The sequence below is a fragment of the Pelodiscus sinensis genome, chromosome 7, assembly GCF_049634645.1.
Source record: "Pelodiscus sinensis isolate JC-2024 chromosome 7, ASM4963464v1, whole genome shotgun sequence".
In the NCBI taxonomy this organism is placed as follows: Eukaryota; Metazoa; Chordata; order Testudines; family Trionychidae; genus Pelodiscus; species Pelodiscus sinensis.
The window spans coordinates 2,981,898-3,106,425 of record NC_134717.1 but is presented as its reverse complement, the minus strand read 5'-3'; the positions used below and the strand labels follow the sequence as shown (position 1 = coordinate 3,106,425).

Below are 124,528 nucleotides of genomic sequence, written 5' to 3'. Positions count from 1 at the left end.
TACACCGGGGGCAGGTACCTTATCCAGTGTGCCACTGGAGGAGTTGCTCTACCTTCATGAGCTCCTGTACCCTTTCTACCGTCCAAGGATGCCAGCTCTTTCCCTCGGGGAGCTGGTGGTAGATTTCCCTAAGGTGGGCTGTCAAACCTTCTGTCGAAGCAAAAACACGCTCCTCTGTGTTTAGGCAGCTAACAAACAGCTTTATTAATTAATAAAGCACAGCATGAGCCAAACGTGGTCACAGCAGAGCCGGGCCCAGTAAGGCTGCTAATACAATCAATTCTAGTATCTTTATACCCTTAGCCCAACAGTTTGACGTCAGGGCATCCAATTACAGAAATCCTCAATTAAATTTGGAAAAACAAATCCTTATCAACAAGATGGCGGACAGGTACAAGGGAGTACATTTCCTGTCCCAACCAGCCCAATTAATACATACCAATAGCCCATCCTGTAGGCCTCTTCTCACGGGGTGACAGAAAGTTTACTCTGGTCTACGTGCTTGAGAGAAAAGCTGAAATGGTTTCTGATATACAAGATGGCTTCTAGCTAAACATGAAAATGGTTTCTACAGCTTCTACACTTCAATCTCATGCACCAGGGCTTGCACGTTTTGTTAGTCTATAAAGTGCTACCAGACCATTTGTTGTTTTTTAAGTTTATCCTTTAGTCAGTTGGTCCTTTGATGAAGTGTGTATCCTCGCTGCCCTCTGCCGAATGGTATGTCAGATCGGATCCAATGAGTGTGAGTAAAGTTACCTCATGGTGACCAAATGCAGGTGACAGTAATGCCTTCCCTCAAGTGCGGGTGATTATTTTGTCCTATACTGGTGGCAGTCCATAGCAGCTATGAGTCCTAATTAGGGCTGTATGAAATACACTGCAGCCAAGTGAGATGTGCAATGTCTCACTGTTCCATTGCGATCTCATAAAAAGCTTGCAAAATGTTACAACTTCTGCTCTAAGGCAAGGGGTAGGGGGGACACAGAAAAATTAGTTGGGGGCTGCACACAAGTGAGAAGTAAAAAAACCCAAAAAACCCTCACTGACATAACCCCTGACCGAGAAGGAGAAAGACACTTCCCACATTTCTCTTGCACACCAGAGCCTGGGGGCCCAGCCTCATAGAATTTGTGTGCTTCCAGCCCTGCAATGGGGCAGCAGGGAGACTGAAGCACCAGTGCAGGCTCCCCAATGCTGGGGGGGAGCCCCAGGCCTCAGGGGCTGGTCCATGAAAGCCGGGTGGGGGGGCTTCATCTGGCTCCCAGGCATTAAGTGCCCCACCCCTGCTATAAAGCCGGACCATTTCTGAGACTCCCATTTCCCTCAAGAAAGAAACCCTAGTTTCAAGGATAGTCTCAAAGATTTGAAATTTGTTTTGCAAACCCCGCAAACATTTGCCGTAAGTCTCACAAAAATCCTAATTTGTGCAGAGAAGAATGTGCCTGGCAGGAACTAGCACGTGTACATTCCCCCGCACTCCTCATTTTGCACAGTCACACGTGACTATTTTGTGACTGAGCATTGGGCTACATACAGAAAATCCAGACTCAGGGCGCACTTTGCTTCTGAATCTGAACCAGTTCTAGCAGTAATTCAAACAGCCACTGCCTATAACTCCTCTCCTTTACACTGCTGCTCTACATCTCATTGAACCCTAACTTCCTGACAATGTAAGGCTGTTTCCAGTGCCAGAAAAAGACTATTTATAAAAATTAAAGGCTAAAAAACCAAAAACAGCCTGGCTACATCTAGACTGGCATGATTTTCTGCAAATGCTTTTAACGGAAAAGTTTTCCGTTAAAAGCATTTGCGGAAAAGAGCATCTAGATTGGCACGGATGCTTTTCTGAAAAAGCACTTTTTGCAGAAAAGCATCCATGCCAATCTAGACGCGGTTTTGCACAAGAAAGCCCCGATCGCCCTTTTCGCGATCGGGGCTTTTTTGCGCAAAACAATACCGCGTTGTCTACACTGGCCCTCTTGCGCAAAAGCATTTGCACAAGAGGGCTTTTGCCTGAACGGGAGCAGCATAGCATTTCCGCAAGAAGCACTGATTTCAGGCAGTAGGAAGTCAGTGTTCTTGCGGAAATTCAAGGGGCCAGTGTAGACAGCCCCTGTGCTGGAGGCTGGCCATCACGACAAGCTGCATCAGCTCCTAAAGGATCCTACTTACCAGGTGCACAAACTAGATAGTTGTTCCTATAAAAAATGCTTCCCCAACCTTCATCCTTCTAGCATAATTCCAATCACTTTCTAGTAGCTGGGAGGTGACTGGGACTTCCAGAATGGGATCACCCATTCAGCTAGGAAAGAGAACAACACAACAGCCTTTGCAAAGCAGAGGTTTGCTCTCTGCTTGCTTCCAAGACAGATGAAGAATCTCTCCTCTCCCTGTCCCCAGCCATCTCTCACTCTGATCTGAAGAATGTGGGACACATTCCTGCTTTGTGAGGATTAATGGGTGGCCCCAGTGAGCGTGTGTATACGTGCACACTGTCGGTGGGGATGATGGGACCAAGAGGATTTAATTTATGCTGAAACAAATGCCGAGGCTTGATGGCATTAATTATTATAGTCAGAAAAGCATGCCCAATGAGAGCATTTCCTAGGGTGGCCACAACTGCATCTGGACTGCTAATTGCAAGGAACAATAACCTAGACAAAGGGATGCAGGACAGCAACAAGCCACCTGATTGTGAAACCGACAGGATATAGAGAAAAGAGATGGATTAGGGTGCTTCTAAGATAACCGAGTTCTGGCTTGCATGTAGCACAATGGCATGCAATGCCTCTGGGCAGAATGTAGCCCTGCTGATTTCTACAGTGCAGCTTGGTAGGGGTTTTCCAGCTGTGTAAACTGCAGTTTAATTTGGCTCCATATTTAAAATCTTTTCCTCACCTATTTACCTTCTCCGATCTCCTTTTTTCCTGATTCACTCAATGCAATTTGCTATTCTTTTGTCAGATTTCCACTCCTCCTACCATCCCAAACCTTTGATTGAAGAGCCCTCTAGACTTACTGCTTACGGTCCAGTCCTACATCCCTTTTATGAGCAGCCTTATTGAAGCCAGGGGGTTCTACTCATGAGTGAGTAAAATCAGACCCCAAATTGGTAGTAGCCATATAAATCATTGCCAGGCAACCATATGGTGGAGCGGATTTAAACATCTAACATCAGGATGATTTTAATACTACCAAGAACAGCTGGGAGGCTGCCAGTAGCTTTACAATGAGCAGTATTTTGCTGCTTGCAACACTAGAGTGAAATTGTCTTTCATCAGCTCCATTAGAAACCCTTTTGTTAATCTAAGGCTTTAGAATTTAGTCATGACGACAGTGCTCTGAGCAAAAAACCAGTGTATCAGGACTCAGTTGCACGCGAACTTTTAAAACCCAAACTTTCAGAACTGGGAATGGAGGAAGGGAGAGGGAGAGGTTGTTGATTGGTTTGCTTTGTTTTGAAACCTTGAGTACTTTTCTGCAGTTATTGAATTCATAGATCCCTTTTGCTGAACTTGGGATCCTATTACAAAAAATTTACTGGCTGGTGAGGATGTTACTAATCCCCTGCACAGGAGAGAATTCTTGATCTGATTAAATGTCATGTTGCCTGCCAGTGGCTGGCCTACAAAGAGGAAAAATATAAGCTACTGCCGGGGTTCTCAAACTGGAATCTGGGACACCCCCATCCCTCAGGATTTAATGAGATTATTATTTGGGGAGGTCACAAATTGTCACCCCCCAAACATCGCTTCACCTCCAGTATTTGCAATAGTGTTAAATATTTTTTTAAAGTGTCAATTTACAAGGGGAGAGGTCACACTCAGAGGCTTGCCGTGTAAAAGGAGTCACCAGTGCAAAAGCTGGAGAACTACTGAGCTACATGACACCCAAAAAACTATGTTAAAAGATTAAGGTTGTAAAGTAAATAATTTAAAAATTAGGAAATACCAGATTTTAAAGTTGCCAGTACAATCAAATGGCTCCCTTTTACATATGCACTAGGGTACAGTCTTTAATTAACTTCCAAAAGAGTTACTGCACGAGTTGGACAGTACTTAGTTAACGAGCAACTATTCAATATTTTGTTTTATCTTTGTTATTCAATATGTGGCCCAAGGCAAAGATACTATCCAATTCTCCGTGGTGGCACTGAAATTCTTTAACCAGGAGATCATCCTTTCTCTTCCTGCCACCCCATGCTTCATTCACTGTGTATCTTCCAACTCCAGCAACAAATGTGGCAAAGATCTTGTGCTATGGACAACTGCCTCTTTCTCTGATTCATCTCCAGAGCATGGCCTGCCCTGTGCATTGAAAAATCATATAATTAAACACATCATGATGCATATAATACAAGGGGCCTTAATTATTTCCCCAGGGTAAAAAACAGACAAGCAAACTTACCCTCCCCCTCTACTTCCAAAAATTCCATCCAATGGCATCCTACACACATCCTACTTATCAGCAAGCTTGGAGCCTTTAGATTTGCAAAACAGGATTCTGACATTTAAAGTGAGGTATCCTAAGAGCAGTAATAGGTTTTCACCCTCTATGTGGAGCAGATACTAGAGTGGGACGAGAGACACACTTTGCCAGAGGATTTCAGATATTTGCTGACCCAAGAGGGTGAGACTCATCTGGAATCTTGGGTTCCATAGGAAGGGAGTGTGGTATAGTGGTCACAGACTCTTCTGCCCCTGTCCCCACCAGCCTGTCCTAGGCTATGGGTACGTCTAGACTACATGCCTCTGTCGCCAGAGGCATGTAGATTAGGCTACCAGGCATAGGAAAATGAAGCAGCGATTTAAATAATCACCGCTTCATTTAAATTTACCTGGCTGCCGCGCTGAGCCGATCAGCTGTTTGTCGGCTCAGCGCGGTAGTCTGGACGTGCGGGTGTCGACATCAAAGGCATTTGTCGACCACCCGGGTATACCTCCTGGCGCCAGAGGCATGTAGTCTAGACGTACCCTATGTCTACACTACGCGGACGATTTGAAAGAGGATATGCAAATTTGGTGGGAATTTGCATATCTTCTTCCGATCTCACTTTTGAAAGCAGAGCTTTCGAAAGTGAAAGTAGTTGGGACGTGGCTTTTTTGGCAGCCCCCCTCTTTTTTTAAAAAGCTGATTTTCCTCAAAAAATGAGGAAAGTGAGATCGGAAGGAGATGCGCAAATTCCTATGGAATTTGCATATCCTCTTTTGAGTCTTCTGCGTAGTCTAGACGAGCCCCTAGTGTTGTATCTTTCTCCTGAAGCATCAACTCCAGGAAAAGATCTTCCGGGCCACATCCACTGGGTCCCTCAATGCCTTCAAGGAGGTGCGGGTGCTCACTTCTTGAATACCGCATACAGGTGTGATCACCTCCTCTCAAAAAAGATATCTTGGCATTTGAAAAAGTTCACAAAAGGGCAACAAAAATGATTAGTGGTATGGAACAGTTGCTATATGATGAGATATTAATAAGACTGTGCCTATTCAGTTTAGAAAAGAAGTGACTATGGGGGATTGTGATAGAGGTCTATAAAATCATGACTGGTGTGGAAAAAGTGAATAAAGAAGAGTTATTTACTCCTTTCCATAACACAAGAACTAGGGGTCACCACATGAAATTAATAGGTAGCAGGTTTAAAACAAACAAAAGGAAGTTTTTCTTCACACAATGCACAGTCAAACTGTGGAACTCCTTGCTAGTTGATGTTGTGAAGCCCAAGGCTATCATGGTTCAAAAAAGAGCTAGATTCATGGAGGACAGGTAGATTAATGACAATTAGGCAGAATGAGCAGGGATGGTGTCCCTAGACTCTGTTTGCCAGAGGCTGGGAATGGGAGACAGGGGAGGAATCACTTGATGATTACCTATTCTGCTCACTTCCTCTGGAACATCTGGCATTGGCCACTGTTGGAAGACAGGATACTGAGATAGATGGACCTTTGGTCTGACCCAGTGTGTTCATTCCTATGTTCTGCGGGCCTTTGTAGTTAGTACTCAGTCTTGTAAGAGGACCCCAGAAGGGTCTCAATATGATCGGATGCAACCCTTCTCTGGAAGGTTATTTATTTCAATAAAGTTACTCCCAGCCACCCTCCAGTGTAGTTTTGGCTGCAGGAACTCTTAGGATCTACACTGTCATTTTGCTCCAACAGAGAGAAAGGCAAAAAAGCTCTCCCTCATCTTGCACTGAACCCATTCACATTCAATAAGGGCTGCCATGCTCAGTGACAGCTGCAGCTCTCTGGATAATGCATTCCTTCTTATGACAAAACAGGGAGGCTCTTCTCCTCGCTCCCTTGGAAAAGGGTTGAATGAAGGGAAGTCTCCTCACTATGTCTGCCTGGGACTGTGTTCAAGTCAGGCCTTGTCTATTCTGGGGTAACAGAAAGGAAAAAGGGAGAAATGAATAAGAGCACCTTCTGCTGAGGAAGGTGACAAGAGATTAGTATTCCCAACACGCTTTTGTTGCAGGCTAGGTTATCTGGATGGCCCTGGCTGCTGCTTCTGTGCAGATTTCACATGTTTATTATTTATATCCGAGCGTGGCAGGCTGTAAAATGGAAAGAGCCAATGAATCAAGTCTCTTTGGCAGGCATTATAAGCAAAGCCATTCCAGTTTCAATCCAGGCCAGAAATGCTCCGGCATCCCCAGATGGAGCTCATTAATCAGTCTTTATGACTGTCTACAAGGATCCTCTGTGTAGACGAGGGGGAGATGAGATGGACCATTGAAACTTGATACAGAAGTGAAGAGAGGGTCCTTTCTAGGGTGTAAATAGACCTGAGGAGGTGGGGAGTGAAGTTGTTTGGGGCAATAGTCTGTGTTTTTCACTGAGATATTTATATAATCACATGTATGCAAGGATGGAGATGGTAAAAAAAATAATGAATGCAGAAGAAGGAAGATTGCAAATGTGGTGTGTGGGGAATGACATGGTTTTAATTTTTGCTAATTGTAGCTGGCTCTGTCTTTCAGTACAAATGTAAAATTAGGTCACTTTCACCAACCTTTCCATACAGCTATGCCAAAGCTCCCGGCCAGTACGTGGGACCAGGCTTCAGTGAGGGTGGAGATGAGGTTCTGAGCCAACATCTGGAAGAAAGTGTTTGGTGCAATGCCTGCAGCTAGGTTCCTAGCTCAACTGTAATGTTTCAGGGAAACATGGGATACGTCTAGACTGGCATGATTTTCCGCAAATGCTTTTAACGGAAAAGTTTTCCGTTAAAAGCATTTTCGGAAAAGCGCGTCTAGATTGGCACGGATGCTTTTCCGCTAAAGCACTTTTTGTGGAAAAGCGTCCATGGCCAATCTAGACGCGCTTTTGCGCAAAAAGCCCCGATCGCCATTTTTGCGATCGGGGCTTTTTTGCGGAAAACAAATCTCAGCTGTCTACACTGGCCCTTTTGTGCAAAAGTTTTGCGCAAAAGGGACTTTTGCCCGAACGGGAGCAGCATAGTATTTCTGCAAAAAGCACTGATTTCTTACAGCAGAAATTCAAGCAGCCAGTGTAGACAGCTGGCAAGTTTTTCCGGAAAAGCGGCTGATTTTCTGGAAAAACTGGCCAGTCTAGACACAGCCCTATGGTCCAGATTTAGAGACACCAGGGTATTGAGCAAATTTACCTCTGGAATAGTTTAACTGAAAATCAAGACATTGTTATCCACTTTCACATCCCTCCTTCAAACTCTCCTTTGCCAAGATATCTACAAAAAAACTAGAAAATGGTTTAGAGGCTGTGGCTTTCAGACAACTACGGTTCACACTGGCCAATATTGTCCCAATGTTTCCTTGTATTTTCCCACCTGTCCACCCCATCTGTTGACTCTTCTCTTGTATTTGGATTGCAAACCCTTTGGGGGAAGGAACTGTCTTTTTGTTCTGTTTGTACAGCACCTAGCACAATGGGATCCTAGTGTATTCGTGGGACTCCTAAGTGCTATAGTAATACAAATAAATGATAATTTAAAAAAAGGCCTGCCTTTCCTGGGTGATGAACCTTAGCAGTGAATGAACAAACAAGGCAGTGTGTTGTTTCCACCCTGCAGTTGTTCCCTGGGTTTTCTGTGTACCTGGTTTCATGTAACACCTGCACAGTGCTCTGTTGCCTAGCTACCCCGTACATCAGAGCAGGGCTGGGAATGGAGCCTTGGCTAGGGGCTGAGGCTGGGGCTGCAGCTGGGATCAGATCTGGAGAAGGGCTGGGTGGTGCTTCTTCTCTGCCCTCTCCCTATGGGGGGCTGGTCTGGGCCCCATCATGCCCCCCACAAGGTCCTCCATACTCCATACCTTAACCATACCTCCTATGGGAGCAGCACTGCAGTTTGGAGACCTTGGTGTTAGTTTCAAGAATCCTGTCTCCAATCCCAAATAAGCAGCAAGACTTGTTTGCTGAAGTTAGGCAGCTAGAGAGCAAATAACACAGAAGAGCTAAAAAGTTTGTCTCAGGGGACAAAGGGGATGACTGGTTGGAAGTCTAAGGTAACAACCTATGACAGAAACTCTGTGGAGGGCCGCTAAGCAGGGGAGGCTTCCCAGACCAAGGGACTCAACAGCAGGAAATCCATACAGAATTTTTGCTTCCTTTAAGATACATTTTTTCTGAACTGCTTTTGTTCTAAGTCGTGGGTTCCCAAACTGGGGGACAAAGAAATTCCAGGGGACCACAAGGCAACCCAGACCCTCCCTCCATCAATCCCCCCCCCCCTCAAAGTTGTGCTGCTATTTTAGTTTTTTAGTTCCTTTTTTTTTTTTTGCTCAACAAGTTTGGCTGCTATGGGGGGGGGGCGGCATGAAGGTTTCTCAAAAATCAAAAAGGGGGCGTGATGCCGAAAAGTTTGGGAACCACTGTTCTAAGTCACCGCTTTTCAAATGGTGTGGTCAGGACCCCGAAGTAGAATCATAGAATCATAGAATAATAGGACTGGAAGGGACCTCGAGAGGTCATCGAGTCCAGCCCCCCGCCCTCAAGGCAGGACCAAGCTCCGTCTACACCATCCCTGACAGATGTCTATCTAACCTGTTCTTAAATATCTCCAGAGAGGGAGATTCCACCACCTCCCTTGGCAATTTATTCCAATATTTGACCACCCTGAGTAGGTTGGGAGTAGGGATGTTAAAATGCATGTAATTAAGTAACCGTGTAAGCACTGACAATTTCCCAGCAGTTGGCTCCCTGGGAGCTGGTGTGCACAGGGAGCCTGCTTTTAAACCGGCTCCTGCTTGCCCACCCTCCCATGCTGCTGCCTCTGATACAGAGGCAGGAGGGGGGGGCAGGCAGGGAGCCGCTATGCGGGTTAAAAGCAGCAGCGAGGGGCAGGCGGTTTTCACCAGCTCCCTGTGCAGCGGGAGGCTGCTGCAACCAGGAAGGTTAACTGGTGAGTGCAGGTTCCAGGCGCCCCCAGGCGGGACCCTCTGTCAGGGCGCTTGCCGGGCCGGCCGGGCCAGCGCTGAGGCTGCAGCCGGGGGGGGTTCAGCCCCCTGGCCGCGCGACGTAGGCTGCGTCCTCCTCTCTCCGCCCCAGCCCGGCTGCAGCGCATGCGCGGCGCGCCCGCTAGGTGGCGCTGCCGCGCAACGGCCGTAGCTTCCCCTTGACGCGAGGGGGCGGGGGCGGGGCGGGGGCGGAACGCGCGCGCGGCGGGGCCGGTTGCCGGCCGGAGCGGGAGAGCGCGGGACCCGGCTGGAGGCGCGAGATGGCGCGTGGGGGCAGCAAGGTAAGGGCGGGGGCAGGGTCCTCCCCGTCCCAGGATCCCGTCAGCCCCGCGCTGAGGGGGGCCACGGCGGCCGGTAGCGCTTCTTCCTCGCGCTGCGCCTGGGCTTGGCCCCCTACCCCGTGCAAGGGGGCCCCCCCCGGGGTGCTGGCCCCTGCCCCGCCCCCTTCTCGCCCCTCAGGCGCTGGCCTCTGCCCCGCCCCCTCTCCTGGGCTGCGCCCCGCCCCCTTCTCCCCCCCTCAGGCGCTGGCCTCTGCCCCGCCCCCTCTCCCGGGCTGCGCCCCGCCCCCTTCTCCCCCCCTCAGGCGCTGGCCTCTGCCCCGCCCCCGGGCTGCGCCCCGCCCCCTTCTCCCCCCCTCAGGCGCTGGCCTCTGCCCCGCCCCCTCTCCCGGGCTGCGCCCCGCCCCCTTCTCCCCCCCTCAGGCGCTGGCCTCTGCCCCGCCCCCTCTCCCGGGCTGCGCCCCGCCCCCTTCTCCCCCCTCAGGCGCTGGCCTCTGCCCCGCCCCCGGGCTGCGCCCCGCCCCCTTCTCGCCCCTCAGGCGCTGGCCTCTGCCCCGCCCCCTCTCCCGGGCTGCGCCCCGCCCCCTTCTCGCCCCTCAGGCGCTGGCCTCTGCCCCGCCCCCGGGCTGCGCCCCGCCCCCTTCTCGCCCCTCAGGCGCTGGCCTCTGCCCCGCCCCCGGGCTGCGCCCCGCCCCCTTCTCCCCCCTCAGGCGCTGGCCTCTGCCCCGCCCCTTCCACTCTCCTGGGCTGTGCCACACCCCTTTCTCCTACCCCCCCCACCTCTCTTCCTGGTCTGCCTCCCACACCCTCCCCCGCCTTGTAAGGACATCGCTACCCTTCTTCGAAATAAAGAGCAAAGCCATTTCCTCGCTGGCTGTCCAAACCCGTCTGCCCCGTCTCGCCTGCGCAAGCGGCACTGGCGCCCGGCACCGGGGTATCCTCCCCGCCGCTTGTAGTGAGCTAGCCAACGTACCGTTCGGTCTGCCCAAGCTGGCGTTCACGTCCACAGCTGCAACGTAGACATACCCTCTGCCTTGCTGTCTGACTTTTCTACACTGGCACGTTTAGTCGCCAAAACTTGCTTTTTGGCGACAAAACAGTGAGAGCATTTACACTGCAATGGGACTCTTGTTGGGAAAAACATCCAGTTTTGGACACACAAAAATTCCAACCTGGCGAGAGACTTTTCCTCTCCCTTTAGTATCAACAGTGAGTCAGTGTGGACTCTGCTGTTTGTTTTGTCAACAGAACTGACTTCCGCCAGTATCCAGCACTGCCTGCCCTGATGGCTCTGCTCAGTGTTTTGTGATCTCTGCTGCCCCTCAGGCATACCCCTCTCCCCTTTCAAAGCTCTGGGGAAATATCTGACAGCTGAGTGAGCTGCTCAGTTGGGGAACAAAAACCAAATAATTGGAGTGCCTCTGTTCGGCTGCTGCAGGGGGAGAGCTGGATGGACTGCTGTGCTGCTTTGATGTTCCTTAGCACAGAGAGCTCACAGAGCTACAAGGGAATCCCAAGAAATGCAGGGATCAGCTCTGCCTTCCCACAACATTACACTGTGGGATGCCTACCCACATTGCTTTGTTGACTGGGGAGCTAGAAATGTGTCCATGAAATGTTGACAATGGGAGGGAGAAAAACAAGTTTGACCAGTTTTAACTTTTGGTGACTTTTGCATGTCTACAGCACTTTTGTCGCTAAACCTTTCCAGTGTAGACATAGCCTGAATCCAGATCCCTTCTTCTGTTAAATAGTAATGAAAATGTAGCCGTGTTAGTCTGGTGTAGCTGAAGCAAAATGCAGGACTATGTAGCACTTTAAAGACTAACAAGATGGTTTATTAGATGATGAGCTTTCGTGGGCCAGACCCACTTCCTCAGATCAAATAGTGGAAGAAAATAGTCACAACCATATATACCAAAGGATACAATTAAAAAAATGAACACATGAAAAGGACAAATCACATTCCTTCTGTTCTGAAATGGTTAGAACAAGAATTTGAGCATTAAAAGAATTTTCTTTATGCATCTCTGGCAGATTAAATCTCTTAAAGACACACTATCAGCTTGACTTTTAAAAACTGAATTGTTTGTAAAAAAAGTTTTCACAGAGAGTGCTCTTTAGTATAACCGAAGTTTTTAAAAATGTCTTTCGGGACTGTTGCTACAACTCCCGACTTCTCCCATGAGGACTGCAGTAAGGGAGCTGCCACCACCACTGTTTCTTCCAGCTCCTTCCCCAAAGGAGCTCTCATGGCTGCCTGTACTATCAGCCCCACACAGCATGCCCAGTGGAGCTAGAGGAGCCCTCTGCCCATGGCTGGGTTGTGAGTGGGGGCTGTTCCTGGAGTACTGTTTAACCGTTACCTTATAAGCATTACTCTTTAAGGGTGATGGTTATTGGGTGTCCGTCTAACCAATTACTTGTTAACATCCCTAGTGCATACATTTTCCTTTTTTTCCCAAATAAAAAGAAAATTAATTAAGGACCTGAGCAATACTGGGTAAATATACTAGTTTGGGAATACAGGCAGTCCCCGGGTTACATACAAGATAGGGACTATAGGTTTGTTCTTAAGTTGAATTTGTATGTAAGTCGGAACTGGCTCCAGATTCAGCTGCTGCCACTGAAACTGACCAGGGGCTGACTAGAGGAAGCCGGAGGCAGAATTGCTCTGCCCCCAGCTTCCTGGAATCAGCCTGATCAGTTTCAACAGCTGCTGAATCTGGAGCCTGGGACAGAACAGCTGGGGCGCTGCCCGGTAGGTTCCCACAGGACCAACCCGGCAGCACCCCAGCTGCTCTACCCGAGGCGTCCCGCAACAAAAGCCTGGTCTGCTGGGGGGGAGGCGCACTAGCTGCGCGCCCTCCCCCCCCAGCAGACCAGGGAGACCCGAGCAAAGCCGCACAGGTGGAGGGACCCCGCTGCCCGTGCGGCTTTGCTCCTGTCTCCCTGGGGTGCTGGGGGGAGCCCCCCCCAGCACACCAGGGAGACTTGAGCAAAGCTGCACAGGCGGAGGGACCCCGCCGCCTGTGTGGCTTTGCTCCTTTGCCCCGGAGCAAAGCCGCACAGGCAGCGGGATGCCGCCTGGGCGGCTTTGCTCCTGTCCCCCTGGTCTGCTGGGGGGGGTCCAGCGGCTTTGCTGGACCCCCCCCCCAGCAGACCAGGGGGACAGGAGCAAAGCCGCCCAGGCGGCGGGGGTCCCGCTGCCTGGGCGGCTTTGCTCCCAGGCAAACGAGCAAAGCCACCCAGGCGGCGGCTTTGCTTGGGTGTCCCTGGTCTGCTGGGGGGGGGGGGGGGGCAGCGACTTTGCTGGACCCCCCCCAGCAGACCAGGGAGACCGGGAGAAGCTTTTCTCGCCCCGGAGGACACGGGTGGCGACTCGCCGCCCGTGAGCTCCGGGGTGAGAAAAGCCCCATTCGTAAGTGCGGATCCGACGAAAGTCGGGGACTGCCTGTAAATGTAAAGAAGCTATTGTAATCAGATGACTGAAACAATAGCACTAACACCTCCAAATACAGGCATGTGGAAAAGCTGAGTAGGAACTGAATCCAAGAGGTTTCAAATGCAGGGGCTAGAGCTTTAATTGATGGAAATATTTTGGTCAGTGCTTGTTTGAGAGAGATAGCACAGAGAGAAGCAGAATGAAAGCCAAGCAGATACAGCCTAGAACATGGTATGTGGCCCTGGGAGAAGCTTAAAGAAAAGTTTGGGGACAGAGTGCTGTCTGAAAGAGTTTGATGCTATGAGCTGGTTTTTTGTTCCTTCTCTCTGGAGAAACAGGACTTACCTTTGATTCAATCTCATTTAATTACAAAAAACGTATCTGTGTCTGTCATCAATTTTTCCTCCCAAATGGAACAGCATGAAGGGCCCTGAACTTAGAACTAGCCTCTTGGGTCAAAAGTAACGTTACTGTCTAAATAGAATAGGTGGACAGAGAATGGGGAAAAGTGGTATGACGCACAAAGTGGGTGAACTGTGTCATGGCAGCAAAAGTCATGTTACACGTACACTCAGAGAAACGATGATTGTCTCCAAGCTAGAAAAAGTCCCATATACTAGCAGTCCAGCTTGCTCCCTTGCTGAATTAATCTTCTGGCTTTGTGCATCCAGATGACACAATTATTTAGTTAATCAAGATAAGTGGAGACTGAAAAACTTCAGAGGGACCTAAGAATGGGCAACACAGTGGCAGATTAAATATTAATAAATCCAAAGTAATATTTCTCCCCAAACTGGGAAGAATAATTTGATTTGTTCAGACACATTGATTCTAAATTAACTGTGTTAGCACTCAAGGAATTGACCTGGCATCACTGAATAGCTCATTTAAAATCACTGATCATTGTACAAAGATAATCAGAAGTGCTAACAAGATGAGAAAACCACAGTGCATTTGAAAATAGAACATAAGCCTCCCAAGTCACATAGGTGCTTTTGAAAATTGTACTAAGGATTTTTTTTAAATAAACCCAATATATTAAAACAGCTTTCATAAGGAATAATAAACTCATGCTTTGTAATGAGCCAATTTGCTTATAGACAGGGCTAGGAAAACACTTCTCCTATGGGTAGATTATTCTATTCTAGTTTGCTTCAAGATTTCTTATATCTTCCACTGAAGCATCTGTTCATGGCCAATCTTTGAGGGCTAATCTATAGGAACATTTAATTTGTGGCAAGTAGGGATGTTAATGGGTAAACCAGTTAACCATTAAGTATCACCTTTAACGGTTAACCCATACCCAAAGGAACAGCCTCATGCCGGAGGCCTGTCACGGATGGAGGGCTGCTCCAGTCCTCCTGTGCCCTGTGTGGAAGTGAGCATGGAAGTGGCAGCAGCTCTGCCAATCCCATGTGGGGCTGCTGGGAGCAAGCTGTGTAGGTAATGCTGCCTTGTGTGGGGCTGAAAGCAACTAGGCTGGAACAGCCTCTGCCTCCAGTGGGAATGCCATTCTCCCTATCTGCTCCCATTTAATCAGTTAACCGGTTAACTAATTAAATAGGATTTTACCTCCCCAGTAGCAAGCTGGGGTATGAATCTACTCCACCTCAACATTAGTCAACAATTCACGATGCAATGCTGTTGCAAAAAAATAAAATAAAATTTGTTGGGCTTGTATTAACCAGAGGTATACATGCAAGTCATGGGAAGTGATAGTACCATTCTATTCAGCACTGGTTAGGCCTCAGCTGGAGTACTGTGTCCGATTTTGGTAACAGCTGTACGGAAAGGATCCAGAGGCAAGTTCAAAAGCCATATGAGCAAAGCTTAAAGGAACTGAGTATGTTTAATGTGGAAAAGAGGAGATTAAGAAGGGTTGTGATAGTGATCTTCAAATATTTGAAAGACTTCTATAAAAAAGGTGAAGAAAAATTGTTCTCCCTTGCCACAGAGAACAGGATAAATGAAAGTGGGTTCAAACTACATCTTAGCAGATTTACATTAAATACAAGGAAAAGAAATTCCTAACTGTAAGAACAATAGGACAATAGAACAAACTTCCTAGGAAAATCATGCAATTTCCTTCACTGGAGGTTTCCAAAAAGAGGCTGGTTAGCCATCTGTCGTGGATGATTTAGACACATACATGCTGTGTCTTGGCATGTGGTTGAACTAAATGACCCTTGCAGTCCTGTCTAACCTGATAGTTCTACACCTCTATGCTATACATTTACAGGTTGAACCTCTCTTGCCCAGCACTCTTTGGTCTGGCAACATCTATGGTTTGGCTTGATTTTAGTTAACTGGATGTCCTCTTATGGGTGTGGCCAAGTTTTCCATGGTCCCATAAAGTTTGTTTACAGCCAGTGGTCCTGGCTCTCAGTGTTTTGTGCCGTTATTTAGCTCTAATTTACCCCTAGATGTCTTCTCAGAGCCCAGTAAGCAGGGAAAGTGTTGATAATGCTGCTAGACAGTATTGACCTCCCATGGTTTGGCAAATTCCCTGGCTCAGCACCGGTTAGGTCACGAAGGGGCCAGACTAGAGAGGTTCAACCTGTATTCTGCTCAAGACTACCTGCATGAACTCTGCTAATGTTCATTAATAGCTTGCTAATGCACTTTGATCTGGCCCCATTTCAATGAGGATAAAATAAAGCACATTATCCAACTGTTAACATTGGTCAACAGAGTCCATGCAGAATTAAACCGGGGCGAACTAGATTCACACCTCAGCTTTATATAAACTAAAGGTAGATAAATCCTGAGACATATACTGGACTAAGTAGACCACTAGTCTGATTAAGTATGGGAAATGCTGTATTCTTATCCTCTATGCATACAAATGAGGAGTTAAAACAAGAAAAGGGATTAGCAATGCAGTAAATTGAAATGTAAGTTTTATGTTGATCAAGGAATGAATTAACTCCATGATTTCACTGAAGTGTGCCCCATCACATTCTAATCAGTTTGGTACTTTCTTCCAGGCAGCCATAGTGCTGTGTATGGATGTAGGCTTTGCAATGAGCAATTCTGCTCCTGGAGAGGAGTCTCCATTTGAGCAAGCTAAGAAGGTGATGACGAAGTTCGTGCAGCGGCAGGTATGTGTGATTTCTGTTTGAGCATGACACTCTTAGAAGGTTAGAAATGAAAGGAAAACAGTGAGGCTCTTTAGACTCTTGTTCTTTGTTCTTTTTATTTGATTATATTGTGTTTAGCTGGGAAACTTGTTAGAATTATTCTAATTGTTTCATGTGAACACTGGCTTTACTCCCAGCATATTTTTGTGGATGAGAAGTCACTCCCCCTTTTAAGATACAAGAGGCTTTTATGGAAAAAGAGGGCTGTCATCTTATAAAATGTTTCAGCATTGTTAAAATTTAGTATCTTGTAGAATTACTCTGGGAACGGAATGATTTAATCTTACTCATTCTCCCCTCCCCCATATGTTGATTAGTGATGCCTGCTAGCTGAATTTAAGTCTAAGTTAATGAGCTCTGTGTATGCATACATTTAGGAAGGACTGTCTATATGATAGTGTGGAGTCTGCCATAATTAATGTGTAGTTGCATAATTTGTGCAGTTTGCTTTCTGTTTAACATGTGTGCACAACACTGTGTATATTTTTGTGTCCTTTTTGTACCTTCTCCATTTCCAGGTGTTTGCTGAGAGTAAAGATGAAGTCTCTGTAGTTCTGTTTGGTACAGATGATACACAGAATACCCTTGCCAGTGGTGATCAGTATCAGAACATTACTGTACAGAGACATCTGATGCTACCGGATTTTGACTTGCTGGAGGAAATACAAAATGCAATTCAACCTGGCTCTGAACAAGCAGACTGTATCCTCTCTGGTGGTAGAAAATCTCTGAACTAGATAATGTTGCATAGGGAACTGGGAGCCCATTTTGTGAAACTGGCCCAGAAATGTTGTTGAAGTCATAACTACTGTTAAACATGTATAGTTCTTTTGAGTTGGGAGTTGACCGTTTGTCCAAGGGCCAGATTCTCAGATTAACCAATTTTCAGAGTTGTTTATAAGATGTTAGGTGGAGTCTTGGCCCCAATTTGTTATTTCTAATATAGAGTCCTGAGTTAATTAAGCTTTGAGCACTTCTGGTATCTTCTTCTCTGTGAGACCGAGAGAGGAAAAAATATAGCAAAGAGATAATATCAGATTAGACTCCCAATAAGTTTTTTTAAGGGATTTATAAAGCCTAATGCAAAGTAGGTTTTTGTCAAATTAAACCAATTAAAACTTTTTTTAAAAAGCCTCCCACTGAAAGGGAAGCCCAACACAGCTGCATGTGCTTAGGCATATCAGATTGATCAGTTCTCATTTCACTGTGAAATGCATATATTATGAAAAGTCACTTCTGTTAGTGACATAAGGGAGAGTTTTGGAAAGCATTCCCCTGAACATTTCATTTGAAAGCTCTTCTTATTTCTCCTGTTCTTAAAAATCATGGTTTCAAGCTGTAATCTAGTGGGCAGAACCATGTCAGAAAAGCCTGCAGCCAGTCAGCTGTATGTTGCCACAAATTGAATCGTTCTCAGTTTGATGAGTAAGGAGGCATGTACTTGGGTAAGGGGCATCGTTGCATAAGTCCTGGTTTTAGGCATCGTTGAAATTCACAGAATTTCAGTTTATATGCCACCTAACCTATAGGTGCCTACATTCACTTATCTAATATTTTTCCTCTGGGTCTGCATGCTGCCCCCTCACTTTTAGATATCTGGTCACCCATCTTCTGCCTGAATAATACACACTACTGGCTTGCAATTGGTATCTAGACACCTGTCTCCCAAGTAAGCCCCAGAGCAATTCATAGACTGAGAAAGATAAATCCCTAGCTGCCAAAGTTGTATGTGGGAGTCTGATCCAGTAGGTGGCTTCTGAGCATGGCTGCTTGATCTAGGTTTCCCCGGTGAGTTCACACAACGACAGCTAGGGATAAAAGGTGAAGGACCTCTTACAACCCTTAGCCCGGCATATAAGGTACTCACCCAGAATGTGAGAGACCCCTGTTTAAGTTCCCTCCTCCTGAGAGAGAGAAGGCATTTGAACAAGGAACTGCCACCTGTCAGGTTGACCGCTAGACCATTGAATCTTCCTGTAGGGATCTCCTTCAGTTTACCCAGTTGAAGTTCTTTCACTTTTATTAAGCACTTGAATATTGAAATATTAACTGGACCAGTATAAAAAGTAGAGTAATTCTATAGCCTCATGATTAGGGCACTCACCTGAGCAATGGCTGATCCCTTAGGAGGAGCTGGGACTTGAGCCAGGGCATCTCCCACATCCTGAATGATTCCCCTGGGTATTAGGCTGAAAGTTATAAAGGAGGCCCTTCCCTGCTATCCCAACCCACCAAACTGCTTTGTTTCAGGCCTCATACAAACTTAGGTGACCTAAAGCTTGTCTTCCACTGGTTTGTGGGGATTGCTAGCAGCCTGGACTTAGGTACCTATTTCTGAGAGAGGGGTGAGGCTTAATACCCTCCTCTGGTTGGCTTCTCTCACTGGCTAGCTCAGATGTCTTCCTGCCTAGCATGCTGGCTTTGCTTTCAGTTTAAGGTGCCTATCTCTCCCTATGGGCAGCCGAGGTGCCTAACTCAGGCTTTGTGGATGGCAGTGTTGTTCCTGTGGATTTGCTAGGCCCCTTGAAAGTTGGGTGCTGTGATGCTCAGTGATGCGGAGCCTAAGTCCCCTTGTGGGTCTGGGCCACAGATCCCTACGCACAGAAATAAGTGTATATCTTCAGTGAAATTATTTTAGAAAAGAAATGTATCCAGAGAATATCAGAAACAAAAGTTTATTAAGAAAAGGGGAATTACTGTGAAAAATGACATCATGTTTTAGAACTACCTGTAGCTTTTGTTCATGGATTTCAAATAAAGAGACGATAATAATACAAAAGTCTAGGTGATCCATGTTTTCATTGGACTCAATCTTGCTCTTATCGTAGCTTTGCTCTTGACTTCAATAGCAAGCTTGGTTCTTGATAATCTTTCCTTTAAAGTGTAGGAAAAGATAGGGTTATGGGAAAGGCAAAAGCTAGTTTTAACAGCTGCTAGTTTGGTTGTCCTACCCTAAAAGGCTTTAACTGTCTTTGAAGAAACACAGAATTAAAGAGAAAACATGTATGTTTGTGGCACAATCTTTTTTTTCTAAATGTCTTTAACTCGTTTAGTCCTGGATGCACTTGTAGTGTGCATGGACCTGCTTCAAAAGGAAACCGTGTAAGTACTGCCGCCAAAGGACTCACACAAGAATTCTGAAATGGAGGGTTGGGAACTGTGCTGACTCCGTTCTAATGCTGCAGGGTTGTGTGACTAGGGAAGATGTTGTTTTAAAAAAATTACCTCAGTGAAAAGCTGTTCCTAAAAAGATCACTAGAGAGACCCAACTTCCCCCAAGCAATTTAAGTCACTTGAATAAGAGCCTGCCTACCTAGGGAAGTTGTACTGCTTTAAACTAAGGTGCGAATCTAAACTAATATAATGTTACCAGTCTAACTCTTTGAATGGGCACTTGCAGTCTGGTATAATGAAGCCTTTTGTTGCTTTGGAGGGGTTTAAGATAACTGAAGAAAGCCACTCTTATTCTGGAACAAGAGCAACTACATGGAAGTGGACATAGGAATTACTATGCTGGTTTAACTATTCCAGTATAACTGGAAGAGCTTTTCTTTGTAGATAAGCCCTAAATAGATTTTACAGTGTGCTTTTCTAGTCAGTAAATTTTGGATTTGTTTGGACTAATGAGGGGAAATAAATTCTTGAGAATATCTTGTATCCAGCTGCTCTGGGATGAAATCTCCATATACCTAATTGGGATATCTTAGTTTTTCTTCTACTTTCAGGAAGGAGCTAAATTATATGGAAATAACCTCTAGCTCTATTTCTGATCGAGCTAGTATGCTAAAAACAGGATGGGATGTCATGGTAAGCCAGTTTGAACCCACGACATTGGGTGGGATGCACTAGGGTGGCTAGCCTGTGCCACTTCTCTTGCCACCAGGGCCCTAGTACTATTTTGAATGTACTAGCTGGAGGTGAACTAGTGCATGTATATCTGTCCATGCTGGAAATTACACCTCCCAGCTACAGTGTAGACTTACCCTAGAATGAGGGATGTAACTATCCGTTTAAGAAATGAACCAGTTAAACAGTATTTGTAACTGTCTCAGAGGGGTAGCTGTGTTAGTCTGTAACTTTAAAAACACCATGAAAGGTAGGGATCCCATGGCAGGGGCTTCTCTTGACAGGGGCCTCTGTGGCTGGGGTCCTGTCAGCCAACCCACCGCGGGCAGGTGGCTCCTCCAGCCTGGCCTTTTATGGGCAGGGCTGCTCCGGCTGTGCTGGGCCTACTGGGCCATACTGCACATGGGAGGTTGTTCCGGCTGGGCCTCCCACACTGGGGGTGGGGGATGTTCCAGTTGGGCCAGGTGGCCAGTTAATTGGTTATTGGGTAAGCATGCCAGTAAGGCTAATGTTTACCAGGTAACGGGTTAGACTTTTCCCATCTCTATCTAGAATCCTGCCTTGATAAAGAAAAAAGGTGCTTTTTGCAGCAATTAGCTTAACAGGATTGGAAATAAACCTTTAACATCCATAACAAGGGGTCTGGTGGCACTGCAAATATTAATACATTTATTAGAGTATAAGGACATCAGCTTTCGTGAGCTGCAACTCACTTCCTCAGATGCTGAAGAGAAAAAGAAGTGATACAGAGATGGCAGTGTAGCACAAATAGAGGAGTGATACTTGGGAACAGGCGCTCAGGAAGAGTTCTAAGTCAGCCATAAAGATATTGCCATACTGTGGGGCTCAGCTGCTGTTCCCAAGTGCCCCTTCTCCTATTTGCACTACATTGATGACATCATCATCATGTGGATCCACAGGAAGGAGGCCTTTGAAGAATTCCACTGGGATTTCAACAATTTCCACCCCACCATCAATCTCAGCCTGGACCAGTTCACACAGGAGATCCTCTTCCTGGACACTATAGTACAAATAACTGATGGTCACACGCATACCACTCTATACTGGAAACCTACTGAATGCTATACTTACTTACACACTTCCAGCTTCATCCAAACCTCATCACACAATCCATTGTCCAGGCAAGCCCTAAGATCCAGCTGCATTTGCTCCAATCCCTAAGACAGAGATAAACACCTACAGGGTGTCTAGTAAGCATTCTTAAAACTACAGTACCCACCTGGAGAAATGAAGAACTAGATTGATAAAGTCAGGTGGATACCCAGAAGTCACCTACTACAAGACATACCCAACAAAGAAAGCAACAAAACACCATTACCTGCTGCCCCAGCTAAAACCTCTTCCACAGATCATTAGAGATCTACAACCTATCCTAGATGACTATCCCTCCCTCTCACATACTTTGGGAGGCAGGACAATCCTCATTTACAGATAGCCTCCCTCCCCAGACTTATACTACCAACTTTACACCCCACAACAGAAACACTAATTTAGGAATCTATCCCTGCAACAAATCCTGTTGCCAGCTCTGTCCACACACCTACCCTAGTGACACCATTACAGGACCTAACCACATCATCCATAACATCCAAGGCTCATTCACATGCGCATGTACTAATGTGATATAGGCCATCATGTGCCAGCAACGCACTCTTGCCATGTACTTTGGACAAACTGGACTGTCTGTACGCAACAGAATAAATAGACGCAAATCACACATTAAGAATGGCAACATGCAAAATACCTGTGAGGAAGCGCTTTTAACCTTCCTGGACACACAGTTTTGGACTTGCAAGTTGCTATTCTTAGGCAAATATCTTCAAAAACAGACTACAATGAGAAACTGCTGAGCTGGAATTCATATGCAAATTTGACACTAAACCAAGGTTTAAATGGACAGATTGCATGGTTCTCATGTTACAATAGATAATTCCCCAGTCAGGTACTCACATTTTTTCATCATTGTTGGAGATGAGCCACATCCACTCTGATTTAATTAGTGCTGATGTCACACTCCCATCTCTATCCCTGCCTTTTTTTCTTTTTCTCTTCAGCCTCTGAGAAAGTGAGTTGTAGCTCATGAAAGCTTATGCTCTTATATGCTAATAATTTTGTTAGTCTTTAAAGTGCTACCAGACTCCTTGTTTTTGTTGAAACATACTAACACAGCTATCTCTCTGAAACTTAACATCCATGTAATCACCAAAGACCAGATTCTCTTTGGTATAAAGTGTACCATTAACATCAGTGTAGTTAAACTAATGTATATCAGCTGAGAGCCAGGTTTTCTATTCACTTGGTGGGGAAAAAAAAAGAAAAAGGACACAGAGTTCCCTTGAATAATAATAAGGAAACACCTATGCTGATTGGATTCAGCATATCTTGATGTTTTCAGACTTCCATTACAAGAAATTCTAAACTTTATTAGAGATACAGTTTTACATTCTTAAAAACAAGTGTTCAGAAAATGAGGCAACCACATTTTTTTTAATTGCTACAAATCTTTGTTTTTATTGTTTAAGAGGAAAGAAATATGAGAAGCGACACATTGAGGTGTTTACAGACTTAAGCAGTCCCTTCAGTGAGGATCAGCTGGAAATTATCATCGCTAACTTGAAAAAAACGGGAATCTCACTGCAATTTTTGTAAGTGTGGCTGTAGCTCTAAAGTGTCTTCACAGCCGTGTGCCATTTTCATCACATAATTACAGCTATCTTAAATGATCTGCTGTTGTGGTAAGTGCTATGTTTGGTGTAAAGGTGCCACTAAGTGTAATAGTATTATTATTTGATTTCCCGGAGTGCCTACAGATCTTGGTCAGGGAACAGGGCCTCGCTATGCACTGCAATGCACAAACTCGGAAATAGAAAGATGGCCCTTTCACAAGGGCCTGACAAGCTCAGTATAAAACACGAGAAAGTAGAGAGTGAAAGAGACAGAAGGGAATACTCGGAAACAATAAGACGGTGGTCTCAGGAAGCCAGCTGCCTGTTTGTCTAAGGAAGGAGGATAATGAGGTAACTTACTCCCCAGCCCGCAGGGCAGCATGGAAGAACACATGAAAGGGCTTTTAAAAAAAATAACAAGTAGGCAATTGAATAGTGGAAAATATTGTAGACACCAATATTTAAAAAGGGCTCTAGAGGCGATCCTGGCAATTACAGACCGGTAAGTCTAACTTCAGTACCGGGCAAATTAGTCGAAACAATAGTAAAGAATAAAATTGTGAAGCATGTAGAAAAACATAATTTGTTGGACAAAAGTCAACATGGTTTCTGTAAAGGGAAATCCTGTCTTACTAATCTGTTAGAGTTCTTTGAAGAGGTTAACAAACATGCGGACAAGGGGGATCCAGTAGATATAGTATACTTGGATTTTCAGAAAGCCTTTGACAAGGTCCCTCACCAAAGGCTCTAGTGTAAATTACATGGCCATGGGATAAGAGGGAAGGTCCTTTCTTGGATTGAGAACTGGTTAAAAGACAGGAAACGAAGGGCAGGAATAAATGGTAAATTTTCAGATTGGAGAGGGGTAACTAGTGGTGTACCCCAAGGGTCAGTCCTGGGACCAATCCTATTCAACTTATTCATAAATGATCTGGAGAAAGGGGGTAAGCAGTGAGGTAGTAAAGTTTGCAGATGATACCAAACTGTTTAGGATAGTCAAGACAGAAGCAGACTGTGAGGGACTCCAAGAAGATCTCACCAAACTGAGTGATTGGGCAACAAAATTGCAAATGAAATTTAATGTGGATAAGTGTAAAGTAATGCACATCGGGAAAAATAACCCCAACTATACGTACAGTATGATGGGGGCTAATTTGGCTACGACAAATCAGGAAAGAGATCTTGGAGTTATCGTGGACAGTTCTCTGAAAACTTCCACACAGAGTGCAGCGGCGGTCAAAAAGGCAAATAGGATGCTAGGAATTATTAGGAAAGGGATAGAAAATAAGACCCAGAATATCTTACTGCCCCTGTATAAAACTATGGTTCTGTCAGCCGACGGTCAGGGCAGTAAGTCCCTTATGACCGGCTGAAGTTCTTTTAAATTGTGCTTGGTTCTGTTACAGCAACTGAAGGAGTCAGGTTAAAGCTTAAACAGTTACTATTTTATTGTTACAGGGTAAACTTAGTTGTTAAATGCTACTACTGTGTTACAGATAACACAGACACTACAGGACAGAAATTACACTAATAAGTCACTTACAGGTACCATGAAACCTTTTTGGTTCTCTGAGCTCTTATTAAATGCATGCAAAATAGACACATAGCAGGTATATATTCTCACCCCTGCGTTCCAGACTTGGCGTGGCCAGCGTCTTTCTCTCAATCCCTCGGGAAGAAGTAGGGCGAGGTTGGGCGTCCCACAGACCTCAGGAGACAATCAATACCTGCCAGCAGGTATAGATGATTGGAGCTCAAATGGGGTGGGCTGCTGAACCTCTTTTATACCCTTTGGGTCATGTAGGCTTCTTCCTGGTCTTAAGTGGCCAATTAGGAAAAATGGCTTTGAACACCAAGTTTCCCACGAAGGGTGCAAAGCATAATTTACACCTGGGAAAAATGCAGACAATGGGCACCTCTGGTATGTGATGGGCGAAGATTCCTCTCCTGGGACAGGGCAGGCGTGTCAATTACTGGTACTAGCCATCAGGGCGACGGGAGGCCCCGGGTCATCAGCTAGCCCATTTACTGTCTGGTTTCTGTTTATGGTAGAGTCAGGGACAGGCAGCACACCTGTGTTCCCAGGGCATCAAAGGCTGACTGCCTTTCTCTTGCTCTCTGGGGGGGGGGGAACAAGATGGGGTTTGTGGAAAAACAAGATGGGGTTTGTGTCTGGCTACAGGTACGCCCACATCTTGAATACTGTGTACAGATATGGTCTCCTCACCTCAAAAAAGTTATTTTGGCCTGGGAAAGGGTTCAGAAAAGGGCAACTAAAATGATTAGGGGTTTGGAACGGGTCCCATATGAGGAGAGGTTAAAGCGACTGGGACTTTTCAGTTTAGAAAAGAGGAGACTGAGGGGGGATATGATAGAGGTCTATAAAATCATGAGTTGTGTGGAGAGGGCTGATAAAGAAAAGTTATTTATTAGTTCCCATAATAGAAGAACTAGAGGACACCAAATGAAATTAATGGGTAGCAGGTTTAAAACTAATAAAAGAAAGTTCTTCACACAGCGTGTAGTCAACCTGTGGAACTCCTTGCCAGAGGAGGCTGTGAAGGCTAGGACTATAATAGAGTTTAAAGAGAAGCTGGATAAATTCATGGAGGTTAGGTCCATAAAAGGCTATTAGCCAGGGGATAAAATGGTGTCCTTGACCTCTGTTTGTCAGAGGCTGGAGAGGGATGGCAGGAGACAAATCGCTTGATCATTGTCTTTGGTCCACTCTCTCTGGGGCACCTGGTGCTGGCCACTGTCGTTAGACAGGATACTGGGCTAGATGGACCTTTGGTCTGACCCAGTACGGCCGTTCTTATGTTCATGTATTGTCAGGGAGGTGGAATAGATCACCTCACAGGTCTTTTTTAGTCTGGCTTCTGTCATTCTTAGGTAACTTAGGGCACTTCTTCACTCGCTGCGCTGAAGATCGATGTTGTGGCATTCTATTTAGTGAGTCTAGTATAGACCAATAAATTGAAAACTTAGGTCAGCTCCGGCAGGTACCTCTACTCGCAGTTGCGAGGAGTAAGGGAAGCCAGTTGGAGTGTTTGCTCTCGTTGGCCTCCCGCTGTGGGGACGCTGCCAAGGTCTGCTTAAAATAAGCCAACTCCAGCTATGTATTCTACAGAGCTGGAGTTGCATACCTTAAGCCGACTTTCCAGGTCTAGTATAGATCTGGCCTTAATGACACTGTTTGGTGTACAACAAAATATCATTTAACTTAGAGACTCTAGTTAAACTGTAACCCAGACTTGTAACATACACGTAAATGTCAGTTTTATTCATTAATTCAACAGCCATTTCAGTCTATTAAAACCTCATTCAGAATAACAGTTATTGTAGGAATGACAAATAGCACAGCTTTAATTAAGAGACTGGGAAAGTACTTTTTGCTGGGGTTTAGAACTGACTTTTGAAAGGGTATCAGGCTGAAGAAAGTGTCAGTCCAGATATAACTTTTGTCTTTTTTTTTTAATAATCCAAAATGCTTTAGTTGTTTCAGTTAAGGAGTAAAATAAATTAACTGTTTTCAATTGTACCCTTAGCTTGCCATTTCCAGTGGATGATGAAGATGGAAGTGGGGATTTAGGTGATGGTCGACATTCTGAAATGTATAGAAACTCTTTTCCAAGGAAGGGCTTAACTGAGCAGCAGAAAGAAGGCATCTGTATGGTGAGAAAATTGATGTTTGCTTTAGAGGAAGGAGGCCTGGATGAAATTTACACTTTCAGGTAAACTTGAATACTCCTTTTAGATACTAGTAGTTTAGTTTCTAATTTAATCCCCCAAAATTTTTAATGAATGAAGTGGCATTTTGAAGTTGTGTAAATTATCCCTCATTTTGGTCCTTTAAATCATCATCTTCATCACTTCAGTGGCTTTGATTTAAAGAACAGCCAAGAGAATTATTAGATACAATGGAAAGTGAATTTTCCTTTGTATGTTTCTGTCTTTGTTGAAAGTACCCTTCAAAGCAGCCTAAGGCTTTCCCCTGTCAGTAAAAAACAGGCTTTGTTTTGCACCCTAAGGCCAAACAGAATAATATATTTTTTATTGTGATTGTCCTTTAGGATAATCTACATGCATAAGACTATAACAGATTTAAGTCTCCCCCACCTGTCTTTTTTCTCAGTGGTTGTGAACAATACCACCATTCTGCCTGTTACTCAGACTTATAGCTTAGGCATCATCTTTGACTTGAACCTCTCTGTAGGTCCTCGCATTCAGGCTGTTTCAAAATCTTGGAGATTCTTTGTGGGTAACACCTCTTGGGATGTCACCTTTCCTGGTAATCCACACAGTGAAAACTTTGATGCCATCTCTTGTCATCTTGGTTCCTGAATGCTGCATCATCCTTTTTTCTGGCTTTGACAATGCAGTCTTGCCCTGTTCATCTCCATTTCATCTATAGCTGTCTGTTTTGTTGTTTCTTACACATAGATTGTAAGATCTTTGGGGACAGGCGCTGTCTGTTTCTAAAGAACTTTGTTAATACAGAATTAAGGTAGCACAATTAAGCATTCAGCAATCAAGAAATGTTAAAGTTGAATGTTTTACTTAACTTTGCCTCTTGAGTGTAAGAATTATAACAGTTTTAATTATGTGGACACAGGTTTTTAAATATACATACAACTTCGGTTGTGCCAACTGCTATTAAATTATCATGCATTATTTGATGTGGCTGTAGCTATGTGTATTTCCAAAAGGATTTATTTTTACAGTGAGATAATTAACATTTTAGGGTACATCTAGACTACATTCTTCTTTTGAAAGGAGATATGCAAATTTGGCGCTAATTTGCATATCTTCTTCCAATCGCTTTTTTGAAAGTGTTTTTTTAAATAAAGCAGTTTAGATGCAGTTCTTTTGAAAAAATAACCCCTTTTTCGAAAGAACCCTGCACACCTCATTTTTTGAGGAAGAAGGGTTCTTTCGAAAAAGGGATTTTTTTCAAAAGAACTGCATCTAAGCTGCTTTCTGTTTAGGAAAAAAACGCTTTCAAAAAAGCTATTGGAAGAAGTTATGCAAATTAGTGCCGAATTTGCATATCTCCTTTTGGAAGAAGAACGTAGTCTAGATGTACCCTTAAGTAGTAAATTCCTAATAGAGACAAAGTAATAAGAACAGTAATCTCCACTAAGATTTTACATCAACATAACTACTAGCTCGCTGTAAAAACACACGTTTTTTGTCCTGAAGACATGTCTTTGTATGATCACACAAAGGATGTAATGTAATAAATATTCCCTCAGTTAAAATTGTGTTTTCAATCTTAGTTTTCATATTTTCTGACTCTGAGCTGTGCAACTTTATGCAATGTTATGTTAACAATTTTGTGATTTTAATGTACAGTCATTTAAAGGAACCTTTTTTTGCCTTTTAAGGTTTTTTATCTGTATTTTACTTAGAGATATTCAAAGTAGCTAGTTTTATCCTGAGTTGCGAAAAGAATGTGTGTTCATTAACAACTTATTTTAAAAGTTTACAGTGTTAATTACAAAACAAACAAAAATGGTAATTGAAACAGGATTCTTTATTTTTCCATCTCCAGCCGAAGAAATGTCTCACCAGTGAGAGGTGTCTTTTATAATTTGGACTGTTCAGCTAGCTAAATGACTTATTTGGGTTAATGTTAACTAACTGCAAAATGTTTCATAAGCAACTGTGTAATCTCTTCTTCCCTAACATACTATCTTTAATCCTAATTTCATAGAAATTTTAGGTGGAGAATACCTATTGGGTCACATCTAATCCATTCTCTGGCCTCCCCCCCCTCCATTCTTAACATGATCAGTAACTGAAATGTTCTGTATAGTTTTTCAGGGCTGTTCGGGCAAAATATAGCCCACAGGCGCAGTGGGAGCCTCAGTCAGGCTCCCTGCCTGTCCCACCCTCACACACAGCTCAGATAAGATGACTGCGTGGCCTTGTTTGTCTGTGAATAGCTGTGAGCCTGAGGGAAAGGGAGATAGAGGATTTGTTCACTGTCTCCTCCCCCAGCATAATCTTGCAGCTCCCATTTGCTGGTTTGCTGCCAATGGGAGTTACCTGTTTGAAGAATAAGCAGCGTGCAAAGTACCCCTTCCACCCTCCTCTCAGGCTCGTTGCTATTCACAGACATACATGACTCCACAGCCAGCTGCTCTGAGCGGCCTGTTGGGGCATGGAAGGCAGGAAACTTGTGGGGTTGCTGGTTGGGAGTTGCCCAGGTAAGCGTCTCTCAACCAGAGCCTGCCTCTGGTACCCCAGCCTCACCCCAACACTCTGCCCCCTACTGCCTCCCTACCCCACATAACTCAAACCCTCTGCCCCCACTTCCTGCACCCATACCTCCTCCCACACTCCAATCCCCTATCCCAGGTCACAACCCCCACCTTCACTCAAACTTCTGCACCCCTGTCCCTTACCCCAAGCTCCCTTCCTCACCCAACTTCTGTTCCAGAACCGACACCTCCTTTATTAATATCATGGAAGAGTGCAGCCCTTGACCACTTATCATAGTCTTGGAGTGGCCCCGCGCCGGAAATTATTTCCCATCTCTGGTTTATTTTCTAGTGCTTTGTACAATTTAAGCCAAGCCAGTTGGACTTCCACCTTTCCCTTGTACAATATTTTCTGGATTGTTTTATTGCAGCTTATCAAAGAGGTCATCTCTGTTTTCTTGATTCTTTAATTTAGAGAGAGCCTGGAGCGTCTTTCAATGTTTAAAAAAATCGAAAGAAGACCTATGGCATGGCCCTGCCAGCTAACTATAGGTTCTAATCTGTCTATAAGGATCGTGGCATACAAATCAGTAAGTTACTAACATTTTTATGTGTATGTTGGCAGGAGCACCGTTAGCTGCACCTTCATTTTTTCCTTAAAAGCAAGAAAATTAAACTCATAAAGCTAAATGAAAAAAAAATTATGGTGAGATTTTACATGTGCAAAAGTCAGTAAATCTAAAGTTTTGATTCTCACAGGAACTGTAACTTTGCTATATTGGACATAGATGTTTAAAGTATTAAAGTTAACAACATTCAGAAAGAGAAAATAATTCCTATCTGCAATGTGACATTTGATTGTATAACATTTACAAACTGATTTTAGGTGCTGCATTTACCTGGTGCTTTCCAACTGGATCCCCCTGAAATGCCCAGAAATGAATGAGGCTTAATAATTCCCTTATTTATCAGAGAAAATTATACTATTTTTTAGGAACAGAAAGAAGGATACCTTCAACTTGAAATCACACTTGGGGGTATAAATGTTTTACTTTTGTTACAAATGTTGCCTGATATTTAGGTTTTGTATTAATTATATAGATTACTTACACATTTCCAGTTATTATTTTGTGACAGGTTCTTGTCCAAGGATCTGGCCCAATATGTAAATTACTGTATAGTTGGGAATCCCAGTGTGCACAGTTGCAACACTCACACTATAGAAACCCTTGTATATTTACAAATATAGTTGATGAATACATTTAGGACAGTCACAAACACTGCAACTTAGTAAGATAGATAGGGGATGTACGTCTGCACTTCCATGTATGTGCACCATTCCTTCTAGAACAACCTGCAGTGCTAGCCGTCATCTTCCTAATCACCATCACCCTCCCCATCCTCACCAGCGTCTAGCATTCTGGCACCTCCCAAGGACAACATCTCCTCCTCCTACCGCCCTTTGGCTGGGATGTCAGCATGCTGTTATGTTTGATGCATATTCAGAAGGGGATGTTTCCCTCTTCCCTCATTTGTATTTCCTCACCTTACTAATAGGGCGGTATATCATTAATCTCAACTTATTATATATGTCAGTTTGTTGTCATAGTCCCTTTTATGGTTAGTTATCACAAGTGTTATTTCTCCAGCCTGGTTATTTTGGTCAGTTCTTAACTGGTTATTTTGGGTTTTTTCAAGTTGTGCTGTATAGTTTGAGAATATACTAGGAAGCCCTTATGCCATTGAAGATTGCCTTATCTTATCACTAACTAACTAGGTGAAAGGTCCCAAATTATATGCATGCTGACTTTGCTAACTAGGTGAAAGATCCCAGATATTGTAACCCAACTCTATTGTCTGAATGAAAGGTCCTGGACACAGATATACTAGCACAGACTTAGCTCAACGTACAGGACGTGGCATAAAAGTCCGTTGTGTGACAGCCAAACTATTTTAATATAAACCTGTTGTAACCTATTATAATAAACATATAATCAAATTAATAAAGAAATAAGAAATCTGTTAGAAAATATATCTTCAGGCAACCAAGCAGGTTACTCCTGTAGGCTACATAAGTCACTTGTAAGATTATAACAACTTAGAAAAGTCAGTGAAAATATTTTCCCTTTTTTCAGTGTTCACTTTGTTCAGTTGGATATGCTCTTACATATAATTATTTTCACTGTTCAGTCAGCTTGCCCTGTTGTGTGCTAGAGTCTTTCACACAGCAAGAAGAGGACAAACATTTTAAAATTAGTCTTAGAGGGGTAGCCGTGTTGGTTTGTAACTTTAAAAACAAGTTATCCTGTGGCACCTTAGAGACTAACAAAAATATTTAAGATCATGAGATTTTTGTGGGTAAAACCCACTTCATCAGATGTGTTGGAGTGGAAATAGCAGAATCCAAGATATAAAACAGAAAAAGTAGTACTTAGAAGTGCTGTTAAATATATCTTGGATTCTGTTATTTCTACTCCCAACTCATCTGATGAAGTGGCTCTTACTCACAAAAGTTAAGTAAGGTGATTTTTGGTGAAATAGAGTTGAATTGATGCATCGTCTCAACTTAAAAGTTGGATTCTGACCAGTATTCTGTTTCAAGGAGAACAATTCTAATTTAGTAGTATGTCAGATGTTTAGAAGGTGAATTTATTAGGCTTGGGTAAGACTCTAATCACTTGCTAGTTTCTGGCGTCTCTTCATTTATTATAATACTAATTGTTATAATGATTTGATAATGGTATTGTGCTAGACACTATTCTGAAGCAGAGTGGGAGACAGCCCTACCCCCCATAGACTTTCAGTAGGTATGGCAAGCAAGGTTTGGAGGGATTTGAGAACCATTTGTCTAATCTGAAATTAGAATCGTCACTATAAGCAGAGCACTAGTGATGGTCAGAGCAGCAAATGTTGTTTTTAAAGTACCTTTATCGGTAGCTGACCCAGCGCTTGGTCAAAGGAAATGATTTTAGGAACTGATACTCATGTTATAGTGATGTCCCAGCTCCAAATGAGATTTGAATATTCCTTTTCTTTGAATTTTGACACACAGCTCACAGAAGAGAAAGTGAAAAAGTCGTGGACACTTGTGGATGCCCAGACCTTAAAAAAAGAAGATCTGCAGAAAGAGACGGTTTACTGCTTGAATGACGATGATGAAACAGAAGTTCAGAAAGATGATCTTGTTCAAGGTACGGATTATTCTCTGTGCCCTCTAAAGGCATTTAGGCCTAAATTTTAGGATATGTCCTTGTGAGTCACCTAAACATATTTGAAAATCCCACGCTGAGCTGCCTGGCGATGGATTTAGAAGTTTAATTGTGGCCTTACACTGTAAACTCTTGGGGGAAGGTTCTTGTCCTCCTCTGTGTCCATAAAATCCATATCGTTGCCCCCTGTAGTTAGAGCTGCATGTTTTCTGCAAAGGTTAAAATAACACGAAATAACCCAAAATACTTATCTAGCAGCTGTGGCTGCTGGCACACTGGGTCGCAGAGCCACTCCCTCTGCTGGGCGGAGGAGCAGCCGGGCCAAACTGGTGCGGAGCTGCGTCCTCATCTCCTAGGTTCAAACACCCGGAGCATGGAGCTGGGCTCAGCCCTGCAGGACCAGAGGCCCCACTGCATAGTGAGTGAGAGTTGGGCACACTCTCTAATCCCCCTCCCTCTCTCCAGAACTCCCAACATCCCCTCTATACAACACGAAACCTCCCCCTCCGAATTATAAAAAAATAAAAAGAATTTCACAGGACTGCAACTAACGCAATAATAATACCAGGTTGGAACTAGAAGGCATTGTAGCAGTTCCCAAGCTATGCTCTGTGGAGCACTTGTGCTCCATGTTGGATGAGCAAGTGGATGGTGCTGACTCGTCTTGTATCCAGCTGTTAAATTGCATCAAAATCTAGCTAAAAATATGTCAAATACTTCTCTGCTGTTACAACAGTTGGTTACATGGAAAATATGTGCTACAAGGATATTAAACAATTGTGAAGGGAAGGAGCAATAGTCTCTGTGGTACTGAAAGTAAGGGGGGGAGAGGGAGTAAGGGGATAATCTGTTAAACAGATGTGGGTCTCACCATAAAAAAATTTGAGAATTAGCTTTACCATTTAGACTAAAAAGAGGCTTCAGGAGCCAAGGTAATAGAAAGCAGGCAAGTGGTCACAGCATTTAATTTTGTGTTTTGCAAAGAATTCCGTTTCTTAGATGAATATCGTCAAATTGGAATGCAGTTCATTTTTAAAAGTTTGAGTTAAAAATTGTCTCAGGTGCTGTATCTTCTCCTCAGTCTCCCTGGGTAGGTCTACACAAGAAGAACTCGCAATTGGCCTGTGCCGGAGGCTTGGGCTTGCAGGACTGTGTCATTGTGGTGTAGACTTCTGGGCTTTGGCTGGAGTCTGGACTCTAGGACTCTGCAGAACTTGGGTTCCAGTTTGAGCCTGGAAGCTTACACAGCCGTGAAACAGAGCCGTAAGCCCAAGGCGGCCGGCATTGGCCAGCTGTGGGTGCTAGTTGCTGCATAGACAAATCCCTGTCAGTTTTTGTGGGTATGCAGTCACATTTTATTCCTCCCTCTCCTCAGCTCTCCCCTCCTCTCTGCCTGACCCCTCTTTAATTGGTTAACCTATTCCTCAGGCAGGGTCAGAACATTTTAGAAATATTTGAGCCTTCCTGACCTCCCTCTGTGGAAGTCCTGATCTGTGAATGTCCATCAGACACTTTCTTTGAAGAAAAGAAGTGGTAAATAGTTCCAGTTTACCTTTGATTCCAATATCAAAGTAAACCAGAGAGACCAATGGTCTGACCTTCAACTGCAGTTAAACAGCTGCTAATGCTTTATAGAAATGTTTGAAGAACATTCTGTTTGTAGACTATTCGGTACATATCGCGTGTTTTCTGAGTTTTGCTTCGTTTTGCTTTTTAATTTTCTTTTCAAATTCCTAAAGAAGTGGGCATGCAAACAATTTTTTCATTTTGGGATGTTCAGCTGCTTCTGGTGTTTATCCCCCACTCAAAGACATCATCCTGTGTCTGACAGCATAATCAACTAAACAGAAACTAATTGTGGTATTGTAACTTCAGGTTGGAGGAAAAAACAGCAAGAACAGGTGATACTCCTAAGAAACAAAGATCTTGATTTCATGCAAATATACCTAGTGATAATAAGCAAAGGAAGCAAAACACAGAAATAAATGCTGGATCAAATAGACTCTGTACAGAAAGGTTTTTGCTTTTCTCTGAGGCATCAGTGGATCTTTAATATCTGTGTTTATGACAGCTTGGTTTCTGAATTTCTTGTGGGCTCCTTTCTTTGAGTCTCCTGCTGATTTGTGTTATTTTTTTGCTACTATGTTTACAAAGAGTGCTCATGCTCTTTTCACTGAGTACTGTTTTGTATAAGGTGTTGGGAAGCCTGTTCAGTTAATTTTTTTTCTTTCCTGATGTCTGCAAAGGTAGGTACATTATGTAAAATGATGTGCAAGGACTGTTACTGTTTTTTTGTGATTTGCAAATTGTGTCTATGGAGTTTGTGATTTTTTTTTTGTTAACAGGAGAAAGTAATTTGATGTAAATTACAAAGTTAATCGTATGGGGGATCGCTGTGAGGCGTGCATGCATTGTTAAAATATGCAGAGTGCTAATTTCAATGTAAGAAATGTAGGCCCTTATGCTTACCAGATGCTCATCTCTTGTTCTGCAGGATTCCGCTATGGGAGCGATATAGTTCCTTTTTCTAAAGTGGATGAGGAGCAAATGAAATACAAAACCGAAGGAAAGTGTTTTTCTGTGTTGGGATTCAGCAGAGCATCTCAGGTAAAGTATTGAACTTCTTCACACTCAGTTACTAGATAACTGTTGAATATAGGTCAGTGTCCCCAAGGGACAATGATGCTATTCTATGCTCCAGTGAATAAGTGCCCATTGTGTGGGCAATTGCTATTACATGGACAGGGATACGTCAGATTTGCCATGTCCGTTGGAGCTGGACTGCACGTAGGTAGCTACAAAGAGGGCATTTGAGCGAGGTTCATTGATGCGGCCTCTGGCTCATGAATCATAAGCTCTCACATAGAGGTGGGGGATGTCTTGCGTTCCCTGTTTTAGCCCAGGAGCTGACGTTATGGATGAAGAAGTAGCTCCAGAATTACCCCTCCCTCTGCCAGTGGCAAGGAATTGGATTCCTCCTTCCCAAAGATCTCGTTCGTTCTCTGCCCCAAATCCTCTGGCTTTGTCCAAGTTTGTATGTTCGTTTCACTGCACTACCAGTAGAAGCTCAATGATATCTGAAAACTCTTGGAATCTAAATGTCATAATTCTAATGCTCGTAGGCAGCCTTCCCTCTGATTTTTCCCACCGCTGAGTGGAATGAATTTTGTTATGTGCGCCGGTTTGCAGGTGATGTGGAGGTTTGGGGTGCAGGAGGTGGATCTGTGTTGTGGGGATTCAGGGTGGGGCAAGCTGTTGGGGCTCAGACTCACCTGGGCAGCTTTTGGGCAGTGGTGCTACGTTAGGCTGCCTGGTGCCGGCCTGTATTGGGTACCGCACTGTGCTCCGGAGTCAGCCAGCAGGTCCGGCTCCAGGGAGGAGGGCATGAGGCTCCAGGCACATGTGCTACTCTTGCCCGCAAGGTGAAGGCAGCACACAGGGCCCCATGGTCCTCTGGCCATAGCACAGAGCTGCCTCAGTCCCTGGGTACAGCAGTTCCATACTGGGGCTGGTGGGGAGGTGTCCCTCTCTGCCAGCCACAGCAGCTCCATGCTGGGGCTGGTGGGGAGGGGTCCTTCTCCCTTGGGCTCAGGAGCTTCAGTGTTTGGGGAGAGGTTTGTCTCACCACTGCAGCCTTGAGTCCCTGCATGTGGCTTAATGAGAAGTTCCACAGACATACAGCTTAGAGGAAACTTAGCTCGTAGGCTTAGTTTATGAGCTGTGGTTTTCTTCTGTTTTTATTAAAGTAACAATAATTGAATGTAGGGATCATTTCACAATGTCAGGGCTCACAAGCAATAAGTGTGGGAAGACAGTTATGTATCTTTTTAAAGTAGAAACATACCCTATGAAGAGACAGTAAAGAGTGTTTGTGGATATATTCTAATTCTTTTTATAGGGAGCATTCATTTTGCCATTCATCACCATGGCATCTGGGAGCCCTACAAGGCTTAAGATGAGACATATCTCAGTAAAACAACCAAACACTTTGCCAGAGTTGTAGATAGAAAGAAATCAATCCGCTAGGAAAGCAGGATATAATCATTTGGGAAGGCCTGGACAATGCGATACCTGCCTCGCTTTCTAAAAGTGGAATATACACATATGCAGACTCACAAGAGCAGGACATTTTAAGCCGGTGCAACTTTTCCCTTTCCGGGACATCCCTGAGATTGATTATGAGCATCTACACGTCCTCCTAGAGTCCCATGGGGTTCAGTCATATTCAGGTGAAGTCATGGTGGGGTGGGGGTGGGAATCCTAAGTGCTAGCAGTATGCTGAATGCTCCCAAATCTACTTCTCTGTCTTGTCAAGTCTCCCAGATATTTCCAGTGCCTTGACAAAATTGGGGGCAGTCCTGGTCTTGGACTGGAAGGAGGCCAAGCTACCTCACTACACTGTGTCCTGACCTTTTAATAGGCCTGGCTCCAGGGCTGGCCCGCCACGGGGCAAGGCAGGGCACAGGTCTATAGCCCAGCTGAATAATTGTCCTAGTGTCTGGGCCCTAGCTCAGAGCGAGGCTGTCAAAGGTCCAGGGCTCAGTCCAAGGTACTGGCCGAGCTGCAGTTCACAGGCGCAGCCCTTTCCCCAGGTGGGGCAGCAAACAATGTAAAGATTAGGGCCTTCTTCAAGCTGAGCGGTAGGTCTAAGGCCTGGCCATTGCTCAGGGCAGGCCACAGACAGTTAAGGGCTCAGGCCTGGCAGCAGTTAGTAACGTCCAAGCCCTTGGTCAGGGCGGGGCAACAAACAAGCAGGGGTTTGGGCTGAGCAGTGTTCGTGTCTCCTTGCTGGCAGAGAGCCGACAAGCGCAGGGGTTCTTATCTCTACAAGGGGGAACCTGCCACCCAAGGTCATGGGTGGTGAGGGGGATGCAGGCCCACCTGCTCCACTGTGTCCCAGCCCAGGGACCTAACAGTAGTAGCGCAGGCTGCCCCTGGATTGGCAGGGATCCCAGCTGTAACATGCTGCCCAGTTGCTCTCCATTTCCTCAGCTGGCCCTAGATTGGCTAGCTCTAGGCTGCTTCCCAGTTCCCCCTGGGGGCTACCTGGCTCAGCCTCTGTTCCTTGGGGTCTGCTGGGGATGATGGCGCTGGCAGAGTGTCTATGGGGTCTGGGTCAAGCAGCGGTGCAGATGGCACAGGCCAGGAGAGGCCCTGGCCGTCCAGGCTACTCTTCTGGGCCTGGCACCAACATGGCAGCCCTTCCTAGTCTTCTGGGCCTGGCAGTGGCCCAGGCAGCCTATCCCAGTCTGTTGGATGTGGCAGCGGCCTTGGCGGCCCATGCCAGTTCTCCCTTTTAGGATGGGGTAGTCGGGCATTCCTCCTGGGGAACTTGGACCGAGTATCTGGACTGCTCTGTGGCTAGGCTCCAAACAAACTCTAAGCTTGTACTCTTATACGCCCAGCATCGCCTTCCTGCTTCCTGGGGGTGGGGCTTGGTAACTCTGGCCCCGCCCATCAAAGGATTTTAGGGAGTCCTTCCCCTTCTGGGTCAGAGGGAGGCCATGCTGCCTCACTACAGGGACCCTGATGAAAAGCAGAAGGATCATTAGCCATTACCAGGAAAGCAGGAATGATGCTGGTTGGACAGTGGGCGGGGGCTGTAACCATCCCTCTGATAGTCATAAGGGATGCTAAAGGTCGGTTAAAAATGTAAACATGTAACCATTGAAAAAAATCTCAAGGGTTACATGTTGCGGGTGTAGCAGTATAAAGTAGGGATGTTAGATTTCGGGTAATTGAATAGTTGAGTTACTGCATGAATTCTTAGCGGTTACTTGACTAATCTGTAGTCCCCGGGGCAGGGCCAGCAGCCAGTGTGCTCTGGCCCCGCTCCCCAGGAGCCTTCTGCCACTTTGCGCTGCTACCTCTGTATCAGAGGCAGCAGGGTAGGGTGCCATGCGGGAGCCAGTCCATGAGGGGATCCAGTTTAAAAACTAGCTCCCCGCACAGACCGGCTGCCTGCTGCCTTGTGTTGCTGCCTCTGATACAGGCAGGAACACGAGGTGGCAGCAGCCGCTGTCCACGGGAGGTCCAAGCACCCCACGGACGGAGGCTGCTGTGGCAGGAAGCTGCTGCGAAGCGAGCTGGCCAGCGACAGGCTGGTCCTGCAACAGCCCCTGTCCGTGGGGTTCCAGCTTCCCGCAGAGACTGGCTGCTGCCATGAAGCAGCCTTTGTCCATGGCGGGCCCAGGCTCGCTGTGGACAGAGGCTGCTCCACGAGATGCAGAGCTGCTCTGTCCGTGGTGAGCCTGTGCCTGCCATGGGCGGAGGCTGCTTCTCAGCAGCCTCCCCTGACCTCCCTTCCCCATGCTGCTGCCTCTGAGAGAAGCAGCGGAGCAGGGGGCAAGTGGTACCACAGAGCCAGTGCTGGGGGAAACCAGCTTTTAAGGAGCCGGCACTGGCTTCTTCTTCCCCCACCCTTTGTTGCTTCTGATACAGAGGCAGTGGGGGGTGAGGGGAATGTGAGAAGTCGAGAAGATTAACCGATAAGCCTAGACTTATTGGTTAACTGTGTACTCGACTACTCGTTCACATCCCTAGTTTAAAGCTTAAATAAGCATTATACTGCTGAGCCCGCAGTGAAGCATCCCCTGGAGCAGGGATTCCAGCCCCTGCTGAAGCCTCCTTCCCGGGAGTGGAGTGAGCGGCCCTTGCTTGCCTGGCTCCCACAGAGGAGGTTTAATGCGCCTTCCCGAGAGCCGCTGAGTGTAACTGACACCATTAACCAAGAAGCATCAGGTTATCAGTTAACTGGTTACGCCCTAACATCCCTATTGTTCCTGGGTGCATAGCTTCAATCTTACAAGATGAACTCTTGTATAACAGCAATGGCCCAAAACAAATTTGATTAGACAGACGTTTATGCCCTTTCCTTTCACATGAGTCTCTTGGACTTTTGTTATAAACAGCACACCCCTTAATCACCTCCAGACTGGAGTACTATAATAAAGCCTGATTATTAAGGCTCTCAGAAAGTAAAAGTAGCTGCTTATGGCAGCAGCTTTTCTGCTAAGCAAGGCAGACCGGTGAGAACACACTGCGCTAGCTCTTCACATGCTACATTAGTTGCTTATCCAGTTCTGAGATCAACTCAAGATTCTGAGTAGCCAAAGTTCCATCTCGTTTTCTGGATATTTCTGTTGCTTTTTCTAGAAATCTCTCATCTACCAGCTCTTCGTGCTTTGATGGTCTATAATAGACCCTGGCCATAACACTGCTCCTATTTGTCTGCTCCCTTTTATCTTCACTCAGAGACTTACAATTGGTCTGCTTCTGCCCTCCTACTAGATAACATAAGAACATAAGAACGGCCGTACTGGGTCAGACCAAAGGTCCATCTAGCCCAGTAGCCTGTCTACTGACAGTGGCCAGCACCAGGTGCCCCAGAGAGGGTGGACCGAAGACAATGATCAAGCGATTTGTCTCCTGCCATCCCTCTCCAGCCTCTGACAAACAGAGGCCAAGGACCACCATTTTATCCCCTGGCTAATAGCCTTTTATGGCCCTAACCTCCATGAAATTATCTAGCTTCTCTTTAAACTCTATTATAGTCCTAGCCTTCACAGCCTCCTCTGGCAAGGAGTTCCACAGGTTGACCTCTGTATGTTTCCTTCTGCATAAAGTGCATTAACCAGAGAAATTCAAGCAGTTCCAAATACAGAATAAAAAAGGGAATAAACCCACTTCATATCATTTTCTCAAAGTACTGAAGCAGCTTTTTCAGTCATTTGCATCTCTCAGGCAGGACGATCATAAGGCAGCGGGAATGGGCTTCATGATCTCTCGAGGTCACTTCCAGTTCTAGTGTTGTATGATTCTGTGATTTCTAATTTTTAAACTTTGATTTTTAATGTATAAGCAATACAGTGTTAATCAAGAGATCACACAGGACTTCAAAATACACAAAGGAGACGTAAGGGAAACTAGCTACAGGCATAAAGGGAAACAAGAAGACTTTTTATAAATACATTAAAAGCAAGAGGAAGACCAAGGACAGGGTAGGCCCACTGCTTAGTGAGGAGGGAGAAGCAGTAACAGGAAACTTGGAAATGGCGGAGATGCTCAATGACTTCTTTGTTTCGGTCTTCACCGAGAAGTCTGGAGGTGTGCCTAACGTAGTGAATACAAGCAGAGAGAGGGTAGGTTTAGAAGATAGGATTCACAAAGAACAAGTTAAAAGTCACTTAGGAAAGTTAGATGTCAGCAAGTCACCAGGTCCTGATGAAATGCATCCCAGGATACTCAAGGAGCTGATAGAGGAGGTATCTGAGCCTTTAGCTATGATCTTTGAAAAATCATGGCAGACAGGGGAGATTCCAGAAGACTGGAAAAGGGCAAATATTGTGCCCATCTATAAAAAGGGGAACAAGAACAACCCAGGAAACTACAGACCGGTCAGTTTAACGTCTGTCCCAGGGAAGATAATGGAGCAGGTAATTAAGGAAATCCTATGCAAACACTTGGAAGGTAATAAAGTGATAGGGAATAGCCAGCATGGGTTTGTGAAGAACAAGTCATGCCAAACTAATCTGATAGCTTTCTTTGATAAGATAACGAGCCTTGTGGATAAGGGAGAAGCGGTGGATGTCATATACCTAGACTTTAGTAAGGCATTTGATACGGTCTCGCATGATATTCTTATTGATAAACTAGGCAAATATAACTTAGATAGGGCCACGATAAGGTGGGTGCATAATTGGCTGGATAACCGTAGTCAGAGAGTTGTTGTTAACGGTTCTAAATCCTGCTGGAAAGGGATAACAAGTGGAGTTCCTCAAGGGTCTGTTTTGGGACCCGTACTGTTCAATATCTTCATCAATGATGTAGATATTGGGATAGAGAGTACGCTTATTAAGTTTGCGGATGATACCAAACTGGGTGGGGTTGCGACTTCTTTGGAGGATAGGGACATAATTCAAAATGACCTTAGCAAGTTAGAGAAATGGTCAGAGGTAAACAGGATGAGGTTTAATAAAGAGAAATGCAAAGTGCTCCACTTAGGAAGGAACAATCAGTTCCATACATACAAGATGGGAAGCGACTGTCTAGGAAGGAGCATGGCAGAAAGGGATCTAGGGGTCATAGTGGACCACAAGTTGAATATGAGTCAACAGTGTGATGCTGTTGCCAAAAAAGCAAATATGATTCTAGGTTGTATCAACAGGTGTGTTGTAAGCAAAACTCGTGAAGTCATTCTGCCGCTCTACTCTGCACTAGTTAGGCCTCAGCTGGAGTACTGTGTCCAGTTCTGGGCGCCACATTTCAAGAAAGATGTGGAGAAATTGGAAAGGGTACAGAGAAGAGCGACAAGAATGATTAAAGGTCTAGAGAACATGACCTATGAAGCCAGGCTTCATGAACTGGGCTTGTTTAGTTTGGAAAAAAGAAGATTAAGGGGGGACATGATAGCGGTTTTCAAATATCTAAAAGGGTGTCACAAGGAGGAAGGCGAAAATTTGTTCCTCTTGGTTTCTGAGGACAGGACAAGGAGTAATGGGCTTAAAGTGCAGCAGGGGAGGTTTAGATTGGACATTAGGAAAAAATTCCTAACTGTCAGGGTGGTCAAATATTGGAATAAATTGCCAAGGGAGGTGGTGGAATCTCCCTCTCTGGAGATATTTAAGAACAGGTTAGATAGACATCTGTCAGGGATGGTGTAGGTGGAGCTTGGTCCTGCCTTGAGGGCGGGGGGCTGGACTCGATGACCTCTTGAGGTCCCTTCCAGTTCTATGATTCTAAGTTGGCAGACACAAGTAAATGCAGCCACATTATATATATATATATATATATATATATATATGAATATGAATATGAATATGAATATGATGCTCAACACCATAATATTTGACCTCCTAAAGACAAATAGGAAGGAATAATAGGTATAAGAGGTTGAGTTCAAGAGCTTCAGGAATGGTGCTGATTTCAGAAGGTCAGATCCTCATCTGGCATAAATTGTTATTTGATTTAAATGGAGTTATGACAGGTTACAGTGCTGGATATCTGCCACCAAGCCTACATCCAGGAACTGCCTTAGGCACACATTTAAATTTTTTTTATAAAAAGGAGAGAACCAGTACCAGGTGTGCTTAAGCCTTGTGTGTAGCTTTCTAAATAATATTAAATGCCACGAAGAACTCCTCACCCCAAGATACTTGTTCCCTCGAATCCAATATTTCAATTCTATATTGCCCATTCATACCTAGCAATCTTGCCACATATCTTGGGATTTGTTAGTTCAGTCTGATTTCAGATCCAAAAGTTTTGCCATGTTGTAAAAGCAACGTATAAATGCTGAATCCTATCTGTCGCAGGGAAGTGTAATTTTCCCTTTGGCAACTACTGCCACTCTTCATACAGACTAATAAGACTAGCACAGCACTGTCCAAATGACCCTTGATAGGATGGTGGTTCTTTATGATGAATACTGCAAAATATGAGTAGAATTCCAGAGTTCATGGTAAATGGAAACAGAGCAATGTATAGGTTTCATATCTACCACACATAGTAATTAAATGCTTTGGTTTTATATGTGGGTATTATGTTTGTTTCATCTAGTGTAGAATTAATTAATTGGTACAGATAAAAATTATTTTTGTTTTAGATCAAAACTAATCGTTTTAGAAACTTTAATTTATAGATCCAGAGGCATCACTACATGGGCAGCCAGGTTCTGAAAGTCTTTGCAGCGAAAGATGATGAGGTGAGATAAATGAATTTTCAGTTGCGTGGGGGCTTACCATGAAGAGTTAATGGGGATAAATGTCGTGGTTATGATGGCATACGGGTCCTTTGGTGTTAATAAAACAAATACATTCTTCACTGTGCAATGTGCAAAGGTCTAGTGCCAGCTCTCATCGAGGTTCAATGGGAGCAAGATTGAGTCCAAAATGAATATCATGTGTCCAATCAGGAGTGAGAAATTTGTAAGTTTCGCTATAGTTTATTTATACCTAGGAAGACTGCAGGAGGTAGGTCATATTTGCAATGTTTGTAAAGAGTGGCTCGATTTTTATCTGGATGGTAGTATCTCAGATTGTCTCCTGGAATGCAAAGTGTGGCTTGTTTTAAAAAAAAAATTTGAAACATCAGTGTTGCAAGCTGATGTAAAACTCAACAGAAAAAAAAATACAGAGGCAGTCAGTAAAGTTTTTCTTTTCCCTCAAGGGCTAAAATAATCAGTAAAAAGGAAAATAAATGACTGTAACCAGAAAAGGAGCCACAATTCCAGCAAGCCTTGTGATTCTGGGTCTGGAACCCACTGCCTTCCTAGCAGCCATTTTATAGTCTTCCCTCTAACATCTGTGCAAGAGGACAGGGAACCTGAACTAAGTGTGAACCTTTTGTTTCCTGGTGACTATGTAATGTCCCTGCACCCAGTCTCTCTCATGTTGAAAATAAAATCTGAGTCTTCTCTCAACGTTCAGAACCAAAGCTCTGAAACTATCATGTCTTCCTTCTTTTTTATCTAGCAATTTCACTTTGAGCGCTTCCCATTTTTGTTTTGAAAAGGTGACGTGTACAGGACCTCTAAAGATAGTCCCAATTTTTTAATATATCCACAGTCATGACCTGATTTGAACTGCACCTGTTGCTTTTGGAGGTAAAAGGTGATGTTTAAGTAAAGCTATTGACTAAAATTGGAGATGCAAAGTGTGACGTCTTCGCTAGTGCTTCTGGATTCAGTGTGAAAATTGGTCTGAATAGCTTGTGATGAAGAGTTGAATGAACTTGCAGCTCTTTCTTGGCAGGCTGCAGCAGTTGCTCTTTCTGCCCTGATTCATGCTTTGGATGAGTTGGATGTGGTGGCCATAGTGCGTTACGCTTACGACAGAAGATCTAATCCTCAGGTTGGCGTAGCCTTTCCATATATCAAGGATGCCTATGAGGTAAGATTTTGACCTTTCGTGACATCTATCTTTAGAAAGTCTCTAAATCCATTTGTTTACAAACATTAATGAATGAAACTTCACAACAAAGCAAATGGCATGTGTTTGCAGTATGAAGAGCAAAGTGTGTGTTTTGGTTTGTATACAACGACATCAAGTTAGAGTAAGGAGATAATCACAAATCTGTGATGACACCATATCTGGATTATTTCAGTCATTTCTGAGCTTCTAAATATCAACCAAATACTACGAAATTGGGAATTCTGAGAAACCGGTTAAAAATCACTAAGATGCTGGAAGAATTAATTGTAACCAGAACCAGTAGAAATCTGCTAGAAATGTTGCTAAGTTTTGCAGATTTCTCCCCCCACCCCCGCCTCCTCAGAACCTGGGAAATTGGGGGGAGATGTGCAGTGTTCAGGAGGGTTTTTTTTTTTTTACAGAGAACTTTGCAAATCTATATGGTCTATGTAAATGTGTATCTTTATACCACTGATTCTCAACCTGTTTCATACCAGGAATTGTTATAATAGTTTCAGGACCTCAATGCCATCGTCACATTAAAGAAAGGGAGGTGGCCTGGAATCCTTTGTCACTTGTTCGCAGGGCCTGTTTAAAAACCCATGATCTCGATCTTCTGTCAAATGTTGGATTTTGGTCATAGCAAAGCAGCCAAGAAGGAAGGGGTAAAAAAATTTGTTACAGGCAGTCCCCGGGTTACGTACAAGATAGGGACTGTAGGTTTGTTCTTAAGTTGAATCTGTATGTAAGTCAGAACTGGCGTCCAGATTCAGCCGCTGCTGAAACTGACCAGCGGCTGACTACAGGAAGCCCGAGGCAGAGTTGCTCTGCCCCGGCTTCCTGCAATCAGCCGCTGATCAGTTTCAACAGGCTGAATCTGGACGCCAGTTCTTACATACAGATTCAACTTAAGAACCCCAGGTGTCCCCAAGTCAGCTGCTGCTGAAACTGATCAGCGGCTGATCCCAGGAAGCCCGGGGCAGAGCAACTCTGCCTCCGGCTTCCTGTAGTCAGCGCTGGTCAGTTTCAGCAGCGGCTGACTTGGGGATGCCTGGGGCAGAGCAGCTGGGGTGTTGCTGGGTTAGTCCAGTAGCGCCGCTCCTCAGCGCTACTGGACCAACCCAGCAGCACCCAAGCTGCTCTGCCCCAGCTGCTCTACCACAGGCGTCCGGAGAAAAGCCTGGTCTGCTGGGGGGGGAGGGGGAGCGCACTAGCTGCGCCCCTCCCCCCCCAGCAGACCAGGGAGACGCGGGCGGCGGATCGAGACGCACCGCGGTCCCGCCGCCCGGGTCCTCCGCAGCTTTGCTCTGCGTCTCCCTGGTCTGCTGGTCTCCAGCAGACCAGGGAGACCGGGAGCAAAGCCACAGAGCACGGGGGCAGCGGGACAGCCCAGATGCGCCGCGGCTGTCCCACTGCCCGCGTGCTCCGCGTCTTTGCTCTGCATCTTTGCTCCGCGTCTTTGCTCCGCGTCTCCCTGGTCTGCTGGGGGGGCTTCCCCCCCAGCAGACCAGGGAGACGCGGAGCAGCTTTTCTCTACCCGGAGGACACGGGCGGCGGGACCGCAGTGCATCTGGGTGTCCCGCCGCTCCCGTCCTCCGGGGCGAGAAAAACCCCGTTCGTAACTGCGGATCCGACATAAGTCGAATCCGCGTAACTCGGGGACTGCCTGTATTTGCAACTTTACAAGTTGCAGACTTGCAGTCAGATTGGTCCCTAACTTGTACTCTATACAACCCCACAAGATGTGTGTTAGTACAGAATTTTGGGTCCAATAGCTATCAAAAGGCTTTTCAAGCATATTTTGCTGCATTGAATATGAGTGGGACGTTTTGTCCACAGTTAAATAGCTGACATTTAATTTTGTTGTCATTAAGTTTTTGGTTTGACATCTAGTTAAGTTGAATGGGAACTAGACTTCGTGACTTCTCAAGATTCCTTGCATCCCTAGATGTCTATGATTCTGTGTTTTTTTTTTCCACACCTCTCAGAAATATTGTTTGAATTATTCTGTAGTCTCTGGAAGATAGAACCAGATTGTTTCACATTGGATTTGAGAAGGTTTCTTTGAAAAGGGCTAGAAGGATCTTTTTTTTTTTTTTTTTAAAATGAATACTTTCCATTCCCCACACACACATTGAAATACAAACAATTCCATGCTGAGAACCCTAAAAGCTATAAAGTATTGCAGAATTTCTACTGCATACATTTCTAGTGATCTTACTTGGGAGAGACTATTCAGAGAGTTAAGCAAGTAAAGGTTGGCTGTGCAATGACTAAGGTGGGGGTGGACACAAGTCTTCATATTTTTGAAGGGTATAAACATTAAGGATGGAAAAGAATTATTTAAGGTGCTACGAGTTGGAGGAGGTGTATGAGCTAAGAAAAAAAATAGTCTGGGAATGTCAAAACAACTTGCTGATGGTAAGATGCAGTAGGCTGTAGAACAGTCTCAGTAGTGATAAAAGCTCTATTGCAGGGGATATTTAAAGCTAGTTTGGACAGTCCTCTCTAGGCAACAATCCTAAACTAGCAGAATGATGGACCTGGTGATCCAATAGGTTTAATACATGGCTAGAGCATTACTGACACAATTTTTAAAATCATCCTGATATTTTTTTAAATAATAATTACGTTAAATATTGTACTTCACATTTGTATTGTACAACCGTTTTTAGTAAACCAGATTATTTCAGATTGTACAGATTCTTGATGACTGATTTTTTTTATATTCCTGCTGCCTTTCTTCTGGAACTAAGTTTAAATTTTTATTTCAAGTTCACTTGCTTCTCTTTTGCTTTCCCCCTTTCTAGTGTCTGATATATGTGCAGCTACCTTACATGGAAGACTTGCGACAATACATGTTTTCCTCTTTGAAAAACAACAAAAAGTACACTCCTACAGGTGAGTTACTCTCTTGTTGTCTCACTGATTGGCTGCAGTCTAATACCATACCTTTAAATCACTCTAAAATACATGGAATATTTGACTTTCCCATGGAAACATGTTCAGCTCATGTCAGAACTTTGATTAGTTGGAGACTGAAGATTGCACACAGACTTTCAACACTACTGCAGGCTAAAGTCTGTCTTGGGTTAAATGATTACAAGCAATCATCTGAGGCTTTATCATTTGGGGGGCGGGCTGGGAACTGGGTAACCCTTCATGATCCAGTCAGTCTTTGGCTTCTCCTGAGACTGTCCATGAAGGGTTTCTTTGTGATGGGATTCATGTTGTAAACCTCTGTAAATTAGGAACTGGACTCAGAACGAACAGCTCCTTCAGATAACGCTGTCTAACAGCCACCTTCACATGCATATTGTGAAGCAGTTTACAAGTGCAAAGCCAGTTTTTAAATCTGCGTGCAGGCCTCAGTGCTGAAGAAGCAGGCACACACAAGTGCTGGGGTTCAAACAGGAGGCCAGGGTGAAACCGCACAGTGTTTGGCTCACTGTCCCAAGAGTCTGGAGTAGAAAGGGTTAATGGCGTAATATGTAATCCAGGCTGTGTTCCATATGTTCTAATTTGTTGTAAGGCTCACTCTGAAAAGGAGCAAGAATCTGACAGTCAGGACATGAAGGAAGCTGTGCAGTTCCTGATTTGCTTCGATTTTCTGCCCATAGCAGGCAGTTTGAAAGCCGAAATTTAACAACCCATCTTACCGAGGCAATAATTGACTATTGTGAACTGAGTTAATTTACATGTGTAACTTTTAAAAGTTGCATTACTCCATTTAGTTCTCCAAGCCAACTGTTCGCCTCGTTTTCCAAGTGGCCTATAAACCTTCTGTTACAAATAAAAACATCTTGGAAAAGAAGAAAAATGGAAGCAGAAAGGCAGCAATAATTGAGATCTTCACAAAACTGAAAGGCTCGATAACTCTACATTGTTGTCCTTAAACAATGCAGGATTTTCATTACTGTGTTCATTATCCACCTTCATTATCAGCCTGTCTATAGCCTCAGGGAGTATAAAACACATTGCATTTGGGGGCATTTAATGCCTTTGTTAAAATCTCACATTCTGAAGTGAGTCTTTGTGGGTGAATTATTTGCAAGCAGTTCCGTCTGGCAAGTGTATTTAATCTTTTTTGTGTATATTTATATTTGCTGGTTTAGTGGATCAGTTATCTGCAGTTGACTCTTTGATTGACTCTATGAGTTTGGTTTATGAAGATGAAGATGGGGAGACAACTGAAGACTTATTTAAAACCAGCAAAATCCCAAACCCTCAGTTTCAGAGGTTGTACCAGGTGAGAGAGTAAACCTTCAGGTTAAAACTTTTCCTGCTTCTACATACCCCTCCTTCTCCCTCTCTTTCTCAGTGTGTGAAAGGACTTGTATTGTGGCAAGTGTAATTTAAACAAATTGACCCCAGGTCCGGAGTGGCTTTGCCACTGATATTAGTTTCAGATGGAATATTTCTATCTTCCTGCATCTTAAGGGTTTGAACAGACAGTCTAAGCAAAGCCTTATCTAAGGAAATACAGGGCCCCCAGGATAGGTTGGACCCTTCACAATAAAGCACGCGCTTGACAAACAACGGTATCTTCTTTTTAGGGACAGAACCGATGTCCCAAGTTCTGTTTGCCACCATAAACCATATTATGCAGCATTGCCCACCAAACCCAGTCCTTCACTGCCTTTCCACTTGCCTGGTCCAGGGCAACATAATCAGTGCAGTGTCCCTTGATGTTTGTTTATTTTATTTGTCCGCAAACTGAAAGTGGACAGCCAACAGTCTGATACTAAATATATTTCATACTGGCAACCCATAGCTGCAAGATAGAACTTATTGCTTGGAAATTGGAAGTTCTGACAAGCTTGGTAAGGAGTAGTTAGGATCTTTTCCCCTCGGGAAGGCAGGCTTGTGTAGTGTTTTGGAAAGGAGGAGGCAGTTGAAAAGGGGGTGGCCCTTGCCTTCCCTTTTTAGGAAGGGACAGAGTTTGACTTCATATCTAGGGAGGGCCTTAATTCCTCATTCTCTACTCCAGCAAATGTTGAGAACATCCATCTGCTGCTGCATCCAGCAATGATAGATAAGCATTTTAGCTTGGTGTTTCTGCTAAAACAATCAGGCGTGAAACAGTTAACAGTGTTGACACTTAAAATATCCTCATTGGGCTTCAGAGTGAACATGTTTCAGAGCTAAATGGAGCAGTTCACACTTGATTCAGAGCTATTGTTTCAAGCTGTCTCTGTTTTGATTTACATTTGTTTCACATCTGAGGGTTTTCTTTGCAACCATGAAGGCGAGAGACTTAATTATGCCCCAGAATTTAAGGGTTCGTTTTTTAAAAAGATGCGATAGATTCAAAAAGAAGGGCAATTATGATCCAATTTATGCAGCTGCATAATCATGTTATACACAGGGCTATTGATAGAATCTTGTTGAATGTGGGTTTCTCTTCTGAAAAGTGACTAAAATGGCATTGTGGAGTCCATCATAATTGTGTTTCAATGATTTCCAGATGAAATTTGTGCATTTTACAAGTAAAAAAAAAATGTTTTTTTCCTAAGTGCCTGGGTTCTGAGAGTGCTCTTAGGTTCTTTCCTTTTACTGCATTGTCACCAGTAATAGAAGATTCTGCGGGTCAAATTTTATCTTCAGTGACACAAGTCTTGAAATCTTAGCCTCAATTACCCCTGCCCAACCCAGTACTCTGTTCCAATTCTGCCTACTACATTGATTGCAGCTGATTGCAAGATTTGTCAGGCAGGAGCTTTGTTACTTGATGATATTTGAGATGGAAAGATCCCAGCATGAATCAAGTACCTGGGGATATTTTCAAGCCTGGAAGTTAAGAAAAAAAACCTATTGTTTTATTTATAAATGCAACAATTGTGTGATAGAAATCTCTCTGCTTTGTACAGATAACGTTTTAAACACTTGCTTCAGAGATCAGTCATGTGTTGGAGAGCTCTTTCCTTAGTGTGCCATGGACTTCCAAAACACTGATTTGAAAGGGCTGCTAAAGGGTCATTATGTTACTGTAAACATTTTGTTTTTAGAGGAAGATGGAGGGAAAAGAGGACTCTCTAGGAGAGCTGCTGTTGGTAGGACGTTAATTTTATTGTTTATGCTTGTGGCCACAGGTCCAAGCCAGATTGGGACCTCATTGGGTATTCCACAGAAGAGAAAAACCCAGCACTGGCTGGTGCCTTCTGACTCGGGCTCAGGCTGCAGGGCTTTTACGTTACCATGTGGATGTTCAGACACAGGGTAGAGTCTGGGCTTTGGGACCTGCCCACTCTGCAGAGTACTAGCGCCTGGAAGTTTAGACATCTAGGAAACAGTAAGCCAGTCTGCTCGTTCTTTTCTGGCATTGGGTTGGAATAGCACTATTTTACCATAGTGCAGGAGGGACAGCTCAGAGGTTTGAACATTGGCCTGCTAAACCCAGAGTTGTGAGTTCAATCCTTAAAGGGGCCATTTAGGGATCTGGGGCAAATCTATCAGGGATGGTGCTTGGTCCTGCCCCGAGGGCAGGGGACTGGACTTGACTTCTCAAGGTCCCTTCCAGTTCTATGAGATTAGGTATATCTCCAGTTTCTAGGTAGAATCCCAAGTTGACTATGCAGCTATGTAAATGGCAACTAAATGTATCTTATTTTTCAATTTGATGCGTAGCTGCATTCCAAAAATTATCTATATTGATATCTATATCTATATATAAAAAGAGTTGTACCTATTGTGCTTATGGGTTTGCCAAGAAAACTTCTAGAAGAAGCTGTGAATATAAACAGTGCAGTGATCTCTGTATGAATCCGCACACAACCTGAGAACATGCCTCTATGGGGAGCATGAACTGTCCCATTCATCTTACTGTGGAGTTTCCTCTTAAGGGTACTTACAATGACTAGCAGTGAATGTTGTTTTTTTTAAGCAGAAGCACCTAGATAAAGTATGACTTCATTTCTGGAAGCAATAGCAAATATGAGTGTGTGAAAAGGGATGGTAAATGTCTGTCAGAGTTTTTTGGAGAAGAGGATGAGGAATGCAGTCCTCCCTCCCTAATACCAAAAGCCTCAACTTCCTTCTGGGCACCAAAAAGCGAAAACCAACTCCTGTATCTTCCTGGGTGGCAAACCGACTTCTCTACCCAGCTATCAAATCCTCTGGCTTCTCTTCAACATCTTCTGTGATGCAGTTATTTATTTTCAGTTCAGAAATCTGTAGCACGTTGTACATTTCATAGAATCATAGAATCATAGAATAATAGGACTGGAAGGGACCTCAAGAGGTCATCGAGTCCAGCCCCCCGCCCCCAAGGCAGGACCAAGCTCCACTTACACCATCCCTGACAGATGTCTATCTAACCTGTTCTTAAATATCTCCAGAGAGGGAGATTCCACCACCTCCCTTGGCAATTTATTCCAATATTTGACCACCCTGACAGTTAGGAATTTTTTCCTAATGTCCAATCTAAACCTCCCCTGCTGCACTTTAAGCCCATTACTCCTTGTCCTGTCCTCAGAAACCAAGAGGAACAAATTTTCGCCTTCCTCCTTGTGACACCCTTTTAGATATTTGAAAACCGCTATCATGTCCCCCCTTAATCTTCTTTTTTCCAAACTAAAAAGGGGACTGTGCACAATAAGATACATTTAATATGAAAATAGAGAAGCAATAATTTATACTGGACAGATTGGAACAGGGTGAAAGGGAAATTAATGAGAGGAAAAGCTTGGATGAGAAGGTGCTGCATAGTTTAAGGGTTTCTGTTGCATGTTCCAAGTCTAATATCCCACAGGACATTGGCCCTGTTTCTATGTTACAGTAAAACTCTGATAGTCCGGCATCCAACTGTTCGGCACTTCTGATACTCTGGCATCAAAATGCCAAGCACTCCTGACCAGCTGATTAAAAAGCCTGCCACTCAGCACAGGGGCTGGCTGTAACCAAAGGGAGCATAAGGTTGAGGGAAGGGGGGAGGGAGTGGGATCCTGTTAGGGAGAAGAGCATTTTGCTTCAGCAAAGGGGAGAGGGATGGGAGGGGAAGGAGGATCAGGTTACAGCAAGGAGGAGCTGCGAAGAGGAAAGGGGAGGGGAGAGAGAGGGAGATTGTGTCCTGGCCAGCTGTTAAGCCATGCAGCTGTACCGGACCTCCTGATTCTCCGGAAATCTGATAATCCGGCACCACCTAGGTCCAAAAGGTGCCGGATTATCGGAAGTCTACTGTACATTTAATTCACCCGGATGTAAGCACTAAGCCTGTAGGTGCTTCTGCATGGAAGCTTTTAGGCTGTGCAGACATGGTGGGAGATTTTTCCAAAAAGCTCCATGTGAAGATGGCTTTTGATTTGATGTAGAGGACCAGGGGCAGAAGGGGAGCCAAGAGAGGGTTGAAACAGCGACTGTAGAGTGCTCCAATTGGAAATGAGGCTGGAATGAATCATTCAAATGCTTTTACTAAACAGGTGACAAAACCAGATCTCACCTGAACTCCTTGACACTTGGAGGTTACCCAGTGTCCTAACACCTCGGGGGCTAACTGGTTCCTAAGCATTTTGTTGAGGGCGTCTCACTGCTGCTAGGGATAGCAAGTCAAGCCTCTTCTCTGAAGTCATTCCAAACTGGCCCTGTCTTTCTTACCTATTTAGGAGACCTTGGTTCCATATGCATCACTATGGAATCTGAGTTCCATAGGCTGCCCTCTCACTGTGAATTGCCGACCAAATCCTGATCATTCCTTCAGGCTAGGAATGAAAGGCTCATCAGGGCTACGTCTACACTGGCCCCTTTTCCGGAAGGGGCATGTAAATTTCAGCAGTCGTCGTAGGGAAATCCGCGGGGATTTAAATATCCCCCGCGGCATTTAAATAAAAATGTCCGCCGCTTTTTTCCGGCTTTTAAAAAAGCCGGAAAAGAGCGTCTAGACTGGCCCCGATCCTCCGGAAAAAGTTCCCTTTTCCGGAGGCTCTTATTCCTACTCCCTCTGGTTACTTTGAAGTAGGAATAAGAGCCTCCGGAAAAGGGCACTTTTTCCGGAGGATCGGGGCCAGTCTAGACGCTCTTTTCCGGCTTTTTTAAAAGCCGGAAAAAAGCGGCGGACATTTTTATTTAAATGCCGCGGGGGATATTTAAATCCCCCGCGGATTTCCCTACGACGACTGCTGAAATTTACATGCCCCTTCCGGAAAAGGGGCCAGTGTAGACGTAGCCCAGGGGTTTAACAGAACAGCATAAGTTGCAGAAAGTTTACACAAGTGGGACAGTGAGCCTGGAAGCAAGGGTATCATCACAAGACTGCACGGTTGCCAAGAGAAGTGGAAGAGGAGACCAGGAAAGGGGGAAGCAGTGGGAGAGAGAGACTGAGATAGATCCTTCAGGATAATATAAATGATCTTAGCCAAAAGATTCAGAAGCCTTAGCGTAGGTTTTTCCAAGATGCCTGCCACCTAGCTGATCTGTTCCCTGACATGGCAGCCAGAAACCCTCGTTCTTGTGGAACAGTAGTTTCTTATCCTCTTAGGGTATGTCTACACTTGCACCCTAGTTTGAACTAGGGATGCAAACGCAGGCATTCGAAATAGTCAACGAAGCGGGGATTTAAATATCCCGTGCTTCATTAGCCTGATCTCGCCGGTGTGTTACTCCAAATGCCAGCTGTTTTGAAAGTGAAACTGCGCGCCGTGACGTGTTAGTTCGAACCAAACCCCTTGGTTCGAACTAATGTTATTCCTCATTAGTAACAATAGTTCGAACCAAGGGGTTTGGTTTGAACTAATGTGTCCCGGCACGCACTTTCACTTTTGAAACAGCTGGCATTCGGAGTAACGTGCCGGCGAGATCATGCTAGTGAAGCGCAGGATATTTAAATCCCCGCTTCGTGCTAATGAATATTCCATGCTTCATGCTAATGAAGCGCAGGATATTTAAATCCCCACTTCATTGACTATTTCGAATGCCTGTATTTGCATCCCTAGTTCGAACTAGGGTGCAAGTGTAGACATACCCTTATTCTAAGGTTAAAATAACATCAAAAGTCTTGTCACACTCACAAAAGTAGGTGGGTGTAAATAAGTGGACTTCTCAGTTCACATTGTTACTGCCGCTGACTCACAGAGGACCTTGGGATACAGTAGCCTGCAATACATATTCAAATCAGATTCACAGTTTCTGGCTTTTGTGAGTTCAGTTCAGTCCCCTAACGTTGTTTCAATATTGTTTTTGCATTTAGACAAGCCACTGCCACAGCTTCTAGCAACATCTTTATTCTTCTTCAAAATAATGACGCCTTAAATCATTACAAGTGTTTTTCAATCTGTTGCTTTGTGCGACTGCCTCCTTTTGAAAGTGTGTGCTAATGTGGATTGGAATCTTAATGGCAGCATGAAAGAGCATTTGTATTGTTGTGTAACTTATGATAGGGATTGGTGTTCTTGGCACTTATTCAGCATAAACGAGGAGGGTTTTTTTTGTTTGTTTCTTAAATTGAGGTCATGTCTGACATTCAACAAGGGAACATAACTCTGTTTGCTTAGCATTTTGAATATTTATTCAGACATTTATCCGTAGTGTATATATATTATACAATGCATTTCAGTAGCAAACATTCCTCCGATAGAAAACATACATCTGCACTGCCCCCCCATCCACTATATATTTGTAAGAGTTTGTGTGTCTTTGTCTGTCCATCTGTGAGTCTGTTTGTTCAAGAACTGCTCCTAAATGGTAAGAGCTAGGACCACCAAATTTGATATGCAGCTTCCTCTTATCAGAACTTAGCGACAGGTCAGGGTGTGCGTGTGCCAAGACAATGGGGTGTGTCTGGAATGTGACTGTTTCTCATAAAACGGAAAGGGAGGGATCCTCTAGCAGGGACTGTTATGCTGTATAATGACCGCAAGGGGCTAGAGATGGGGATTAGAACAGTTATCTGCTATATATTTCAGAGAGTTTATGTTTGTCTGTCTGTGTGTGTCTGTGTCCTGCAGCTGGGGAACATGCACCCTTCCTCCAGCTGTGCTCACTGCAGCAGCTATGGACAGGCACTTCTCATGTGGCCCCAAGCTACTGCCATGAGAAAGGGCCGGGGTTGTCCTCTCTCCCCAGGGCAGCCTGCATCCTGACTCCCTTATCCCCATCTCCACCCCAGAGCAATAATTTAAATGAAGAAAAACAAAATGTATTTCATGTAAGGACCCGAGCAACGCTGAGTAAATTTTCTAGTTTCATATAAGTTCAAAAGCACCTGCTTTGTTTTTAAAACTCTCCATGGAAATTCTTCAGCCTATTACATTGACCTGGGTCTCCCCATTTATCTAGCATTGGCCTCCTCTTTGCCTGCTGTCTTACCGCTATTGAGATAGAACCTTCTCCTCTGTAGCTCCTGCCATCTGTTCGAACCTTCATTTGCATCTGCCAGCCTCAGCCATTCTTTTGCTCTTTTCAAATCTAATCTGAAAAAAAAAAATCTATTCTCTTTTACACATGCCTTTTAATTCTTCTCGCTCTCTCCTCCATTTGGTCATAGGTAGATAATGATTTCTATTGTGAAAATCCAGATTTGAGAGGAAATGTTATCTTTGAGGGACAAGAATGCTTGATGTTTACTAAAGCAGGAAGTCAGTGTACATATATTATTACGTGTATGCATAACATCTCCATCAGAAATATCTGGAAATCTCGCTCACATGATCATGAATTTAAATAGCCATTTCCTTTTTAAAGGTAAATTGAAGTTAGGCAGCTGGAGGGATAAAGCAACTCTTTAGTTCCCGGGGGGTAAAGTCATAGTTTTCGCAGAATTTATTGCACACGTGTTTGTTTGCGTGAGCTGTTTGGTTGCTCTTATTGACCTCGAAAAGGTCCTCCAGAAGTTGTCTCATCACATGACTGTTTTCAGCTATTCTTGAGCCAGACTATTTTTCACCTCTGGATTGTATAAAACAAAGAGTGTTTTGCCAAATACAGGTGAATTGTAAAATACAGTCTGAAAACTCTCCTCCTGACAGTGCCTGCAGCATAAGGCTTTTCATCCTGACAAGCCACTGCCCCCCATCGAACAGCACCTTTTAGAGATGTTGGAGGCACCTCAAGAAGTGAGAGAAACCAGCCAGGCCCCAATTGAAAAAATAAAGGCACTTTTCCCCCTGAAAGATGCTGGAAAGAAGAAAGAGCAGAAGACTGCTCAAGATGTCTTCAAAAACAAGTAAGTTGAAGAGGTTTAGATGGATTTAAAAAAATAAAAACAACAACAAATTTCAGATGAGGCTTTTTTGGTGGTGGTGTTGAATATAGCAGGCTTGAAATTTTTTGTATAGGGGAGCAATCACTTGTGGATTGAATGTCTTGTGACATCAAACTGTTGGAAGACAGAGTCCCTTGTGCACAGCAATGTACGATATTTAAATTTAGGGGTTTGGTTTTGATTTTTTAAATGTCTATAGTACATGGAATTGTGAACTCTGTGGTCTGGGGCTGTGGAGACAACATGTACAGTTTCATGGGAACATCTGTGGGAAATTGTTAGCAGTGCAATGTACATTGTTTGCGTATGTGTGTATTTGTTGTCCTTTGAGAGTAATAAAATGGTTTGAATGAGGATAACAAAGATTTTCATCCCATTTAAGATAATATGCATTATGCCATAGAGATAGAGAAATGCTTCAGAGCTTTAAACTGGTTGTAAAAGTTTTCTATCTTAGTATGCTGTTTATACTGTCCAGCAACTTCTATCAGAATGCCAGGTCAAAAGAAAAGCAGCTTGATTTTCATGATATAGTCTATTATATAATACATTTTATTGAAAAGCCAAGTTGTTATGGGCTCCTTCAAATGCTTTTATTCTGTTAATTTTTAGAATAGAAATGTTCACTGCTATTATTATTAACTAGAATGTGTTTCGCTTACTTGTATGTGTACCGGTGTTCCTTTTCTAACCCCTTGGGGCAAGATCTCACAGCCCTTCTGGGGTCAGCACTCTGTCATTTCTCTGGTTAGCTCAGAGAGTCTTTCATCCTCTGGTGAAGGATTTTCTGTAGCCCTTTTCCTACATTGTTCAGTTGAGCCTCTTCTGCCTGGCTATTACAGGAAGACCATGCTAAGATTTCTCCTGTCCCTGGTTTCTAATCCAGGACCACCTTTGACCGGGTCCTCTGCTTTTTCCTGCCTCCTTCTAAGGCAGTGTTTCTTAAAATGGGCTGTGGGCGCACTTTAGGAAAGCCACTAGTGGGCTCACACTATTTTTGTTTACCTAAAGGCTACGTCTACACTGGCCCCTTTTTCGAAAGGGGCATGCTAATTTTAAACTTCGGAATAGGGAAATCCGCGGGGGATTTAAATATCCCCCGCGGGATTTAAGTAAAGATGTCCGCCGCTTTTTTCTGGCTTGGGGAAAAGCCGGGAAAAAAGCGTCTAGACTGGCTCGATCCTCCGGAATAAAGCCCTATTCCGGAAGATCTCTTATTCCTACTTAGAAGTATTCCTACACAAAAATAGTGTGAGCCCACTAGTGGCTTTCCTAAAGTGCGCCCACAGCCCATTTTAAGAAACACTGCCTTAGAAGGAGGCAGGAAAAAGCAGAGGACCCGGTCAAAGGTGGTCCTGGATTAGAAACCAGGGACAGGAGAAATCTTAGCATGGTCTTCCTGTAATAGCCAGGCAGAAGAGGCTCAACTGAACAATGTAGGAAAAGGGCTACAGAAAAAGATGTCCGCCGCTTTTTTCCGGCTTGGGGAAAAGCCGGGAAAAAAGCGTCTAGACTGGCTCGATCCTCCGGAATAAAGCCCTATTCCGGAAGATCTCTTATTCCTACTTAGAAGTAGGAATAAGAGATCTTCCGGAATAGGGCTTTATTCCGGAGGATCGGGCCAGTCTAGACGCTTTTTTCCGGCTTTTCCCCAAGCCGGAAAAAAGCGGCGGACATCTTTACTTAAATCCCGCGGGGGATATTTAAATCCCCCGCGGATTTCCCTATTCCGAAGTTTAAAATTAGCATGCCCCTTTCGAAAAAGGGGCCAGTGTAGATGTAGCCTAAGAGTCTGTAGCACCCACAGGGAGTGGAGCTGGAAGCCTAACGGCCCAGGCTGGCACCAGGCAGCGGCAGCTCTGGGGTTGACTGCAGAGCTGGGAGCCTGGCAGTGGGAAGGCAGGGGAGCCCTACAGCCAAAAGTGGAACCTTGCTGGGTCTGCTGATGGACCCCCAGGAGAGCCCAGAGTGCATCAATAGAGGAGTGGAATTGACCTCCCCTTGTCCGGCAAACTCTCGTTCAGGACTGGTTAGACCTTGAGGGTGCCGGACTTGGGAGGTCCAATCTGTCCAGTACTTTGGGTGGTGATGTGAGATTATATCTTATTGTTTATCACTGTCTTTTAAAATAAGGCATTTGATGCCATGCGAATCATCAGTACAATCAGGACATTGGTTCCGTGATGGAAAAGTCCTAATATTGGCAGCGTAGTCCGGTGGACTGAATGCTGGACTTGCAGTTAGGAGCTTGGGCTCTGTTCCCGTTTGTACCACTGACTCTGTGTGATCTTGGCCGAGTTATTTTACCTCTTTGCTTTTTAGTGTCTCCACCTGTACAACAGGGATAATGACAGTTAATGCAACTTTGTGTGACTCTTTGGCATCTACAGATGTGACGTTATTGTTATGAATCACCAGCACCACTCATGCAGCTTCTTCATTTTTTATTTGACGTTTCCCATCCAAGTGTTCACCTGATTCACCTCTGCTTAGGTTTTGAGATCGGATGTGATCACATAATAAGGTGGTACAGACTAGAGGCAAGCGACGTTAATATAGATTTTAATATTCAGTATTCATTAAACAGGTTACACTATTGTGGAGCTCTAAATGGTACGAAGTTCAGTAAAACAGAATTTTTCCTTTTTCTTCTGTGGTTTTGCAGTGAAGAGGTAGGAGCCCCCCCTCCCAATTGAGTTTGGGAAAAGCTGTTTTATAAATGTCGACGTGAACTGGAATGGCTCCATTGACTTCAGTTGAACTACACTAGGTCACACGAGCTGAGTATTAAAATCAAACTATATTTTTTCATGGTATTTATCATATATGTAATATCCCCAAATGCTTAACATCATTAAAAATAATTGCAGAGGTGCAAAGAAACAGTGAAGCACTCACAAGTATGAAAGCATGTTTTCTTAGAGGAGATTTTAAGAGAACATTGCATGCTATAGTGCCTTTCATTCAACGTCCCAAGACTCTTTAGTACATTAATTAACAGTCCACAACCTGTGCTGTGTTAGATAAGTATTACTGTCTCCATTTTACAGATGAGTATATAGAGGCACAGAATGATTAAGGAGTTTTCCCCAGTGTTGCTTGATATAGGTCTCTGACAGAGGATGGGATGAAGCAAGATATACTGCATTTCTGCCCTGTGGCTTAACCACAAGGAAATCCTTTCTCCTGATGGATGAAGATTCAGTGAGCTGGAATGAGAAGCAAGGCTATGTCAGATGACAGTGGAGAAGGTTTTCATCTCAACAGTGTGGGCGTGATCTATGATGTGGGTAGGATCACTGTGGATGGTGGTAAAGAGGAGGTTTAGAAAGTTTCTTTATAAAATTAGAGCATTACTTTTAATATTCATGTGATTTTTAAAACCAGTTTCCAGTTGCAAAGAATGCAAAGCAATATGTGGACCAGTGTCTTTGTTTTATTTTTACCTTTTCATACGTCTGATTTTCTTTGCTACAGTGTCAAGGCTTTTCAGAATAACACTTTTATTTCATTCCATTTCTTTGAACAACTGTTAACAGTAATTACTGTCTAATTTTCAATATTTGTAATCTTTCAGTAGCTCTGTCATTCTTACCTTAAATTGATTGTCCTATTTCAATAGCCTCGTACTGTTCAATATCTTCATCAATGATGTAGATATTGGGATAGAGAGTACGCTTATTAAGTTTGCAGATGATACCAAACTGGGTGGGGCTGCAACTTCTATGGAGGATAGGGACATAATTCAAAATGACCTTAGCAAGTTAGAGAAATGATCAGAGGTAAACAGGATGAGGTTTAATAAAGAGAAATGCAAAGTGCTCCACTTAGGAAGGAACAATCAGTTCCATACACACAAGATGGGAAGCGACTGTCTAGGAAGGAGCATGGCGGAAAGGGATCTAGGGGTCATAGTGGACCACAAGTTGAATATGAGTCAACAGTGTGATGCTGTTGCAAAAAAAGCAAATATGATTCTAGGTTGTATCAACAGGTGTGTTGTAAGCAAAACTCGTGAAGTCATTCTGCCGCTCTACTCTGCACTAGTTAGGCCTCAGCTGGAGTACTGTGTCCAGTTCTGGGCGCCACATTTCAAGAAAGATGTGGAGAAATTGGAAAGGGTACAGAGAAGAGCGACAAGAATGATTAAAGGTTTAGAGAACATGACCTATGAAGACAGGCTTCATGAACTGGGCTTGTTTAGTTTGGAAAAAGAAGATTAAGGGGGACATGATAGCGGTTTTCAAATATCTAAAAGGGTGTCACAAGGAGGAAGGAGAAAATTTGTTCCTCTTGGTTACTGAGGACAGGACAAGGAGTAATGGGCTTAAAGTGCAGCAGGGGAGGTTTAGATTGGACATTAGGAAAAAGTTCCTAACTGTCAGGGTGGCCAAATATTGGAATAAATTGCCAAGGCTATGTCTAGACTGCAGGCTTCTTTCGAAAGAGGCTCTTTCGAAAGCATCTTTCGAAAGAGCCTCTTTAGAAAGATCGCGTCTAGATTGCAGGCGGATCTTTCGAAAGAGAAATCCGCTTTTTCGAAAGAGAGCACCCAGCGAGTCTGGATGCTCTCTTTCGAAGACGGCCTCTTTACATTGAAGAACGTCTTCTTTCGAAAGAGGAACTTTCGAAAGAAGGCGTTCTTCCTCGTGAAACGAGGTTTACCGCCATCGAAAGAAAAGCCGCGTTCTTTCGAAATAATTTCGAAAGAACGCGGCTTGAGTCTGGACGCAGGGGAAGTTTTTTCGGGAAAAGGCTACTTTTCCCAAAAAAACATCAGAGTCTGGACACGGCCCAAGGGAGGTGGTGGAATCTCCCTCTCTGGAGATATTTAAGAACAGGTTAGATAGACATCTGTCAGGGATGGTGTAGACGGAGCTTGGTCCTGCCTTGAGGGCGGGGGGCTGGACTCGATGACCTCTCGAGGTCCCTTCCAGTCCTATTATTCTATGATTCTATGATATATGCTTAAGAGCAAAGAATTATAGACATCTTTGATTGTTCCTTTTATTATTAACTCGATTTTCTTTTCCCATCACTAAGATGTACAGTTAAAATTTGGCATATTATATTAGGTGACAAAATACATTCTATTATTTGAGTCTTCACCTTGGAACATGTTATCTGTGGGGACAAAGTTAGAACATGGCCTAAAACCTTAATTTTAAAAAATTAAAACTTGTCTTTCGAAAATATTTTCAGGTATAGTTTAAGGTCTTTCTGAAAGAGCTCACTCACATACCTAATTGGGGTTTGTCTAGTAAGTTTTGACAGCTGTAAGTGGAAGTTTATAAAGCTCTAGAGTACACTGATGGAGAAGATGGGTTATTAGACTCTCAGCTCTCTGTGTACACAGATCTCTAATAGCTATCAATTCCACGACAGGAACTAGCAAATAATATTTGAAGGGTAAATGGATTTCTTACTTAAATGTTAAGTTTCCATTACCTGCTCTGGCAATTTCATCTTTAAAAGGAGTATGATGTGAATGCTAATGATCATGAATATGCTATAAAACTAATCTGAGCTGTCATAGCATGTGGACTTTCACATAATGGGTCTGGAAGTGTCCCACATTCTGGGTGATGAGAAAAAGAACCTTTTGTCTACATTTTACCCTACGATAAATGGGCACCTAATCCATTGACTTCAGTGAGGACTGCTCTTGCTTAAAAATGTTGAATTTGATTAACCTGGGGGGTGCCCCTTTCTTTTGTCTGCTATAGGAGGAATGTGGTATGGAGATTGAGGTTGGATAGCAGGAAAATCAGTGTAACTGTAAGGGTAGTTAAGTTCTGGAATAAGCTTCTAAGGGAGGTTGTGCAATCCCCATCACTGGAGGTTTTTAAGAACAGGTTGGATAAACACTTGCCAGAGATGGTCTAGGTTCATGTCTCAGTGCAGGGGACTGGACTTGATCATCTCGCAAGACGCTTTCCTGCACTATATTTCTATCGTTTGTGATTTGTCCATAATGTGGAGACAGTCACACAAACCTGGTCTTCCTTTTTCGTCATATATTGCACAAACACACTGATTTGTTGCTGAGGCAGGAGGTTGATTTGTTTTGATTTGCTCTATTTAGTTTATTGTAATCTTCTCTTCCAGCAACGAAGATGAACCCAGTGCTAAAAAAGCAAAAGAGGAAAATGAAGAAGGTGGCTTTAGCATCACAAACCTTGCTGAAGGCAATGTCACCAGTGTAAGCACATCTCTACGGAGCCTCTCTTTCATGGGCACAAGTAGTTCTAGACCTTTCCTTGGGGGACTTTTTCTATATCTTACATGAAATACATGAACGGAGGGGCATCTCAAATTTGAAGTACATTTGATTGATAATGTAAAATGAACTGACTAGCCCTGTTCTTGTGTGTGCCTGAATGGAGAAGCCAGCTAGCTCTGAGGCAACATTCTTTCTTTTCAACATGCATATATAATACTGAGAGGTGGACCAAACCTGGGACCTCTGGAGCTTAGTGCATGAGTGTCTACCACATAAGCTCAAAGCCAGCAGGCTCTTAGCAAAGGCTGTAGAGCACACTCATTCTTTCTCTCTCTAAGTGCTCTGAGTGCCATTCCATGGGACAGTGAACGGTACCCAGTAGGTGTTTGGGTTACACATAGAATGCCCAAGAGCAATTCTATAGGTCAGTGTTTCTCAAAATGGTCCACAAAACCAGTCTGAGAAACCTGCTAACTGGCCGCTCCAGTGTGTTTATTTACCTGCTCCGCAGCCATGGAACCTCATGGCTCCTATTGGCTCTGGTTCGCTGTTTGCAGCCCAGGGGAGCCACGGAAAGCGGTGTGGGCTAGGGAGCCACGAGGTTTCATGGCCACAGAGCCAGTAAATAAACACACCGGAGCGGCCTGTTAGCAGGTTTCTCAGAGTGGTTTTGCGGACCACTTTGAGAAACACTGCTATAGGTGTAAGTAGAATTTCAGAATCAAGATTCACTGTTAGATCCACGAGCAGAATTTTTGCTCTTAATTTTCTCTTGTATCTGCTGCTTTTAAAAACAAAATAAAGACCTTCATATTCCATTTTTTTCCAAATGTTGCTATGATTTCAGATTCTATTGTCTATTGCTTGGGGATACAAATCGTAATATTGGTTTAATTTTCCATCAGAATAAACAGTTAAATAAGCTTCCTATCTGTTAGATTTCATTGGCATGGAAAAAACCAACACATGGTTTGGTAGCACTGTATAGACTAACAAAACACGTAGATGGAATCCTGAGCTTTCATGGGCACAGCCCACTTCTTCAGATGACCAGAGTTTTGAGTTTAGGATGTGCTGACCCAAAATAAATAGGAGAGAAGGAAGTTGGGGGGGAGGAGTGGAGAGAGGGAGCAGAGGGTATAGAAAATCAGGAAGGTGGAGGGAATCAGTAAATATCTGAAGATTGGGTAGTAAAAATGAAGCAAATAAGAATCAAAGTCAATTTTTACTACCCAATCTTCAGATACTTACTGATTCCTTCCACCTTTCTGATTTTCTGTACCCTCTGCTCTCTGTCTCCCACCCCCTTCTTTTTTTTCCTTCACCTCCCCCCCTTCTCTCCTATTTATTTTGGGTCTGCACATCCCTAAACTCAAAACTCCGGTCATTTGAAGAAGTGGGCTGTACCCACGAAAGTTCCTAATACCATCTTCATGTTTTGTTAGTATATACAGTGATACCAGACCATTTGTTGTTTTTTTCTGTACAGACTAACTTGGCTACACCATTGGCATGCAAGTATGTGGTGGAGCTATGCATCTTCCTTTGCGTGCCTAATTTTGGTGTCAGAGAAAAACAGTTATTTCATATACATTAAGATGAAAATATCTCAGGTCTCTTCAACACTTGATATGTATGAGGTGATTAAAAAAGAAAAAAAGCTGTGCTCATTTCACACCCAACATAAAAATCTGATTTTTCTTAATCGCATAATATAGTTTTGAAAAATAAAATAAAAAAACCACCAACCCACTAGCAGATGGGCTTTCAAAGAAACAGTTTATTAGAAGATCTGCATGAGAAACGTTTGCTTGTAAAGCATTAAAATGTAAAATAAATGTAGAAGAATTTTGAGACTCTGTTTAGGGAACAGAGTTCAAACACACCTTTTCCCTGAAGCCAGTAGAGGTTGGTGGTACATGGGGAGTGTTCATAGAGAATGTAGTCAGAAAACACCCAGAAGCGAAGTATTATAGGATGCAGACAGCAAATGGATGGGCTACATAGCCTCTTTTAGTTCCTAATCATTTCCTGTGAAAATTTCTTGCAACCTAAAACATTTTGCATCTTTTTCTTGCTTTCTTTTCAGTTTGCTATTAGAATATATGTTAGAATACTAGGGGCCAAGTACTTCCCTCCAATCCACTAGCCGATATGTAAACCGAAGGCAGAATTTGGCATTAAGGAAGGATTCAGTGTTGTGGGTTAGATTTATCAAGTAGGGACCAAAGCTAAGAGCATGTCTGTATCTTCAGAACAGTGGAGGCTTTCTAATAGAGGAATTGTGATCTTATATTTTGTTGTGACTCATAGTTAATGTGATACACTGGAAAAACAATGCTAAGCAGTGTATTTCTGCAGCTCTTCTGCCCATTTGTGCAGTGAATATTTCTTTATGCCTGACCTGCTTTTAGTTCCCTTAGTTTGTGTGAGGTCTCTGCACTTACATGCTTTCTTAAAGCATCAGTTCTGAAATGTCAGACTGGACCAGAAAGGGCAGCAGCTAACTGAATTGGGTATTAGCTTTTCAGTTCCAGTATCTTATTGGAGGGCCACACAAACTGCTATGTACCTATGTGGCTAAGAATTCCCACTTTGAATTAAGCACATTAGGAGGAATAAGCAGTCTTTGCTACAAAAGTCTGAAAGTTGAACTAGCCAGTAGCCTGAATTACTGTATTTCGGACCTCAAATGCCTAGAGAATGTGATCAGTTCACTGGAAGGAAGTATAGTACGAGTGAAAAGCAAAAAACAACAACAAAAACAAAGAAACAAAACAACCATAGCTTCACCCTCCATGTTAAAACTGAATTGTAAATTTTGTGCTGATATATAGGCAGGAAGGGGATCTGTGAGTTGGCATGTATTATAATCATCTCTCCGTCTTTATAGGTTGGAAGTATTAACCCAGCAGAAAACTTCTGTGTTCTAGTGAGGCAGAAGAATGCGAACTTTAAGGAAGGTAAATTGCTTTTATCTGCCTTAACTCTTAACATCTTCTGTGTTCAAATGTCCATAAGAGAAAATTCATCCCAACAGTTGGCACTAATTGGTCCTCTTGTTGTCAGCTTCAGCTGAGGGCGGGGATTGTGCGAACTTTATAAATGGCACATTCTGCTCATATATGGAGATGTGTTTTATCTGGATCAGGATTGAAGCATGTTGGCAGGCTGGCATGTCCTGCTACTGCTGATTTGTCCTGTTCGTGAAGAAATACAAATGTAATCTCTAATAATCTGCATAAATAAATAGGTGTCCTCTGTTACTCTAGTGAGTGAATGAATGAGGGTATGTGGATATAGGCAGAAGTGGGGGTGAGAGTCTGAATAAAGGCAGCACTTGTATGTATTAAATGTGCACCCAATCAGCCTGTCACTCAGCACACAGAAAAGAAATTGATGTAGAATCAGTGACCAATCTATTGGCTGTGATATTTGCTTGTTCTAATCTTGAAAATCCAAGTAAAACTTCTGTGTTTATACCATTTTCCTCCCCTCACCCTCTGGGGTTGGCCATCATTTTAGCATAATTCCTATGAATACTGAAAATACCCATGGAGCACAGCTACAGGGGAATGAGTAAAAGACTCAGAGCTGCAAACTCTGGTGTACGGTGAGAAGAGTGATCCTGTACCAAGCCATAGACAGGTGCAGTGGTTTCAGATGATGCCTCCCAGAAAATGTTAAAGCAGTGTTTCTTAAACCGTGTTCAGTGTGCCGCGAGGCAGTCGGAGGTGTGCCGGGGAGACCACAGAATTTAAAATGGCCAAATGGCCACCCTTAAAGGGGCAGGCGACCTTTTTGGTGGGTTTTTTTTTGCTCAATAACTTTCCTCCACCACTTTTTTTCCCCCCAATAGTTTTCCCCCCGACTTTTTTTTTTTTCTCAACCAAAAATCCTTGGTGTTCCTCATAAAAGAAAATTGTTTGGTTTTCCTCAATCTTAAAAAGTTAAATAAACACTGTGTTAAAGGAACCCTGTGTCTCTGAAAACCTTGGCTTTCAGGAGTGGGCAGAATGTGTTCAGAATTAGTTTTCTCTTTTTGGTGTTTGGGAACCTACTCGTTTGCATCCAGCCTCCCTTCTCATGACCGATAGTGACTGCATGCTAGGAACAGTGTGAGAGAGAAACTGATTTGAATGCTGGTAAATGAGAAAATGTATTATTTTAGAGGGAGGGGATTGGGGAAAGAGTTTCACATACCTTGGATCCTGAATTTCTTCTGTCACACCTTGCTTTCCCTTTCCCCCATTACCTGTTTGTTGGAACTAGATGTGTTTTTCTCCTGCCTTGGGAAACAGGCTCCTGCCTTGGTTGCTGCCCTAGTGGCCTCTAGAACTGGGCGTGGTCAAAGTGCAGCCCATATAGTTCTTCAAGGTCGCTCATGGTTGCCACCTTTTGTATGGATGTTTGACTGCTGGAAACTACATTTTTAGTTGTTCCATCTTGATCCAAGCAGTCAGGTTTCTTTTTTGAATGGGCACTCTCTTACAGCCACTCCTCCCTATTAAGGAGCGCAATTTCAAGCTACTCTCTTTTTTGCAAAATAAATGAAGCACTCAAGATTAGCAGTATAAAAGCAGAATAGCTACCAAAATGTATAGAAAGTGACAGCTGATCTGCTGATATAATTGCTATAAAAGCATATGAGGTCGCTGTTAAGATTTTGCATTAAAGTGCAAGTTGGATGAAGTTGGCAATGTATTGCTAACAGAAGGAGATGGAAGTGAAAGCCTTATTGGGAGAGGGTATTAACAATGGTGTTGCAGGCAAAATGAAAGTGGAAAGGTTTTGCACCAGTCTGTCTATGTATAATTTTCATTCTTTTAAGGTTTTGCGGTTTTCTTGTAAGGTTTTGGTTTCACCACCAGGTAAAGGAAGGAGTGAAAGGTAAAAAGGCATTGTTTAAAAAGTGGAAGTTAAGGCCTAGTGAGGAAGATAGAAAAGAGCATAAACTCTGTCAAATTATGTTTAAAAATATAATAAGGAAAGGCAAAAAAGGAATTTGAAGAACAGCTAACCAAAAATTGAAAAAATAATAGCAAAGTTTTTTTAAGTACATCAGAAGCAGAAAGCTTGCTAAACAACCAGTGGACTACTGGAGGATCGAAATGCTAAAGGAGCGCTCAAAGATGATGTCATTGCAGAGAAACTAAATGAGTTCTGTGCATTGGTCTTCATGGATGATGATGTTAGGGAGAGTCCCAAACCTGAGCCAGCCTTTTAGGTGACACGGTTGAGGAATTTTCCCAGAGTGAGGTGTGATTAGAGGAGGTTTTAGAACAAATTGATAAACTAAACAGTGACAAGTCACCAGGACCAGATGACATTCACTTAAGAGTTTTGGAAGAACTGAGATGTGAAATTGCAGAACTACTAATTGTGGTTTGAAATGTAGCCTCTAGTCATTTGGTACAGAAACTGATTTAGAGGATAGCTAACGTGACACCAATTTTCACAAAGGGCTCCAAAGGCGATCTTGGCAATTACAGACCAGTAAGTCTAATTTCAGTACTTGGCAAATTGGTTGACTCTATTGTAAAGAACAGAATTGTCAGACACATCGATGAACATAATTTGTTGGGGGAAGAGTCAACACGGTTTCTGTAAAGAGAAATCATGACTCACTAATCTACTTGAATTCTTTGAGAGGGTCAATAAGCATGTGGATAAGGGTTATAATGTACATAGATTTCCAGAAGGCCTTTGACAAGGTTGCTCACCAAAGGCTCTTAAGCAGTCTAAGCTGTCATGGGGTAAGAGGGAAGGTTCTCTCTTGGATTGATAACTGGTTGAAAGCAGGAGCGGCCTGAGACGGGCTACGGCAGCTGGCTCCCCAGGCGGAACACGCGAACTACGCCCCCACCTGCACGGCCGTCAATGGAGTGACATCATCATCGGGCGCCCCGTTGAAGGTGGCGCCCTAGGGGACGGCCGAATCGGCCTATAGTCACGGGCCGCCCCTGGTTAAAAGATATGAAACAAAGGGTAGGAATAAATGGTATTTTTTTCAGAATGGAGAAAGGTAACTCTTCAAGATCGTTAAGTTTAAAGCAGACTGAAGAGCTTCAGAAGGATTTCTCACAAAACTGAGTGATTGGACAACAAAATGGCAGATGAATTTTATTGTTGATAAATGCAAAGTAATGCTTATTGGAAAACTTAATCCCAACTAGGGATGTAAAATCCTGCTAAATCAGTTAACTGGGTAAACCTTAGATTGTTATTGCTTGCTCCCCAATGAGGGGACTGGCAGCAGGAATTCGCAGCCCAGTGTGTGGGGGTGGCCAGCTCTGGCTCCTTTCCTCCTTCTCTCCCCGCCCCACCCGAGCACGGGTGGCCAGCTCCTACTCCCGCCCTTCTTTCCCCGATGTGGGGCAGCCAGCTTTTACTCCCAGCCCACTGCACACGCGGGGAGGAAGGGGAGGAGTGTGGCAGCTGGCTCCCGACCCTTACTGGCTCCTAACTGGTACACAGGAAGCATCATCATTTATAAGATGATGGTTACTGGATAACTGGTTATGCGTTCTCACCCCTAATCCCAACTATATGTGTAAAATGATGGGAGCTAACATAACTGTTACCACTAGAGACAGAGATCTTGGCGTCATTGTGGATAGTTCCCTGAAAACATCCATTCAATGTGCAGCAGCAGTTTAAAAAAAAAAAAAAGGCAGAAAACAATGTCAGGAATAATTTAAAAAGGAATAGAGAATAAGACAGAAAATATCTTATTGCCTCTATATAAATCCATGCAGATGTGGTCGCCTCATCTCAAAAAAGATATCTTGGCATTGGAAAAAGTTCAGAAAAGGGCAACAAAAATGATGAGGGGTTTGGAATGGCTGTCATATGAGGAGGGATTGATAACACTGGAACTTTTCAGCTTAGTAAAGAGGAGACTAAAGGGGGATATGATAGAGGTCTCTATAAAGTCATGACCAGTATGGATAAAGTATATATGGAAAAGTTATTTACTAGCTTCCATAACACAAGTAGTGAGGGTCACCAAATGAAATTAATAGGTAGCAGGTTTAAAACAAACAAAAGGATGTTTTTCTTCACACAACACACAGTCAGCCTGTGGAACTCCTTGCCAGAGGATTTTGTGAACATCAGGGCTTTAACAGGTTCAAAAAAGAACTAGATGAATTCATAGAGGATAGGTCCATCAATGGCCATTAGCCAGAATGGGTAGAAATGGTGTCCTTAGCCTCTGTTCATCAGAGGCTGGAAATGGATGACAGAAGAGGGATCACCTTTTGATTACCTTATGTAAATCACAGTTGATTGCTCAGAATTTTGATAATCAAAATTCACTTAAATTATAAATGAATGACCTGTTTTTAGAATGTTGTTAATTAAAGCAAACAACAGAAATCCCCTCATTCAGAAACTATTTGAAATTGTATTTCCAAATATCAGCTGCATCAAAATTCAGTGGAGTATACGATAGGCTAAAGTGGAATCCAGATGCCCCAAATAAAAGTCATACGTAAAATACTCTTTAGCAGCAATTAATTAAATCATGAAGGAATGTTATTTAACCCACAAATACTAAAATCTACATAATGGACATATTGGAAACTATTTAAGGTATATTTAAAGTTGCCTGTTCTTCAGTATCTGTCCCTGAAATGGTTGCCATCTGTGTTTGGATGGCTTTTGTCACTTCCAGCAATCTGCCTTTATTCTGTGTTTGATATGGGCTATAATTACAGGATATGGTTATACGGAATGTAGTCCAGATACCCATTAAGGAGGAGAGATGGGAGACACTGTATACATAAAAACATTTTCAGCATATTCATTTTTCTTCTTTAAAGCTTTAATAGTAGCTTGATATCTAAAAAAATTATAGACATACTTTTTAATGGCTTGACATATTGCTTTCTTGTGGTGTATAATAGTGAACCTTGCCTTAAAACTGCTGAATGATTTTGGATTTTTATGCTTTTTATGTCATACTTAAGGAGAGAAATATTTTTTTTTTCTGGCAGAAAATGTGAAATGTAAAGCCCCTAAGTAGAAAAAGGTACATCATCTGGAATTCAAATAGTTTATTGAAAAAAAGGCAACCAGATACCAACCTGCATTCTGTTATTTTAAAAGTTGACATACAAGTGAGAGAAAAAGAGTTTGTGCCTCATTTTGCTGCTTTATGAGGTAGAAAGAATACTGGAGAATCTTCCATGCTAGGGAGAATCTCAGTTTCTAATTAAAAAAAAAAAAGAGGACTAAAAAAACGCTGTGATGTCTGAAGACCTAGTCAAATGATGACTTTGCAAGAGCTAGGAGAGTAAAAATTGAGTTACTAAGAGTAGAAAGAACTTTTCATCAGACTAATTAATATTTTGGAGAAGTGTTTTTTAGACATTGAAGTTATATACAGTAGACTTCCGATAATCCGGAACCTATGGGACCTAGGTGGTGCCGGATTATCAGATATGCTGGACTATCAAGAGGTACTATAAGATGGTTATGTATATACACTATATACATTATATACTGTATATAAAGTGTTCTTAATCCTTTTTATTGTACATACAGTATACAGTATATGTTTTATGTTTTTTAAGCCTTTTTTACCCTTTTTGCTCAGTTCAGCTGCTGCCGCTGTTATCTTGTGACTCATTTTTTGCCGAGGCTCACTCACTAGGCTCTTGCCATTTTGATGCCGGACTATCAGGGATGCTGGACTATTGGAGTTTTACTGTAGGTGTTGAGAAAAAATTGTTTTAAAGATCAGCCACACTTCTACCTCCTTTCTGTATTATTATGATGAGGATGCTACTGCTACATATTTTATACCATCCTCAACGAGTTCTCCAGTAAAACCATTAGATCTGGACCTGGTGTTTTTGATATTTCCCAAGTTCAACAACAACAACGTAAACTCCACAACTGAAAAAAACCCTTAAGAAAGGCTTGACAGGTTTATTTTTTGTTTTGTTTTAAAGAGGCAAAAAAGGTCTTGTGCATTGACTTTACTAGCATTTTGAAGCTCTGCAGCTTGCAATGGGCTCCAGCTTTATGGCGTTCATGGAAGAAAGCAGTGTGCGTGCTAAGTAAACTGTGTCACAGGGCCATGTGCTGAGTTTCACAGTATGTATACACAATGTGTAACCCCTTAGCTAGCGGAAGCCAGGTCATTGAATGTATATGTATCTGTTGGGTTTATTAGAGACTGCCCTTTTTTTAGTCAAGCAGAAGGATTGTCTTGATTTCAGATAGGCAGGGGCAGATGTGCTTCCTGAGACCAGCACTCCAATTTGTTGTCAAACCGTAATCATCTTCACTTTGTAACTGAAGCATGTGTAGTTTGTCACTTTAGAGTCCCACTCGTGTGTGTTTGAGGAGGCCTGGCTACTGCTGTGATCATTATTGCCGAGGATGCTGGCACTTTCAAAGTCTCCGTGTTTCTTTTTTCAAATAGCTTCACTCTGTTGTTTACTGTTCCTAGCCACAAAGGTATTATTTTATGCAGGTCTTGCTCAGATGAGGTTACACATGCTCAGTCATCCACGAAGAGCAGTTGCTCTAATGAGAGCCGCTGACACCTCTGTCAATGCATGCAAATAAAATAGATTAGTTTGTTTGAGTGAAACCTACTCTTTACTTCAGAGAGAGATCACAAGTTGCTTCATCTACCGTGGCTGCAAAGAAAAGTCTAAAACACAGTGCGCCTATATTTTATGCACTTTGCTTGCCGTCATCATAATGCCAAAAGAGTTGAATGTCATTTTGCCTAGATAGACTTTTACAATTATGCTGTCTACTCTCAAATTGTTGGCTAAGAGCGGACATCTTATCCTGGCAGCCATATTTTCTTACGAGCCCCCAGAGATTCAGGTTGCTGACAGAATTAAGTTAGACTGATAAAAGAATATGTAAAGGTCTTTGTTTTGTTCTGTGAATTTTCCTTACAGTTGTTTAGCAGCAAAAATCATATCAGACAGCCTGCACTGAAGCCAAAAATCATACTGACACGATGCAGTGTCTGATATCGAGCAATCAATTTAGAAGGACTCTTAATATTCTCCTAATAAAGAGATATTGCTGCAGTTACAGCTTTGGAGTTTATGAAGAGCACTATAGAAATGCCTAGAAAAATTAGCAATACCACTATCATTCTTTTCGTGTTTGTGCTTGCAATTTTGTCAATTTTTTTTACTCCCAGACATTACAAAGAAATGACATTAGAGAGTCAATCGGTGCATCTCATCCACCTATATAGATCTCAGCAAGTCTTCTATCAGTCCTAGGGGAGCCATAGTGTTTCCATAGCTTTGCAAATTTCCTCCTTAGTAGAAATTACTTCCAGGTTGTTTTACCTCATATTGTTTCATGTGGGTAAGTGAATTGTGTGATGATAGATTTGGTTTGGAAATTTACCAAATGTTCGCACCAAAGGTGGTACTGTCTTGTTAAGCTTTTCAGTATAAAGAAGTGCAGTAAAGATTATTAATGTCTATTATAAGACACTTGTATTTCTTGTTGGTACGTGTTTGATTTTAGTTCACCTGCTGGTTTAGTGCCCCCAGGTATCCTTCACCTATCAGAGATAGCTGCCAGGTTCACAAAAATCCATGATTGATTTATGTATTAAATTTCTTAGAAGTTCTCTGTAAATTTGCCTATTAACTTCAGATTATTGGTCATCCAAAGGAGTCTCTCAGCTTCTACTAGTTGTATCTGTCATTGTACAGTAAAACTCCAGTTGTTCATCATCCAGTGGTCCGGCACTCCCGATAGTCCGGCACCAACTGGAACCCGGAAGTGCTCTGACCAGCCGGACAATTGGAGCTGCTTGGCCCCCGGCTTTGCCAAGTCTGACGCTGGTCAGTTTCAGCAGCTGGCGTGCTGCCGGGTTGATCCTGCAGTACCGCCCCACACCTGAGTGGCGCTGCGTGCCTACCCTGGCAGCACCCCAGCTGCTCTGCCCCCGGCTTCCCTAAGTCCACCGCTGCCGAAACTGACCAGCATCGGACTTGGGGAAGCCGGGGGCAGAGCAGCTGGAGTGCTGCCCCCGCTGTGCAGTTCCCCACCAACCCCCCCCCGGACCCTTCATAGCCCCCCTTCCGGTACTCCGGCATATCCAATAATCCGCCACCCCCTGGGTCCCAAAGGTGCCGGATTATCAGAAGTTTACTGTATCTAGTCCATTTTTCCTCGATATATTGAGGAAAAACGTTGTCTGATGTATTGAGTTTTTTGCCCAAACTTACTTCACAACTGCAGTTAGTCAGGATTTACTGCTGAGGTGTCCTCACAGGTCTCTGGCTCCATCGATGATGAAAACTGGAAGGCTGCTTTTGAGTGTGCTCGGTGGCATGTGCTGTGTCGACTTGTGCACTCAGTCTCCACAGCAGACCCCAAGAGAGCCCCCAAAGATCACAAATCAGATAAGGATAGAAGGTGCCCGGCAAGGTGTATTGTTAAGCAAAGTACAGTCATAGCTGTCAATAGACTCCACTGAACCACTATGCATATGTACCTCATAACAATGGATTGACTCAATGAATGGGAAATTTCCATTCCCCCAGGTCATCCAAAGGCTGTCTCCCTCCCCCTATCCCCACTTTTATACAGGTACTAACAAATTACACATCATTGCTGACATGTCAGGTTGTCACTCTCTGATGCTTCTTCGATTCCACCCATCACCCTGTACCTTGTGGTTTGATTAGATCATCTCTATCCATCATGCTGTCATTTTAGACCCTTTCCTGTTCCTGGGTCTGTATCTGTGGGAAGTGTATACCAAGGTCTTTTTAATGAGCTGCTGGTACCATGTGTTTTCAACTTATACCAGTACCAATTACTGTTCTACACCTGGGCCTATTCCCAATTAGTGTTTTGCACTCTCAGCCCTGTTCATGCCAAGTTCTGTGAGCTGGGGCCTGCCTCTTGCTCACAGCTTAGCTTTGCTCTAGGTTAGCCATGTTTTGTCTATTGTTAGCTAGGCCTCAGACCTCTAACCAGGCCTGTGCTACATGGACTCATGGTTTAGGCCCTCATCTTACTACAATGACTACTTAGCTTGAGAACTTTAGAAGTTGAACTTGCATGTATGTTTACTGACATAGAACAAAGTAGCTGTTGTTTGATTGATTTTGCCTTCTAAGGTGATGCTTTATTGGGGTATTGTTAGTTTTCTTGTGTAAGAAAATACTTGGAGAACCACAAACAGAAATTGAAAATTCCTTGAAGGACAAGTGTGTGGAAGCATTCCTAAACTAAATGCTGCTACTTAGGACTTGTCTCCACTCCATGATGGATCGATGCTGCAGCGTTTGATCCACCAGCAGGTGATTTATCATGTCTGCTTAGACATGATATATCAATCTCCAAGTGCTTTCCCATCAACTCTGGTACTCCACTAGGATGAGAAGAGTAGTTGTAGTCAATGGGAGAGCAGCCTCTGCCAACCTTACCACAAGGAAGACACTATGGTCAGTATGTCAACTTCAGCTACCTTATATGAAGTTGTGTAGGGTAGATCAACAGGGTGGGAGGAAGAGGCTTAGAACAGACAAGGCCTTATAGCTCATAGTATTAGAGGAAAACTCCAGACACTCCCATATAGTTATCATATAACAAGTATCCACTTATATAAAGAGATTTAAGTGGGTAAAGATTTGACCTTAAGATGATGGAAGTCTCTGAAATGCAGAACAGTTTTCTAATTACAATTTAATTCTTCACAAGCTTGAGTTACAAATTGATGATCATCCTGGTGTATTTGTTACTAGTCTCTGTAACTGATGAGTCAGTAGCTCTCACTCTGAGCACTGTCGTTTCTTACAAATCATTATGATGGGAGCACTGAATGATTCAGGAAATTAGTAATAGAGAAGGGAGCCTTTCATCTGTGGATTAGCTAGCTCTAGTGGATAGTGCCTGATACGTTTCATCATCTGCTGGTGATTACTTTGATATGGAACCTTATCCACTGAAAATTGTGTTAGGACCACAATACAACGGTCTCAGTTGATGCCAGTCAGTACCCTTGTTGGCAATGTAATCAAGGAGGACCAGGGCTGAACAGAATAAATGTATAGACATTGACTTGTGCTTTTAGTGCTGGGGTAACATCTCAGTCAGAATTGAGGCATGTCAGGGCAGTGGAGCAAGCTTGTGCTGCTGCAGTCTATGCTGCATCTATGCAGTGGATAAAAAAGGGCAGTAGTGTTCAGTGGAGTCACTCTGGCATATTTCACCAAAGGTAGAAGCACTAGTAAATGTGTCTTACAACACAGAATGTCTCTTGCATTGATAGAGGATGAATTAATTGCTGTCCTTCTCTAATACATTTGGCCATCCTATGAACATGTAATTCATTATGTAGCCCAATCTGCTATACCATGGCAAAACAAGTAGGAAAGATCAAAACTTCAAGGCAGCGAGAGGGAAAATGTTAACAAGTGGGACTGCAGGTCAGGGTAACACAGGAATTCCAGCTCCTGCAAAATCCAGGATAGAAACCTTGCAAAAGAATGTATCTCGCCAATGGTCTGAACTCGGTGAAGGCTCTCGGTAAGGTCCTCAGTGTTTGGGACCCATATATGATACTAGGGATGTTAAATATCGGTTAACTGAATAGTCGAATAATCTCATGAATTCTTATTGGTTACTCGACTATTCTATAGTCCCTGTGAACTGGCTGCCTGTCACCTGTGCTGCTGCCTATGATACAGGGGTGGCAGCAGCCCCTTTCGCAGGTCAGGGGGAGGCGGTCTGAGCTCCTGGACCCGGCATGAGCCAGAACTGAGACAGGCTGCCTGCCCACCTACCTCCTAATACAGGCCGTCCTTGCTATAGGTCCAAGATACATTCCGAAAAACTCAGACTTATAGTGAAACAACTTAAAGCGGGGAATTTTTTCCCCATGGCTGACTTCCATTTGTGCAAATTGGGTTTTTTTCCCATGGTTTAAGAGTGGGGAATGGGAGGACTTACAAAGCATCTGTTCCTACAAGCGTCAAAGACTTAAGTGTGGAACGGATGTATACTGGGGCGACTTATAGCAGGGATGACCTGTAACATTTTACATGCAGAGCCACAACGAGGAAGGAGATAGGTTGCTGGCTAGCCTTCTAAAAAATGTATTGGCAGGAGGTGAGGAGGGATACGTGTAGTCTGTAGCATTAACCTATAAGCTTTTGCTTACCAGTTAATCGACTATACCATTACATCCCTATATGATACATCAGAGATCTACTCTCCAATTAAAAGTCAACAAAGACAGCTCCGATTAAAAGTCAACAAAAACAACTGTGCTTCTCTGAGAGAGTTCAACTAATTGTGCCCAGGATGAAGTTTGGGAGACCAGATAAGAATACCTTCTTAACCAAGAGGCCCTAACCGGGGAATGAGTACAGCAAGAGAGAAGACTGAAAGGACAACTGACTCCTATCAAAGCATGTTGCAAAACTCACAGGAAAAGCACAAAAGCCTTCTCTCTACAAACAAAACTAAGGAATCACAGAGAAAAGAGAGAGGGAGATGTCTGGTGGGGAGGAGAAGGAAAAGGGGGGAAAAAGAATAAACTAAATTGTTAAATCTAGGCAAGTCAAAGATCAGAATCTATTGTGGACAACTTTGTTACTGTATTCAGCTCTACCTATCTAATGGCAGCCTAAAATCAGTCATCAGATGGACTAGCCAGAGCAGGGATTGTGGGACACTTGTGTCCTTAATGTAATATTCATTAATCATTGCTCTATCTGAGGACAGACTTGTTTTTGACCAGGCTCTCCCATGTTGTTAAACGAATCTTGCATTAAATGGTGAGGCGTCTCCTTCCTCATATTAAAAAGTTGCATCCTGACACAGTTTGAGTTTTTTTTAAGTCCCCTAGAACAGATCTCAAGAAGTCCAAGGTTTCTAGCATGTAAAACTCAATGTTCTGACGCCTGCCAGTGCTACAGACATTTTTTTAAAAATGTGAAAGAATAAATGAAGTGTCTGATAATTCCTAGCAGTATGCAGGAATCATTCTGACAATAAAGACTCATATTATACTCTCTTAGTGCCTGGGGTTTTAATTTAACACATCAATGAAAAGGCAGCATTTAAAAGTAGGAAAAAACCCCAGCAGGACTTGCTTTTATTAGTGCAATTTGTAAGAAATTAGAACATTTAATGAGAAAATCGTTAAGCATGAAAAAATGGACTGACTTAACTTGTGTGGAGTTTAAATAGTGAGGTTTCATTTTAGTTAGTTGTTGGTAAAATAAATAAAAAAAAATCCTGTGAGCATACTATGGAGGAGAGGAGTGAGATTTTTATGCATTTGAATTCAATGTTTTGTGCATCCGTCAAGCACTGTATAGAACCACCATACATATCCTCCTCTGTAGGTAGACATAATCGATTCAACAGCTATCAGGAGAGGGTGAGGTGCCTTTTGGTTTACAACTGTTGTTACTGCAGTTGTCATTTAAACACCACAGTACAAATCACCAATGGTAAATTAGACACCACTCTCTACAGAAAACCCACTGACTCCTACAGTTACCTACAAGCCTCCAGCTCCCATCCAGGACACACCATACAATCCATCGTCTATAACCAAGCCCTTAGATACAATCACATTTGCTCTAATCCCACTGACAGAGACCAGAAACTTCAGGATCTCTACCAAGCATTTTTAAACCTCAATTACCCACCCGGAGAAATAAAAAAACAAATTGAAAGAGCCAAACGAATACCCAGAAACCATCTACTTCAAGACAGACCCAAGAAAACCAACAATAGAACACCACTTGTCATCACCTCTAGCCCCCACCTTAAACCTGTCCAACGCATTATCAATAAACTACAACCTATACAGGAACAGGATACTACACTCAGAAAGGCTCTGGGAGACAGACCCATAGTCTCCTATAGACAACTGCCTAACCTCAAGAAGATTCTTATCAACAACCACAGGACATACCACACTAATACCAACCCTGGAACTTTCCCTTGTAACAAACCCCAGTGCCAGCTTTGTCCACGTATTTACTCTGCTGACACCATTATTGGACCTAACCATGCCAGTTGCAAGATCAAGAACACATATTCCTGTTCATCCAGAAATATAATTTATGCCATCATGTGCCTAAAGTGTCCGTGCGCTATGTACATTGGACATACTTCTCAGACACTTTGCCAAAGAATCAATGCACACAAAACAGACAAAAGACTCTCTCACAGAGAGAAAGCTGTTGCTTGCCATTTCAGCCAGACTGACCATTCTCTCAATGACCTTAAAACATGCATATTGCTTCAAAGAGACTTTACCTCCAGACTTCAACGAGAAGCTTCTGAATTGTCATTCATGCTTAAATTTGACACTTTATGTATGGGTCTCAACAAAGACTCTAATTATCTCACCCATTACAAAGATAGCTTCTCCTATTATCATCCCTATGTCATTACCTCACAGACACTAACCTTCCCCCTTCTGTTCTAAAATTTGATTTGTCAATTTAACATGCGTTCATTTTTTTGATTGTATCACTTTGGTATATATGGTTGTGCCAATTTTCTTCCACATATTGATCTGAGGAAGAGGGTCTGGCCCACGAAAGCTCATCACTTAATAAACCATCTTGTTAGTCTTTAAAGTGCTACATAGTTCTGTCTTTTGTTTCAACTAGACCAGACTAATACAGCTGTATCTCTGTCATTTAAACTAAGTTCAAGTGATTGTTTCGCAGATCATGAAACCAGTGGCTAGTTGCATTCATGCTTTAAAGTCAGAATAAGAATGGTAGAGCAGAAGACTACAGATTCAGTAATTCGGGAATCTTCTGTATTTCTTTGACCCAAACTTACCAGTATGTCTACCTATCCTACCCTTCTTGACTTTTCCCCACAGGGCTCTAGCTCGGTGGCTCTTAGCCAGAGGTCTGGGGTCAATGAGCAGGTTTCAGGGGGTTCTTCAAAATTTCCCCGTAAGAAGGACCAGCATTAGACTCACTGGAGCCCATGACAGAAGAACTAAGCCCAAGTTATGCCGTTCAGGGCTGAAGCCAGAGCCTGCGCCCCGTCACTCAAGGTTAAAGCCAATGCATGAGTAATTTAGGCCAGGTCTGTACTGGACCCAGAAGGTTGGCTTAAGGTATGCAACTCCAGCTACATAAATTAGGAAGCTGAAGTCGACATACCTTAAGCCAGGGCTAGTCAACACATGGCCCGTTTGTTTACGGCCCGTGGTGCAGTTTGGGTTTACACGGGGCTCAACATGTGGCCTGTGGATGAGATCCTTTGAACATGGCCTCCACTGGGAACACACTCCACAATGGTGAATCAATGTAATGGTCTTCTTTCGATATGCGTTTTAGTAGTTAAATTCCTGGGTTTTCATTTCTCATTAAAAGTGCTGTCACATGGGTGGAAATCTGGTCAGTACTGCATTTTATTAATATCGGCAGAACTGACTTCAGTGGGGCCTGTGTGTTGTGCAGTCTTGCCTTCATCTTTGTATTCATGCCCGTCAGTGTGAAAGAAGCTATTTGCATGTATATTTCTGTTTAAGTTGCCGCCCTCAGCATGTGCTGTGAGTATCATTGTGGCTCCCGGGGCTTCCAAAGTTGAGTAGCCCTGCCTTAAGCTGAGCTTGGCGTGATCTCCACAACGGGAGGTCGTTGGGAGCAAAAGCTCCCGTCAACTTCCCTTACTCCTTGTGAATCGAGGCATACCGGTGCCAACCAGGGACATCCTCAGTGTTCGATTTAGCAGGTCCTTACTAGACCTGCTAAGTCGAATGCTAGAAGATTGATCTCCAGCGCAGTAATTATAAACGTAGCCTTAGCTTCATGGTTCACTTGCTGCCCCCTAGTGCTAGCCCTCGCTTTTAGTCTACTGAATATGCAGAAAAAACTGTTGTGCCGCAGTAGGGAATTTATATAGCATGCTGGGGGGTGGCCAAGTTATTCCACCAAAAAAAATTGAAAATCCCTGCTCTAGCTGACCTCTGAAACACCTTAGGGCTGGTGTTCAGTGCTTTGATGAGCTAATCCAATGATACCATGTGTGGTTACATAACTATCTTATGTCTACTGCATGTTAGAGAGCTAGGGAAAAATCCTTCCTTGCCATTAGAGGGACTGGGGTATGCATCACAATTAAGGAGAGAGAATAATTTATTGGATTATGCCCGGTAGTTCTCATGGTGTGCTGAGTGTTGTCTAAATAAAGAAGTCCTGAAGAGCTCACAGTCTAAAGATAGACAAGTAAAGAGAATGGAGGGAGAGGGAGAGAAGAGAAGCAACTAATATATGATTACTAGCTGGAGGTACCCGGCGTTGCTCGGTCCCGCTCCCCGCCGGCCGATTTGCTTCCCCCCCTAGCCCTGATTCCTGCTGGCTGGTTCTCCTCCTCCCGCTCTCCCCCTGCCAGCCCCGCTCCCGTCAGCCGCCCCCAACCCTGAGCTCCCCTGACCAGCTCTGCTTCCTGCCCGCTGCCCCCCAATCTCTCCCGGCCAGCTCCGCTGCCCCTGACCTGCCCCCCATCAGCTCTGCTTACTGCTGGCTGCCCCTCCCCCGATCTCCCCTGTCCAGCCCTCCCCCCCCCCCGTTCCCCTCCGCCAGCTCTGCTTCCCGCCCCTACCCTCCCTTCCTCCTGGGCAGCTCTGCTCCCCTACTGGCCGGTTCCTCCTCCTGCCCCTGATCAAGTGTGTCCGTTTTTTTTTTTTTAAGACTACCTGGTAACCGTAGCCGCAGGGGGCAGGGTGGGTACCCGAGCCGTTGTGCATGTGGGGGTGGGGCAAGTCTCGGACGGCATTGGAGGACGCAGGCGGCGGCCACATGACCTAGAGTGGGCGGGGCTGCCCCTGCAGCGCAGCTGGTTATTTTTTATTTTTACAGGTTGAGATCGGGCCCAATCAGGTCTAAAAGTACTTAAAACCTTCTCCTGGAGGAAAGGTTATCCCTTGGAAAGTTTGGTTGTGCTAGGTAGTGTGCAAGTTATTAGAGCACAAACATTCTCCTTTCTATATTAGATTCTAACAACAAAAAAAGTGGAAACAGGAGATGGTAGTTACATTTCTTAAATCCATTTCTAATCTAATAGTATGCTTGGACTGTGATTTCCTGAAAGCACCTGTAAAAATATTTTATATGTTCTCAATTCTAGTAGACTTTTGGAGTAACTCGTGATGGGGTCTGTATAATAACCACTCCAGTCATGATGGTCTTTATTAGCTAGTAATGGAAATTATGGAAGCATTATTATTTGCTTGAGTTATTACCCCAAGTTGCAATGGATGGGGACTTGCAGTGCTTCAGAAGAGTGAACCTCACTTATGATAAACAAGCCTTGAAGTACAATATTACTGAGTAATTCGGTCCACGTAGAATGCGTGTGTGACTTGGGCTATTGTATTTGCCTTTTAGTTTCATTCGTGTTATAGAAGAAATCTGAAATGCTGCAGAATTTGAAAATTTAATAACTTATCCACTTCTGGTATTTTGTACATCACGGCCTTATGTAATTAACAGTATTATAGTAAAATGCAGAAGTTTGCCAAATGAGCATAAGCTAACCAGAAGAGCAAAACTGTACCGTGATGTGAGCCTTTTCTAAATGTACCCAAAGGGACATCCTTTGCAATGCTATCCTAGGTCTGACCTGTTCTCCATTTCTGTAGGGAATGAATAGGCATCCTCACCAGTACTTCTCTGAGGTGTGTGTGTGTGTGTGTGTGTGTGTGCATGCAGCAGATGAAGTTGGGCAAATAACCATTAAGCAAGTAAAAGAACAAAATGTAGGAGAATACTCTGGACTTCATTTTTTGGTCATTTTACTTTTTGCATTTGCACTTTTTTCAGTGTGTTTTATCACTGCCTTTTGAGTCACTCAGCAGTGAGGATACAATTAGTAATGTCGCCTTCCCTCTCCCTTTCTCTCTTGCGCAATTTACGTAAATGTTCATATATAGACCTGCATCTTCCCTGCTATTGTTTATACTACGTCCCACTAGGCAGAATGATTAAGATGACTGTACTGAGGCCTAAAATATATTCTGAAGGCCCTGGTAATCAGGTATTAGCATCCACACACGAGGGTCTCACAACCAGAGATTATTCGGTTGCTTCAGCTATGACATTATGCCATTTACTGAAAACCAGATGCTCTCATTGAAATGTCTGCCTTTCATAGGTGGCTAGGTGCTCTAAATAATTCTGCTGCCCACCAAACAAGCAGGATCAGTGCTTGTTTTCCTGATCCCTTATAAATTCTCCTGCCTCAACCATGTTGGGATTTGTTACAGATTTTGTGGACTAAATGATTATTTTCTGTAGCTAAGAGTAGGGGTTCCATTATTGGGTGAGATGAGCATCTTGATGCAACACAGATATGATTGACTGATATACCAATAGATCTGCTTATAATTACAGAACAGGCTGCAGGAGAAACAAGGACAGTACAGCTAGTTAAACAGAAGGATTTTCTTCCTTCTGAAAGCATGCATCTCCTGTGTTTGTCTTCCAGTGAGCCGGCAGCTGGCAAACCGCATTGAACAGTTTTTGGAAACTAAAGGTTTACAGTACTACATGAAGAGTATCAACTGCATTAGAGTTTTCAGAGAGGAGGCCATTAAGGTAACGGTAAAATGTGAAAACTCTACTGTATATCAAATGTCAGAGCAAGATGTGCAGATCTACTACGTTAAAAATTTCAACAATTGTGATCTGAGTCAATTATAGCACACTGGAAATTGTAAAATGATTTGAATGTTGTTTCAGTCCTTTGGGGATGGAGTAAGGACTGAAATGTGAAAAAACAATACCTGTGACCTAGTTGTTGAAAAGGCGAAATGTGCCGTCCTCCAAATATCATCTTAAGCAAAACTACAGGCAGTCCCCGGGTTACGTACAAGATAGGGACTGTAGGTTTGTTCTTAAGTTGAATCTGTATGCAAGTCAGAACTGGCGTCAGCCGCTGCTGAAACTGATCAGTTTCAACCGCGGCTGAATCTGGACGCCAGTTCTGATTTACATACAGATTCAACTTAAGAAACCCAGGCGTCCCCAAGTCAGCTGCTGCTGAAACTGATCAGCGGCTGATTCCAGGAAGCCTGGGGCAGAGCAACTCTGCCTCCGGCTTCCTGTAGTCATCTGCTGGTCAGTTTCAGCAGCGGCTGACTTGGGGACGCCTGGGGCAGAGCAGCTGGAGTGCTGCTGGGTTGCTTCAGTAGCGCGGCTCCTTGGCGCTACTGGAGCAACCCAGCAGCACCCCAGCTGCTCTGCCCCAGGCGTCCTGATTCAGCCGCTGCTGAAACTGACCAGCAGCAACTGAATCAGGACGCCTGGGGCAGAGCAGCTGGGGTGCTGCCGGGTTGGTCCGGAGCGGCGCTGCAGGACCAACCCGGCAGCCCCCAGCTGCTCTACCCCAGGGGTAGGCAAGAAAAGCCTGGTCTGCTGGGGAGGGGGGCACTAGCTGCACCCCCCCCAGCAGACCAGGGAGACGGGGGTGGCGGGACCGCCCAAGTCCTCCACGGCTTTGCTCTGTCTCCCTGGTCTGCTGACCTGGGAGACGCGGAGCAAAGCCGCAGAGCACGCGGGCAGCAGGACAGTCCAGGCTCGCCGCGGCTGTCCCACTGCTGGCGTGCTCCACGGCTTTGCTCCCTGTCTCCCTGCAGATCAGGGAGACGGGGAGCAGCTTTTCTCGCCCCGGAGGACGGGGGCGGCGGACCGCGGCGCATCTGGGCGTCCCGCCGCTCCCGTCCTCCGGGGTGAGAAAAGCCCCGTTCGTAACTGCGGATCCGACATAAGTCGGATCCGTGTAACTCGAGAACTGCCTGCAGTCACCAAGGATCTGCGCAGCTTTGTGAAATGCAGTTTCTTTTGTGATGCCCTGCACATTACACATGGGTTCTAGTGGTGCTAGATGAATGTGCAGTGGTTTGGAATGTATTTTTTCCTGTTTCCCATGTTAGATGTCTTTATGATGCATTAACATTACAGTTCTTTTGGTATTAAGGTCATTTTATTTTTCTGTGTTTCCTTTGTTTTTTCAGCTGTCAGAGGTGCAGTGCTTTAATGATTTTTTGCGGGACCTGAAAGAAAAGGTGGAAGATAAAACCTTGGCTGATTTCTGGGAGATTCTGATACAAGGTACGATGAGAATTGACTCTCCCTTCACACCTTCTGCACAGTTTTTCTTCAAATGGTAAATTGTATGAGAGGGATCTACACGTTAGCAGCTAGACACTGACAATGCACACATATCAGCGTTTTTAATGTACAGTAGACTTCTGATAATCTGGCACCTTTTGGACCAAGGTGGTGCCGGATTATCAGATTTGCCGGAGAAGCAGGAGGTCCGGTACAGCTGCACGGCTTAACAGCTGGCCAGGACACAATCTCCCTCTCTCTCCCCTCCCCTTTCCTCTTCCTGTCTCTCTCCTCCTGCTGTAACCTGATCCTCCTCCCCCTCCCTTCCCGTTTCCCCTTCACTGAAGCAAAATGCTCTTCTCCATACTGTAACACGATCCCACTCTTCCCTCCCCCCCCAACCTTGTGCTCCCTCTGGTTACAGCCAGCACCTGTGCTGAGTGGCAGGCTTTTTAATCAGCTGGTCAGGAGCGCTTGGCATTTTGATGCCGGAGTATCGGGATGCCGGACTATCGGACTATCAGAGTTTTACTGTAGATAGTTCTTGCATACCATGTAAAACTCATCTTTCACTACTATATAGCTTCATTTTTCAGTGGTTTCATATAAACAGTATTTCAAAATGGTATTCCAAGTTAAAATCAGTTACAATGATAAATTGATAGCACAGCGAGAGAAATTGAACAGTTTAAGGCAAGGAAAAGAAGAAAATAAGTGGAAAGCTGGTGCACTGGAGAGAGTGAGAGGAAGGCTCTCCCATATGATAGAAGCTGCAAAGAAGACTCCCGCACAAAGTAATCCATGACCTAGTCCAGTGATGTGAGAGTGACCCGGAGGAAGGGAACCTGTGGTAACATGACGTACTGATGAGTAAACTGAGGAGGAAGGTTGCATAGAGAGACTAGGAACACTAGTTTTATTAGCATGAAAAACCGGACTCTCTAAATTTTTTCCCTTGCATGAATGCTTATGAAAATATACTTTAAATGCACAGTTGCCTCTTTTCTTTCTATGTACAGTAATATGTACATTGCTTTTGCATAGCACCTTTAATTCATTGCCTCCAAACTACAGATAGAGGCAATTTCACCCATAGCTTACGACACCACACAAAGAATATTATGTCCAGTTGAAACTTTGGGGGAAACAGCCTGGAGGGAGTTTAATAGCCACATCATAAACCTTTAAAAATGTTGGGTTCATAATGGAAATTTGGCCCAACCAAAGTCATGCTGATATGTTCTGTTGTAATAGTTTACAGATGATACTAATGAGAATTGTCAGCAACATGAACAGTTTTGAGGGGAAGAAGAATTTACAAATACAAGCTGCGCTATCTGAGATTTGCATATAGGGAATGGCTGTTTCACTTTGCTTAGAGGAAGTGTTTTATGCATGATCTGTCTTCTAAACATTGTTTTGTATGGCAGAAATGAACTTAGATTAGAAGTTGGAGAGTATGCTGTATATTATTTGAAATATAATTTTCATAGATTTCATATTTGAGCTATGATTTCAGTATCACATTAATTTGATTGTCATTATATATGTCCAGTTACTTAAATGGATGCCTCCAATAATGTATTAATATTAATTGTACTTGTGGGTCATGACAGTTAACTCATGAAAACTATGTCCTTTTAATATGAGAAGTATTTTTTTTATTTTTGTCAGTGATGACACATTTAGAAGTTTGAATTTGCAACACTTTCCATTTTTAACATAGAGTGTCTTTCAGGTAAAGCTTTATACTGATCTTTTTGTGATTTGATTTTCCTCAGATGGAATTTCTTTGATCACCAAAGATGAAGCAGAAGGTAGTTCAGTGACAAGTGAGGAAGCCAAAAAGGTATTACTTTTAAATTCTTACATATCTATATGAAGTCTTTGCTATTCCAAAAAAGAAATTTTCTTATATGGATGAACTGTTAAGTGAATTAAATAGGGCTTGGATGAATGGAATCCTAACATAAGAACGGCCGTACTGGGTCAGACCAAAGGTCCTTCTAGCCCAGTATCCTGTCTACCGACAGTGTCCAACACCAGGTGCCCCAGAGAGGGTGGACCGAAGACAATGATCAAGCGATTTGTCTCCTGCCATCTCTCTCCAGCCTCTGAAAAACAGAGGCCAAGGACACCATTTTATCCCCTTGCTAATAGCCTTCTATGGACCTAACTTCCATGAAATTATCTAGCTTCCCTTTAAACTCTATTATAGTCCTAGCCTTCACAGCCTCCTCTGGCAAGGAGTTCCACAGGTTGACTACACGCTGTGTGAAGAAGAACTTTCTTTTATTGGTTTTAAACCTGCTACCCATTAATTTCATTTGGTGACCTCTAGTTCTTCTATTTAGGGAACTAATAAATAACCTTTCTTTATCGGCTCTCTCCACACCACTCATGCTTTTATATACCTCTATCGTATCCCCCCTCAGTCTCCTCTTTTCTAAACTGAAAAGTCCCAGTCGCTTTCACCTCTCCTCATATGGGACCCGCTCCAAACCCCTAATCATTTTAGTTGCCCTTTTCTGAACCCTTTCCAAGGCCAAAATATCTTTTTTGAGGTGAGGAGACCACATCTGTACACAGTATTCAAGATGTGGGCGTACCATAGTTTTATACAGGGGCAGTAAGATATTCTGTGTCTTATTTTCTATCCCTTTCCTAATAATTCCTAGCAACCTATTTGCCTTTTTGCCCGCCGCTGCACACTGCGTGGAAGTTTTCAGAGAACTGTACACGATATCTCCAAGATCTCTTTCCTGATTTGTCGTAGCCAAATTAGCCCCCATCATACTGTACATATAGTTGGGGTTATTTTTCCCAATGTGTATTACTTTACACTTATCCACATTCAATTTCATTTGCCATTTTGCTGCCCAATCACTCAGTTTGGTGAGATCTTCTTGGAGTCCCTCACAGTCTGCTTCTGTCTTGACTATCCTAAACAGTTTGGTGTCATCCGCAAACTTTACTACCCCACTGCTTACCCCTTTCTCCAGATCATTTATGAATAAGTTGAAAAGGATTGGTTCCAGGACTAACCCTTGGGGTACACCACTATTTACCCCTCTCCAATCTGAAAATTTACCATTTATTCCTCCCCTTTGTTTCCTGTCTTTTAACCAGTTCGCAATCCAAGAAAGGACCTTCCCTCTTATCCCATGGCCATGTAATTTACACAAGAGCCTTTGGTGAGGGACCTTGTCAAAGGCTTTCTGAAAATCCAAGTATACTATATCTACTGGATTCCCCTTATCCGCATGCTTGTTAACCCATTCAAAGAACTCTAATAGATTAGTAAGACAGGATTTCCCTTTACAGAAACCATGTTGACTTTTGTCTAACAAATTATATTCTTCTACATGCTTCACAATTTTATTCTTTACTATTGTTTCGACTAATTTGCCCGATACTGAAGTTAGACTTACCGGTCTGTAATTGCCAGGATTGCCTCTAGAGCCCTTTTTAAATATTGGTGTCATGTTGGCTACCTTCCAGTCATTAGGTATGGAAGCCGATTTAAAGGATAGGTTACAAGCCACAGATAATAGCTCAGCAATTTCCCATTTGAGTTCTTTTAGAACCCTTGGATGAATGCCATCCGGTCCCGGAGATTTGTTAACATTAAGTTTTTCTATTTGTTCCAAAACCTCCTCTAATGACACTTCAATCCGGGACAGTTCCTCAGATTCATCACCCACAAAGGACGGTGCAGATTCGGGAATCTCCCCAACGTCCTCAGCCGTAAAGACTGAAGCAAAGAAATCATTTAGTTTCTCCGCAATGGCTTTATCGTCCTTGATTGCTCCTTTTATAGCTCGATCATCTAGGGGACCCACAGGTTTTTTAGCAGGCTTCCTGCTTCTAATGTACTTAAAAAATATTTTGTTATTTCTTTTGGAATTTTTGGCTAGCTGTTCCTCAAAATCTTTTTTGCTTTTCTTATTACATGTTTACACTTGATTTGACAGTGTTTATGTTCCTTTCTATTTATCTCACTAGGATTGGACTTCCAATTCTTAAAAGATACCTTTTTGTCCCTCACTGCTTCTTTTACATGGCGGTTAAGCCATGGTGACACTGTTTTAGGTCTCTTGCTATGTTTTTTAATTTGGGATATACATTTAAGTTGGGCCTCTATTATGGTGTCTTTAAAAAGTTTCCATGCAGCTTTCAGGGATTTGGCTCTAGTCTCTGTGCCTTTTAATTTCTGTTTAACTAACCTCCTCATTTTTGTGTAATTCCCCTTTTTGAAATTAAATGCCAGGGTGCTGGACTGCTGAGGTGTTCTTCCCACCACAGGAATGTTGAATATTATTATATTATGGTCACTATTCCCAAGCGGTCCTGTAACGGTTATTTCGTGGACCTGATCCTGCACTCCACTCAGGACTAAACCATAAAAATGAAGAGGTCCTAACTCGGGGAAAATTCTCCCTTAATACGCCCTGTATTATATTGTTTCATGCTGCCTGCAGGTGGGGCATATTATTGTTTAGACATATTTTCCAGACAAACCATTTCAGGAGCTCAGTTTAGTGTAGTGGCAACAGGCTGTTAGTATATGCAGGAATACTGTTGGCTCCTGACTTTTCATTAGAATGATGTTTTCCTCGATATGGGAGAAGTGCAATCTAGTCACTAGAACACGGGTGTGGAAATCAGGGACTTCTGAGGTCTAACCCCAGCCCTGAATTCTGCATCCGTGGCCAAGTCGCAACCTCTGTGCCTCAGTTTCCACTTCTATAATCAGTGCACAATAGCACGCTCAACACAAAAGGGGCGACATGTTTGAAGGTGTTCCTTGCGGGTAACAATACTGACAGCAATGGGGGTGCAAAGTACTGTAGTTAGCATAAGGAATAGAATGGGGCACGCAGAGCAGCCTTTTCCCCAGTGAAGGCAGAAAGGCAGATTCAAGGGAGACAAGATACAGTGGTGGCTGAATCGAGAACTATTTTTATATTTGTCTTACAGAAGATGAACACAAATCCATATACCCAGCTGGCAGGCATGGTTTAAATATAGCTTAAGAGGAAGAAGGCTTTTGTGTACAGATTCTGCTGTTGAAACCACTAACCATGTGAGCTTGAAAGCACCTCTCCTAAAAAGAGAACTCTTCTTTGCTCCCACAAAACTCAAGCTTTGTACTCTTAACCGGCAGGGTGGTTGTCACTTTGGAATGTTTAGTGAATAGGTGAAAGGTTGTAGTCCGGAGTCTATTATCCCTTTTCATCTGAATCAGCTTTGGAAATGCACGTGCACCTTAAGATGACCTTGGCATGTCCACAACTCACTTAACATGAGAAAAAACACAGAAAAATTGATAAAAGGCAGGGGGGGGAAGGTCAATAAAATGCCATGATACTATAACGAAATAGCAACATTGTATATATCGAAACTAACGTACAGATTAGAGTTGTGAGAGCTGTCACAAAATTGTTCAGCAAGGATGGGGCCATGGCTGTTTCTGGTCATACATAATTATGCAAACTATCTTTCTCTTCCCAGCAGCATGTACCAAGATAGGTGGCATTTAGTTATTAGTTACTTAAACATTTCACTTCCAAAATAATTCATGATCTAGAACAGGGGCTGGAGCACATGACCTATGAGGAGAGGCTGAGGGAGTTGGGTCTGTTTAGTCTGCAAAAGCGAAGAGTGAGGGGGGATTTGATAGCAGCCTTCAACTTCCTGAAGGGAGGTTCCGAAGAGGATGGAGAAAGGCTGTTCTCAGTAGTGACAGATGGCAGAACAAGGAGCAATGGTCTCAAGTTGTGGTGGGAGAGGTCCAGGTTGGATATTAGGAAAAACTTTTCCACTAGGAGAGTGGTGAAGCACTGGAATGTGTTACCTAGGGAAGTAGTGGAGTCTCCATCCCTAGCTGTGTTTACGTCTCGGCTTGACAAAGGCCTGGCTGGGTTGATTTAGTTGGGATGGTCCTGCCTAGAGCAGGGGGCTGGACTTGATGACCTTCTGAGGTCTCTTCCAACTCTATGGTTCTGTGATTCTATGAACAGGGCTACTTAACACGCGGTCCCCAGGCCATTTGTTTGTGGCCCACGGTGCAGTTTGGGTTTATGTGGGGTTCAACACATGGCCTGCAGGTGGGATCCATTGAACATGGCCTCCACTGGGAACACGCTCTACAATGGCGAGTCAGTATAATGGTCTTCTGTTGATATGCATTTTAGTAATTAAATTCCTGGACTCTCATTAAAAGTGCTGTCATATGGGTGGAAGTCGGGTAGATATTACATTTTATTAATATCAGCAGAACTGACTTAAATGCATGCCCATCAGTGTGAAAAGCTATTTACGTATATTTGCATTTAAGTTGCGGCCCTCAGTATGTGCTGTGAGTATCGTTGTGGCCCCCGGGGCTTCCAAAGTTGAGTAGCCCTGATCTAGAAAAAAATCAACCCTAATGTCCACACTATATGCTACATGAAATTACTTTTCAGTTCTTCAAGTCCTCTCTATGCTAACTGTGGTAGGGTCAAGTTAGAGGGATACAAAAAAAAAAGTAATGGGAGGGAGGTATATTAGCTTCAGACTGAGAAAAATCTCTGTTCCCAGGATAAATGGCAGGGGCTAGTCTAGAATCAACAGAGTCAATCAGAGCATTTAAGCACCTGGAGCTAGTTGAGTGGTCCTGCAGAGTCAGGTGAGCTTGTGCTAATTAGAACACCTGGGGCCAATTAAAGAACCAGTTGAGACGGGTTTAAAAAGAGCTTCCCTGCAGGGCGTACAAGTAGCTGAGAGGACAGAGAAAAGCGCTGCTGGGTGCAGGAGGAAACAGGCACCGAGTGGGTACTGGGAGGACGAGCCTGAGAGAAGGAAGGTGCTGGGGATGGTATAGGGAAGTAGCCATAGGGGTTTTGTAGCTGTCTCGCAGCTGGTATTAGAGCCCCTCATAGGCAGCTGCTATTACAGGGCTCTGGGCTGGAACCCGGACTAGAGGGTGGGCTCGGGTTCCCCTCACACCCACTTCCCCATCTCCAGCCCTGTATTCTTTGGGAGTCCACCGAGACTGTGAAGTTTATACCTTATGCTGGCCGATGATGAGAGACTCTCAGCAAACAGCAAGCTGATGCCCTTGGTGTGGTGCCCAAATTGAGAGCTGCAGTGAGCCTCTGGGGCAAGTAAATCAGCCTGAAAGAGCAGGACCCACCAAGTTTTGAGTAGGAACCTTGTCACATAACACAAAAAGCACAGCAAGAAACCACTGGGTGAAACACTGAGCTTGCAGTGGCTGTACAATATGTGCATCCTTACATACATAACACAGATGCAAAGCCTGCTTGTGGCTTCCCATCTAAATGAGGGAGAAACCTGTGTAGACTAAACTCGGATCTGGCTGCCCTGGTGCGCTGCAACTTACCATCATCCTACAGTCCGCTCTGATGGGCACGCTGAATTTTGTAGTACATTCTGCCTCACAAGCAGTTCAGACTCCTTGTTTCACTGAATGAGACAGTATTTTGGAGGAGCAGGAAAAGCAGAGAGCTTCACTCATGAAAATAATCCATTGGTCTGTGGCTGATAGGCCATGAGTTCAGGTCTCACTTCTGTTCATTGATGCACTTCAGCCTTTCTAATAAGGATGGCCTCATATCCCTACCGTAGAAGGAAGGCAACTGTCATTCATTTCCCCTAATTTTTTAGGATACATTAGCTGAGACATTGCACAGTTCTGGCATAACTAGACATAGAATAAAGAGCAGAATTTGTAGTGCAGCAGAGCCAAGCCTCAGCCACACTATATTTCAGAATGAATGAGCCAAATCTATTTGCTTGGCTGTTGTGACTGTAACACTGCTGACCGCTAGACTGCATTCCCTTCAGAGGAGAATCTTGATTCCTCAGGTTCCAGGCATCTTATGTGAGGCCCTTTTCCTGCAGGGGCATTTTCCCCACCACTAACCAATTATAAAACCAGTTCATTTGATTCACACACTGAGAAAAATTTCCTTTGAAACAAATGTTATAGTTAAAAACCACCAATGTCAGTTATGTTACAACATGCAACAAAATACAGGTGTTCCATGGTTCAGTAATTTATCATATATTTTGATTGCTTATGTCTCACAGTGGTAAGTTTAAAGATAGAGAGATATGCTACCAATGCTGTACCTTGTTTTAAAGCAAGACCACAGAAACCTCTATTCAGAAATACTTGATACTGTGTGATTGTGGCTTCAGAAGTCTCAGAATACACTACAGGTTGAACCTCTCTGGTCCAGCTTGATTTTAGTTAGCTGGATGTCCACTTATCATGGGTGTGACCAAGTTTGCTGTGGTCCCATAACACTTGTTTACAGCCACCAGTCCTGGCTCTCACTGTTCTGTGCTGTTATTTAGCTTTAATTTACCCCTAAATGTCTTCTAAGAGCATGCCTACATGGCAGAGCTAAACTTGAAATAAGCTACGCAACATGAGCTATGCTAATTGTGTAGCTTAAGTCGAAATAAGCTATTTTGGGCACTTTCTACACAGCAGTTATTTTGAGAGAGAGCACTCTTCCCCCAACTTCCCTTACTCCTCGTACAGTGAGGGTTACAGGAGTTGGAGCAAGAAGTCCTCCTGCTCGACATTATGACATTACATCAGAGTAATTGCTTGTGTGTAGACACGGACTAAATTATTTTGGAATTATGTTAGTTATTCTGAAAATAACGCTGTTGTGTAGACATAGCCTGAGTCCAGTAAGAAGTGGAAGTATTGGCAATGCTGCTAGACAGTATTGACCTTCTGTGGATTGGCATATTCTCTGCTTTGGCACCGGTCAAGTCCTGCGGGTGCTGGACTAGAATGGTTCAATCGGTAGTACAGCATCAGATGTAAGGCACATGCTGTACAAGGGAGAATATTAGAATAGGAGATGATTCCATGTAATGGCAGTGCCTTTGGGGTTCTTTTAGTTACATTATGTTGCTCTCGTGTATTTCCTTACGTTCCTTCATTGAGAAAAATGGTCTCATTGTCTAGTCTTTTCTATAATGATGCATATGGGAAGATACTCTTTTTAGAGCAAAGCGATGGTAAGTTAATAGATCAGACTTGCCAGGTGCTTTTTCTGGTTGCTTTCGGAAAGATAATGGATTTTGGCACAACTATTATATGTAATTTGTTTCAGCATAAATGCAAAACAGATCCTGTCAGAAAAAATCAATTGTAGATGTTTAGTACTTAATGGAAACTTAAAGCTTCAGTTTCTTGCTGAGCATATCTTCATCTCAGATTTCCTTAAATTGCAAGGTGTTATTGACACCTAATTTAGTGTAAAATGATCATTCTGAGAACCCTGAAGAAGTGTCCTACTTTCACAGATCCTAGCTGATGTCAATTAATTATGTAAAATGGAATTTGTTTGGGTGAGAAACCCCCTCCAAAGCTGACAGTATCCACCAGAAAGCAGGGTCAGGTGCTCTAGCCGGACAAGGAGGTTGGGAGCTCGCTTTGCCCCATTCTACGTGGCCCCCTGAAGCAGGAGCAGCCAGAGGGCTCCGCACATTGCCCCCGTCCCAAGTGCTAGCTTTGTAGCTGGGAACCATGGCCAATGGGAGCTGCAGGGGCAGTGCCTATGGACAGGACAGCGTGCAGAGCTGTGTGGCACAACCTCTGCCTGGGAGCTGGCAGGGAGACGCAATGCTGCTTCCAGGAGCTGCCTCACGTAAGCGCCACCTGGATCCTGCACCCCGCAGAGTCCCCCCACCAGCTGCCCCAGTCCTGATCCTCCTCCCGCCCTCTGAGTGCTTTGATCCCCATCTGGCCTGCACTTCTGCCCACCTAACTCCTCTTACCCATTCCCATCCCAAAATCTGCAGTCCCTGTCAGAGCCTCACCGGCCCTGGTACCCCAAATTAGCCCGTACCCTGATTTCCCTCCTGCACCCTGAACTCCTCAATTCTGGCCTCACCCCAGCTGGAGCCCTTACCCCTCCTGCACCTCAACCGCCAATTCTGTGAGCATTCGTGACCCTCTGTACAATTTCCATACCAAGATGTGGCTCTCAGGCCAAAAAGCTTGCGCACCCTGGGTATGTCTACACTGCATTCCTCTTTCGAGAGAGGAATGCAGATGCAGCGGAGTGAAATTGCAAATGAAGCGCAGATTTGAAGTTCCCGCGCTTCATTTGCACAATCGCGTCCGGGCGCTATTCGAAATACCCTATTTCGAAAAAAGAAACTCAGTCTAGATGCGGTTATTTTGAAAGAAAACCCTTCTGGGGTGTTTTAGAATTAGGTAGTTGAGAGAATGAGGAACTAGGTGGCCTCCTGGTTGGTAGCAGTATTCAGTAGGTAATAAAAGGCACAGGTAACTGTTGATATGCTATTATCCTTCCTCTTTCCAGAGCTCTGACTTAGGTTGTTGATGGAACATTTTGTGAAAAAACATTTTTGCTGCTTCTGAGGGTATGTCTATACTGCAGAGACTTTATCAGCATAGCTACATTGCCCTAGGTATGTGACTATAACCCTGTAGTGTAGACACAGTCTGTGTGCAAGGAAAGGGTTTATTGGTGTAGGAACACCACTTCCCTGTGCAATAGTAGTTCAGTTGATGGAAGCATTCTTCCATCAGCATTGCTAGTCTGTACTGGGGTTTAAGTTAACATAGTTGTTGGTCAGAAATGTGTCTTTTTTTTTTTTTTACACCCTGCTGATGTAGGTATTTTCACCTAGCTTTAAGTATAGGTCTTCACTGAGAAGTCTGATGAAGGAATGCCTAACATAGTGAATGCTAGTGGCAAGGGAGTAGGTTTAGAAGATAAAATAAAAAAAGAACAAGTTAAAAATCACTTAGAAAAGTTAGATGCCTGCAAGTCACCAGGGCCTGATGAAATGCATCCTAGAATACTCAAGGAGCTGATAGAGGAGGTATCTGAGCCTCTAGCTATCATCTTTGGAAAATCATGGGAGACAGGAGAGATTCCAGAGGACTGGAAAAGGGCAAATAGAGTGCCCATCTATAAAAAGGGAAATAAGAACAACCCAGGAAACTACAGACCAGTTAGTTTAACTTCTGTGTCAGGGAAGATAATGGAACAAGTAATTAAGGAAATCTTCTGTAAACACTTGGAAAGTGGCAAGTTGATAGGGAACAGCCAGCATGGATTTATAAAGAACAAATCATGTCAAACCAATCTGATAGCTTTCTTTAATAGGATAATGAGTCTTGTGGATAAGGGAGAAGTGGTGGATGTGGTATACCTAGACTTTAGTAAGACGTTTGATACGGTCTCACATGATATTCTTATCAATAAACTAGGTAAATACAACTTAGATGGGGCTACTATAAGGTGGGTGCATAACTGGCTGGATAACTGTACTCAGAGAGTAGTTATTAATGGTTCACAATCCTGCTGGAAAGGCATAACAAGTGGGGTTCCTCAGGGGTCTGTTTTGGGACTGGCTCTGTTCAATATCTTCATCAACGATTTAGATATTGGTATAGTAAGTACGCTTATTAAGTTTGCAGATGATACCAAGCTGGGAGGGGTTGCGACTAATCTGGAGAATAGGGTCATAACTCAAAATGACCTGGACAAATTGGAGAAATGGTCTGAGATAAATAGGATGAAGTTTAATAAAGACAAATGCAAAGTGCTCCACTTAGGAAGGAACAATCAGTTTCACACATACGGAATGGCAAGCGACGGTCTGGGAAGGAGTACGGCAGAAAGGGATCTAGGGGTTATAGTGGACCACAAGTTAAATATGAGTCAGCAGTGTGATGCTGTTGCAAAGAAAGCAAACGTGATTCTGGGATGTATTAACAGGTGTGTTGTGAGCAAGACACGAGAAGTCATTCTTCTGCTCTATTCTGCGCTGCTTAGGCCTCAGTTGGAGTATTGTGTCCAGTTCTGGCACCGCATTTAAAGAAAGATGTGGAGAAATTGGAGAGGTCCAGAGAAGAGCAACAAGAAAGATGAAAGGTCTAGAGAATATGACCTATGAAGGAAGGCTGAAAGAATTGGGTTTGTTTAGTTTAGAAAAGAGACGATTGAGGGGGGACATGATAGCAGTTTTCAGCTATCTAAAAGGGTGTAATAAGGATGAGGGAGAAAACTTGTTCATCTTGGCCTCTGAGGATAGAATAAGAAGCAATGGGCTTAAACTGCAGCAAGGGAGGTTTAGGTTGGACATTAGGAAAAAGTTCCTAACTGTCAGGGTGGTTAAACACTGGAATTAATTGCCCAGGGAGGTTGTGGAATCTCCATCTCTGGAGATATTTAAGAGTAGGTTAGATAAATGTCTATCAGAGATGGTCTAGACAGTACTTGGTCCTGCCATGTGGGCAGGGGCCTGGACTCGATGACCTCTCGAGGTCCCTTCCAATCCTAGTATTCTATGATTCTATGATAGAACAGACTAAAGTGTGAGGTGCTGTCTTAATAGAGCTGGATAATACTCAGATCACAGATAACAAAGGTACCTTCCCCCATGTTAAGTTTCTGATTTGTATCTGTTTTTTGATATCCTTCTTTACACATCTAACACTGCAGACGTAGGGAGAATGGAGATATTTAGCATCATTAATCCCCCCACCATATCTATCTCCCCTTTCTGGTTACATGTTTCCCCCTTATTGTAGTGTCTGAAGATCTGAGATAATCAGAGATCTGTTTCAGAAGCCAGCTGTGTTTATGTAATGAAAACCAGCTAAAAATTCAAACGAGTATTTTGAACATGTCTCTTTTGAGTTTAATTCTTTTCAGAGAAAAAAGCTTCCTTTTTTTGTCTCACCTAGAGCCACTGTTGCAGCACCTTTATTTTACAGAAGACAATGCTGGAAAAAGACCTGTAATATTAGATGGTCTAGCTCATCCACATTGCTGCTTTCTCTCTAGGGCAGGGTTAATGCCAGCTACATATTTGTAAATGTTTCGTACAATCTAGTTTAAGAGACCCAGCTGTAAGGATGGGAGAGGATTTCTGTTTTTTCCATTGAGTTAATTGCTAAAATAATAGTAACTAATAGTAAGATTTTTGGACAGTGGAGCACAATTTTTATAAGTCATGTTCTGTTTTTGTGTTTTCTTTGCTATTATTGCTGATAACTTTTAGCTTGTATAAAGCAAGGGAGCTAATAGAGAGAGAGAAATAGCTGTGAGATAGCTACGCATTAGGTGCTGTCTGTATATGGGCCTCATTATTATAGTGTCTGAACTAGTTTCTTTGACCCCTTTTTTATGGTTTGTGGAGGGCATCTAGTGATTTGCACTGGCTAATGAGATAGAATGTTTGGGTACATTCATTAGGTAAAGATCTATTTGATAAAGAATACAAGTCTAACCACCTACACATTTGAGGTTTTGTTCAGATTCAGGTCATTAATTGAGTGGAACCAGGATTTGGTCCTTGTATTTTACTTTGCAAAAATTTATAATTTATTGATTTTCACAGGTATACATTATGAAGGGAAAAATAACATCCTCCCTGTTTTTAAGCATTCATAGCTGCAAACATTATTGGTCAGAACATTATTAAACTCCCTGTATATATGAGCCTTCTTTCTTATTTCTGACTACATTTTCTGAGTCTTGTCTTTAAAATGTTAAAGATTGGTGGAGGGGATGGAAACTCAAACAAAACATCAGTAGTAATTATTGGAGCTTTACTATATGGAATTCTCAGATCACATGTGTGTTTTTTAAAAAACCTATCAAAATACTTTCCAATGAGTGAATGGAAAGTGTCTGAATTTTGTCTCCGTAACGCAAATGAATTTTGTTTTCAGTTCTTGGCCCCCAAAGAAAAACCAACTGAAACTCCGTCAGTAGCCGGGGAAGGTGGGGATGTGGATGATTTGGTAAGTACTGTGAAGGCATGGTGGGGCTTCATGATTGAAGTAGCTGGATTGTTTCAGTGAGAGATGAGCTTCTAAAATCAACAGGGATGAGGACTTGCCATGGATTTGTGCCCCAGAAAGCAACTAAGGCAGGCATGTCCAAAGTCTGGCCCGCAGGCCAATTGCGGCCCGTGTTCCGATTTAATACGGCCCCCACTTCCTCCCCCTCTCCTGGCTCCCCGGCGCTCTTTTGAACTGGCGCGCCCAGTGCACCGCTTCCGGCCGCGCTGCCGCCCATGGCCTCCGCTGTCCTAGAGCCTGCCCTGTAGGGCACGTCCGCAGCCCCGCTCCCCCGCTCGGCTGCAGGTTCGCCCTGCCCCCGGGCCGCCGTGAGGCCAGCGTGCCCTGCGCTCTCCGCCCACCTCCGACCCTGCGGGCCCTCCGCCTTGGGGCTGAGAGTGCGGGGACGGCCCTCACGCATGTTCACTTCTTCAAATCTGGCCCTCTTTGAAAAAAGTTTGGACACCCCTGAACTAAGGAATTAAGGCACAAAGGAACCCCCATGAAATACTTAGTTGCTATTGTAAATGTAACCAGATACATAGTTTCATAGCGGCAGGCACTGGACTGTGTTATCTTGCGTTGTTCATGTAGATTAATTCTTTCCTTTCCAGTGTTTTAAGAACCCCCTCCCCCCCCCCCCTCCCCCCCCCCCCGATAAAGCTGCTCTTTTGAGAGCAGATTGTTATAGTTTAACGTAACAACACTTCAGAAGGCCGGAGTTACAGAGCAGTTACTTGTGTGGGTTGAAAAATAAAAACCATTAAGAAAAACATACTTTAATCTGCTCAATTGACCTGGTACAGATAGGCTTGCTGAAATTCAAGCATTTAATGGGTTTATCGTGTATAAACAATTCAGCCTCTCTCTTATTTTTTTTCTTTTTCATGCTGAGTCATTACAAATATAACATCTCCAGCGCTTCAGCCGATAGTCCATCCAGTCTTAAAATAGGGCAGCTTAACTAAAAACCCTATTAATTGCATTTACAACTTTCTGGTAATACAATTTTGGCTGATTCTCTGCTTAGTCATGAAGACTTAGAGTACAAGTATTCCACAGGTCTTTCATATTTTTCCAGATAGCGTGTATCCAAGTTCATTAGGCTGTACATATTTTGTTTTCTGATTACCATCTCTGTCCAGCTTGTGAGAGCAATAATTTTAAGCATGTGCCTCCTATTCCAAATATGTCATTTTCTTTTGCAGCTGGACATGATGTAAGTGGATGGACTTATGGGGATCTCTGAAGAACTGTGTGGCAGGGGGCACAAAATTACTATTGAAGAGAAGAGAGCTCGTCCATTCTTCTGTTGATAGAGGTGTCTTGAGAAAGAACATCAATTTCAAAGACATTTTCATTTGGTTTAAACCGTAGAGCTGACTCAACAGCAGTTAGTATAAGAGTTAACGTAGATTATTTCAATTTTCTATACATTTTCTGTAGTACATCTTTTTCTAAAAATAAGTTATTTCATACTCAGTACTGTAAAGTTGCTCTGATATTTCAGCTTCCAGTTAAATACCACTAAATTTTAATGAGGGCCTGTGTTACTGTCTGATATCACTGGCACCAGTATTGTTTGGAGAGAACAGAACATGGAGGTCGAAGTGAAATCACAAGGTAATATAAAGGAACTTTTAGTAGGAGTAAATCAGTAGATTCCTTCTTCAGAAAGAAAGACACCACTTTTCATGTTGTCTGTCAGATCAGGAGAGGGAAAACAAGTGGGTATTTTGGATTAAAAAAAAGCTAAAAAAGAACAATTTTAAAAAATGTCCAGTCCACGGTGGCATAATGTATTCACTCAAAATATAAAATTGAATCTACAGTACCCAGCAAAATATTTCTTAGAGTGTTGATTTATCACAGCATATCCAAATCAGTGATTATTCTCTTATTTTTCTGTTTCACTTTTCTTTCCCAGCCTGGGACAGTAATAGCGTTGTTTACAAGTTACTTTTCATTATACTTTTGAGTCTCTGCCGATTTCAGTGAGGATCATCACCATTGATCTGTCACGTTCTCTCTTGTTCGAATGTATTTGAAGGCCTTATTTGCTGCTTGACACATATTCAGGTTGTCTCCAGACTTTAACTGGTGCATTTATCTTCCCTATCTCAGTGTGAACACAATGTATGAATGAATTGTTGTTTCCCTCTTGTTCACTGCAGCAAATTGTTAATGAGCAGCAGAGAAATCTTTCAGAGTTTAAAAAAATTAAAAGTACTCAACACATATGATTGTGTCCATAAGACACATTGCTCCCCACAATGCTTGACACAACTAGAGTGAAGATAGGGAATCAGTTAGGTCTGAGAGAACGCCTGAATTCTGCTTGGAACCAGTTATTCCAGTGATAGACTTTTGTTGCAAACACTTTTTCTGGGATTAGTTAGTTAGAGCATTATTCATGTTTCAGACTGCCATCTTGTTATTTTAACATAAACATACCTATGGAAGGGTGCTGAGACAATGGAAATCTGTAAGACCAGGCTGTGCTTAAAATCGGCTTTAGTTTGGAATGTCTGCACTTGTAGAATGACTCTAGGCTCTGGAAACACAAGTGTTTCCTCTCCCTTCCTGGCCACATGGGAATGTGTTCTCCCCCCTACTTTCTCATTTTGGGTCACCCATATGGAAGATGGCCACTCACACTGAGTTCAGAATGACTTCTGCAGGCTTTCTTCCAAGTTGGCTCTCCAGCTGGCAGCTTTGACTGATGGCCAAATCACCAGAGCCTAAGTGTCCCCCAGAATGTATTTTTCATAATTGTAAATAAGAAATAACTGGCTACAAATCCATTCGCTTGTCATGTCAAATTTCCATGTAATCCACTGACTGGCTTTTAGTTTTCATATTAAAAAATGGCTAATATAATATTTCACGGTGTTTTATTTTCCACCTATTTTGGCCTTCTCTAAAATCAGTTCATGTTAGACTGTTCCTACCTTTTTGCAAGAGGTATATAATGAACGTTCAGGTACCCTCTTAAGACTGGAGCTTGCCTAATAAATGTAGTCTCTTGTACAGTTTTCATTGAAAACAAAGCTAGCTTTGAACACGAAAAGCCCTCTATAAATGTCAAATGTGATTCTGTCATCTGTTTTACAAACAGTAAGCCCTGCAACACACCTACGAGGTAGGTATCCCTATTTTACTGAGGCACTCCAGGGTCTTGGCCAGGCCCACAGAAGGCTTTCGAAGTCATTCTGTGAGCCAGGATTAAAAACAAACAATGAACATACATGAGTCAATATGGTGGTATCCCACAGGATACCCTGCTGCTTGGATGGCACATTTCTACTGAGAGTTGCTAGATCTGGAGACGGTGAGCAAAGATTTAAACGATTTAAGGAAGGTATTAAATGAAATGAAATGAACTCCTACAAAGTACCTGAAACTTTTTCCTTGTTTCTAACCCTTCCATCGTAACGGTCAGAATCATTGGAGAAAGTGCAGAGAAGAGTAACGAAAATTATTAAAGGTCAGAAAACATGACCACTGAGGAAAGGCTAAAAGAATTTGGTTTGTTTAGCTTGGAAGAGAGAAGACAGAGGGGGAACATAACAGTTTTCAAGTATAGTAGAACCTCAGAGTTACGAACATCTTGGGAATGAAAGTTCTTAACTCTGAAATGTTCATAACACTAAACCAGGGGTGGGCAAAAGGGCCTCCGCGGGCTGGGCCCGCCCTGCCAAATGGGTTGATCTGGCCTGCGGACGCCCTGCCGCTCCCCTGTCCCCAGGCCAATCAGGAGCTGGGGACGGGGGAGCGCACAAAGTCTCCTCTCCTAGCACTGGCACCTGGTGCTTAGAGTCAGCCGCTAGGATTGACTTTTAAGTACCACCCGCCCTTGCAGAGCCTTTGCATGCTTTCCTCACCCCCAGGTCAGTCCTGCCCTGCAAAGGGCGTGCGGCGCTCAGAGTCAACTGCCAGCTGAGCACCTGACGATTGACTCTAAATGTGGTGTGCTCTTTGCAGGATGGGGGAAGGGCAGGAGGATTGACCTGGGGGCGGGGAAGCATGTTCAAATTCTCTTCCTGCCCTGCAAGGGGTATGCAGTGCTTAGAGTCAACCACCAGCTGCTGCTCAGCTGGGCGCTCCATTCTAAGTGCAGCACCCCCGTGCAGGGTGGGGGCAGGGAGCAAAAGACTTCCCATGCTTCCTCCGCCCCCCCGGCCTTGATCAGCTTGTGAGTGTGCAGCGGGAGCGTGCAAAGTCTCCTCCCACTGCAAGGAGTGCGGGCACCTAGAGAGAACCACTAACTGTTCAGAACAGCTGGTGGTTCTCTCGGGAGGGGCGGGGGGCAAAGACTTCAAGCGCTCCCCCTGCCCTCAGGCCAGTCAAGGTCTGTGGGCAGGGAAGCACAGAAGTATCCTGGCCCCGACCCTACTGGGACGGCCTGGAGCCATTTTAAAAATTTCTGCAGTGGCCCCCTAGCTAACGTTATTGCCCACCCCTGCACTAAACCAAAATTTGTGGTTCTTTCAAAAGTTTACATTGACAAACGTTCGCATTGACTTAATACAACTTTGACATTTTCTTATACAGAAGAAAAATGCTGCTTTTAGCCATCTACATTTAAATGAAACAAGCACAGGAGCAGTTCCCCTTGCCTTCTCAAATCTTTATTGTTAAACTTTCCCTTGATTTTTTTAAATAGTTTAACATAGTACTAGACTGGGGTTTTTTTGTGTTTTTTTTTTTTTTGGTCTCTGCTGCCTGATTGCATACTTCCAGTTTCAAATGAGGTTTGTGGCAGACTGGTCAGTTCATAACTCTGGGGTTCTTAACTCTGAGGATCTACTATAGATAAAAGGATGTTATCTAGAGAAGGGAGGAAAAAATGTTCTTTTTAACCTCTGAGGATAAAACAATGCTTAAATTGCAGCAGGGGTGGTTTAGGTTAGACGTTAGCAAAATCTTCCTTGCTCTCAGGTGAGTTTTTGCAGAATCTCCATCATTGGAGATTAAGACCAGGTTAGATAAATATCTGTCAGGGACAGCCTAGATAATTCTTAGTCCCTCAATATGGGTACGTCTACACTACATGGCTCCGTCGACGGAGCCATGTAGATTTGTTTATTGGGCAAAGGGAAATGAAGCGGCGATTTAAATAATCGTGGCTTCATTTAAATTTAAATGGCTGCCACGCTGAGCCGACAAACAGCTGATCAGCTGTTTGTCGGCTCAGCGCGCTAGTCTGGACGCTCCCCTGCCGACATCAAAGCCCTTTGTCGGCAGCCCCGGTAAACCTCATCCCACGAGGAATAACGGGGCTGCCGACAAAGGGCTTTGATGTCAGCGCGGGAGCGTCCAGACTAGCGCGCTGAGCCAACAAACAGCTGATCAGCTGTTTGTCGGCTCAGCGCAGCAGCCGTGTAAATTTAAATGAAGCGGCGATTATTTAAATTGCCGCTTCATTTCCCTTTGCCTACAACCCTCATCTACATGGCTCCGTCGACGGAGCCATGTAGTCTAGACACAGCCTATGGGACACATCATAGACTTATAGGGCTAGAAGAGATTTCACGGGTCTTCTAGTTTAGGACCCTGCACTCAGCAAACTGATTTCACACTTGATTTTAGCCAAAGGGTGAAGTACTATGGTTCTTGTTGAACTATTGAGGGCTCCTTCATTTAGTTTAACCTTCCATCATGAGAAATACCTAGTAGAAATAGACTCTGGAATGACATTTTATCAGTAGCGATAGGAAACATGCCATGAGAAGATCCTTTATCCCCCTAGAACCCATCCCAAGTTCTTTGAATCATAGAATCATAGAATACTAGGACTGCAAGGAACCTCGAGAGGTCATCGAGTCCAGTCCCCTGCCCTCACGGCAGGACCAAGTACTGTCTAGACCATCCCTGTTAGACATTTATCTAACCTCCTCTTAAATATCTCCAGAGATGGGGATTCCACAACCTCCCTGGGCAATTTATTCCAGTGTTTCACCACCCTGACAGTTAGGTTGTGTAGAATATATACATAGCATTTTATAGCACTGTTAAGTAGGCAGAGTGGTCCCCTGGGTAAACTACACTAAGCAAACCTGCCAGCCTTGGGAAGAGCATGTTAAGGTTGTATGCAGCTTGAGCGATTCTTGGTTTTAGTTATCAAACCTGAAAGCTTCAGAGGGTTAGGTTGCCTTATGCTTAAGAAAACAGCCTTGGCTTTTCAATCTTCCATGCAACAACAACAAGAGAAAAAGGCAACTACATTAAAGATGGAGCAAAATAAAAAGTTGTAGAGGGCTGAAAAACAGCCTTTTCTGAAAGGTCTGCCTCTCTAATTTCTACTCCAATTCATCTGATGAAGTGGGTTTTACCCACATAAACTTATGCCCTAATGCAGCGTTTCCCAAACTATGGGCTGCTGGAAAAAAAATACCGGGCCTCAGCGTGGCTGTCGGTAGGGGAGCAGAGCGGGACAAGCTGGGAGGAGGTGGTGGTGGAGGGAAGGGAGAACTGGCTGCTGGGAAGGAGGGTTGGAGGGAGCGGGGCTGTCCCACGAAGATCAGGGCAGGCGGGTGGGCGGCCGGTGGAAGCAGGGTTAGGGATAGCAGGGCTGTCCCGTGGAGATCCAGGTGGGTGGCTGGCGGGCAGCGGAAGCAGGGTTGGGGATAGCGGGGCTATCCTGTGGAGATGGGGGGGGACAGGCAGGCCGGTGGCGGAAGCAGGGTTGGAGGCAGTGGGGCTGTCCAGCAGAAATCGGGGAGGGCAGGTGTCAGAACCAGGGCTGAACAGGGGGCGGGGGAGCTGGCCAGGGGACAACAGGAGGAAGAGGACGGGAGAACCAGTTGCAGGAAGCAGGGCTGGAGAGGGGCAGCTGGGCTGGTTGGGGGGGGGTCATTGGGGGAGCAGGGCTGATGGGGGAGATTGGTGGGAGGCGGGGGAACTGGCTGCCAGAAGCAGGGCTGGACAGGAGCAGCAGGGCTTGACTGGGAGATCAGGAGGAGAAGGGAGGGGAGAGCGGGACTGACCTGGGCACATGCAGACCCTACAGACCCTAGCAGAGGAGTGAGTCTGCCTGGGGATTCCATTTTGCCCCACACATACCCTCCCTCGAGTAGTTGCGAACTGCCTGGCAGGTAGACACACTCAGGCAGCGTGAGCACATGTACTATCCAGGCAGTTTGCAGCTAAGGACTTGATACACCTAATTATAATAAAACGTACCTAATTAGGACATACCTGACATTGTGTGTGTCTGGTAATTTCTCAATTTGTTTCTCAGACAAAACCCTCAAATACCAGATTGTCCGGACACCTGGCAAAACCCTCAAATACCAGATTGTCCGGACACCTACCCTTCCTTGCACCCTAGACAGCTACCCTACCCCCAGTCTGGTCCTGCTCCCACCTCCTGGAGTGCCCATGCAGCGCCGGGTCCCCAAGCCCTGGCCCAGGTTTCAGGTAAAAACTGAAAATGTATTCATTTTTCATTATTTTTTTTTACATGCGTTTATATTTTTGGGCTGCAAAAAACTACTAAAAAAACCGGGTTCCAACTAAAGTAAAAAGTTTGGGAAACCCTGATCTAGCCGGCTTTCTATCCATCTTACAGTCCATTTATCCAATCCATATTCCCTTAACTTGCTGGCAAGAATATTGTGTGTGACTGTATCAAAAACTTTGCTAATGCTGGCACTGGGGGCTTTGGGAGGATCAGAAACAACTTATTTGAATATTCATAATTTGTTTAATGAATATGCAAATATGCAAATGAATGTTACTGGTCCTCCAAAAGCTCGTGAATGGATTTACTGGTCCCTGTGTCAAAAAGTTTGGGAACCCCTGCTCTAATGAATCTGTTCGTCTCTAAGGTGCCACAGGACTCCTCGTTGCCTTTTCGGAAACATGAGGCAGCCTAACAATAGAAGTTACAGTTCTCAAAATGTGGACTTGCTGGATGTTCAGCTTCGTTTTTGTGCACATTTGGAATGAAACCTCTATGTTCGAGGGGTTATGCTTTTCTTTGCAGCAAATACTGATGAGTTTTGTTGCTCTTATGACTGAAATAATATTTATGAAAATAAGCACTAGAAAAATCTCTTCATTCAGATGGTTTTCTTAGGCTGAATGAAACCCTAGTCACATTTCAGCACACAAGGGTATTCTGTGAAAAATCCTCCACCAATCAAAGCTTTTCCTTCTGCATATACACACTTACGTATGTTGCTAAGGTAAGTTTTATTGGTTGTTATCCCCCTTAGTCCTGTAGAGCGAACACAGCTAAAAGAGGTTGATATGGCGCGTACAGTCTGTTGATGCACAAGAGGGAGTAGAATCCAGTCCAATCCCTTTCACCAGCCATGTGCTGATATTGTACTTTGATGACATTGTGGTTGCCTAGGTATCACGGAGAGCCTCATTTGGCTTGAAGAACCTACATTATTTTGCTGATGCACAAGAATAGGAGGAGCCCAGCTTGACTCTGAGCTCACAGGGAGGTGACAGGGCTGGCAGCTTACAAAAGGCGGTATTTTCTTGTGACTGAAGTACAAATGACCGAATTTAATTTGTAATTGGTTTATAATAGTTCTGGGGCTCCCACTCAAGGAATTGTGTGCTATATACACAAAATAAATTAAGTGCATTATCTACCTCCTCTTCCTGATTCATGACATCACCCTTTTCCCCCTATTTATCTAGACCACCAAATCTTTGTGATTTCAGTTATGGATCAATATTTTCAATTCTTCCTGTTTATTCTCTGCATTTGTGTATAGACATGTGAGATGATGAGCGGATTCTTGCACTGATTTCCTGCTTCTTGCTCCTATGACGCTATTGTCAATTTCCATGTCTCCCTCCTCCCGCCCCTCGGTCAAGGTCACCTTTTTTAGGCTTACCTGTTGGCCTTTGTTACCTTCCCTCTTTGAACCTTTTTAAAGCCCTCTTAACTAGGTTGGTGGATTGGTGTCTGAAGATGCAATTCCCCTTCTTGGTTAGGTGGAACCAGTCTCTTCCCAGTAAACCTTCTTAGCTTACTTAGCTAGCATTCCATGGTCAATGGAAGCGTCAACACCATCTGTACACCCATGCATTCATCTCCCTGCGTGGACCCTTACTCTTAACTCAGAGCTTGATGAGAACATCTCCTGGGCCCTGACATCTTCACCGTTGTTCCCAGACCCTGTACACACTGCTAATCCGCTCATCCTCAGACCCAGCTGTATGATGTGCCCATGTCGATCAGTGGCACCCTCTTCTTGGGTGAAGTGGCTGTGCTTCCCTGCCTGGGGACAGGCAGCTCTTCTTCCTCAGCCATCGGGGTCTGTTCCTCATATTCTGCCAGGACAGCAGACTGGTTCTTCACCGCGATGGATTCAGGAGGATGCGGGTGAAAGGTAGACCACTGCCTTCTACTCGGGGTGGGCAGCAGCCAGTCTCCCTGTCGAGCAGCAGGTTCGCCTTTCTCCTCGGGTGCTGCTCTACTCAACGAGCATCTTCTGTCCCCAATTTTTCCACATGTCCTGTGATTAAGTCCCTGCACTCCTGGATGCTGTGAAGTGAAGATTTGCCTCCTCCTGCGGCTCTCTTGCCTGGTTCCTGGGACTGCACCAACAGGCAGCTCTCACCCTGGGTGGTTCCTCACTGCCTGGCTTTCATCTGCAGAGATGTACAGGCAGCAATCCCAGCAAGTCAAGTCCAGGGTCAGAGTGGAAGCCTCCAAGATCAGGATGCCTCTCTGGCATGGGACCCGCCAGGTGCAGGAAGAGGAAGAGCTAGCGGTAGTACAAGCGGTGTGCCGTTTTCCTCCCATTGGGGGTTCTTCCTCGTACGGTACAGTAGGAGAGAGAGAGCACAGGGCCTGGTACAAGATTTGAGTCCTGAATCAGAGTAAGCCTGATGTTGGCAAAATAATGATACGCTAGATAGGCAAATACACTTCAGAAAGCTACTACAGGGACACTTTTTTCAGTACAAGATAAGGTGGCTTGACAGAACCGTAAATAGGGATGTAGCCGAGATAGCAGGAATAAGGAAAAGCAAACAAATGTCATGAAATCCAGAAGTTGTTCATCCCAGCAGTTTGTCTCAGTCTACATACATTGGAGAACCTCACCTTAGTATTCTGTGGCTCCTGGGACAGCAGATATTCCCACTGATAACTGAATGCTCATTGCCACTTGTGTTAATGTACCTGTAGATCCTATCAGATGCTAGTCCTGTACGAGGCCTAGTACCTTTGTCCCTGAACCATGCCTGTGGTCTTTCTTTATAGAGGCTACTGAATTATCTGCTGTTAGTACTGATAACACTGGTGCTGCAAGGACAGACGCACTGAGCAGCCTTCATGGCATTATTGAGGCAACGACATTCCAACCTTCAGCACTTACATGACACCTGCAAATTAAGGAAAGGACAAAACACAACCTCTCCCCCCAGCCCTGTGCAAATCACACCACCCAACCTTCCTGCCTTTTGCTGGTCAACTCTGTTGCTAAGTCTCTTGGTCTCCCAGCTGCCTTCGCCTCACCCGCCACATGTCTGTCTAGCCCCTGAAAGCCTGCATGGTTTTTTAAAACCTGGGCCCTGCGCACAGCCGGAATGGGCAATTGAATCCCTCTCGTTTAGCCACTTCTAATCACCAGCTTTTCCAATAAAAACTAGCGCTGCTCTCATTTCCAAGAGCCCTGCTTAGAAAGCTGGTGCTGACTCATCTGACGTCAGGACAACCTCACCCAGACATTCAGCCACCAAAACACAGTATCCTGCAACCAGCCCAATGTCCTACCAAAGACAATGGCAAATTCCCAGCAGATACTCGACAGATGGCTAACTGAGAGTCAATGTAGCAGCAGGAGGGATGAATTTGGCCCCTCTCTTTACCTAAAAACCTACTTGTAAGCCATTCCAGCTCCTACAATGGGGTTCAAGTGTGGAGGGAAATACTGTATATCAATAGCAACCATCCGCAGCTCTGGAGATGCACATTAGTCTTTTCCCACCCTCTTTCCATGCTAACATCCTAAGCCTTGGAAAGTGACTATCCTACTATTAGATCTGGATAGATTATGTAAATATTCCCAGCCCTGAGAGAAGTGGGTCTGGCCCACGAAAGCTCATCATCTAATAAACCATCTTGTTAGTCTTTAAAGTGCTACATTGTCCTGCATTTTGCTTCATCTATCCCTTTGGTATTTTCCTACCTTCTGTCCTGTAAGCATTGGAGACAGCATGGTCATAGAGATGAGACAGTAGACTAAGAGTCAAAGAGTTGACCATTAGTCAAGTGACTTGCCCGTACGTGCTCCAGTAATACAAATAATAAAATTCTCATTCACCTCTCTGTGCTTTTCCCATCGGCCAAACAGGGCTAGTAATACTTTTATAAACATGGAGATGAAGGGTTACAAGCCACATCTCACTGAGCCATCAGAACGCCACAAAACCTTTGACCTGCAAGGCAGCTTGCTAAAAGAAATGACAAAGTCATGGTTTCTAACTTCGGCTAAGCTCTTAGCACAAGGGGCCTCTGAGATACAAACAGTTAACTGGCTTTCATTACTTCTACCTTTCGGTTTGGACAGATTTTGTATTTTTCCTTGGCGATTTATTTCAGAGCACAGAAATTACATTTCTGGTCATTTTTGTAGGTCCTCTCTTTGTGTTAATGCAGGCAGTACTCCCCCTTTTCACCGCAGTATGTTGCGTTTCTCCTATTAACCTGCTGAATTCACTGCAGCTTTCTGCATCTCAAATTACTTTATGTACCAAGTCAAAGGGTTTTTCTTGTTTATCCTCCTCCCTAACCCTCCCCTTTCACTTTCTTCTTATTACCAACATTCCCTTTTCACTTTCTTCTTATTACCAGCTATTATTTCCATCAAATAACTGTCATTTCTCTTTCCTCTGAGAGCGTGGATGCTGCAGTTTCTAAGATCTCAGAGAAGATGCAGACATTTCTCCAGTGTGGAGCATAACAGGAAAACATTTTCTATTGGATGCTGTCTAAGAACAGGAATAAAGAGATCCCAAATCCTTGGGAAGGTTCCTGTGCTGCATTCTTCAAGCCCTAGCCAAGAACTCTCTTTGCTTGAAGCATACGGATCAGACATAACGGAGGTAACACAGCTGTCAAAGTTGCACTCTGGGTTTTTTACAGCTGCGTGTGTGGTTCTTCCTTCTTCCACCTAATAAAAGCATGTAGCCAAATGATCAGTGTTAGTTTCCAATCAGGTGAAAAATATCCCTGCTGCAGAGGACCAGCAAAAAACCCTTTGCCTCTCCTAAGCTGTATGGCTGAGAGCAAAACAGCCAGACTGAGGCAATTCTCCATCATCTGCAGACAAAAAGAGGGTTTTTCAACTGGTCCATTTGGCCAGCATGGAAGTGTAACCCACACACCTAGGCTATGTCTACACTCACGGATTCTTGCACGAGTAATATGCAAAAGAGGCTAAGCATAGAATATTGCCGAGCCTCATTTGCATACCTAATGAGCCACCATTTTTTTCAGAAGAGGCTCTTGCGCAAGGAAGAGCATCTACACTGCCCCTTCTTGCGCATGAAAAACTCTCTTGCGCAATGCTGTTACACCTATTACTCTTCAGGAAGAACGGCATTGCGCAAGAGGGTTTTTCTTGCGCAAGAATGGGCAGTCTAGATGCTCCTTCTTGCACAAGAGCCTCTTCTGAAAAAAATGGTGGCTCATTAGGTATACAAATGAGGCTCGGCGATATTCCACGCTTAGCCTCATTTGCATATTACTCGCGCAAGAAGCCGCGAGTGTAGACATAGCCCTAGTGTGGTTTGCTGTCCCATGCAGTGGCATCTAGACCACAGCAACAGCTAAGATCAAGAGACCTCTACAGCAGGGGCTGAGAACCAGCTGGCTTTTAGCTCAGAGGGTAGAGGCTCCTATTCTAAGTTCCAGAGGTCCCAGATTCAAATCTGTCCAGTGGTGGTTACAGAAGACCATGAGATGGGTGGGTTGGGGAAAGGCCAAATGATTCATGTAGTGGTCCCATGCCAGAGGGCTAGTCCATAGGGATTTCATCTTCTTCTGCACTCTGAGGTGGGGAAGCGGTTTCACCATGAAGAGAGAAAAGATTCCATAGCATGGCTAAGAAAAAGAGTAACACAGTCTTCTGATCAGCAGGGTGGGATATAATTCTTTCAGCATTGCCCTTTTAAAGGGTATTATTCCCAGTGCTAATTACTTGTACCGTGCCTACTAAGTTCAATGGAGCCCTGAGCCCGGTTTCAGGAAACCACAAGAGAAATAATAAAAATGTGGAGTCTCTCCATTTTTGGGTGCTCAGTGTGAGCCACCTTGAACCTAGTTTTCAGCTGTGGGTGCACAGCAGCTAACAAAATGGCATCTCACACTGGGCATGTCGCCCTTTGAAACAAGGACCTGATCCTCTCTTTGAGCTAGGACGACATAGCTTTCGTGCCTGGGAAAACAAGCTTGGAATTATTTGTGATGTCTTTGAGTCTAGACCAGAGCCCCAAAGATGCCACAAAGACACAGTCCCTGCCTGCAGGAGCTTGCTGTCCGGGTGTAAGCCAAGAAGGAAGTGGGGACAGGCAGACAGGAAGAACACTAGAAAACATTGCGAAGATACTGATATCATACGCAGTGGTCTCAGTATCCCACTGCTTGACAGAGATCCCCTTTTTAATGCACGTTGTTGTCTTCCGTAACAGCCCATGTCAGCTTCCTCTGGTGGTTGCTAGCTCGTGTTTTAGTTGTTCTCATGCAAAGCTCCAGGCTCTTCTCTTTGAGCAGTAGCAGCCCTGTCGAGTGAGGCTCTGGTTACCTGTTTTCCCTCATTTTTTCTGAAAGATCTGCTCCAGTTGAAAAAGGAATGCATGCGGGGAATTCCTGTGGCCTGTGATATAGTGGTCCCGTCTGGCTTTAAAACCTATGAATTACTTTTCATGTATTGACAATGAACTTCATTGCTGCATTGTTGGCCATCCTCCTAGCCTATTGACGTTCCTCATAGTCATCCCTCGTCTTCAGCACCATCAACAACTTTGTATTATTTGCATAGTTTGCTACCTCACTTTGTGCTTTCCAGATCTTTAATAAACGTATTAAGCAATGTAAGACCTAGTATGGAACCTTAAAGTGCCCCCCATTAATCTTTTGCTTTGTTGAAAATTAACTCTTTTATCCTATTCTTTGCTTTGTGTTTCCTACCCAGATTTTGATCTCAGACAATACTTTGCCTCTCACCCCATGATTACTTAGCTTCTTTTGTCACTTGAGTCTCCCTTATCCACTATTTCATTGACATGTGAAAAGAATTCTAAGAGATTAGTGAGCCATGATTTTCCTTTGCAGAAATGGTGCCGATTAGACCCTATCGTATCATGATCTTTCTGATATTTTGTTGTTCTCTCAACCTATGGAACTCCTTGCCAGAGGATGCGGTGAAGGTTAGAACTTTAACAGGGTTAAAAAAGAGCTAGATAGATTCATGGAGGTTAGGTCTATCAATGGCTATTAGCCAAGATGGGTAAGAATGGTGTCCCTAGCCTCTGTTTGTCTGGAAGTAGAAGACAGGGAAGGGATCACTTGAAGATTACCTGTTGTGATCCTTCCCTCTGGGGTATCTGGTATTGGCCACTGGCGGCAGACAGGACACTGGGCTAAATCGACCATTGGTCTGACCCAGTGTGGCCATTCTTAAAGAGTAATTGCATTGGGGAACTGTACTGTGTTCTTATGTTCTTTTTATATTCTGAATTCTCTACTCCACCAGTTTGCCAGGTACAAGTGTAAAATTTCCTAGTCTGTAATTCCCTGGATTACCCCAGAGGCTTTTTAAAATATAGCAATAACAACATTTGCTACCCTCCAGTCCTCTGGACCAGTTTTTAAACAGCATAGAGCCAGAATTGGTCTGGCATGACTAATTTTCGAAATGTGGCTGTATGTGTAAAGCCGTTTATATATGACTTTAACCCCAGCAGTTAGGATGAACTGTCCAATCATGCTCTAAAAGCTGAGCAGCTCTTCATTTCTTATTCCTTCATGGATGGATGGGCTACAGTTTATAAGTAGTGGAGGGAATCTATATAGGGAAATTTATCAAGGTTAATAAGAAACAGCAGATAAATCCGGCCAGCTACAGAAGAGAGGGAGGAAGACAAGCAGGAGATTTTCAAGAAGAAAACGTTTTAAGTGATGTGGCAATTTGCATACGATTGATGCACTTTTCTCTGTGCCACGATTTGTCTGTTAAGAGCAGGCAATGCTGTCTGTAAATCAGGACTGTGTTTCAGTGGGATGCAGCTGACTAACTAGAAAAGGCACTTAGGAAACAGCCGGTTCAACTTTGGATGCACGTGTTTAATATACGAAAGATTTGGTGAAATGGCTGCTGGCTGGTTTCTGCTTTAAGCGTCTGATTTTGGCCAGTAAACGAAGAACTCATTGAGCTCTGCACTTGCAAGGATCATGTGCATCAATGAGCTGCCCTTTTAAAAAGCTTGATATTGCTATGACTGCATTATAACACAAGATGAGAAGAGAGAGGGAGGTCTAGTAGTGGACAGTATCTAAAGTCAGGCCTTCAAAGAGGGGAGGAAGGAGGCTGTGTTATAGTTCTTTCTATGCTTGGTTTACTGAGGCTACGGTTTAGAGTGGCCTGTTTAGTGATACTAGGCAGCTAGGCAGTATTTAGGTAGTCTCAGAGCCAGTGTCTCTGTGTTTCCAGTAGCTTCAGTAAAGATTTCCCACCGTACTGCCTACAGCTGAGTCTTTTCTCTTCCCTCTTGTGAGAGAGACTGCTGAGAATCTAATGGTTAAGGCAGAGGACTGGGAATCAAGAGACCTGCGTTTTATTCCTGGCTCTGCTACAGACTCACTGTATGCCCTTGGGCCACTCACTCAACCTCTTTGTGCCTCTTTTATCCTCCCATTGCAGGGAGAGGAACTTTTATTTCCTTGCAGTGTCTCACAGGGAAGGCAGTCAATGGAAAAAGCTTTCAAAGACTTAGATGACTTGCAGCCATATCTTGCACGTAAGTGCACAAGCTTGCTATTAAGGGAGCCAGCAAAACTAAGTGAAGACAAGTAGCAACACATTTGTGATGCCACTGGAACTGGAGTAAAGCAGGGTCATAAAGGCGTGGCGAGGAAAAGATGAAATTCCAGTAGTAAGTGTAGGGATGTAGAAGGGTTGCAGGACCCAGGCTAGCTAGCTGGCTGGCTGGAGCAGCTTCCTCTCCCCTACCTACGGAGGGCTGGGTTGGAGGAGCCCTCGGCTGGCCGGACCCCAGCTGTGGCACGGTTAAATAATTGCAATTACATTGTTGAACTGGTTAACCTTTTTCCTTCATAGTTACATCCCTAATTCCAAAGGCAGCAGCAAAACTCATGAATAAAAGTGATTGGGGCCAAAAAAAAAAAGAAGTCAGGAGTCCTGGAAAAATTCACAACAAATAATTCTACTTAATAATTTTTAAAAGCAAGAAAAGAAGATCCTGGTGACCCCCCACATTTATGACCTTATTAGTTCCTGGGCAACCGTTGTAAGTCGAGCCGTTGTAAGTCGAACCCTTATTTCCCATAGGTGCAATGTTAGAAATGGTGGTTCCGTTCCTGGAAACCCATTTAATACCCTAAAAATACCAAAAATTGACTATGGAAATGGAGGAAAACTAATTTAAATAGTTCAAATAATGCACAAAAATAATTAAAAAGTGAAGACCGATGTGGTGGAGATGCGCACAGGTCAAGCAGCTGCTGCAGACTGGTGAGTCTGACTCACCTTGTGCGTTTCCTGTTTTGGGATGATGTGCTCGCTGTGTACATAAATAGTGTTTTTTAGGAGCTATCTTGCATGAAAAAAATGATTGTAAATGCGGGGGGGTTGTAAGTTGGGCGGTTGTAAGCTGGGGTCGCCTGTAGATGATTCAGGAGTTTACACCCACTGCCTCACTATAATATGGGGAAACTGACCTTGAAGCACATTTGATGACCCTCGAAAAAGACCAGACTGGCTTTACACAATATCCATTCACCTATTATTCTTGGGGACACACTCTGGCGTCCTTAAAAACTGTTCATGCAGATGTTACACTGACATTTCAGGCAGTGCCAAAAATCAATATATAGAGGGCTTAAACCAGCAACGCCGTGCCAGCTGAATGGTGTATAGCTTGAACAGGATAGATGTTTCTGCAGGTGAGAGCGACAAAGGCTTGAGAATTAATGGAAAATAACTCTTGCCTAGGAGATTGTGTTTAATCCCTAGTAACCTAGCAAGGTAGATGAAAGCGCACTAATTAATTGTTAGCACAGATCTCTAGGTTGTGCACAGACAGTTCGTGGGAGGCTGCAGCGGGTAGATTTACACACCGGCTTGCCATGACATAAATGTTCATGTAGACAAGACATGAGAGATGTGATCCACAGGGGAAAAGCAAAAACATTGGGATGGCAAACACGAAGAGGATAAAAGGAGCGAGGAATCACCATTCTTGACAACAGATCTGTAGAGATGGAAACGTCCTAGAAGCGGAAGATGTGCGTTTACCGTGGGGAGCTGGTTCAGATTAATAGAGACCAAACCGCTGCATATGTATTACAGAAGAGGGATGTGCTGGAAGGCACAAGGTCAACTTCTGATTCTAGAGAGATGTGGATGCCTCTGAGGAAAGTGATTTTAAAGCACCTTGTTCTCTGTAAAACAACCATGGAGCAGAGCCGGCCCAGGGAGAATTGTGAGGCAGCTCCAGGCTGCGTGGGCAAGCATGCTGCTTGTGGATTTCTAGGAGAGGTTTTAAGCGGCTGTTTGCCAGTTCAGAATGCCAGTGCTGAAGCATCTTTCATTCAGGATCAGACTGATGGTCCATCTCGGTGGCTAACCTCTTTCTGAAAGTGGGCACATTTTGCAGGATTGACTCCAGCCCGGATTGAAAATGACCCAGATTTGTCACCTACATTTGGGGGAAAGTATCACTGGGCAGAATAACCAATTCATAAAGATCTTGTTGCAGATCACAGAATTTCCACGTGCAGACCACAGGTTTCTGAAAATGATAGTTTTGCATTAGAGAACTGTCACCACAGCTGAAAGAGAAATTGGCTGGGAATATTCATTCCAATGTTTCAGCTTTTTTTTTCTTAGCCTTTATCAGTTCTTCCTGTTCCCATCCACTGGCTTTTCAGTGACCCATGTGCCGTGAGTTAGTGAGTCAAGTGTTGATGATCCTATTACGGAATCATTGCTGTCCATCATTAATCCTTCCCCCCCGTCTCCCGCCCAACATTTGTAGCCTCTGCACAGAGGCCAAAGATGGTGAATGAGATATAGCAACAGAGCTCCCCTGCCATGCCTAGAGGTGGTCTGTCTGGGTTCGGTGTGAAACACACGAGCAGGACAGTGAATGTGAGAAACCTGAGCAGCCAGTATTCATCCTGTCCCTGTTCTATGGCTGTCTGTCAATCCAGCAGCTTTCAGTGTGCCCTCTGCATGGAAATGCACATGCAAAGCTTGTCTACTGTGTTCTTCACCAGTAGATCACTTTAAAAGGAGATCAGGGTCTGCAAAATGGGGATACTGAGGCTTGGGGAAAGGCCATGACTTGTCCAAGGTCCCACGGCAGGCCAACGACGTAGCCAAGAATACAACCGAGTTCCGTGACACGTAGAGAAATATAATGAGCAATCTCTAGTCTGGGGAAGGAGGCAATATGCTGCGTTCATTGTGCATGCAGAATTCACTCACTGCTACTACTGCTACCCACCCCAGGGACACACACTCATACACACAGTTCTACGGATGGGCTGTAATTACCAGCCGCAGTTGCTTATGCCAGTCTGCTGGCCAAGGGTGCAGCCATGCAGAGGAGTTCTGTCACGTCCCTCGACTCCTGGAGGATGATCATCGAACTGAAAGACCCAATCCTCTAGTTTTGCACCCATCTTTTTATATGTTGTAGTCCACAGACCCTGTCCTGTCCTGCTGCCCCAGGGCACTATATGACCACGAGTCACCAGTTAACAGCAGATACAACTCTGATTTTCTTTTCTTGATGGGGCTTTTCTCTCTCTCCTTCTTGGGTAGGTTCTTTTGCAGGGATCACTCACATTATGCTTGGCCATCAAGGTGATGCTGGCAGTGAGACAGGTCTGAGCCTATTGCAAACTTGCCTTCCCCTGCATTCATGCTTTTAAATGAGATCTCACACACACACCTAACTATATACACAGAGCTAAGACTCTACTAAGTTTAAAACAGGGCTTCAGTTACACTCTATGGAGTCACGTTAGCAACAGCGTATTAACAGTTTTAAATGGGGTTTTAGTGACAATATAAAGTTACAAGAACTTGTTAGTTCTTAACAAGTTACTAACAAATTCTTCCAAAAGTGGTTCACGTCATGTCATTTATAAAATCCCATTAATAACAAAAATCGGTCCGCAATTCACGAGGGTAGGTAACGTTATATTGGTAGATCTAATTCATTAAAAGGGCGATTTCATACTTTAGCCCTGCAGTTCCCGTGCACCCAACAGAGACTGTAAGAACAGATTGTTCCTGCATTCATCAAAGCAGATACAGCCAAGCATTCTGCACTAGAGTATTGAACAACAGAAATGTCCTTGGGTTGAAATAGTTTCTTCAGCTTGAAGAGTGCCCACTGTCTTTAGCTTCAGGCAATCCATCAGCCTGGGGGGCTGTTTCTGCCATTGTGCAGTATTTTTCTGCTACCCCCCTTGGCTTCTGTCAGTATGTGCAATAGTGTGCGTGCATACACAATCGTGCTCTCTCTGCACGCCCTCACACCCAGCGTGACCTGTCATGCTGTAGCAAAGGCATATTGCTAAATTCATAACCTACAAAGCTACGGATTCTCTGACGCATCAGTCTTTTTACAGAACGTTATCGGAGCAAAATTCTCCTGGTGACACCCCAACCCTGGTTTTATTTAGGGATGTGAAAGGTTAACTGGTTAACTAGTAAGCATCACCTTTAACGGGTGATGCTTACCGGTTCTGGTTAACCATTAACCAGTGGGGAGCTCCCTTCCTGTCACGGGGAGGAGATTGCTCCAGTCATGTCCAGAGAAGCCTTTGTCCACGAGGAGCTTGGGCTGGGCTGGAGCAGTCCCTGCATGTGGGGAAGGAGGGGTTGATCCATCCCAGTCTTCCCCCCCCTTTAATCTGTTAACTGGTTAAACATGATGTTTACCTGGTTAACCAATGAAGCGGGATTGTACAGCTCTGGTTTTATTGTGTGTGTTCACATGCTGTCTAAGGTCACGATTGGTACTTGCCCTGACATTGTTATAAGAACTGGGTCAGATCAAGGGTCCATCTAGCCCAGTATCCTGGTTTTGGACAGCGGCCAGTGCCAGGTACCCCAGAGGGAGTGAACAGAACAGGGAATCCTCACGTGATCCCTCCTCTGTCGTTCACTCCCAGCTTCTGCTAGGGAGGGCAGTTAAGAGGCAAACCGGTCCCTCTGCCCCTGTCTGTACAGCTTGTTCAATTGATGCTTCAGCTACAAAGGGGAGAAATGCCTTGGAAGGTCCCTGCTTGTCCCTGCAAGTGGGTGAGGAAAAGTTGGAAAATGACAGAAACCATAACCCCCCTTCGTCTCACACACACACACACACACACCTCCGAGGGCAGTTCAGTCGCGTGCTACCTCTTACACAGGTAAGACACTATGTCTTCAGCTAGCCATAATTCACAGAGTTCAGAGGCAAGAGAAAGGGATCTCCTTCAGAAAGCGAACTGGCCCCGTTTTACGGCAGGGGCGTGTCCTTATGAGGAGAGAAGGGGTGTAAACATGAGAAACGGAACCTCTTTGGGCCTTGTCCTGTGCCCCACAGCACTGGCCTATGTCCTGCTGGAAGTGTGGCCAGACTTGGTCAATATATGATGATCCAGAGCCAAATTTTGCTGCTGGATACCTAGGGACAGTTTTCATTCACTGAGCCAGGAGCTGCATGCAGAGACATGAGGGCAGAAATGCCCTGTGTGCGCGTGTGTAACATGCCAACAGGAAGCACCGAACCTTGGACTTCTGGAGCTTAGTGCATGAGTCTCTGCATTCAAGGTGTCCAAGCAGTGCTGGAGTGAACTAGCCACATTATTCTGAAAATCTAAGTAATATAGTGGCTACTGCTGCAGCCAACTAGCCACGCACAACCAGCCAAATAGCCACATTTGTTTGTGGCTAATGTATTGGGCACCACGGTACTGCAGCTTGAGCTAAAATCCAGCTGGCTCTTAGCTGAGGCTGTAGAGGATACTCATTGTCTTTTGCTTTCTAAATGGTTTAAATGTGTCTACATGGGACAGTGAACCACACCCAACAAGTGTGTGGGTTACACATTCACACACACAGACTTGTATTTTGATACATACTCCCCTCCTTCTGTAGCCCACCATAGAAAGTTGTTGATGCCTATGAAATTAATTTTTAAAGCTTTGAAACACTATCCACATTGCCTCTGTTCCCCTGCTGCTGTAATTTTGGAGAAGAAGCAGCGAGTAGATTGCTTGTTGCTATAGGCTAAGGGTACTGCTTTGTTCACTGGCTCCCTGAAAGTTTTGGAGCTCGCCTATTGGCTGGCCAGCTGGCTGTTAACACCCCGAGAGAAAATGCATAATTTATAGTTACTAATAGAACGTGGAGATATAGTCACACTTATCTCCGGTTCAGCAGGCTTTTGGGCTCTTTGCCTCTTATGTATGGAATAAATGGCGAAAAGCACTTACACAGGATCATATTTTTTTACACAATTTTAAAATAACAGCAGCTTTGGTGATTGATGTTTGAACCGCTCCAGCATTTGCTACAGAATGTCTCTGGCTATAACGTGCGTGCCGGGGGTGCGTTTCACACCAGTGCGCTATTATGCATCTGCGGGGCTGCTGTGGATGGGGTCTGGCTCTCCTGCGTCAAGCACCGTGCTCTCTGGTTCCCTCGCTTTGTTTCCCTTCTGCTCCTGTTGGCTTTTATTATGAGCGGGCATTTCTGTAGCACCTGTTGGCCCACGAACGCCTTGAGTGATGTGGGTTGTGTACGCTGCCCCTGTTGGCAGAGATTCTCACAGGTACTCCCTACTGTAACAGGTGCGGTCTTAAAAACCCGGCCCCCCAAGAGCTGATAGTCTCTTTGGTGTGTGTGTGTGAACAGCATCTAGCATATGGCTGGAGCACCTTGGCAGCAGAGTAGTAACTAGATGGACAGCTCCCTAAAGGGAGGTTCCAAAGAGGATGGAGAGAGGCTGTTCTCAGAGGTGACGGATGGCAGAAGAAGGAGCAATGGTCTCAAGTTGCAGTGGGGGAGGTCTAGGTTGGATATTAGGAAAGACTATTTCACTAGGTGGGTGGGGAAGCACTGGGATTACACCTAGAGGGGGTGGAATCTCCATCCCTAGAGGTTTTTAAGTCCTGGCTTGACAAAGCCCTGGCTGGGTTGATTGAGTTGGGTTTGGTCCTGCTTTGGGCAAGGAGCTGGACTTGATGACCTCCTGAGGTCTCTGCCAACCCTCAGATTCTATGATTCTTTGACAAGCTAAGCTTTGTGTGTCTTGTTGGTTCACTGGTAGGAGATTTCGCTTTGCAGTATGGAGCGTGAGAACCACCTTGACTTCTCCCTTTCTGCTTAGCTGGCTTTGGTGCTGCGCTCTTCTTGGTGTGAGAGTTAGAGCAGCTGCTCACCTCTTAACCTGGCCCATACCAGCCTGGGCCTTTGCACAGGTGTGCTGCCTCATCTCGCTCCTCACCTGGCAGTCTCCGTCCCTGCCAGTCTTAGCTCCAGCCTCCCCGTCTTCTGGACGTGACTCCCCGCTCCTGCCTTCTGGTGGGGCTGTCGCAGTGACGACAAAACGGCCTGTCGCAGTGACGGCAAAGTGGTTTTGTACTTTGACGAATGACCGAAGAGGCCCTGGAGTGAGACTCCTCCAGCCCTTCTAGCTTGTGACTTGATCAGCATTTACAGCCTGAATTGCTGCTGCTCTGGACCACCTACCAACCCCCTCTTTCTTAGGCACCATGCCTAGCTCTGCAGTTGAGTGTGCTGTCTAGTTCTCATATCAGTTTGTCCTCTTTTGTGCTAGAACCTCTTGCTTATGCCATTTCCTCCTGGACTACGAATCTCTGATTTCCTGCATGTGTCACCACACTGACCTATAATCACCTCCTCCGGAATTGTCTTCTGATCACCGGCTCCTGAACGCCCACCTGTCCTTCAGATGATGCAAATGTAGCAGGCATCAGTTTTGGTGTTGCATTAGTGCATTTATTGTAATCAGAAACCTCTATACCTAATGGCTCGAGGAGTCTATTTGCCTGGTCTGTTCTCTTTCGTTTCCTTCTCTGTTGTGTTTGTGACACTGATTTTTTACTCTCTGGTGCAATTTTTCCTTTATTAGGAATCTTTGAAAAAGAGTTCAGAAGTATCTGTACATAATTATTGATACATGAGCCTTCTAAGAGCACATGATTCTTTATCAACACGGCACTTCACTAATTCTCTATGTTTATTGCTCAATTTCCAGCCAAGGATTTCCAAACACTTTGCAAAGGTGATAAGTGTCGTGTTCCCTATTTTTCAGCTGAATAATCTCAAGCCCAGAGAAGTTCAGGCCAGAAGTGTTCAGGCTTTGCTATGCTCAGTGCTGCAATGCCTGACTAATGTAGGCACCTAAATCTCATTTTCAGAAGTGATTTAGGCACTCGGGTGCCTAAATCCCATCAACAGCAAATGGAATTTTGGCTCAGAAGCCACTTGGGAAACCTGTGTTTAGGCTTCTAAATTTGTTACACCCACATTGGAACAGGTGTTTGGGAATGCAGTGCCTCCGTGGTTTGTCCAATAACACACCACAAGTCTGCGTAGGGAAGCGTGGGAGGCAGGACATGGGACTGTATATGCAGTTCTGGCACTAAGGAAGACACTGGCTACCTCTCCAAAGACACAGTCCGTGCCCACTTCTGCAGGCTAATCAACACTCGAATTGCTGCAGTGCCGCAGTGGCACTGAGGTCTGTATCACTTACATCACCCAAGGCCCTAGGGTGTATTAAATTCGATTTAATAGCTCCCTGTCATGGGTCAGGCTGCCCCTCAGGCTTACAGCCCTGTCACCATCGGGGTTTACCTGCCTGCCCCTCCCCTTCACCCGTGTCTCTTTAACCAAATTCCCACCATTCCGAGTCACTACGCAAGGTCCGGAGCTTGTTCAAGGGCCCCTTTAGTCTCAGTCTCGTGGGGCGCTACAGAACACCTGCAAGGAAGGAGGGGGTCCCGGGCCCGCCCTCGCTCCGGGTCCCGACCCAGGACCCTAAAGGCAGCGGCGTTTGGTCGCTGCCCGGTTGGTGGGGATTCCCCCGTAACTCACCAACCTCCCGGGTCTGGTTGAGGCGCTGACGCCACTTGCCGTTCCCGTCCTGGGTCACTTCCTCCTTCTCGCTGTCCAGTCGGCTTCAGCGATGGTCTCCTCGGTGCCAGCGGACACCGCTCGTCGTTCCCTCTGTGTCGGGCTCCTCTTCCCCCGGCCGGAGCGTCTCTCTCCCATCTTGCCCTACCCGGGCGTCTTTTAAAACGCCCGCCTCTGTTGGCCCCGCCCTCCTCGTCCGGGCGCGGAGTGATGACGTCGCCCGGAGAGGGGAATCCCCCCTGGGTGCCATCCACGTCCCTGGCTATCCCCGTGCAGACGGGGCACGTGAGCCGGGGCATCATCTGCGAGCGTCCACGCTCGCAGTTTCCAGGGCTGCCAGATGCCATGGGTTGCGCACCCGCAGCAGCACCGGCATCCTTCTTGCCCCCTGTGGGCTCAGGAGTGCGGGGTGCCGTCGGTTCCGGTGCGGCCGGGACCGGCGCCCCGTCACACTCCCAATTTAACAAATTCAAAATAGCGTGTCCTCACTACGGGGAAACCTTGACATGAGTCTGAGGAAGGCTCTGTTATTGTGGACACGCTACCTTGGACTTAGAGCTCCAGGACGCACGGAGGAGTAATTAGATTGAATGACTCTGGGGAGTCGTTATTTCCAAATAGCAACAGCAGAGCATCCAGACTGCCACCCTTCCGAAATCGCTATTTCAGAATTAGCGTTATTCCTGAGGAAAGCAGGAGTAGAGATTTTGAACTAAGCAGGCCATTATTTTGGAATAACAGGCTTGGTCGTGCGGATGCTCTGCTTATTAATTCGAGCTAAGGGGGTTATTTCGAAATAAATAAGACTAGGACTCAGGGGGTGGCTTTTCCACTCCACTGAGCAACTTAAGTTATACCGAAGTAAGCACTCATGTGTAGGTGCCCTTAGACTAATCCAAAGCATCAAGTGATCGTGCAGCAGGAGAGAGGCTGTATCCGTGGAGAGAGATCAATGGTGGGGGAGGCCATGCACAAGGAATATGGAGGGTTGAGGCAAAGACTGAGGGAAATGAGGGGAGGCGCTTGGCCCCAGAGAAGTGGGAGGCTGCTCCAAGCATGGGGTGCCCTGAGCAGGGGAGAATGAGATGTTCCCTCACTGGGCGTGTCCTTCCTTTGGCGCTTTGCAAAGCCGGAGCATTCGGGTGCCTTGGAAAGCGGGTCCGAATCACTGGCCGCTGGAGACCCTGGGGGTGGCCTCACAGGGCAATGGAAGCATTTGAGTTTCAAATGGCAGGTTGGGATTGGTCCTGCCTTGGGCAGGGGGCTGGACTTGATGACTCCTGAGGTCTCCTCCAGCCCTAGGATTCTGTAACAGTATCACTATGGAAGGGGACAGAAGTATGGAGCCTGTCTGCATGTTCTCCTCTTCCTTCCCGTGAGTGTGGATCCCATCCCCCACCACCCGAGGCCCTGCATGATGGTGAAGAGAGAGACCAGGCACGTCACCGATCCAGCACTTCCTGGGAACGCTGAAGTTCCAGCGACCTCACCTCTCTCTTTCCCCCACATGGATATTTTAGGCCAGTGATGGGCAACCCAGCCTAGTGAGCGGGCCGCATGAGGGGCTCTCCTTCATCTCGGTGGGCCACAAGATTGTCACGACCGA

The 124,528-nt window shown here is 44.3% G+C and overlaps 1 protein-coding gene across 1 annotated transcript; it reads left to right on the top strand.

Moving 5' to 3' along the window:
- Positions 1 to 9,609: 9,609 nt before the first annotated feature.
- On the top strand, positions 9,610 to 101,424 carry XRCC5 (X-ray repair cross complementing 5). The gene is made up of 21 exons (XM_075933031.1): positions 9,610 to 9,714; positions 16,144 to 16,257; positions 16,815 to 16,998; positions 19,350 to 19,398; positions 22,686 to 22,808; positions 26,378 to 26,563; positions 29,511 to 29,625; positions 32,088 to 32,226; positions 34,739 to 34,851; positions 42,884 to 42,946; positions 43,995 to 44,132; positions 46,964 to 47,054; positions 48,269 to 48,402; positions 56,111 to 56,307; positions 62,455 to 62,548; positions 65,463 to 65,532; positions 83,057 to 83,166; positions 84,585 to 84,681; positions 86,463 to 86,530; positions 98,432 to 98,503; positions 99,751 to 101,424. Exons 1-21 carry the CDS (start codon positions 9,694 to 9,696, stop codon positions 99,763 to 99,765), a joined length of 2,193 nt encoding a protein of 730 aa, XP_075789146.1. The 5' UTR covers positions 9,610 to 9,693; the 3' UTR covers positions 99,766 to 101,424.
- The last annotated feature ends 23,104 nt before the right edge of the window (positions 101,425 to 124,528 follow it).

Excerpts from the sequence above, each read along its gene's own strand:
- XRCC5 (XM_075933031.1), top strand. The coding sequence starts at position 9,694 with ATGGCGCGTGGGGGCAGCAAG. Across the intron at positions 16,999-19,349 it reads TGGCTCTGAACAAGCAGACT|TCCTGGATGCACTTGTAGTG; the intron begins GTATCCTCTCTG and ends TAACTCGTTTAG. Across the intron at positions 22,809-26,377 it reads GGAATCTCACTGCAATTTTT|CTTGCCATTTCCAGTGGATG; the intron begins GTAAGTGTGGCT and ends TTGTACCCTTAG.